Source organism: Equus caballus, chromosome 13 (genome assembly GCF_041296265.1).
Source record: "Equus caballus isolate H_3958 breed thoroughbred chromosome 13, TB-T2T, whole genome shotgun sequence".
NCBI classification, from domain to species: Eukaryota; Metazoa; Chordata; class Mammalia; order Perissodactyla; family Equidae; genus Equus; species Equus caballus.
Genome location: NC_091696.1, coordinates 4,112,489 through 4,249,824, shown reverse-complemented (window position 1 = coordinate 4,249,824; position 137,336 = coordinate 4,112,489). Strand labels below are relative to the sequence as shown.

Below are 137,336 nucleotides of genomic sequence, written 5' to 3'. Positions count from 1 at the left end.
AGCCTCTGCCCCTGCCTGGGCAGCGGGTGGCGCGTGGGGAGCCCTCGAGGCACGGGGTTGGGGGATGTCAGGTGTCCATGGACACAGCTGCCCTGTGACTGTCCTGCAGCTCCTCCCCACAGACCACAGCCCCGTGGGACAAGGGACATGTGGGTCCTGCTCAGCGCCGTACCCCCCGCTCCCCAAGTGAGAGTAGGACTCGGCGCGTACTTGCTGAGTGCAGCACTGGCCGCGGTGTCCTTTACCCAGGTGGCCCCTGCTCGTGTCCACCCTATGGCGGGGCCTGTGGGGCCCAGGGCTGTGAGTGACTGGCCGGTGGAGCGGCAGACCCGGGCGGGCTGGATTCCAGGCTCCAGGCAGTGGCTGAAGGCGTCTCTAGAGGGAGGAGTGCCCCAGGCCCTTCCACCCTCGGGCCCCTTTCACTGCCCACTGGGACACCCTCCTGGCAGCACAGCCTGGCTCCCCCTCCCCACCGGCTCCCCAGGGTGGCCTGTCACCCCTGGTTCCAGCTCTGGACCAGGAGCTGGATTTTAAGCAGCGGAATTTTGAGCGTTACTGAGCATCAGGTCCCGTCTCTGCTCCTCTGAGCGGGGGGCCGGGGGAGGCTGCACAGACGGGGTCTGACCTGGTCGAGCCAGGTGCTTCCTCCCCACCACCTGGTCCCTTGTCCAGAATTGGTGGCCTGGTGGCTGGGGGGACCTGGGGGGGGGTGCATTTGATGAGCCTCATGGGGGCCGGCCTGCTGGAGCTGCTCCATGTGTGTCCGTTTCCTTCCTGCCCTTCCTTCCACCCTCCTGAGTTTTCCCTGTCCCCAGGGCCCCACGGAGCTCTCAGAGAGGTGGGGGGCGGGCGGGCAGGCGCGAGGAAGAAGCAAGCAGGCATTGAAGTCAGGTCAGCTGCTGCAGCCAGGCTCAGCTGCCACCTGGGGGCCACGAGGAGAGCAGAGAGGGAAGGAAGGCAGGGCAGACGTGCGTCCACATGGGCGAGCGCGGTGCCAGGCCGCGTCCCCAGGCCTGCGGCCCTCCGTCACGTCACCGCACTTCAGCAGCCTTCCTGCCCGCCCGCCACGGGAAGGCGCCTCCCCTCCCAGGGGTGGTGTCTGCAGTCCCATTTTGCAGACGAGGAAACCAAGTCCCCAGGGGAGCTGTGGCAGGGCCGTTAAGCACGGGCTACCCGGCTCGGCGGCCAGTAGCCCCGCCGCCCTTTGCGGGGCCAGGTCGCAGATTGTGGCCCACTGAATTGTCCAGAGGCGGCCGGGGCATTTCTTCAGGGCAGGGGCCGAGCCAGGGCCCGACGGACACAGTCAGGAAGGGCAGATGCCCCGACCAGCGGCCGGGGGCGGTGCGGCCACCTGACCCCCCTTGGGGCCGATGATGCGCGAGGCGAAGTGGCAGGAAGGTTTACCCCCCCAATAAAAGGAAGGAGAAGCTTCGCTCCTGCCTTCCTGTCTTAGACGTCTTTGCCCCAGAGGCGGCCCCTGACACAAGCATTTCGGGGCGAGCGAGGAACCCGCTGCAGGGAGGTGGAGAGTAAAGCACGAATGGGAAGGAGCCAAGAAAAGATGTGTTAGTGAGCAGGTGGCTGCCGTGGGCAGCCAGAGCACAAGCCCAGGGGGCCCTGGGGAGACAAGGAAGGGCACACACCTCCGAGCTCTGCCACCCAAGGGCGACTGATCCACCAACTCCCATCGGTGACCGTGGAGGGCCGCCCCTGGGTGTTAGTCCCCACCCACCTTGAGAATGGCAACCAGGCTCTGGGTGGTGAGAAAGCCTTCAGACAGAGAAGTGCTGATGCTGGCAGTTAGCTGTTCAACTGGGCCAACGTACACTGAAATGGTGAGGACAAGGGCGTATGGGAGAGAATGTCTGGAGCTTCAGCAGCCATATTGTGATCATGAGGCACAACGCTAAGACAGCAGCATTAAAGGCTGAGGTGAATAAGCTGCTGAATTCTCCTACCTCAGTTCTCCTAATCTAGGATTCTTGTGATATGAAGACAGAGCCTTTTTTGCTTAAATCATCCTTAGTCAGGTTTTCGTCACTTGTGGCTGAAAGCATCGCCACGGATAACAAGCGGCTCAGAGAGGGTGGGGCCGCCACAGGCCACCTGGTGAGCCAGCAAGCAGTGGAGACAGGACTGGACGGCAGTTCTCCTGCCCCAGAGCTCATGTAGCCTTCTCACCCCCTGGGGGGGCCCTGGAGGACCTGGTCACCTCACAGGGGCAGGGGTACAGGTAATGCCCTCTGGGTGAGCACAGCTCCTCTGGCCTCTATCGCTTCTTTCTTTTGCTTAACCAGCTGCCTGCATCTGCTCAGCGTGGACACGACCCGCCTCGGGCCCCACGTGCCTGTTCTCATGCACTCCACCCGTTCGCCAGGGCTCAGCCCATGTCCCACTCCCTGTCTGAGTCCAGCCCCAGCGTGGGGCCAGCGTGTCTGAGTGAGGATCAAGGGTGACAGTCACCAGATTTACAACCAGCAGTAACCGGTCAGAGGAGACAGAGCCTGGCCGTGCCCCCTCGGCCCCCGCTGGCCCAGGCGTCCATCCTTTCGCTACCGGGAGGTCCGGGGTCCCGGGGAGGGCCCAGGTGGTGGCAGGGCGAGGGGCTCGGGCCAACAGCTCCCCACAAACTGGCCCGGGAGTCTTTAGAATTTAACCATTGCTTTGCTTGGACCCCACGTGCCGCCTGTCGTCCTGGGCGGAGGCTGGGGTTCACCTCCTGCAGGGGCGTCCTTGGTCCTTCCTGCGTGTGGCAGCTGCACCCACCTGAGGACCTGAGAGGTCACTCCCCCCAGGGGCACTTCATCTCGGACACCTGGGACGCCCCGAGGAATGCGACCATCCCAGCCCTAAGACGCCCACCGCTGGGCAGGGGCCACAGGCGTCCAGGCTGGGACGGGGCAACGAGGGGCCGGAGGAGATGCCCACGGAGGAGGGGAAGCCTGAACTCAGACCCGCCTAAGAATACCGTTGTGGGTAGAACAGTGTCTCCCTTCCCCAAAAAAGATGTGTCGAAGTCCCGATCCCCCGATACCGTTCACAGGTACGACCTTATTTGGAAATAGGTCTTGGCAGGTGTAACCGAGTTAAGAGGAGTTCATTAAGGTGGGCCTGCAGCCAACAGGACGGGTGTCTTTATACGGGGAGAGAGGCGAGGAAGGGCCCCCTGCAGGTTTCGGGGGGAGCCTGTGGCCCCTCGATCTCAGAATTCTGGCCTCCAGACTGTGAGAGAGTGAGGCCGGCCAGCGGGTGGGACTTCAAGACGACAGCCCCCGGACACCCACCCAGGTGTGGAGGGTGGGCTGGGCGGAGGGGGCCTGGGCGGGGGCCGGGGCGGCTCTGGAGCCTGGGGCGACCTCCACTGGCTTCTGGGGGAAGCAGGGCGTGTGCGTGTGTGTGTGCGCATGTATGTGCGTGTGCACCCACATGCGTGCGCAGTGTCTGCCATGCTTTGGGAAGGCCTGGGTTCTCGGCATGATGCTTGCATACCGACATCCAGGCGGCCCCAAAGGAGCGCGGTGGCCATTCTGGTTACCATTTCTCTGCAACCAGCTGCTCCTAAACATAGCAGCTTAGCACCATCTTTATTTAGCCCAGGATTTTGCAGGTCAGGAAATCAGGAAGATGCTCAGCCAGGCGGTCCCCACCTGGGGTCCCTCATGCGGTGACGGTCAGATGTCCCCAGGCGCTGCAGTCACTTGAGAACTCAGCTGGCCTGGGGTCTGGAAAGACTCTGGGCTGGCAGGTGATGCTGGCGCAGGCGGTGGGGGCAGGGGGGCTCCACGGGGCTCTCGGCCGGGACACCTGCAGCCCGGTGGCCCCCACTGTGGCTGGCCTGCCCTTGAGTGCGCCGAGAGCCAGGTGGAAGCTGAAGCCTTCCGTGACCCAGCCTCGGACATCACAGGTGACACCTCTGCCCTATTCTTTGGGTCGAAGCAGTCACAGGCCTGGCCTGCCCTGGACCAAAGGGAGGGGACTCAGACACGGCCTCATGCTGGGGTGTGTAAAGAATGCACGGGCACGTTTCTGGTTTTTTTGTTTTTTGTTTTTTGTTTTTTGTTTTTTGAGGAAGATTAGCCCTGAGCTAACTACTGCCAATCCTCCTCTTTTTGCTGAGGAAGACTGGCCCTGAGCTCACATCCATGCCCATTTTCCTCTACTTTATATGTGAGATGCCTGCCACAGCATGGTGTGCCAAGTGGTGCCATGTCTACACCCAGGATCCGAACCGGCGAACACCAGGCTGCCGAAGCAGAACGTGCGCACTTAACCGCTGTGCCACCAGGCGGGCCCCTGGGCACGTTTTTAAACTGTCAGTGGCCCAAGAGAATGCCTACCCCACGTGTTGGTGGCCGTCTACACTGGACACCTGTTCTTCAGTTGGCTGGGTCCCTGCCTACCTCCAGCCGGATGCTGAGCTCCTCCCGAGGGCCGGGTCCCGTGAACAACGGAGGAGGAGCTGGGTGAATATGTGAGCTAGGAAGGGGACAGGAGGGTCCCCGAGGGCGGGTCCAGCTAGTCTCCTGGGGCCGCCCTAACATATTACCCCAAAGCGAGTACCCGGGGTGACTTCATCTCAACCACATTTTAATTGTAACCCTTTTAACAACGTTTACAAAGACCCTGTTTCCAAATGAGGGCATGTTCTGAGGTCCCGCAGACATGAATTTTGGGGGGGCTGCTCTTCAACCCAGCAAGGAGCTGCTTCCCCATGGGAGGTTTCTCAAGAGCCCCCCCCCCGCAGCAGCATCTGACGTTGCCCCCTGCCCAACCTCCCCCACCAAGTCACTTCCTTCGAGAGTCCTCAGTTTCCCCGCTCTGCAGTCTGGGCCCATAAAGAGGCAATGAAGGTAGTGAGGTCTCTGGGGTGGGGCCCCAATCCAGCAGGACTGGGGTCCTACAAGAAGAGATGAGGACACAGACACGCAGAGGGACAACCAGGTGAGGACACGGGGAGAGGACGGCCGTCTCCACGCCCAGGAACGAGGCCTCAGGAGACGGCAGCCCTGCCCACACCTCCGTCTCGGACTTTCTGCCTCCAGAACCAGGAGAAAGAAACGTCCGTCATTTAAGCCGCCCCTGTGCGTGGCATTTGTTACAGCAGCCTGAGCAGACCAGTATGAGGGGCTTGGGAAAAAGAAGGAGGTGGCTCTGGACATGCAGACAGGTAAAGATGTTCCTGCTAGGGGCTGGCGCCGTGGCTGAGTGGTTAAGTTTGCGTGCTCCGCTTTGGTGGCCCAGGGTTTCACCGGTTCGAATCCTGGGCGCGGTCATGGCACTGCTCATCAAGCCATGCTGAGGTGGCGTCCCACATGCCACAACTAGGAGGACCCACAACTAAAAATACACAACTGTGTATTGGGGGGCTTTCGGGAGAAGAAGAAAAAAACCGGAAAAAGAAAGACTGGCACCAGATGTCAGCTCAGGTGCCAATCTTTGAAAAAAAAAAAAAAAGCAACCATGCCAAAAAAAAAAAAAAACCCACAGGAAAAATAAAGACGTTCCTGCTCCGTTTTGGAGGCCCAGCAAGCCGGGAACAAACCCACACACCCGTCTGCAGGTCTAGGCCGAGAGAAAGATGAGTGAGGGCCACCCCGCGACCTGTTGTGACACTGGGATCCCCCTTATTCCACATCCTCTGGTTGGAAGCTTTCATAGAAGCGTGGGTGACGTTCCCTAACTGAAAACAAACACAATTTTAAAGCCCTCCCTTCTGTCTCCCCCGCCCCGCCCCCGCCCTGGGATGCCCCTGCTGTCGGCACCCCAGGTTGTTTGGGGCTTTTCCTGCAGACCCCGAGGACCGGCTGGCCTTCTCCGTGTCATCCCCACAGCATCTGCTTCAGCTCTGTCTCCCCCGAGCTGGGGGCTCCCCGAGGGCAGGGACATCGGTGTGTGCCCGTGTGCCTCCAGTGGCCGCGCCAGCCGTGTTGTTCGCGATGGCCTGTTGAACGAATAATTGAGGCTGAGGATGGGATGTGTCAGGAGCGGCCTGATGTCCCCGTTCCCCGAGGGAGGGTTGGGTCCCTAAGCTCCACCGTCCCTATCCAAACAAGCTGGGTGTGGGTCCTGGTGGCGCAGGCAGGCCCAGGCAGGGCTGGCGGAGGGCGCGGGACCCCAGCACAGATCCTCGCCCGTGGGCCGCGGAGTTGCGAGTCCCACTGGGCACCCTGGGAAGCACTTGGCTTGAGTAGGCTGGTGGACGGGGCGCTGGGCAGCCGGTGGAGGCCAATGGTGACGCCGAGGCTGGGTCTGTGACCTGCTGTGAGTGGACCCCAAGCGCGGGGGGACTCCACCTCCGCCCCACCCTCATCCCTGTCCTCGGGGCCTCGGCCTGGCACACCGGGGAGCTGAGAGCCCTGGAGAGCAGTTCTGGGGACGGCAGCCTGAACCCCCTACGACATGGAGGCACTGGCGACAGAGCCGCACGGTGGGGTGGTGGCTGGGACTGATGGGGAGGGGGGACGGGAGAAGGGACCATGCTGGGACAGGAGGGTGAGAAAGGCTTGTGTTTGCTGAGCAGCTCCCGACATGCTCTGCTTCGTACAAATGACCCCGCACCTCGGGCCTGAAAGCCACCATTTTATTCCACTCGTGGATTCTCTGGGCCCAACGTTTGGGAAGGGCACAGTGGAGATGATTTGTTTCCCGTCCTTGATGACTGGGGCCTCACCTGGGATGACTCAAAGGCTGGGGTGAGGGGCCGGCCCCATGGCGCAGCGGTCACGTGTGCACGTTCCACATCGGCAGCCCAGGGTTTGCCGGTTCAGATCCTGGGCATGGACATGGCACCGCTCGTCAAGCCATGCTGTGGTAGGAGTCCCACATATAAAGTAGAGGAAGATGGGCATGGATGTGAGCTCAGGGCCAGTCTTCCTCAGCAAAAATAGGAGGATTGGCAGCAGATGTTAGCTCAGGGCTAATCTTCCTCAAAAAAAAAAAAAAAAAAAAGGCTGGGGTGATGAGAACCACATGAAAGCATTTTCCCACACACGTCTGGCAGCTGGCTGGGAGGACACCTGGGGCTGTTGAGGAGGACGCCTACTTGTGGCCTCTCCGTGTGGCCTTGGCTTCCTCACAACATGGCGGCCGCAGGGTGTGGGATGTCCTCATGGCGGCTCAGGACTCAACAGGTGGTGTCCCAGTGTACAAGGCAGCAGCTGCCATAGAAGTCACTCAATGGGTTATTCCACTTGTACGAGCAAGCCAGAAACCCAGATTCCAGAGGAGGGGGCAAGGATCCCACCTCTCGATTGGAGGCATGGCAAGATTCTAGAAGAATCTAGAAGGGAGGACCACGTAGGAAGGGAGGATGCTTTTGATGCTTTTGGAAGCATCCTTCTGATCTTTGCTTTCACCTCCACTCTCTTCCTTTGTGTGTGTCTGTCTCTGCGTCCGAATTTCCCCTTTTCACAAGGACGTCGGTCATATTGAATTAGGGGTCCACGCTACTCCAGGACGACTCCTCTGAACGAGTTGCATCTGTAAAGACCCTGTTTCCCAATACGGCTGCCTTCTGAGGTGCCGGGGTGAGCTGTTCAGTATATAAATTTGGGGAGACAGAGCTCAGCCATCACACGAGGTGAGGCCGTCAGAAAAGGTAGTCCAGCTTCGTTCCGAGATGCTCGCTTTTGGGACCTTGAACTTCCATGGGAGAGCTGAGACCGCCACGCTGCGAGGAAGCCCCCGCCACACGGAGAGGCCACGTAGGTGTTCCAGCCCACAGCTCTGGCTGAGGTCCCAGCCGACGGCCAGCGTCCGCCACCAGACGTGTGAGTGAAGGAGACTCCGGAGGGTTCCAGCCCCCCAGCCTCGTCACCCCAAGGCTCAAACCTTCCTAGGAGAAGCCTCAGACAGCATGGGGCCTGCTGGTTCCTCTTCCTCGCCTGTCCCCACGGAGCTCTCTGGATAGGGGGCCTGGTCCTCGGGGCTGGACCCTGTGGAAGGGGCATTCCTAGACCTAAGTGGGGACCTGGGGCAAACCGACGGCCGGTTCCATCGCCCACCCCCTGCCCTCTGTCTGGGGGAATCTGGGTTTAATGAAACTCAAGACGCCTCACTGAGCTGCAAGCTCAGGAGACGGGGCTGGGTCTGTCCTGCACGTGGCTGAACAGCCCCCACCCAGGGCTGTGCGGGAACGGGCTCCCACCAGCTTGGGAGAGCCGCCTGGAATTTTCAGGAATCTTGTAAACAGGTTGCCAAACGCGGCTGTTATTAAACATTAGATGATAAAAACTTAACGTTAAATGAACTATATGGAAAACAAAGGCGGGAAAGACTCAAACCTCACCATTTCCGAATTATTTTCCCACAGTTTAGTCTCGTCTACGCTTTCGAGGCTGTTTACGTTGATTGTATCCATACAGTAGAAATAGTATACGACGGCGCGTCACTGCCCGGCCCTTCCCAACTCTGCGTCCAGTGGCAGCTTGAAGGCGGGACTATTTACGCCACGGAGACCGGTGGATGCTACAAATCAGGGCTTCCCTCCCGTCCACCCCCGAGAACCTGTTGTTGAAAATTCACCAGCTGGGCCCGCCCGGTGGCGCAGCGGTTAAGTGTGCACGTTCCGCTTCGGCAGCCCGGAGTTTGCCGGTTGGGATCCCGGGTGCAGACATGGCACTGCTTGGCACGCCATGCTGTGGCAGGCACCCTACATATAAAGTAGAGGAAGGTGGGCATGGATGTTAGCTCGGGACCAGTCTTCTTCAGCAAAAAAAAAGAGGAGGATTGGTAGTAGATGTTAGCTCAGGGCTAATCTTCTTCTTCTTCAAAAAAAAAGCAATTAAATTAACTTTAAAAAAAAGAAAAGAAAATGCACCAGCTACCACTGCAGTGGTGCTCATGGGGGCAGGTTTGGGACGTGCGTGTGACTGCCGGGCCTCCCATGGGAGGTCCCTGAAGCATGTTCTCAGAAACTCTTTTCAGCTGAACTTTGCGTTTTAGTCACCTATTGCCGTGTAACACACCACCCCAATGCTCCTGGCTCACAACGACGACAATTATTTATTTGCTTGTGAATCTGCAATTTGGGCCGATCTTGGCAGGGTCAGCTCACCCCCCGCTCCAGGTGGCGTCTGCTGGGGCACCTACTGGGGTTGGATGCCCTTTTCTGAGAAGCTCACACACACACACACACATGCACAGCCGGGCCTTCCACGCGGGCCTGTCCTCGGGACCTCTGGGCTTCCTCGCAGCATGGCGGCTGGGTTCCAAGAGGGAGCACCCAAGAGGCAAAAAGCAGGAGCTGGCAGTTCTGGGAGGACTGGGCCAGACACAGCACACCGTCGACTCCGTCACCTTCTGCCATGGAGGCCAGCATCAAGGGGAGGGGACGGGAACCCCACCTTTCCACAGGAGGAGCGTCAGAGGATCTCGGGGCCGTGTTCTCACATCGCCGCCCCTGGGAGGCCAGAGTGGCTAAACCCTCTGTTTCCATGTCTCGTGTCCTTTGGCACCGCCATGCCCCCTCCCTGGGCCCTGCAGAGGCTCCCACTGTGCCCGGCTCAGCCAGGCCGCGGGTGACAGCACCAGTGGAAGACGACGGGGATGGGTTCCCATGCTGAACACTCGCGTCAACGCCCATGTCACAGATGAGAAGACTGAGCTGACCGGGGTCACAGGCGGAAAGGGACAGAGGTGGGATTGACTATCGATCTCTCCTCTTATATTCCATCCACGTCCCCTGTCCCAAGTGACTTCGGGGACCATGACCCGTTCAGGCCTCCGCCGCCTGCAGCTGGACGCGGCTTGCACAGCATCCCGCCCGTCCTGCTCGGTGCTTGGAGGCAGCCTCCGGCCGCTGGCGAATTGAGCTGACGCGTAATCTGTGCCTTGAGTACGAAGATGCGGTCGTCGCCAGAAGAGAACCGAAACCAGCCATGAATAATTCCTGTGCTTTCAACGAAAACACCAATAAAATGAAAATTTGAATAAACACCACTCAACCCGCCCAGGCGTGAAGGGGAAAAGAGATGCCTAAAAGCATGTGAACTGGGCTCCTGTGGGCAGAGGTGCTGGGGCCTCACTCCTCCTGGAGGCTGCACAGGCCCCGGCTCACGGGGAGGAGGTCAGCGGCCGCCATGGGCAGCCCGGCTGGGGCGGCCCGTCACTGGGATGCGAGGCTTTGCTGGCTCTCTCTCCTCCTCCAGGCCCAGCATGCCACTTGCTGGCAGGCCGCCAGGCCTTAGCACAGGCTGTTCTTCCAGCCTGGAATGCCTGTCCGTGATGTCCCTGCCTAGCAAACTTCTATTCATCCTTGAAAACCCTACCAAAATGATGTCACTTCATTCATTCATTGAGTGGACATTCACTGAGGTCCACTGGGCTGGGTGTGGCCAAGAGAGTGATAAAAAAGCGAAGGAGCCTTTGGTGTGGGTGTATCACGGACTGAATGCTTGTGTTCCTCCCGCACATTCATACATTGAGATCCTAACCCCGAAGGAGGTGGTGTCTGGAGGCGGGGCCTTTGGAAGGTGATTAAGTCATAAGGGTGGAGCCCTCATGAGTGGGGTGCGTGCCCTCATAAAAGAGACCTCAGAGAGCTCCCTCCCGCCTCTGTCACATGAGGACACAGCCAAAAACCGGGAAACCTATGAACCAAGAAGCGGGGCCTCACCAGCCGTGGAACCTGCCGGCGCCCTGATCTTGGGCTTCCAGCCTCCAGATCTGTGGGGAGTAAATGTCTGTTGTTCAAGCTGCCCCATCTCAGCTGTGGCAGCCCGAGCAGACCCAGACAGCCCTGCAGGCTTGTGGGGGTGACAGACACGTAGGAGCCCTTGTCAGAGAGGGGACAGGGGCCCCTGGGAGGGAACAGCACCGTCAGAGCATCTGAGCTGAAGTCCCTTCTCCGTCACCATTGGGCTGCATGACCTGGGACAAGCCACTTCTCCTGCCTGGGCCCCTGTTTCCCCAGGCTCCATCCACCCCCTCGAGACGGAGAGGCAGCCCCCTGGACGCACGGCCCATGACACGGCGGTGCTGTCACCCTGCCCCACACCCAGACAGACCGGGAAAGGAGGCCCCCTGGGCCAGGCGCTCTCAGGTTCCAGCCCCTGCTCTGCCAGCGGCAGCCCGGGTGACACGGACAGAGGCAGTCCTTCTGAGCCCCTGCTGGCCTCCCTGGGGAGGGGAGTCCCCCGGCCCTCTGCTGGGGGCCCGCCGTCAGAGACGATGTGGCTGGAGAAGGTCAGCAAGAGCTGGCCGTAGGGAACGCCCAGGGGGAGATCCCCACGACCAGGCTGTGAGTACAGGTCGTTAATTTGGGTGGTGACCTAGGGAGGTAGGGCAGAGACAGGCAAGGAACCCAGCTAGACCCTGGCGTGTCATCAGGCCAACAGGCACTGTGGGCAGCCCTGCCAGGGACCCCCAGAGACGGCAGAGAGCAAGGTAGGGAGCAGGTGACCTTTCTATCCAGTCAGTCGCTGGGGAGGCCTGCCGGGGGCGGGGGGGCGGTTAGGATGGGAGGGTGGGAACCTCACTTCCCGATCCGCCCGCCTACCCTGTGCCTGACCAGGGAGCCCTCCTGAGGAAGGGTGGCTGCTGACCGCAGGCCCTCTGGAGAGGGGACGTGCAGGGGAATGGGTGCCATGGGGAGCTCGGCCCCTACAGGGGATCTCAGTCTCCCCCTCCGCATCCCGGAGGGCTGGAGGACCCCACGCCTCCTGAAGGAGGGGCTTCGCTAGGATAGGGCAGAGGCCCAGGGCGCAGGGTCGGGGCTGCAGGGTGAACTGTGTGCCCCCAAAAGCTATGTTCCAGCCCTGACCTCTGGACCCTCCTAATGTGGCCTTATTGGGAAGTAGGGTCATTGCAGAGGTCATGACAGTCGTGCGTCATCTAACGACGGGGACACGTTCTGAGGAATGCGTCCACAGGCGATGTGGTCGTTGTGCGGACATCTCAGAGGGCACTCACGCAGACCTAGATGGGACAGCCCGGGACACCGCCGGGCTGCAATGTACTCATCTTATGGGACTACTGTTGTCTCTGCAGTCTGCTGTTCAGTTAAAATGGAGTAGGGTGGGCCTTGAATCCAATATGGCCAGTGTCCTCACAAGAAAAAAAGAAGAGGGGTCGGCCTGGTGGTGCAGCGGTTAAGTTCACACGTTCTGCTTCGGCGGCCAGGGGTTTGCCAGTTCGGATCCCGGGTGCGGACATGGCACCGCTTGGCAAGCCATGCTGTGGTAGGCATCCCACATATAAAGTAGAGGAAGATGGGCACGATGTTAGCTCAGGGCCAGTCTTCCTCAGCAAAAAAGAGGAGGATTGGCAGTAGTTAGCTCAGGGCTAATCTTCCTCAAAAAAAAAAAAAAAAGAAGAAGAAGAAGAAAAGAAAAGACCCAGAGACCAACCCATGCCCAGGGGAGAGTACCACGTGCAGCAGACCCTGAGGGAGGATGGCCGTGTGACGATGGGGGCAGAGACTGGGGTGATGTGGCTTCGAGCTGAGGAACACCGAGGACTGCCGGCCCCCCAGGAGCCGGGAGAGAGGCCCGGAGCTGATGCTCCACCCCAGCCCCTCCCCTGAGAAGGAACCGGCCCTGCTGACAGCTTGATGCTGAACGTCTGGCCTCCTAAAGTGAGAGAGGGCATTTCCGTTGTCTTTTCGGGTGTTGGTGGCCATTCGTCACGGCAGCCACAGGGCAGCGGCTTCGGTCCCATCCTGGTCCAGAAGCAGTGGGGCAGCGGCCTGGGGACAGGGCTGCCCATAGCCCGCGCTGGGCCAGCTGTGAAACCCTCCTTCCTGAGCACGTGCCCAATACCCAGCCCCCCCTGGTGGAGGGAGGGAGGGAGGCGGCGGTCACCACCGGCCATGGGGCTCCCGGAACACCTGCTAGTGTTCAGAAAGACAAGCGCCTCGGCCGCCATCTGCACATTCACCACAGGCACACACCCCCTCACTTGGTCCTAGGAGAGGAGGTGTGTTCAGCCCCACTTTACAGACAGGTAAACTGAGGCTCAGAGAGGGCAAGTGACTTTGCAAATGTCACACAGCAAGTGGGTGGCAGGGCCAGGACTTGAACCCAGGCTGGGTGGCTCTACAGTCCAGCCCGTTCTCTCCCCAGGTCATTTGATCAGCTCCTGCCGGCAAGGGCAGCCTGGCCGGGGACAGACCAAACTGAGTTCCAACCCTGGCCACCCCCATGGGACCTGGGCAGCCACAGAGCCCCTGGCCTCCCTCACGCAGCTCTGAGGCTTCCTTTCCTTCTTCTGTGATTATGCGTCTGGCGATTGGTGCCCGCTGCTGGCGGGTGGGGACCTCCTCGGGGCTGTCTCTCTGTGGGACCGCCTATATGCAGCCACCTGTGGCTCAGCTCAGGGGTCCACACTCGAGCGTCCTCGGGCACAAGGAGGATGCTGCATCTCCTTCTCTGACCTCGCCTTGGAAGTCACACGGCGTCACTTCTGTGCATCTGGTTATAAGACACAAGGTTCCACTTCCAATGGGAGGATCGTCAAGGTCACACTGTAGCGGGGAGACATTGTGTGGCCATCCTCCGAGGATACAATGTGTCACAACGGTTACTTGGGAAGCCAGGCCCCGTGCCCCACAGTGTGACAATCTATCCTCTAGAGTTGGAACTGTGACCTGGCGTGCCTGGGTGGGCAGAGTGTTAAGAGACAGAGAGAGGGATGGTGGAGGAGGAGGGGGAGGGGTGAGAGGAGGAGGGGGAGGGGTGGGAGGAGGAGGGGGGAGGGGTGGGAGGAGGAGGGGGGAGGGGTGGGAGGAGGAGGGAGGAGGGGTGGGAGGAAGCACAAAGGTTTGAGGCCCGTGGTGCAAGTGGAGCCACCGGTCGTGAAGGTTTGCCTCTTGGGCAAGGCTGCGTGATAAATCTCACCCATCAGTCATTCCTCAGGTCTGATTAGATCTGGCCCTTAGAGGAGAGTTTGATGGGTAGACAGTTCACCTGCAGTCTGCTTTCTACTCAGCATTACTCCTTTTACTACCAACTCTCCCGATGTCCCTTTGGGGAACTGCGTCTTTCTTGCTGCAGACCTGAGGTTGGCCATATCCCACCACACAGAAGGAATTGATGTTTGTAGGAGAGAAGGGGGCCAACGGAAAGGGAAGTAGAATTGAGAGGGAAGGGAGGGAGGGAGAGAGTGGGAAGGGGGGGGGGTTTCATATCCTTGATCCATCCATACCTGAAGGTGTTACACTTCTGGGTTTCCTAGTTGTGGAACCCAGTATTTCTTTTATTTAAGAGAGTTGGGGGCCAACCACTTACAACGTCTCTTTCCTCCTTTACAGTGAGGCCCTGCATGGTCTGGCCCCTCCCATTGCTCCCGGGCCTGTCTTTCTCCTTGGTAGTGCTCACCATACTTGTAGTTCTTTGTTGACGAACTGTCCCACTTGCCCGGACCTGGACCGTAAGCTCCACAAAGAGAGGACTCTGGTCCCTTCTGTTTACCATTTTATCAGTGCCTAGCACAGAGCCCGACCTGGCGAGTATTTGTTACAGAAACACGAGTGGAAACGCAAGGAAATGGGTATGTGGCCTCAGGAAACCATTAGCCATGAGGAGTGGTCTAGCAGAATCTATGTAAGGCTTGCAAACTGGGGACCGGCTGGTGGCCCACCCGTGTGCTTTATTTTGGTCAGCACAGTGTTACAAACGGTGCCCAGGACAGAACACAAAAAACCAAAACCCAAACAATCTCATTAAAAAATGGGCAAAGGGCTCAAATAGACTTTTCTCCGAAGAATTCATACAAATGGGCAATAAGCTCACGAAGAGATGCTCACCATCACTAATCATTAGGAGAATGCAAATCCAGAGCACAGTGGGACACCACCTCACACTCATTAGGATGGCTGTTAAAAAACCCCCACAAGATAACACGCGTTGGCGAGGACGTGGAGAAATTAGAACCCTCGAGCACGGCGGGCGGGGACATAAAATGGTACAGCTATGGGGGAAAACGGTATGCAGGTTCCTCCAAAAACGAAACACAGAATGAGGGTTTACACCCAAGAGAGCGGAAAGCAGGGGCTCCGAGAGCTCCTCCTTCACAGCAGCGCCATTCACAACGGCCCAAAGGTGGAAGCAGCCCAAGCGTCTATTGACGGGTGAGCAGAGAAACAAAACGTGGTCCATCCACGCAATGGAGTATTATTCAGCTTTAAACAGGAAAGAAATGGTGACACACGCTCCAACATGGACGCACCTTGAGGACACAATGCTACGTGAAATAAGCCAGTCACAAGACGACAGATACTGTGTGACTTCACTTATGTGTGGGATCCAGAGGAGGCAAATTCACACACAGAAAGAACGGCTGGTGCCAGGGCTGGGGCTGGAGGAGGATGGGAGTTAAGTGTTTCATGGGGACAGAGTTTCAGTTTGGGAAGATGGAAAAGTTCTGGAAATGGATGGTGGTGATGGTTGCACAACAATGGGAATGTACTGAATGCCACTGAACCCTGCACTTAAAAACGGTTAAGATGATAAATTTTATGCTACGTATATTTTGCCACAGTTTTAAAAAAAGCGCCAGGGTTCACGGATCGGGAGATGTCACATTCCAGCTGTAGCGGACATCACCCCGTGCTCACCCATCTCTGCTTTTCCTCCCCTTCCTGGGCACAGGGCTTATCCCACTTCCCAGCACCCCTGAGTTGGGCTTTGCCTTGTTGACCCCTCCAGATGCTGCCCCTCTGCTTGTCTATGGCTCTCGCCTGGCTCTCGTGGGCACTTAAATTTGGGACGGTGTCTTCTTTGCTATGCCCCATAACAAATGACGGCAAAGTCGTTGGCTTCAGCAACAGAAATTTATTCTCCCTCAGCTCCGAAGGCCAGAAGCCCAAGGTCAAGGTGTCGGCAAGGTTGGTCCTTCTGAGGGCGGCGAGGGAGGGGTCTGTCCCCGGCCTCTCCCTCTGGCTCCAAGCCGGCCGTCTGCCCCGTCTGTCCACACTGTCTTCTCTCTGTGTCCCCTTGTTATAAGGACACCAGTCACGCTGGCTTCTGGACCCACCCCACACCAGTATGACCTCGTCTTAACTAATCACATGTCTAACAACCCTATTTCCGAATAAGCTCCTACTTTGAGGTATTGGGGTTCAGGACTTGACGATATGAGTTTTGGGGGTTACTTGATCCAGAACCAATGGCCTCCCAGAGGAGTGCCTGGGGGAGCTGGGCCAGGTGAGCAGGGCTGGACAGGGGAGGGTGGGGAAAACCCAGATGCTCCCAGCAGCAGGAATGGAGTGAGCAGGCCTTTCTGGCAGGAGCGGCTCTAGAAGGTTCTTCAGACTCCCCGTGGCTGCAGAAGGTCTGTGAGTGCGTGTGTGCACGTGCTGGGGGCTGCGTCCCGCTCACCTCCAGGGTGGAGACAGACAGAGACCCTGTGCGGAGACAGTGGGGGGACCCGGGAAGGGGGCCTGTGCCGTTGGTCTGATTCCCGAGGGTTTGTTTTCGACTTTCCGCTGACTCTGGAAGTGGACCGACACGGGGGTGGGCGAGAGAGAGGCAGAAAGGAGAGCACAGCCTTCGAAGCTGTAGCCAGGGGAAATGTTTTTATTTTCTGCTTCAAAGAAAATGCCAAATACGGATAAAAAAAAAAAGAGGGGGGGAGGTGAAGAGAGAGAGTGAGCGAGACTGCGCGTGTGTGTGTGTGTGTGTGTGTATGCGTGCGTGTGTGGTGTGTGTGAGAGAGAGAGAGGGACAGAGATGGAGAGAGACATCCTGGGTGTGAGAGGCACCCAAGACACCTGGGAAGGAGGGTCAGGCCCTGTTGTCCCTCTTTCCAGATGCCACCACGGGGCCATGGAGTACCAGCGGGGAGCACGGAAGGTGGAGAGCTGGGCGAGACCTCTCTAGCTTGCTTGTTGCCACCCAGGCTGGGTGGCCCTTAGGGAGCTCACTCCACGTCTCTGGGTCGAGGGGCCCTTTTGACGAGTGTCTCAACCATAGGGGCACAGATGTGTGGGACAGAACGAGTGTGCGTGTAGCAGAAAGAACAGTGGAGCATCACTCGGAGATGGGGGTGCGTGTGTCACACACCAGCAGAGTCAGAGGCAGCCGGAAAACGGGATTCTCCAGGCAGCCGGAGCCGGACTCGACGTCAGCACGGGGAGCTCCTGCCCTCGGGCTCCGGGGCCGGCCCTCCCCAGCTCCTGACCACAGCACAGAATGCCTGCTGGCTGCTCCCTGGATCAGCCTGACCTCACCCCGCCCCAAGCCAAGTGGACTCCCACTGACCTCTGACCTCGGTGCCCTCCCCCAGGCTAGAGCAGGAGAGAAGCCTCTTGGAAGGGTGGATGGGCGGGGAAGGGCAGGGCGGAGGGTGGGATGTACAGTGGGGCCCCTGACCTTATCTAGCCCAGGCTCGCTCAGGCTGGGGCTCCATGTGTGCCCCCCAGCCCCCCGCCCGAGGGGGCTTGCTGCCACTTCCGAGCTGTGTGAGCTGGTCCCTCCTCCCTCCTGCCCCTCGGCTTTCTCATCTGTTGAATGGACGTGACAGTCCCAAAGCCAGCGGCCCTCAAGGCCTGCACAAAGCAGAGGCTTGTTTGCAGAACAAGGAATTTTCAGACTGAAACAGAGGGGAGGGGGGGCTTCTTCCGCAGAAGGGGGTGTCACAGCCCGGATTTGTAGGGGCTGCGGTGGGAAGGGACGGAGGCGCCTTTGGGGCCAGGCTGGCGGTGGAATTCGCTCCAGAGCTCTGAGCAGGCACAGGCCTGCCAGCCAGGCTTCAGAGGCCGGAACAATGCAGATCGGTGGCAGCAGGAGAAGCGGGCCTCCCGGAGGCCGGGCAGCCCCTCCGGGGGGGCCGACTCCCACCCAGGTGCAGCGCCCTCCCCCGCAGACACACCCCTCCCCAAACACACGTGCTGCCAGGCCCTCCATTAGTCACCGCACTGACATACATAAATCCCATTAGTCCCGGCCCCACAAACTCGTCTGCACAACACACCCTGGCACGCCCAGACAAAAGAGGCCCGCAAAGAGGCCTTGTTTATGCCCGGGTCTCGTCCCCAGTGCCTAGCACAGTGTAGGCACCCCAGGCCTCAGGGGGCACGTGGTCAGCCTCCCCCAACCTGCCAATCTCCTGCAACCCGGCGCTGGGGCCCCCCAATAACCACAGCCCCCTCTCCAATGCCCCATCCCCTCTGAGCTCACAAGTGTCCACTAATGGCCCACAAATGCCCTTGGCCATCCCCTCATCCACCCCTCCCCAGAGCGGGGCAGGACTGGCCTGGGGTCCCCCTCCCCACGCTGGTCCTCCGCGGCTCCAGCAAGGAAAACCATTCCCCAAGGTCAGCAGCGCTCTGCGGGCGGGCGGCCCCGGAGCTGATTTATGGGTGGTTTATCTGGAGAAACGCTATCGCTCTTGGATTCCGGGGGAAAAACGCTGGCGGTGGACTTTAACCTTGGGCTGAAACCGCAGCGCTTTGTTTTCCGAGGCGCTTCCTGGGGCGCTGCGGCCGGCCCGCCACGGCTCTCCACTCCCGGGCTGCTCTCAGGTTCCTCTGGGCCCCGCCGGAAGGCCTCGGTCCCTCCCGATGTGCTTCTAGAAATTCTAGGAAGGAGCTGAAGCTCCGAGAGTGAGGGCGTTTCAGAGCGAGGTTTGCAAACCTTTCACCTACAGTCTCTGTCGCGGCCCGTTGGCACGGCGAGGCTCTGCGGAGGCGCCCAGAACGGGGGTGACACCGCCTCCTTTCGCCGCTGTCCTCCCCCCCCCCCCAAGTCCCGTGCAAAGATGGTTTGGAGGTGGTTGTCCCCGATCGCGCGCACGGCCTGCTTGGCTGATGCAGGGCACCCGCGCGGGCCTGTTCCCCGCCCCTCTGGCAAAGAGAGAGCGCTGGTGACATTAAGCGTTATTATTGCAAACGCACCCTTTTCGGGGTAGTCCCCCTAGCGCCTCGTGCCTGTTCGGGTAGAAAGACCGCCGCCGCTACCATGCCGCCACCAGCGCCCCACCGATTCCTGCCTTCCGGATGGTTCGGCTATTTGCGCTAAAGCCGGCGGCCGACCAGGGCGCTGAGCCGGGGCCGGGTGGCGAAAAGCCCCGAGTGTCCCCGGCATGGAGGAGAAGATGGGCTGGCGCGGGGAGGGGAACCAGAGGAGCCCCTGCCTCCGGGCGCGGCGTCCGCAGACACCCCGCTTGGTCCTCTCTGCGCAAATAAAGCCCCCCTGCATGGTGCGCCTGCAGAGAGCTCCAAGGGCAGTACGATGGCGCGGGGTTAAGGTGGGGTCTGCGAAGAGGGGTGGCAGGCTGAGTTCTGAGAAACCGCTCTGACTGACCCTGGCGTCTCCCCTCGAGGACGCAAGTGGCGTCGGAGTTGGGCGCAGGCGGCGGCGGCGGCGCTCCCAGCCCAGCCTCACCGAGCCTTCCTAGGAGTAAGTGTCCGATTCGGCACCTACCCCAGGCAGCGATCCGGTGAGGCCCGGGTTGCTTCGGGGTCTGGCGACCGCAAGGATGCATGATGGTGGCACCGAGTCGGCGAGGCCGGTCCCTGTCTTTGGCGAACGGGGAAACTGCTGACCAGGTTCCCCGCGCAGTCTCGGGTCCCCCGGGCGCTGACCGGGAGAGCAGGGCGCCCGGTGCGGCCCGGGACGCGAAGCCGGCCGGGAGCCCCCGCGCGTGAGCTGCGGGAAGGAGGGCCCGCGTGGTGATTTATGGCCGCTGCCGGCCCCCTGCGCACCGAACTCGTCTTCGTCCTCTCCGAGCCAAACAGTGGAGTGGAAGACCCGACCCGGGCCAGGGGAAGAGGCCAGGGCCGGAGGCGGAGCCGAGAGGCGCAGGGATCCGCTGGGGCCGCTGGGGCCGGGCCTGGAGCCTCACCTCTGCTCTGCCCGCCGTGCGCCCCGATCCCCGTGTCGTGCGGGGCTCTGGCGTCGCGTCCCTGGTCTCCCTGGCGAGTCCAGGCCGCTCTCTGCTGGGCTGGCCAAACCTCGGCTCGGCAGTGAATCGTGGCTGAGCCAGTCGCAGCAAGGGGATAGCGAGCATGGCTGTCCCGGGCGCGGCCTCTCCGGGTTTTAGCGGCGCCCAGGCCGGGAGCTCCCTGGTTGCCGGACCTGGGACCTGGAAACTGGCGCTCAAGGACCTGGCCAAGGCTTCCCGAGCGGGTGGCGGACGAACGCCCGGGGCCCCCTACCCGAGAAGCTGGTGGAGCGCGGGGACTTCGGCCCCCACCGGGAAAGGCGCTTTGGGGCGATGGGTGGAGGTGGCTCGGGTGTCCTGACCTAGTGAAGGATGCCGGTTTTTTTCTGGGGGAGGCGTAAGGGGAGAACGTGTCCACGCGGCCGGCAACACTACGATTCCGGGAAGCGCCGGGTTCGGTCCTGAAATGGGGCAGAAGTGACCGAGACTCGGGGGGGCTGAGCCCGCGCGACGAAGGCGCGGCCGGGGAGAGCAGGGCGCAAGGGTGGCCTGACCTTCGGTTTTAAAACAAAGGGGCAGGATTTTGTCAGTCGGACCGCGTCCACGAGGCCGGAGACCTAGAAACGCACAAAAGGCCTCGGCCCCGGCGGCCCAGGCTGGCTGCGGACAGCGGCGCTGGCCTGGGCGGGTTCTCCGGGAAGCGCAGTCTGAGGCTTGCGAGGTCCCCCCTCCAGCCGATTTTCCGCCCAGTCAGTACAAAAACATACACATGCACACACTGCGTCAACACACTCTTTCTGGCCACGGATCCCGCCGGGTAAACAAGGATGTGGGGGAGGGGGACGGAAGATGGCGCCCAGGCCTGGTTTTCACGTTTAAACGTGGCCCACCAGAGCGGGGAGGGCGTTTTCCCAGACCCTGGAGCCGGCGAGGGACGCCCCAGAGGCCCCCTACGAAAGGCGGGGGTCTCCGAAGAACCCCAGGCTGCGCCCACCCCTCGGCTGGGGACCTGTCCCCCGCCCCAAGATGGCTCCCGGCCGCTGTTTACCCAGCGACCGCGGGCCACCAGGGCGCAGGGCGGAGGAGGGCGCAAAGATCAGGGCGCGCACAGATCGGCCCGGGCCGGTGGCTCCTCGGCGCGGTCGGTTCGCGCCCCATGCACGCTGCAGCTCGCGGAACGGCGCGGGCAGGGCCAGTCCTGCGCGCCCCGCCCGGCGGCCGGGACCCGGGAGTCGCCGCCGCGTCCCCGGGCCCTGCGCCCCGGCCGGGCTCTGGCAGCGGAGGGTGGCTCGCGCGGTTGCGGGTGTGAGTGCGCGCAGGGAGGGCGGCGCGAGGGGGCAGGGGCCCACAAAGGCCGGGGGGCGAGGTGGGGGGCTGGGGCAGGGGGCCTCGCCCGCCCCGAACTTCGGCCCTAATGAAATGCAGGCTCGGTTCGCCACGCCGACGAGGTGCACACTTGGAAAATGCAAACGCCATTGGCAAATCCAGGGCAAACAGGCAGAATTTTTATTAGCAACTAAATGATTTATGGCACACATACCCCGCCGTCACAATTACGGCGTCTTGGAGCATCCAGGGGTGAAAACATTAAACATTTATAAAAATAGGCTTTTGTTTTTTTCCACCCCTCAAGCCCTTTGTATTTCCCACCGCAACTCTCTCAAGATATACATTTTTTTTTTCCTTGAGCTATATTAAAATAAAAGAAAAACATTCCAGACCCAGGGCGGGGAGAATGGAGTGGGGGATCAGTCTGGGCTCCGAGTACTGGAGGGCAACCAGGGGGGTGGGGAAGCCATGGGGGCCGGCTGTGGGAGGGTTTACTGGGAACCCACAAAGGCCTCTGGATAAGACTCGGGGCCGCTCGGCGCCCACCCGGGCTGCGCCCCCACGCACGGCCCCTTCCCCTGCCCCGGCTTCCAGCGGCCCCGCGCAGCCCAACTGCATTTATTATATTCCTGCGGCCACCCCCCTCCCCCAATGCACACAGACACAATACCTCCTTTCTCTAACCCCCCTCTCCTCTCCGTCTTTGCTCCCGGCCGTCCCGGGGCTGCACCGGGAGCCTCCCGCCGCCCCGGCCGCCACTGAGACCTGCGCGCCCTGCTCCAACCGCGGACACCGCCGCTCGTTCCCCTCGGCTCCGGCTATTTTCGTTCCTTTCTTTCCATCTCACTCTTCCCTCCTCCCCCCGCGGAGCTCCAGCTTCCAAAAGAGGGCCGCCTAGAAACCTGCGCAGGCGGCTCCAGGAAGGGCAACTTGAAACTGCCCTCAAGAGGCTGAACTTTTTTTTCCCCTCAAATTTATACTGGAATTAAATTAGACACCCCCAGTTCACTCTGGAAGCCTACTCCCCTCTTTTTTCTAAAAGTGGAGGAAGGAAAAATAGAACGAATGGGCGCTAACTAGCTCATTTTTTTCCCCCTCCAGAAAAGTTGCCTTAAAAACGGATTTAAAAAAAACAAAATAGAACGAGCGATGCGAAAACGCTGAGTCCGCATCGCGGGGCGAAAGAGCGGGCTTCTCTTGTTTTAATTAAAACCTAATCACCGCGGTTGCTCTCCGAGGCAGGATCGGCAAGGATTTCTGCCCCTCCAAGCTTCCTTTTGAGGGTACGTAATGCCTAGCCGGGCACGGGGCCCTGCGGGGCTGCAGAGAGAGGGGTGCGGGGCCCCCAGGGCGGTCCCTCTGACCGCGTCCGCACTCCTCGCGCCCGCAGCCAAGAAGGTTGCCGCGGGCAGCTCCCGGCGACTCAACCCAGAAAGGATTTTGCTGAAAGCGCAAAATAAAAGTACAAAGTCTGGGGGATTGGGGTTCCCCTCCCCCTCCGGCCGCCGCGGCCAGCCAAGCAGTTTTTGGGCTTGGCTGCTGCTGCCTCTGAGCTCAACAGATTTTTTTTTTTTTTCCCGGTCTCGCCCTCCCTGGAGGGGGCGCGGCGGATGGAAGGCGAGAGAGGCCCCCAGCCAAGAGGTTTTTAATATTACACTTTAATAGGTTTCAGAAGGCCCCGTGGAGAAATGCTAATAGGCTGAAATGTCAGAATCGAGAGGGAGTCAGTTCGCGCTCAGCCGATCTAATCCTTTTTTTCTGCTCTGATTTTTTTGGGGCGGGGGGGGGAGAAGGGGAGGGAAGCGCCCACGCAAAGAGAGCTTTGGGGAGGGGCGCGCTGTGCAAAGCGCCGCAGCCCCCGGCCGGGGCCGAGAGGGGGGCGCGCCCCGGCCCGCGTTTCTATAGGAACCCTTTTTAGAAGATTAGAGACTCACCCGCTGCCCGCCGCCGCGGCCTCTCCAAAATATTAATCAGTAACCATCTGACACCGCGTTTCAGGGAGGGACCCGCAGGCCGGGACTAGGAAAACGGCCTTCTCGCCTGCCCGTCCCACCCAACCGCGCTGCTCGGGAAGCGGGAATGAATCGCTGCTTTGTTTTAAAAGGGGGGGGGGGGGGAGAAAGGGAAAAAGCAGCCCTTGTCTGTTTTCGCGTCTCCACCGCGCGTTCTAGGAGGCGCGCCCCAGGGGAGGTGGGGGGCCGGGGCCCGGGCGTGGGGTGCAGCCCGCCGGGCCCCAGGCCCTTCCCGGCCCGCTTGGCTTGTCACCTCCTCCTGCGAGCAGGAAGCTGACAGGCGGCCCATTAAACCGCGCCTTGCAAAGCCCTGGATTGCGGCGACAACCATCTTCCTCTATTTTGATCACTCAGCCCAGACGCTGGGGGAGGAGGGGAGGAAAAGGGAGGAGAAGGAGGAAGGGGGGGGGGTCCGAGTTGGTGGAGGGGGAGGGCTGCCTAGAAACGGCCCGGAAAAATTCTCACCACCAGTTTTGATCATTCAGCCCCGCCGAGGGGAGCCTGGAAACTGCTGGAGCCCCTTGGTCCGTAATTGGTTTTATAGGAATGGCTGAGGGCCAAGGTGTTTACATGCGCGTGATTGGCGGCGCGCGCGGCCAATGGGCGGGGGCCGGGGGCCGGCCCGGGGGGAGGCGGGCGCCCGGGAACAATGCGTGTTTCATCGCCGGAGAGTACTCCCCTCCCCCAGCCGCCCCCTCCCCCCCCCCGCTGGCTTTTTTTTTTTTTTTTTTTTTTTTTAGATCCAGCGAGAGGAACTTGAAAGGGGGGTTGTGTAATGTACCTTTTCCAATCCCGGGCTGTATATGGAGATTTGGGATTCTTTAAACCGGCGCTACCTGGATTTTATTAAAAAGCGGGGAGCTCGGCGGGAGGAAAGCTGGCTTTTCCGGGGGCTGCGGGAGCCCGGCCGCGGGAGGGCGGAGGAGTTGGCGCGCCGAGCGCTCGGCCCGGGGAGCGGTTTTCTACCAAAAAAAGGAAAGGCGGGCAAAAAGTGTGAGGCGGCTGCGGGTGGCGAAGGGGAGCAGCGGCCGCGGGATGGCGGGCAGCACGGGCGCCTAACCGCGCCGGGAGCCGGGGCCGCCACCGGAGTCGCCGTCGCCGGAGCCCGGAGCCGGGAGCCCCGCCGCGCCAGGTACGCCGCCGGGCCGCCCTCCCGCCCCTGGCCGGGCGCGATGGTCTCCAAACTTCTCCAGCTCGTCCCCGATCCCGCCTCTCCCTCCGGGGGCGCCGGGGCATCCCCGCAGTTCCCCGGCCGCCGAGAACGGAATCGGGGACCGGGGCCGGCGAGATGGGGGCGCCCCGGGAGGGGTGGGGGCAGGCCACTGCGCCCCGGGCGCCCACCTGAACTCCCAGCCCCGCTCCAGCCCGCCCAGCCGGGCCGAGGGGCGTCGGTTCCCTTCTCGGTTCCCGGCAGGCGGCGGGGGAGCCAGGGACGCCGAGACGTTTTCGATTATAGGCTGTTTTTAATTAAAAGCCGGAATTCAGCCATTTTAACTGCATTTAAGAGGGGGAGAAAAGTAGGGAGAACGCAGCGGAGCCCGCAGATGGCCGAGCCAGCTTCTCTGCCAGAGCGAGGGTGTTCCGGGGGGCTTCACCCCGACTTCTCCAAAGTGGGGCGCCGGGGCTTGCTCCGAAACGCTGGCTTTTAAAAGAAAACTACATAAAGAACATTTTTTACAAAAAAAAACCGGAAAGCTCATCGCCTCCTTAAGACATGTATCCTCGGATGTGGCGATCTTAGATTTTTCGAAAGTAAACGCGGATCTGGTAACCAGAGCCTGACGGGAGAGAGCGAGCGAGGGAGGGAGGGGGTGTTTGTAACCAAAACCGGGTTAAAATAAGCACCCTTAGCAAACTTGGGGAGGGAGGCTGGAGAAGGAGACCTGGGGGGGGTGGTTTGGGCTGAGGGGGTCTGCAGCTCGGGGGGCTGGGCGCGGGGTGCAGGGCGCAGGGCGGGCACCCGGAGCCGGTGGCTTTGGCGTGATCCACGGCTCTCGGAGCGCCCTGGCCTCCCGGACTCGGGCATCCGATCTGTCGCGGGCAGACGGAGAGCGAGGGCAGGATTGGCTCCAAGACCCCTCTCCCGCCCCCACGGGAATCGGCAAACGACAGATCTTTTAAACAAACAGCTTTAAACTGGAACTGCAGGGGGATTTACTCAACGCTGGGGGAGGCGCCCCTCGGTCGGCCCGCGCTGCGAAGGTTTTCTTTGTAGGTTATTTTTGGGGGGCGAGGGGGGAAGCTGGGGTAGGAGCGAGGCCCTTCAGCCCCTTCCTTCCCTTCTGACGTGCCCCAAATCCCCCGCGCCAGGCCACGTCCTCGGATCGCAGGATTCCCGGGCCAGGGCGTTGGAAAATGAAACCAAAGCTTGTTTTGGAAGATTCTTTCCAGTCCTCGGGCGAGAATGCCACGTCTCGGGTCCTCGGACCGAGACTCTGCGACTCCCAGTGGCCCAAGGGGGGCGGCGGGAAGGAGCTGCGAGTCTTCTTAAAAATGACAAACCCGCTTTGCACCTCTCTTCCGAAAAAGCCCCACGAATTCGGCGGCTCTCGGGGAAACCAAACTCAGACAAGGGAGGCGAGGGCCCCCAAAGGTTAAATATTAAACTTTGCGCATCAGATAGTGACATAATGTTTAGGGAGACGTTTCAGACTGCTCATGGAAAGGTTTCACGGTTTGAAACCGCGGAGCATGTGACGCCGAGGCATCAAACCCGTTTGGAGGTTTGCATTTGCGCCGCCCGGGCGCGGCCGAGGGGCCTTCCCCAGTTTCGGGAGGCCGCGCAAGCCGCCGAGGGAGAGTCCGGGCTGGGGCGCAGCGCGCCACCGGCCGCTTTCTGAGTCGGGTCCCCGGGAGCCTAAAGCTGCTGGAGGAAGGAGCATGGATTTTTACTGTTTACGAATAAGGGGCTACTTCTGATTTCATTTCTGGCCGCCAAATCTGGCCGCCAGCCGCCGATCCCGAACGTCAAGACGACTTTCTGAAACTTGTTTCTTTCTCCCCCCCCCACCCTTTTTCCTTTTTCCCCCTTCTGTTTCTTCCGCGGCCCATCTCTCCCCGCCAAGACGCCGTGTGCGCCGCCTCGCGCAGCTCCGCCTGGCCGCCCGGAGGGGCCCCACCGCCGGCCGCCTGTGCGCCCCGGGCTCCGGGCCCGCCGCCGAGCGCAAGCCCCGCTGGCCGCCGCCGCCATGCACGCCGCGGAGCCCCCGCCGCCCGAGGACTCTGGGACTACGCCGAGGCCGAACTTTTAGGTCCAACTGAGCGAGGCCCGCGGGCCGGGTGGGGGGCTGGCCGCGGCACTCCCGCGGAGGATGGATGGCCGAGACTTCGGGCCCCCGCGGTCCGTGCACGGCCCCCCGCCGCCGCTGCTCTCCGGCCTGGCCATGGATAGCCACCGCGTGGGCGCGGCCACGGCCGGACGCCTGCCCGCCTCGGGCTTGCCCGGCCCGCTGCCGCCCGGGAAGTACATGGCCGGCCTCAACCTCCACCCGCACCCGGGTAAGTGTCCTGCGCTATGCCCGCCCCTTCCTGTCCCCCCGGGATCCTGGGGAGGGAGGCCCCGGGAAGAACTCCTCGATCTGTCCCCGCCGATTGCAACGGGGGCGCGGTGCCCCCTCTCCCTCGGCCGGTGCACGGGAGTGCGGGCGGGCTCAGCTCCCGGGGCGGGGAGACCCCTGGGCCCAGAGCAGAGGCCAGTCCGGAGGCCCCGGCAGAGAGGGGCGCGCGGCTCGGCTGCCTTCTCAGGCGAGCCAGGCACTCCCAAGGCGCACGTGTCTGCCAAAATCGGAGCCACTAGCGATGATTCCAACCCCGGAGCCCTTGCGGCTCGAGCATGGGGTAGAGTTTTAAAAATCTGGGCGAGAAAAGAACAAACGAGCCTCACGCCTTTTGAGACCTCCGCTCCCCCAGCTCGAAACCTTTTCCGGGCAAACGCTCTTGCCGGCTCCAGTCGGCCGGGGTTCCGTTCCTAGCTCCTCCACTCGCGCGGTGCGGGGTCAGGCCAGCCCCGGCGCCCGGGGGTGGGGGGAGGACGATGACCCCAGTTCTGGGACCGTGGCTTCTGGCAGGTGGGCAGAGGCCCTCAGGAGACCCCTCGTCCCCGGGGAAGAGAATGGCAGTCCCAGGAGCCACGCCCCCGTAGGAAGGCAGCGACCCCGGCCCCAGGGACCCCTCGTTCTTCGGGGGGAAGGCGGGCGCGCAGCGCGGCAGGGACGCAGAAACTGGGCCGTTGCCATCCCCGAAGCCACGGGAAGGAGGCGGTGCGGGAGTCGATCGCGCCGGGCACGAGCGGCGGAGGAAAAACCTTGGGTCTGACACCGAACCGTGGAAGGAGGTGGCCGAGAAGGCCCGGAAGCCTCCGCCGTTTCCCCGAGAGGGGCTGGCCAGGCTCGGTGGAGACGGCGCCGGGGAGGGAGAAGCTTGTCGGGGCGCACCGTGGAGCTCCCGCCGGGCGGGGTGGGAAGGGAGCTGCGCGGCCTCCAGACCTGCCCTCGGCCGCCGCGGGAGACCCGGTCCCTCCTCCCCGGCTGCCTCCAGCTTCTGTGCCTGGCACCCGACGCTTCGACTTTTAAAAACTCCACTTTTCTCACTTCCAAGTGTAGTCTAGGACTCTTGCGATTTCTCGGGGACCCCCCAACGCTCTCCTCGGCCTTGGGGTCTTGGAGGGGACACCGGCTGCAGTCCTGCCTTGGCCCTCCCCCCTCCCCCCCAACTGCCCTCTCGGCTGCGCTCGCGGATTTTGCCTCTCTCGTTGGTTTTTTTCTGGGACTTTTCAGGAACCAGAGTCCCGGGACTCGGCGGGACAAAGGGCCTTTGTGAGGCGCTGGGCGGGGGAGGGGCGCGCGCGGCCCGGAGCGCGGAGATCCCCGACGGCGGGGGCGCGAGGACCAGGTCGTGGCCCCCCCGGAGCTGGAGGCTGCCTTCTGCCCCGGGGGGAGGGGGGGACTGCCACGAGGGCGAGGGTTTTCACCCAAGTGGTGCGCTTTGGGCAAAGGACCCTAGAGAGACCCTAGAGGAAGGGCTGGGGGCGGCCCTGCGGTACAAAGGGCCACTTGGGCCATCCCCTTTTGCGCGCCACCCCAGGCCGCGGGAATTTTTGTGTTTGCACGTCTTTTGAGCTCATCGAGTCACTCGGTCCGACCCGGGGTGGTGGCAGAGTTGCATGGCCTGGGAGTCAGATCCCGGCTCTTCCTGGCTGGCGGGGCCTTCGCTCGCCTCCCGAGAGTCATGGAGAGGGCGCCGAAGACTGCCCGGCTCAGATCTGGCTCGGGCCTGGCAGAGGCCAGGTGCCCTAATCGGAAGCAGGGAAAACAGCCACTCCTCGTGGCGCACCTCTGCGGGCGCGCACGGTGCCCGGGCCGCGTCTAGCCAGGCGCAGCAGCCTGAGTGCCCCGCGCCCGTGGGGTAGATGGGGAGGCTGCGGCGGGAGAGGCGAAGCGGCTTGAGCTGGGGGCAGGCAGGACCAGAAGTCCAGCAGGAGGTGGCTGCAGAGGCCTGTCTTGGCGCCTCCTGCCTTAGGAGCTGCCTGACTTCTGCGTGCTCGGCGGCTGAGGTCATGGAGGAAATAGCAGGCGGGCGCGGGAAGCGCTGCCCCTTGGCCGTACCCACTTGGGAGGGAAGCATAGGGGGCTGGCGCTGCCCCCACTTTGGCCGCTCGGAGACCTCGGACCCCAGGCCAACGCCCAGAGCGCGCTCTGTGCTAATCCTATTAGCCGGGAGGTGGGGAGCTGCTCCCCGTTCACTGCTTGGGGTGGGGCCGGATTACAAATTCCTCAATCCAGCACCCCTCCCCCCCTTTCTTTGCGGGGTGCAGGTGCTAAATTTTCTCTTTCAACGCCCTCTCCTTCTTGGCTGTCAACTCCTTAGGTCTCGCCAGCGTTATCATCCCTATCTTTGTTTGTTTATTTTTGTACTGGGAAGCTGGGAGAGGCTGAGCCGTTTGCCCGGGGTCACACAGCGAGGTAGTGAGAGGCCCTGTTACCTCTGGACTCCAGCGTGGGCGGGGAGCGCCTGGTGGATGAGTCCTCTCAGGCAGAGGGAGCTGCCACTGGAGGGGACCCTGGCTGGGGCGCGGCTGGGACCCCATCCAGGCACGTCTGGACAGGGAGGTTGCCTCTGGAACGTGGGTCTAGGCCGAGGGGTTTGGCTCTTGTCTCTGCAGAAGAGGAGGTGAAGGTGGTGTTTGGGGTGAAAGTGGCTTTATTTGTCTCTTAACCTTGAGCACTCTTGCAGTGGGAGCCCCTAAATGTTCCCAGAGGGGAGGTGAAATGGACAAGTAAGTGACAAGCACCTGGTCTGCTTGCCTCTGCTCTGGCCGTTCCGAGGCCTGGACTGAGTCCTCAGGTTGCAATTAAAGAGCTATTAGCAGGATTTTGTACTTGGCTGTTTATTCTGCCTGCCCCCACTCCCCGGGCTGGCCCCTGGAGACTATGTGAATGGCGGGTGGGACCCAAGGATCAGGTTGGGGAGGGCCTGCACTTTGGACTGGCCAGTGGACAATAGGGGACCACTAGCCTTCTCCAGGGTCCGATCGGCTCGTTCTCTGGAATCCAGCCTGTCAGCCTCCTGGGGCTGATTTAAAAAGATTAATCAGTAGACTGGCTGGTGGAGTGAGGTGATCCCAAAGATAAGAGAGATTTGCTGGGTGCTTCCTCGTCTGGTCAGACACACCAGGGAGGCCTCGGGAAGGTTCTGGAATGTGGAAGAGCCCCCTGGCTCTCGGAGCTTCCTGGTTCTTGAGCTCTCTCCCCCAGCTCTTCCTTCTTTCCACACTTGTTCATTTACTCAGCAGATGATTTCCAAGGCCCTCCTGCGTGCCAGGCACCGCCCTGGCCCTGGGAATCCAGCAGGAACCAAACAAGACAAAAATCTTTGCCCTCATTGGAGCTCCCATCCTATTGTGGGGCCAGGCAGTGAACACACAGAGTCGCGACGGAGATCACTTTCAATCGAGGTTCAGGTCGTGAAGGAAGGAGAATGTGGGGGTCTGTTGTGGCCAGAGTGGTGAGGGGCTGTGAGCCTGATGGTGGGCGGGTAAGGGGGGGGGGCGTGGGAGGAGGGTGGACCCTGCAGGTCTCTGGAAGCCAGTAATGAGGTCTTGGAATTTCAAACTGGGAGGAAGGAGAGAGCACTGGAGGGTTTTAAACAGAGGGAGTGACTCAGACGGAGGGACTTTTAGAACCCGTCTGGACTCAAAGAATGTCCGTGGCACCCAAGACCGAGGAAGGCAGAAAACCGGTCCTGATTTCAAAGAGGCAGAAAATGTGCTAGCTGAAGGCATGTGTGGCCCTCGATTGCATCTTGGATCAGGGGAGAAATGACTCGGAAGGGCATCATCGGGGCAATTGACGAAATTGGAATGTGGACTGAAGTCTAGCCGATAGGATCAAATCGATATTGTGTTTCATGAAGCTGATAACCGGGCTGTGGTTATGTAAGAGAATGTCCTTGCTCCTCGGAAGCGAGAGCGCTGAGCCGTTCAGGGGCAAGGGATGCGCTGTCTAGGACTCAGTCTCAGGAGTGGCTCAGGAGCAGAAAAGATAATATCTACAGCTTAGGTATATACGGGAGATGACGATCCGGTGACATCAAATAACATAGCGTGAGAAAGCGGGTAACCATTGCCGGGCCCGGGGAAGGTCGTGTGGCAGGTCGTTGTACTGTTTCAAGTATTCCCTGAATTTGAAATTATTTCAAAATAAGCATTTAACCAGACTAGTCTGGGTTGCTGGCTGGAGGCCGTCTGGTAGATGCGGAGAGAAGCCGGTGACCAGTGAGTAGCGAGGAGGTGGTGGAGGAGGGGACAGTGACCAGGGAGGCAGGCTGGAGGTGGCTAGGATGTGGTGCCTTGTGGAGGTGGGGCTGCTAAGGTCTGTGTGGACCACAGCCGGGCTTTTGGAAAAGTTCCCCTCGGGCAGGCGTGGAGGGACGGATTTGGGGAAAGGGTGGCATCGGCCCTTCTTGATTTGGATGTGGCCAGCTTAGGGTGCTCCTGGCTCCAGGCATGGACCAGTCTGTGGTCTGATCTGACTTAACTCCCAGCCAGACTCCAACCCCATCACCCTGACCACCCCTGTCCTCTGCTTCCCTGGCCAGCTTTTGAGGGCACCAATGGGAGCCGCTGTCAGGATAGGTCTTGGGGCTCCCTAGGGGCTGCCGGGAGCCCTGACCGGTGGTTGGTCTTGGCCCCCAGGGCTAGGGTCCTCACTACACCCCACTGCCCACGGAGGTCTGGCATCTAATTTTGGAGGATTCAAGGCCATTATGTGGGAACCGCCAAATCTCCTCGCCACCTTTGAGGGCCACGAACGCACCCACCGTCTGCATCCGGGGTTCCTTCACGAGCTCATAAAGGGATGGACCCTCAGCCCGGAACAAAAACTCACTTCATACACTCTCACTAGCAATTTTGCACATTCTGGGCGTTCGTGAGCCAGCTGGGAGCCCTGCCTTTTCGCCTAGGAGCCGAGGATCCATCTGGCTTCTGCACTCACTGGGTGTGGATGATCTCTAAGCCTCGGTTTTCTCGGCTGTAAGATGGGTCCCTCCGTGGTACCGAATTCCTTCGGTTGCTGTGAAGTTTGAATGAGCAAGTGCCAGCCGGGTCCCTCTCGCAGGTACGGCCCTCCGCAAATTAGAGTAAAAGCGATTGCTGTCCTTACGATCCTCATTAGCTGATGACTCACGAATCCTTTGCTGGAGGCCCGTCCCCGCTAAGGGCCTCTGGAATTGTGTATTAATTGTGTGTGGTCCACGGGCTCCTTAGATGCCACGGTCCCAAGCCGAACTCATCATTTTCATTTTATTTTTCTCCTTTTTTTGTCTGTGTAACAGATACCCTGTAAAATGCTGCAATCTTGAGTGTTCACGATATTGCATTTTTACAAAATGAACTCACCCCGGGGTAGCCGCCAGCCAGCTCGGGCTCAGCGCCCTTCCAGCATCTCGAGGGCTCCCTCTGCTGTCCGCTCGTCACCACCTACCCGCCCCCAACGTCATTCTCCTTTTCTGTTCTTCGATTTGTTTTGCCTATTTTTGAACTGCCTATAAATGGAATCCTACAACGTGCCCTTTTTTGTTTCTGCTGCTTTCGCTCAACCTGATGCTTGGGAGAGTGCCCCGTGCTGTGTGTGGCTGTAGTTTGACTTCTCGTTGCTGTATAGTACTCCACTCCATCAGCTGAGCACAGTTCATCTGCTCTCCTGTGCATGGATTTTTCGGTTCTTTCCAGAGTTTGCTGTGACTAGAGCTGCTCTGAACGTGGCCTTTTGGTGCTCGCAGGCACGCATTTCTTTGGAGAGAGCGATATATAGTCTCTGAGAGTGCAATTGCTCAGTCACAGGGTGCATGTCGGTTCAGCTTTAGCAGGCATGAGTTTTCCAGTGGTCGTACATTCCCAGCAGTAGCGTTCCCGTAGCTGCACGTGTTCGACAACACTTGATATCGTGAGTCTCTTTAAATTCTATTCATTCTGGTGAATACGTAGTAATGGCTAATTGCGTGTGCGTTTTTAAACTTTTTTCTCCCTTTATTTTTTTAAGCTTCATTGAGGAATACTTTGCATACTGTAAAATTCACCGCTTGAAAGTGCACGGTTCTGCTTTATGCTTAATATAAACTTTAGAGGAAATGTCGCATATCATTTTATCCCTCTTTTTTGTTTTTGGAGGAAGCTCAGCCCTGAGCTAACATCTGCCAATCCTCCTCTTTTTTTTTTTCTTCGCTGAGGAAGACTGGCCCTGAGCTAACATCCATGCGCATTCTCCTCTACTTTATATGTGGGATGCCTGCCACAGCGTGGCTTGCCAAGGGGTGCCCTGTCCACACCTGTGATCCGAACCTGCAAACCCTGGGCCACCGAAGCGGAACGTGAACACTTAACTGCTGTGCCACCAGGCTGGCCCCTCTCCCATCTATTAGTGTGAGGCCGTGGACGGGTTTGTCTACCTCTTGTCCTCTGCTTTTCTCCTCTGTAAAATGGGGAGTAATAATAAGATCTGCCTGGTTGAGGTTGTTGTGAGGATTAAGTAGTTAATACGTGGAAAGCATTTAGTACAGTATCTGGAATATAAAAAGCAATTAGTAAATGCTTATGATTGCTGTTGTTGTAACATCACCCCCCCCTGCCCATTTCTACTTCCTCTATCCCTCCAGTAGGTGTGAAATATACGGTTTATTATTATGGCTTTGGCTTTGTAAATATTGTTTATGTTTGAGGCAAGTGGTATAATAAAATTCATTTCTTTATTTCCTGGGGTTATGAATTGCTTCTTTTTTCTCATTTGCTGAGATCTCTTAGAGTCTCTGTCTTCCGGTCTCTTGGTACCCTTTTCATTTGGTCCGATCTTTGGACGAGCTGCCTCTTTCTTTTCTGGGATTAGCTTCCTAGAATTTTCCATCTTCCTGCTCTCCTCTGCTTCACCTGGTGGGTGCTTGGGCCTGTCGTAGAGCTATCATTCTTCAAACTCACTTTCCCTCTCTGCTGTGTTGGGTCACCTGTTTCCTGCTTCCCATGCTTTCCTTCCTTGTTTTGGCGGAGCACATCCTGCAGTAGCCTTCTGTGAAACCGTACACGGAAGGCAAATTTTTTGAGGCCTAGGATGTCTGAAAATACCTTTATTCCACCTTCAAGCTTGACTGGCATTTTGGAAATAATTTCCCCCTAGTGTCCTGAAGGAATTGCAACATCCCCTTCTCAATTCCACTGTTCCTTTTGAGAAGTGGGATGCTATTTTCATTCTTGATCTTTGTGCGCGAACTTTTTTTAGAGCCACGTAAGAGTTGAGAGCATGGGCTCTGCAATTTGCAGACACATTCTGCCACTTACTAGCCACGTGGCCTTGCCCAGGCTACCTGACCCTCCGCTTCAGTTTTCTCTTTTGTAAAATGAGTCATAGTGCTTGCTTTTTACTTCCATAAAAGGTTTGTGTGAGGACTAATGGGGCTCAGATACCTAAATCCCTGGAACGTTGCTTGGCACAAAGGAAGCCTCACAGATATTAACATTGTTCTTCTTTCCTCACCGGTGTTCTGAAATTTCAAGTTGATGTCCCAACTTTCTGGGGGTCTTTTTTGCCTTTGCTGCGATGGGTGCTCCATAGACCATATCAATCCGGAAACTCAAGTCCATCAGTCTGAAAGTTTTTTGAACTGCTATTAATTTTATTAGTATTTTATAACTTTCTTTCCACCCTTTTGGCTCTTCTCTCTAGTACTCCTACTAGATACTGGGTGTCCTGGCTGATCGTCTACTTTTCTTAAACTTTCTTTGCTATTTTCCATCTCTCTTTGTTTTTTCTACTTTCTAGGAGATCTTCTCAGCCGTGTCTTCTAACCCTTCAGTTTAGTTTTTTAAGTAGGCTGTCGTTTTTAATTTCTAGGAATTCTTTCTTATAATCTGGATGCTCCTCTTTCCTTTTTTTTTTTTTTATAGCATCCTGTTCTTGTTTCGTGGATACATTTGTTCTCAGCACTTGGAGGATGTCAATTGTATTTTTTCCTGGAATTTTCTTCTCTCATGCATTGCCTCTGTTCCTTTGGATCTTTTTTTTTTCTCATCTGTCCCTCATTTGGTGAAGACTTCTGGGGCGTCTGGTGACTGATTGGTGACTCTTTGTATTTAAGAAGGACACACTTGGGGCTGGCCCAGTGGCACAGCAGTTAGGTTAGCGTGTTCTGCTTTGGCGGCCCGGTGTTCGCTGGTTTGGATCCCAGGTACCGACATGGCACAGCTTGGCAAGCCATGCTGTGCTAGGCGTCCCACATAGAAAGTAGAGGAAGATGGGCACGGATGATAGCTCAGGGCCAGTCTTCCTCAGCAAAAAGAGGAGGATTGGCAGCAGATGTTAGCTCAGGGCTAATCTTCCTCAGGGGAAAAAAAAAAAGAAGGAGGCTCTAACAAGGCGCTGGGACTCACATCCAAGGATGGGGCTCCCTGGGTCTGTAGGTTTTTCCTTGCCACCAGTTTCCCTTTCCTGCCTGTGTGCTCCTCCTCCAACACCTGAGTCTACCTTTTAAGGATGGAGACTTGTACCCAGATCCTGTTTTCATTTTGCTCCCCCCTCCCCGCCCCCAGCCCCGGGAATCCAGCCCAAGACCCTCCATGGCTCCATCGATCCCTCTGTTTTCCAGCTTCCAGTGTCCTGGAGGTGGTCTCCATTCCATTCGTCTTGTTTTCTCCCCTTTGTAAACCACAGCACCGTCATTTCGGGAGCCTTTGGGGAAGGGAGTTGTCGCGATGGAGCGCTGTGCCCCACTTCTGGGGTCCCGCCCGCTGTCCTTGCCGCGGCCCAGGGGCCTGGGGCCCTGGCTCCTCTGTCTCTGCCTGCCCCACACAGAGGGGGCAGCTTTTGCCCCCGAAGCTCCCGGAAGGCCCTCCCTCGATCCCTGCCTCTTCCTCTAGGCCAGGACCTGGCTGGGGGAAGAGGAATCAGTGGGGAAATCCTTTGTAATTGCTGTAGATTCAAGGATGTCTGGAGCCCTGGGGCGAGGCCGAGACCGGGGCGGGTGCCTTTGCATATCACTGGCCTGGCTGGGGCCTTGGCTCTCGGCTGCCTTGAGATTCCCTTTATTTATACTCCGCACCTATTTTGTGGGCTGGATGTCTGGTTGGAGGGGGCGGGGTCCCAGCCCACAGGGGGCCTATATTTGGGGACGGGGAGGGACTGGAGTTAAACCCAGGTTGCCCTTCTCCTGCTGTGGCCTGTGGTGGTGAGGAGCTGGGAGCTCTGGGATGCTAAAAGATGCCTCGAGGGGTCTGACCACCTTGGGGGGGGTCAGGGCTGCCTCCCCGCGGAGCCCTGTAGCAAGGGGCAGGGTGGGGTGGGGAGGAGGGGGCAGGCCTCCCGCTTCCCCCAGGCCAGCCCCCAGGCCCACTGGACCCTTCCCCTCCGGGCGGGGTGGGGCAGAGCCGGTTGATCTGGCCTGGTGGCTCCCTCAGCTCCTGGACCTTTGCTTAGCTTGGAGGAACAGAGCAGCCCTAGACCCTTGGCCTGTGCCACAGCGATGGGAGCTCGGAGAAGGCGGCAGTGGCCGCAGATCCCGTGGCCCAGCCACAGCATCAAGAATGCGCTTGGTAAGCCCCCTGCCCGCCACGCCAGCCTTGAGCTCTGCCCCTCAGCCTTGCTTTTCTGTCACGTGGCACCTTCCTCCCGGGAGAGGGGAGTGCCACGAAGCAGAGAACACAAGTGAGGCCCCAGTCACGGCTTCTTCATTTTACTTTAGAGGAAACTAAGGAACAGAGAGGTTGCATTACCTCCCCAAGGTCACACAGCAGGGGGGAAGTGAGGGATCTAGGAGCAGGGCCTGAGCTCTCTGCAAGAGAGCCGAGAGCTGGGGAGAGGGAGGGGTATGAATAAGGATTTTTCTTTCTTGGCTCATTTTTATGTATTTGTTTCGGTTTTTGTAAATTTCATCTACGGAGAGTTCCATGAAAATGACTCACATGGACTCTTTACTGGGCTCGTGTTCAGACTGGCCTCCCTCTGCCCCCGCTGACCTTTCTTTAAGACGTTTTTTATTGGGGTTTAAGATACACACAGAAATGAGAGCACAGATCATCTGTGTTCAGTTGGACTCGTTTTTCACCATCTGAACCCACCCGTGTCCCCATCAACCAGGTTCAAAAAGAAACCCAGACGCCCCGTTCGGTCACTTCCCCCTCCCTGTCCCATGGGGACCCCTATCTTGGCCTAAACCCGCAGACGCTGGACTCGCCTCCTTGTGCACCTCGTGTTTGGGACGCACACAGTGTGTCCTTTTGCGTGAGGTTGTGAGATTTGTGGGGCTGTGGTTCCTTTTTGCTGGGGGTGCTCCCGTCTATGATGAGGTCACAGTTTGTTTACCCAGCTGTGGATGGGCATTTGGGGCGTTTTCCGTTTTTGGCTGTGGCTGTTGGGAAAATTCTTGAATTCTGAGTGGCGATGCTCACTTGTTCACATACCTGCCGGGGTGTGGCTGGATCAGAGAGGTTGCTGGATTCTGCCAGACTGTTCGAGAGTGGTAGTCCTAATTGACAACCCCTCTGGCAGCATATTAATGCTGTCCATCTTTCCTTCTTGACATTTTAATCCTTCGAGTGGGTGGGTAGTAGTTTTAATTCCCACTTTCTCCAAGGTGTAAGAGGCTGAAGATCTTGATGTGGGTTTACTGGCCATTTGACCCCCTTATTTATGATCCTCCGGTCAAGTCTTTTTCCTATTTTTACAGTGAGTTGTCTGTCTTTTTCTTATTGATTTGTCAGAGTTCTTTATATATGCTGGCTATAAACCCTTCATTGGTGAAATACCACACAGATCGTTTTCTGTCCAGTGCCTCGCCTTGTCTTTCCCCTTGGCTTGTCTTTCCCCTTGTGGTGTCATGTGATGAATAGAAGTTCCTAATTATAATATAATCTAGTGTCTTTATCTTATCTTTATGGTTAGTGCTTTTCATATGGTCTATAAGAAACCTTTGGCTGCCCTTTGGGTCATGAAAGGATTTTCAGTGTTTTCTTCTAGAAGCTTTCTTGTTTCGCCTTTCACATGTGGATCTACGGTCTGCCTGGAATGGGTTTTTACGTGTGGTGTGAAGGAGAGGCTTTTCCCATATGGAGGTCCGAGTGGACCGGTGGCGAGGCCGCACCGGCTGTGTTACTGCGTGTGTGTACCCGTTCTGGTATTCAAGATTCTGAGTTCTCCCACGTGGCTCTTTATCTTCAAGGTCGCCTTGGCTGTTCTTGACCCTTTGTGTTTCTCTATAACGTTTTTTTTTTAAGCTGGTAAAATACGCATTCCACAAATGTACCATTTTAACCAGTTCTAGATGTCCAGTTTTGTGGCATTGAGCACATTCGCATTGCTGTGCAGCCATCACCACCATCTGCCTCCAGAACGTTCCATCACCTCAAATTGAAACCCTATCCCTATTTAACGCTACCCCCCACCCCCCGCCTCCCCCAGCCCCTGGCGCCCACCCTTTACACACAGACACACACACACACACCCTCTGCCAGGGCTTCCATCGGGGTTGCACTGAATCTCGAGGCCAGTGGGCTGCAGCCGGCATCCTAGGCGGTTCACACAAGTCTGGCGGTTTCCGAGGGAGGGACCCCGGAGGCGGGTCTGCACCGCTCCACGGGCCCTCCCCAGACCCGCTTGTTTGCTTCCAGAACCTCGGCTGCAGTGGCGGCAGTGTTCCCTCTGCCACTTCCCGCCCCCGCCTCCCTGCAACCTAACCCAAAAATGCGCTGATTTGCTAGATGCAAATGACATCATCCTGTTTTCATACTTCTTTGTATGAACTTTTGACTGAATTTGGACTTTTCACTGAATTTGGACTTTTCACTGAATTTGGCCATTTCCCGCCCTTCGTTTGTGAGCGGCTTGCGCCTCTTACTGAACCATAAGATGCTTTCTTTACGCGGCAAGGGCGTCAGCCCATCCCCGGCTTAGATGTCACAGAGATCTCCGGATCGGTGGGAGTCTGAGGGTCGCCTCATCCAGGGGGTCCTGCCCGTTTGCAGTGGCTGTCATGGAAACGCCTGGGCCACGTGGCAGCTGGAATGAGCCCTTCTCTGGGCCGTCACCCTGATTGGGTCGTGCTGATAAGATGCTCCGATAGCCTGTGGTGACATCTTAAGGGGAATGCAGTTCCTTGTGAGGCCAAAACGACCTTTCAGAATAGAAAGGGAAAGCGTGTTTATTTGTGTTTGGTTAGGGAGGGCCCTTTGGGCATGAAAACATGAAAATAGGGGTTAGCGTCTGGGTGGTGTGGAAGAGCATAGATTTTGGGGTCAGAGCCTCAGTTTCCCCATCTGTAAAAGGGACAAAGATCCTCGTTCCCAGAGTTGAGGGGTATGGGGAGACAAGATGAATGGAAGCCTTGAAGCCTCGAGCCACCCCTCTGCCCTCCTCTCTTCAGCCCTAGCTGATCACGACCTTGCCCATTGTCTGCTCCATAAGCATTAATTGAGCACCCACTGTGTGCAGTGGGTGGTGGGTCACTGGGGGTGGAGTAAACCCACCTCATCACGCAGAGGTCTGCACGCCATGGCGCCATGGCCGTATCTGGCCCACCTCCCGTTTTTTGTAAATAAAGTTTTGTTGGAACAAAGCCCAATAGTTTAAGTGTGGCCTGTGGCTTCTTCCCCTCCGGCAGGCAGCATAGGCCTGTGATGCTTAAAGTATTTATTATCTGGACCTTTTAAGAAAAAGCTTGCCGACTCCTGTCCCAGTGGGTGGAGAGGGACAATAAACAAAGAATTACAACAGAGCAGGAACTAATGTGTATATGGAATGATAAACAGTGATAAGCACGATGGAGAAAAATAATTCAGGAAAGGGTGGGGGGGTGGTGGGCTGGGTTGCAATTTTAAAAATCGTGGTTAGGGAAGGCGGCATTCATCAAGTGTCACGTGGGCTGTAAGAGAAGAGAGTGAGGTATATGCAGAAGGAGGATACTGATAATTTGCTGTATCTGGAGGGAGGAATGGATTCCAGGCTGCGATGCAAAGGCCCTGGGGTACAGCCTGTGGGTGTGCTGTTCCATTTTCCAGCCCAGCCCGTTTGCAATGATAAAGTCCTCTGAGTCCTTCGCTGTTTACCAAACCTTTGTACCCACGATGATCTCATCGGGTTCTCCCCGCTCCCACCAGCGAGGACTTCAGGTGCCCTTATATAGTCAACTTCTAGAAGGGTCCCCGGCTACTCCATCCATTACAGAGGCAAGATTCCGCTGGCTGGCTGAGGGGGCCTCTCTGTTCTCCTCTCTGGGGTCCTGCCAGCAGTCGGGCAGAGCACAGCCCCTAGTCTGGATGGCCTTCCTTTCCCAGCCCCCAGCCGCCCTGCTTGAGTGACGAGGGAACACGCAGTTTGTCTGGGTTCGAGTTCACCCTTCTGGTGACCGTGGCCAGCCTTGGAGCTGACAAACCCCTGAAGCCCTTCCTGTGTTCTGGGTGTTGGTGAGGGGGCTCAGGCGTCTCTGCTGTGTTCCCAAGGTGCTTGTCCACGTTGGCAGTGTGGGGGGCGCAAGGGGCTGGGATGTTGGTGGTCCCAGCTGGGGGCAGGGCCTGTTAACTTGGTGCAGGGAGGGGGCACAGACAGGGGAGCTCAGGCCTGGCAGGGTGGGGTGTGTGTGCCCAGCTCCCTGCTGCTGGCCAGGGAATGGCCGGGGGGCACGTCACCGCATAGCTGGGCCCCGTGTCTCCTTTCGTGCCCGGGGTGGCCCCGGGGACCAGAGAAGGAGAAGGCCATTTTCCAAGCACCTCCAAGGGCCAGGCCCTGTGCGGGGGGCTTCCCTTACTCAGGGTTCAAGGGGCAGGGGGCTGGCGTGGAGCTAAGGGGCGGTTGAGGGGGACTCCCGAGCCGAGGGCTGGGTGTGGCTGTGTGCTTGCAGTGCCGCTGTGCCATGTGGTCCAGGCTCAGTGACCTTGGGCGGCCTCTCTGAGCCTCGGTTTCTTCATCTGTAAAATGGGGGTAACAAGATCCCCTCGCTCCCAGGGCTGCGTGTGTGGGGGGGGTGGGCCTGGATGGGAAGGTTCCAGGCCAAGGACGGTGGGGCCCGTGGCATTGCTTTGCTTGGGGCCCTGGGGCGCCCCGGGCAGTGCGGCTGGTCCAGGCCCCAGGGTGGGGGGTACTCACAGCCCTGGATTCAGAGGCAGAGGACAGAGCTTACTGTGGTTTTTAAAAAAAATAATGGAGCTGGAATTCACACACCGTGGGATTAACCATTTTCCAGCGTGCGAGGAAGCCACTGGTTCATCGTGGGCAGCCTCCAGCGCTCTCCAGCTTCCAAGCTGAATTTTCATTTTAAGGAAGGACAGATGGACTTTGGGTGGAGGAGGTGGTCCTGCTCGGACCCTGACCTGGACCTCTGGGGATCCCCGTGGTGGGGGACCGGCCCGTCAGAGGCCCTGCCACTGCCCTTGCTCCAGTTTCCGGCAAGGAGGAGCCTTCAGCCCAGATGGTGGCTAAATTAAGTCTAAATTAATTAAAATTTAATGAAATAAAAGATGTGGTTCCTCCGTCTCACCAGCCACATTTCAAGGCTCAGTAGTCACAGGCGGCCAGTGCGATACGTACCTGGGTGAGCAGGTGGCACGGAGGCCCCTAGTCACCAGCGGGCGGCCTGAGACCTGGGTGCAACCTTTCCCACCCCAGGCTGTGCTGGGAGATTTCCAGCAAAGTCTAGGGAGAGGCCAGTTGGCTTCGGGCCTGACTGGCACTTTCCCCCAGAACCCCGAGACCTGCAGCCGTCTCGGTGAGCCCCGAAGGCCACCACTGGGTCCCCAGGGGAGAGTGCAAGGAGTGGGGGTGTGTACCTAGACCCTGGGAGAGTGCCAGGCACCGGCAAGGGGGGGCTCAGAAAGCTGTCTGGAGATGCGGATGATGGGGGATGGGGTCAGCTGCCCATCCTCAGCCCCACCCCAGCGAGACCAGGCAGGACAGCCAGGTGGCGCGTGGCGGCCTCGGGGGTCGGGGGCTGCCTTACTTTCCCTCCCAACCCGGATCCCAGTGGTGCATCTGTCTGTTTTGCCCAGTGAGGTTGGAAAGGATGCTCATGCACTGAGTTGGTCCAAAACTCGACTCCTGCTGGGGGCCAGGTGCTGACAACTCCCCGCCCAGACACGGATCCACGCTTCCAAGGTGTCCGAGGGGGACACCGTGGTTGGGGGCTTGGATGGCGTGGCCAGGAGGGTGTCTGAGGCACAGGGAAGGCCCTGAGGAGGGGATGACGGGTGTACGAGGACACGGGGCGGGGGGGGGGGGGGGCGCCCTGGGGGCCGGGTGGATCCAGCCATCACACGTTTATCTAATTTGTTTCTGGGGTCCATCCCTCTGCTCTTTGGGAGGGAGTGGGGGCAGAATATGTGCGGATAAATGCTGCTGTCATGCTTGGTGTCCTTGTGGCTGGTGGCGAGGTGGGGATGGTGCCCGTTTTACAGAGCCGCCAACCGCCGCTCTCGGAGAGGCACAGGCTTGCCCACGGTCCCCCCAGGGCACTGGCTTCCCTGGCTGGGGCCCCCCGGGAGGGCGTTTGGCACCGTTGGGGCCCTGTGGCAGGTGGGAGCCGTTGGTGGCATCCGGGCCAGGGTACCGGGGCGGGTGTCACAAGCCCAGGCAGGGGCAGGCCTGGGCCACCGGGCTTCCGCGCGGCCGGGGCAGGAAGAGCTGGCGGCTGATGTAAGGCCTTGCGCAAACTTCTGGCTGCCGGCTTCCGGAGCCTTCCACCCGCCTGCCTGCCGAGGAGGAAGTCTGGGGCCTAGCAGGGCTCAGAGGCCCTACTGCCCCGGCTTGGGCCGCATGGGTGGCTGCACCGGCCACCATGGCCCTGGGTCCCGAGGGCTTGGCGCTGGAGTCCGGTGAGGGGCTGGGCGGGGCCGGGCTGGAGTTGGGGGGCTGGCCATGGGGTGTCCGTGATGGCGCATGTGGCCAGAAGGTATCCTCCCATGGCTCCGCCTGCTGCTGTCTCCGCCCCGAGGACCAAGGTGGATGCCCTGTCCCTTGCAGCCTCAGTTTCCCTATGAGGACCCCAGAGGGTCTAGGTGGACGTTTTGGGATTTTGTGCCCCCGGGAGGTGGTGAGTGAGCGCCTGCTGTATACAGGCCTAGCATGCGCGCCGGCTGGAGACCCAGAGGTTGGGTGGGGGGGGTCTGTGAGCCCCCTGTGGGCCGGGCTGGGTCCCCTGGGCACCCGAGTAGCACGCATTGTCCGCGTCCCCCCCTGCGGTCACTTCGTTTCTCTGGGCCACCCGTGCCGGCTCTGCGCAGCCCTCCGCTCCACCTCCCGAGGGTGTCGTGGGAGGATTCAAAACCGCTCGCATGCACACTGCCGGGTGCTCCGGGCCGCGGTGCGTGGGCGCTGCGGCCATTTGTTGTTATTATTGTTGCTAAATACATCCTCTCCTCTTAGCCATGACTCTCAGTAGAGGTGGCATGATCCCCATTTGACTGAGGGGCAGACTAAGGCCAGGACAGGGGAGCCCAGGGGGCAAGCTTGCCTTTGGCCGTGACCTGGAGGACGGCGGGTGATCTAGGGGAGGCGATGATCTTGGGGGGCTTCGCCCCCGGGTGGTGGGGGTGGGGGAGGCACCCATGTACGCGTGGGCTTGGCTGCGTGGGGTGTGGCAGGGGTGACGGTCCTTCTGAGCAGCGGTCAGCCACCGCTGCCCCCATGTGAGGGACCCTGGTGGCTTCTGCTCTCTGGAGGGACGGCCCCCTGCAGTGCAGCCTCCCAGGCCCGCTGCCCTCATTCCTTCCCTGATTCATCTGCTAATTCACCATCGTTCGGGGCCGCGCTGCTGGGTGTGCATTCTGACCAGGCACTTGCTGGCTCCGAGCCTCAGTCTCCTCATCTGTAAAATGGGTACCTGGCGCCTCCCGCATGGGCCGGCGGAGGATGTGGTGTATCTGGGCCTGTCCTGGGCTGCTGCGGGGTCCTCCGGGAGGTCGGTCTTCAAGTTGCTGTGTCCTCCCCGGTCCAGGGGCTCCGAACGCGAGCAGGGGTTGAGACCACAAGCCCTCCTCCACCTCGGCACTCTGTGGCCTCCCGAGGCCCCCGCCCCCCCCACGGAGCTCAGCTTTCGTCTGCAGATGGGGAGGACTGGCTGGTCCGCATCTGGGTTGGTTGCATGTGGGGACGGTGACGCCCTCCTGCTGAGATGTTGGGTGTCCCAGAGGCCAGGCTCTGCTGTGGGGGCTTTCTTCTGGCCCCGCTCTGTGTCACTGGCAGTTTTCTCAAGCCCTGGGTCCGGGTGAGCTGACCTGGGCCCGTCCTGAGGCCGAGGGCTGGGGTTTGGTCTCCCTGCCCGTGTCAGCTCCGTGCAGTGGGGGAGAGATGGGGATCTGGGGGCGGTGGGCCAGGGGGCGGTGGCCTGGTGGCTGCCTCACAGCGTCCCCTTCTCTCTGCAGGCGAGGCCTTCTTGGGCAGCTTTGTGGCCAGCGGGATGGGGCCCTCGGCCTCGTCCCATGGGAGCCCGGTGCCCCTGCCCTCTGACCTCTCCTTCCGCTCCCCCACCCCCAGCAACCTGCCCATGGTGCAGCTGTGGGCCGCCCACGCCCACGAAGGTAAGGAGCATGCCAGGTGGGAGGGGCTGAGGGCTGCTAGGCTGCCGTCCCCAGACCCTCTCAAGTCTGCCCCCTCTCTTCCACCTCCATGGTCACCCCTCCTCGCTGTGGCCGGTGGGGCTCCAGCCCTGTCACCTGGCCTCCGTGCTGTTCTTCAGACGCTCAGTGCTCCCTCTAATCACCGTCACAGGGCCTTTGCACGAGCTGTTCTGCTGCTTGCAGCCCCTCACCCCCACCCCACTGGCTGTCTCCTGTTGCTCCTTCAGGGCTCAGCTCCAGCCCCCCTCCCCCATCCCCCGTTCCACCTCTCACTTGTGATGACGGGTTTATCTCTGTGTTTTTTGGTGTGTGAGATAGCCATTTTGCCACCAGAGTGAGCTCTGCGGCCAGGGCCTAGTTTGTTCCGCTCGCCCGTCTCCCGGGCGCACAGCAGGCTTGCTAGTAATTGTGGGAGCAATGGGACCAGGGACCACTGGCCTTTCTTGTCGCGGTTCTGCACTGATGCCCCTAAATTTGGAGGGGCTGTGGCCCAGCTTCCTGCTGGCCCTGAGCAAATCTTGGACCTCCCTGGAGCCTCAGTTTCCCCTCTCCATGAAGGGATGGGCCTGGGGGACCCTGCGCTCCTTCCCAACCTGTGCCTCTGGCAGATTCGGGATGCCGGGCGCCAGCTCCCTCCTCCTGCCTCCTGGGCACCCTCTGGTGCTCCTGGTCCTGGAAGATGGGGGTCCTGGGAGCCCCCACTGCAGGCTGAGGGTCCTCCCGGGCCTTCAGCAGCCTGGTCTCCTGCTCCTCCCCTGTGCCGGTGTCTCACCAAGGGCCCTGAATCGGGTGTGCCTGCACAGAGAGGGTGGGCCTGCCTCTGGGCCTGGGATGGCGGGCAGTCAGTCCCTCGGGGCTGGGCTCCCATCTGAGCCTCGCAGTTGAGCCTGCTTACGGGGTGGCTGGAGGGGCCTGAAGAGCAGAGGCCGCGTCCGTGCCCGTGCCCCGGCTGTGCCCGTGCCCCGTCAGCCGGCTCCTCTGCGCTCCCTCACGCCCGTTCCCCCCTTTGCTGACGAGGACTGGGAATGACAGTCAAGACGGCAAATGCCCCAGGCGCTTCTTAGGTCCCAGGGGCTGCGTCCTCGAACTCCTTTGTCCTGAGAACAAGCCGCGAGCTGGGGACTCCTAGGCCCATTTCACAGATGAGAAAGCAGGGGACCAGGCCCGCCGAGGAGCGTGGCTTCAGTGACTAAACAGGACAGTGTGTATCAGGTCGTCTTTGTTACTTTGTGGTGGGTGTTCATCATCATCATCAGGTGATGCCGTGGGAGGAGACGTGGGCCCAGTGTGGCCGGGAACAGGTCCTGCGTCCCCGGGCTCAGAGGGAGCCACTGGGACATGGGGGCTCCTAGTCCCTCAGGAATCTGCAAGGGGCCTGTGGTCCTATGGGACCCACAACTCGGGCAGAGCGTCACGACCCTCCTCTGGGCCCAGCGCCTGGCCTTCTGGGCCCTGCCAAGTGGTTCTTGGGCCTCCATTCTCCATATGCCCTTTTCAGTGTCGTGTTCTCTCTCCGTGGCCACCCCTTCCTTCCTGTCTTCTCTGTCCCACGAGACCCTGATTCTGGGCATCCCTGGTGGGGGCCTTGTAGGATCCTCAGCAGGAGGAATTCCTTCCTGGCCGCATCTGCCCGGGACACCCAGGAGCTGGTGATGCCGTGTGGGCTGAGGTTCAGAGAAGGCGAGTGACTTGCTCCAGGTCACAGCAGAGCAGGGGCCTGTTAAACTAGTAAACCACTCAGTCGAGTGTGTGTTGGGCTGAGGTTGTGTGTCCTGCTGACCTCAGTTCAAAGCCAGGCTCCTCTGCTGTGTGACCTTGGGCAAGTGGTCCTCTCTGAGCCTCAGTTTTCTCATCTGTAAAATGGGTTTATTAAAAGTATGTGTCTCTCAGGAATTTTTTTTTTTGAGGTTTAAATGAGAATAACAGAGGCCAAGGAGTTGACCGTGCTTATTAGCCTGTGATTAGATCTGCCATCATCATCATCATCACCATCACCACCCTCCTAGTTGGATCCATTCTGATCCTTTTCCTGGGGAACGTCACACCCAAGCCCCTGGGGGCTGCCTGGGCCTGGGGGGTGCCTGGAGTGCCAGGGTTGGGAGCGGGCAGGCCTGGCCCCGGGCTGCTGGTGGTAAACCTCAGGGAACCCTGCCCCAGGGGGCCGACACCCAGGACCCTTTATGGCCAAGAAGAAGCGAGGGCCGGAAGGGAGCTCCCTGCGGGAGGCGGCGGGGTCCCAGCCCGGCTCCTCGCTTCTCTTTCCAGGCTTCTCCCACCTGCCCAGCGGGCTGTACCCGTCCTACCTCCACCTGAACCACCTGGAGCCCCCCAGCAGCGGGAGCCCCCTCCTCAGCCAGCTGGGCCAGCCCAGCATTTTCGAGACCCAGAAAGGTCAGGAGGCAGGAGTGGGAGACCCGGGGTTGGAGGGTGGGGGACCTTCTGAGGGGCTTCTCTGGGGCCCCCATCACTACTGAGTATTCCAGGAAGCACCCAACTCTGCCCCCACAGGCTCCCCTGGGCCCACCAAGAGCCTTCTGGTGCCTTCTGGTTGTCTTCTGTTCGTCTAAGTCTCTGGCCTTGTGGGCAGCTCTTAAAACAACCCTAGCCTCGCCCCCTTTCACAGAGGAGGAAACTGAGGCTCAGAGAGGACCTGAGTCGGTGGCCAAGGCTAGAGTTAAACTCGGTTCTATCCGTTTCCGGGGTCTGCCCTCCCAAGGGTTGTGCTGTGCACGGTCCTCCCCACCCCTGGGGTCTTGCAGGGTCCCCTTTGACCCCCCTCAAGGTCCCCCTTCTGCGCTGGGCCGGGCTCACGGCTGCCTTTTTCTTCTCCGCAGACGGCTTCTACCTGCCCGGCCCGGGGGCTGCGGGCGCCCTGCACTCCCACGCGCCCTCCTCCAGGACCCCGGGCGGCCACTCCTCCGGCACCCAGGCCAAAGGCTCGTCGCGGGAAGGTGCAGCCAAGGAGCGCGCGGGCCGTGGCGGGGAGCCGCCCCCGCTGTTCGGCAAGAAGGACCCGCGGGCCCGCGAGGACGCGGCCGGCCCGCGCGGTGTGGTGGACCTGACCCAGGAGGCGCGCGCCGAGGGCCGCCAGGACCGCGGGCCCCCGCGCCTCGCCGAGCGCCTGTCGCCCTTCCTGGCCGAGCCGGGGCCACCGCGGGCGCCGGGCACAGGCCCCGCCGAGTCCAAGGGCAAGAACCTGCCGCCGCCGCCGCCGGCGCTGAGCCTCTGCAACGGGGCGGCCGACGCGGGGCTCCCCGCGCTGGTGGCCAAGGAGGCGGCGCGCCAGGACGAGAGCGCGCGGCTGCGGCGCGCGGAGGCCCTGCTGCCCGGGCCGTGCCCGTGCCCCTCGCCGCTGCCGCCACCGCCCCCGCCGCCCCCCGGCAAGGGCCCGCCCGCGCCCCCCGCCGCCCCGGCCGGGCCCTTCGCCGCGCCGCAGCCCGCATCCGCCGGCGTCTACACCATCTTCCCCACGGCGGCGGCGCGCGAGCCGGGCCGCGAGCATCGCGTGGTGGCGCCCACCTTCGTGCCTTCCGTGGAGGCCTTCGACGAGCGCCCGGGGCCCATCCAGATCGCGTCGCAGGCACGCGATGCCCGCGCCCGGGAGCGCGAGGTGGCCAGGCCCGGCGTCCTGCAGGCGCCACCCGGGTCCCCGCGGCCACCCCCGGAACGGCCCGAGAAGAGCTCGGTGATCCGCTCGCTCAAGCGGCCGCAGCCCGCCGAGGCCCCGCCGGCACGGGCCGCGCGCGCCTCCCCGGACCCCCGGGCCTACCTCCCCGCCAAGGAGCTGCTCAAGCCCGAGGCCGAGCCGCGGCCCTGCGAGCGTGTCCCGCGCGGCCCCCCCGCCGCCACCGCCTCCCAGCAGGCCGCCAAGCTCTTCGGCCTGGAGCCCGGGCGACCGCCCCCGCCCGCCGCGCCTGAACCCAAGTGGAAACCTTTCGAGCTGGGCAACTTCGCCACCACGCAGATGGCCGTGCTGGCCGCACAGCACCACCACGCCAGCCGCGCAGAGGAGGAGGCCGCCGCCGCCGCCAAGAAGGCCTACCTGGACCCCGGGGCCACGCTGCCCCGCGCCGCGGCCACCTGCGCCAGGCCGGGCGCCGAGCTGCACCCCGCGGCGCACGGGCCCGGAGAGGCGTCGGCCATGCAGAGCCTCATCAAGTACAGCGGAAGCTTTGCGCGCGAGGCCGTGGCCGTGCGCCCTGGCGGCTGCGGCAAGAAGAGCCCCTTCGGAGGCCTGGGCACCATGAAACCCGAACCCGTCCCCACGGCCGCGGGCGCCCCGCGCGCTCAGGCCCGTCTCCCCCACCCCGGCGGCCCCACGGGGACCGGGGGCCGGCAGCTGAAGCGGGACCCGGAGAGGCCCGAGAGCGCCAAGGCCTTCGGGCGTGAGGGCTCTGGAGCCCAGGGCGAAGCAGAGGTGCGACACCCGCCCGTGGGCATCGCAGTGGCCGTGGCCCGGCAGAAGGACAGTGGTGGCAGTGGCCGGCTGGGGCCTGGGCTGGCGGACCAGGAGCGCTCCTTGTCGCTGAGCAACGTCAAAGGTGGGTCCTGGGTCCCCTTCCACCTTTGCCTTCGGGTTCTTGGTGTCTCCCAGCCTCACTGTGCCTGCTCTTGCCTACCTGCTCCCATGTGTCTTTTTCCGCTTGTGGGCCACCGCTGCATTGCTTTTCCCATGATGCACGTGGAGAAATGTACAAAATGCAGAAAAGGAGGAATAAGAAAAAGGACTGTTTGGTTTTCCCAATATCCTGATCCTTCCTTGGGTTCATTTTCCTGTGCGATTTGTTTCTGCCTGCAGAGTTCCTAGTCACTTAACATTTTGGGCCCCAGTGTTTTTCATGAGTGACAGGGTCCCCTCTTGCTTTTGCAAAATCTCTATAAGTATCTTTTTTTAACTGTTTCCGCTGTTCTGTGGAGAGTACACACACGGCTCTTTAGCCATTCCCCTCATGGGCATTTGGGTTTCTGCTTTTCTGAGGTTTTGTGTTTACAGTGTTGCATTGAGTATTTTTATGCATTGTACCTTCCTCATATTTTGAATCATTTTCTAAGAATAGGTTCCTAGGAATAGATTAGTTCTAAGCTTTCAATTCTGTCTTTGGGGGAGCTGACTGTGCCTTACCTATGTCAGCGTCTCCTCTGCCTCGGCTGGGGCCTGGCGCGTAGTGGGTGTTTGATGACTGAGTGACTGAGTGACTGAGTGTGACAGGTAGAAACGAAGGTCCCGATGTTCTTAGGGGTCTTGATGTTTAGTACTTTGGTTGTTACCGGTTTTATATGCTTGTTAGCAGCGTATGAGTCTGTTTCATTTTAGACTCTTTAGCATTGTGTTTGATGTTGTTAAAAGAAAACTAAGGTTGGTAGGGAAGCACGGTGCATTTCTGGGAATTACCAGTGAGGCTGAACATTTTTCCGCAATTGGTTGACTCCTTGCGTCTTCTTTGCCCCTTGCGTTATTTTACCGTTGGAATCCCGCCTGGGGTTTCGGGGAGTTGATCTTTGTGGCCTTTTTGTTGGAACTCTGGACTTGCCTGGCCAGGAGAGCGCCCACTGTGGGGCCAGGGGTCCTGCCCGCCCCTGGCCAGGTTAGTGTGGCCTTGGCGGGCTGGGTCCCCTGCTCCTTGCTCAGGTGCCTTCTCAGCAGCCGGCCTGGGTTTCTTCCCTGCGCCTCTGCCCCCAGCCCCCGGCTCCCCGTCCTCACCGGCTGCGAGCTCAGGCTTGGCCCACGTCTGCGGCCCCTGTTTGTGGCCCCCTTTCCTGCCCCTCCCAGACTTGACTCCCGTAGGCTGCAAGGCATCTTGGGTGCATGTCTTCTGGGTCCCATCCCTCCTTTGGTCTCCTTGTGACCAACCCAGCCGACTCTTGTGTTTCATCCTTGGTCCATGGTGAGTGGCCGCTGCTGTGTCCTGTCATAGCTGCCTCCTAGACCCGCTGTCTCAGCCTTGCTCTCCCACACGAGCCCAGTAAGCCCAGTAAGCCCAGGAAGGGCTGCCCTGGCCTCTGGCTGGCCCTGCCCGTCTGCACGCACACTGCGGCTGCAGAGGATCTTCATCCAGCCTGGGCGCCTCAGGGCGAGCGATGATTAGGGGATGTCTGTTGAGTGACTGACTGAGCCCATTGTTTTGGGTGGAGCCCCTTGGAGCCAAGGAAGCCCGTTCTCTGATCCTGGGGGGCTCGCACGAGGCCCTGCCCGGTCTAGGATTGCAGGAGTGGGCAGCAGCCCTCGGCTTGGAGGTGACCAGCTTGTTGGTGGCCTCCTGCTAGGATAGAGGTTTGGGGCCGTGGACTCCTCTGGAGGGCAAAAGATCTCTTCAGGTCTTCAGGCCCTTTTCCTGGAAGAATGCTCATGTGACATGGTGTGGGACCCCTGTCGGGGGCTCGCGGTCCCCAGAGCTCGTCCTGGAGCCCAGTGTACCTGCCAGGGTGCATGGGGTCGTGTGTGTGAGAGAGAGAAGTGAGAGGGGCAGGTTTGGGGTGAGCCCTTCAGGGACTGATCTGACGGACTCTGTTGCCACTGACCGTTGAGAGTCGGTGGCTGGATTCTCCTTCTCCTGAAGACGTTCCTGGAAGGAGGTGGCTTGTCCCCCGTCTGGGCACCCTTGGTGGGGAGGAGTTGGGGTCCCACTGGCCGAGTGGGTGGTCGTCAGCCCCAGTCTCCTGGTCTCTCCCCCTGCTCCCTGTCTCCTGGTTTGGGGGTCAGCCTTGTGTCCTCGCAGCCATGTGCTCTGGGACGGCTTGAGCCCGCAGCCTGCGGCCAGGGTCCCTGAGTGGCTGCAACGGGCCGCCTCGTTCCACAGTGCCAGGTGGGCTGGTGGCACGCGGTGGTACTTCCTCGACAGGTCTGTGTTTTCTCTGCTCGTGTCTAGGGCGTTAGGGTCTTAGAGCTTCCGACCGGGTCTGTGAGCCCTGGATCCTTCTGGAGAAACCCACACAGGGTCTGCTCTGGCTTCAGGGGGGTCTGGAGGCCTGAGATGGACTAAGGATGGGCATTGGCTTTACCCCTGGGCCCTGAACAGCCGGCATCCCGTGCCCTAGATGCCAGCAGAGCAGTGTGTCACTGCCATTTAGTGGGCAGCCCCCCAAGCACGCTCAGTCGTTATGGGGACCGGCCACCGTGTCCTCCCAGCAGAGGTGAAGTGACTTGCCTAGGGTCACCTGCACCTGCTCCTCCCACCTGTCTCGCTTGCCTGTCGTCACCTCTCGGGGAGAGGCAAGGTGGGGTTCAGATCTGGGGGGCGGGGGTGCGAGCAGTGGTGTTGGCCCTGGTCCCTGGGGAGCTAGCCCGTGGGTCAGCCTAGCCCGTGGCAGCCATGTCTGTGGAAACGCTCAGAGGGAGGCGGAGGGGTTGCCATGGGAACCGAGCCCACACTTCGGCCATCGGCCATCGTGGTTGGAGTAGAGCGGGTGACCCGTGAGGGGCGGGCACGGCCCGTGCGTGGGCCCCGGGCTAGGGCTGCAGGTGGGTGATGACAGGGACGCGGCTGTTTCCCCAGCGCCCCCCTGCGCCCGCTCTCTGCAGGAGCGGTGCACACCCCGGGGCTTGGGAAGACCCCTGGGACCCTGGTTTCAGCCGTGCTGCCGCCCTGTCGGTCAGGGTGGGACTGGGCAGCTTCCTCAGTGTGCTCGTCTGGAAGGGGATGAGGACTGGGACCACCTCCTGGGTGATGACCAGCGAGTGAGCAAATGCCCCCAGCGGACCAAGGACCTGCTGGCCACAGGCCGCTCTTACATGCCACTGGTCTCCCAGCTCGTGCCTTGAGGGCTCTGTGGGGTCTGTGTCTCTGGGACCTTGGAGCAGGTGCCCTCTGATGTTCTTTCGCACTCCTGCCTCAGGGCCTTTGCACTTGCTGTTCCCTCTGCATAGCTCACTCTTCCTCTATGTATTTACATGAATCGGTCCATTCATTCGTTCCCCAGGTATTTATCGAGCAGCTTCCTCTGTACCAGGCGTTGTGTAGGGGAGAGGCGGACAGCAAGAAGTAGGGTTGCTTGAGGCAGAGCAATGCCCAGTCTGATGGAGGAGGTTGACTGGGAATAAGCAGAATATCTGGGTGTTGTGGTCAGTGCTGCACAGGAGACAAGGGAGCATGATGGAGGAGAGGTGGTCGGGCGGGCTTCCTGGAGGAGGTGGCGTCTGAGCTGAGATCTGATGGGGTAGCCTGAGTAGTCCAGGGGAAGGGCATTCTGGGTGGAGGGAACAGCGTATGTGGCCCTGATGTGGGGAAGGAACACATGTGACGAGTGAAGAGAGCCAGGGCAGAGAGGCTAGGGGCACCCTGGAGAGGCTGGCCGGGTGGCACAAGCCAGGCCAGGGGCAGGCGAGGGCTTGGCTCCGTGGGGCTGGCCCCGCAGGCGGGATGGGTATGAGTGGGGCGGGGCAGAGAGGCAGGGCAGACGCAGAAGGGGCCTCGGGCCTGGAGCTGAGGCCTGGCGAGGGCGGAGGGCGTGTCATGTTTCTCCAGAAACCAACCTCATCAGAGGGAGCGGTCTGGAGCTCTGGCCTCAGTGACCCTGGGGACGACAGAGGCTCCCAGACAAGGCCGCCTGCAGACACCTTTCTCTTGGCCAGTGGGACCTGGGATGGGAAGCCCTGAGACCCTGGGTAGTGACAGCCAGGGCAGTGGAGAGGCATGAGGGCAAAGGGCAGAGGGCTTGGGTCCAGGCTACACCCCAGGTGCTGGGCTCTTCTGGGGACACCAGGAGCTCTGTGCCCAGAGCCTGTCCCCGACCCCCGGTGTCTGGTGGGCGAGAGGGCCCTTGGGGCTCTGTGGGCCTAGGAGGCCATGTCCCCTGTGAGAAGGAAGCCGGGCGCTCACTCTGACTTCTGGACCCGGCTGCAGGACTCGGGCTGGCCCTCCACGCCCCAGGCCTGCCTGAAACCCACCATGACCCTTCCCTCAGGGTCCGTGAGCAGGACCCCCACCAGTCCCTTGGATGTAGGAACCACGTGGACGCAGGAGGCCAGGGCACCCTGGATGGGTCTCACCCCAATCTCGGCGGCATGGCTGTCCCCATGTTGGCCCACCCCCTTCAGCTTCCCTCGCCTGCCTGCCGCATGCCGGGAACGGTGGCGGTGACGTGGCGCTGGCGTAGATGGAGTGTCCACTCTGTGCCTTGCTGACCACGGCCTGGGGGAAAGGACTTGGCAGGCGCTCAGGGATGTGCCTCTGCGTCCCTGAGGGCCGAGTGGGGAGGACAGACCACAGACAGGCTCCCCACCTGCCCTCACGCCTGCCTGCCCGCCAGACGCCCCAACTTGCAGGCTTTTCACTGCTTAAACATGCACGGCGCTTCCCCCGTCCTGGGCCACCCCCAGAACCTCCCAGGCCTGCCTAGGTGGCCCTGCCAGCCCATCTCCAGCTGCCACTCGCTGTGCCTTCTCTCCGGCTCTGATCCTTCGTTCTTGGGCGGGCGGCTCCCCAACCTCCTGAAGGGAAGGGAGTAGCTGGCACCCTGAGCCTCTCCCGGGGCTCTGTTCCTTGGGAGCTCCTGGTTTTGGGGGTGCAGGAAGGGAGAAATGAGGGAGGGCACCCGACGGCAGCATTCCAAGTGGGATCCTCGCCCATGAGGGTCGGGAGTGTGGAGGCTGCTGGTGGAGCCCCTGGGGGCCCAGGACACTTGTCTCCCGTCGAGCAGTCAGGTCTGTGTGCTGGGGGCTGGGGGTGGCCTGCTCCCTGCGCCCACCTTCTAAGCTGGCTGGACCTAGGGGCCGAGGCTGCCTGAGGCTTCCTGGGGTCCTCAGGGCGGGCGGGCGTGCCCTGCTGGTGGGTCCTGGGCTTAGCGCCCATCTGCCACCCACAGCAGCCCCAGCTGGGTGGCAGGGAGGACCCCACCCTGGCAGCCCCAGGGAGGCCGACCCTGAGAGAGGGGTCAGTCCAGCCTCAGCAGGTTTCTCCTTTAAGATCAGTCTCGATCTCTCGCTGTGTGGCCTCTGCCGCCAGTGGCCGCTGCCTCCTGTCCCCAGGGCTGCCAGACGTGCACGGATTTGTGGCTCATGTACAACCGCCTGGGAAGAGGGATGGGGCAGGGCTGGTGGAAGGTGGCCGGGCCAGGAGGGGCAACGGTGCCACAGGCCCCTGGCCCCTGCACCCCTGCCCTGTAGCAATGAGCTGTATGCCAGGCTGGACTCAGGGACTCGCTTTCTCTGCCCTGGGAGGGGGCGTGGGGGTACCAGGGTGGGGATGGGCTGGCCCGGGGGCAGCGCCCACATCCTCCACTCCTTGCCACATGGACAGTGTTCTCTGGTTTTACTTTTCTGTCTGGATTTTAAGAAGGTTAGCCACACGTCTGCAATAGCCCGCAGCGTGGCAGCTGAGGCCCGTCACCTGGGTCTGGCCGGGTTTCTGAAGGGCGGCTGCCTTCTGGGGCTGTGGTTTCCCCTCCGCCCGGCCCCGGCCCTCTCAGTGTCACGGTGTGGAGCAGGGTGAGCCCCTCAGGCCTCTTTGCTGCGACCCCCGTGCCTGTGAGTTTGGTCGCGGCCACGGCTGCTGAGCATGACAGCACAGATCAGCTCTTGGGGTGACGGAGGGATGTCCCCTGGCTCAGAGGAGCCCTGGCCAGGGGTCGGAGGGCGCAGGTGCATCGTGAGGGGAGGCATTCCCAGGTACCCTGCTTGGACGCAGAGTGGGGGGCCCTGGCCCTGGCCTGGGGCTCACTCCCGGCTCCCCTCCCCTCAGGGCACGGCCGGGCTGACGAGGAATGTGTGGATGAGCGGGCCCGGCACCGGGAGGACCGGCTGCTGGGGGCGCGGCTGGACCGGGACCAGGAGAAGCTGCTCAGGTGTGGGGTCACGCTGCCTGGGGGCCTGGGAGCCCCCGGGAGGAGGGTGGATGATGCTGGGTGGGCGTGGCCCCTCGACCACTGGGCTGTGATCCTGAGCGTGGGTCTGCCTGACCCCGGACCCGGATCCGGTGAGGGGCCCCCGGGGGCCTTGTTTGCTGAGTGTGAGCTCGCTTTCTGGAAGCCGGGTGCAGTGCTGGCCCGACAGCCAGCCTGGGTGTCCCCAGTTCCTTCTGGGGACCCCTCTGCTTTCCTACCTGTCCCTGGGGCCTTCTGGGCCGTTGCTGAAGCCTCTGTTCCTTTCCAGAGAAAGTAAGGAGCTGGCCGACCTGGCCCGCCTGCACCCCAGCAGCTGTGCTGCTAACGGCTTAAACCCCAACCTCATGGTGACCGGGGGCTCTGCGCTGGCAGGCTCAGGTCGCTGGTCTGCCGACCCTGCGGCCCACCTGGCCACTCACACCTGGCTGCCCCGCTCGGGCAGCACGTCCATGTGGCTCGCTGGACACCCCTATGGTGAGTGGGGGGCGACTTCTCCCTTACCCGGCGGGAGGGGGCCAGGTTGGGGGGTTGGAGCATGGCGCTGGGGGCTGGTGCAGGGGCGGGAGCTTCCTCCTCCTGTGCTCTGGCTCCCTGCTTCGTCCAGGAGGGTCATTACTATAGCACCAGCCTCGTGGGGTTTCTTGGCCAAGCCCATCTGGGGACGGTGTCCGGGGGCTATGTGTGTGCTTGTGGTCAGCCAGCCTTCGCTTCTCTGCATTCTGCGTGGTGGCCCCCAGAGGTGGAGGACAGGGGCGTGGGCAAGAGAGGGGCTGGCCTGGCCCTAGGCAGGGGCTGGCCTGGCCGCAGCACTGACTCGGGCCCATGTCTCTCCCAGGCCTGGGACCCCCCTCCCTGCACCAGGGCATGGCACCCGCCTTCCCACCCGGCCTGGGGGGCTCCCTGCCCTCAGCCTACCAGTTCATCAGGGACCCCCAGTCGGGCCAGCTGGTGGTCATTCCCAGCGATCATCTGCCTCACTTTGGTAAGTGGCAGCCCCAGGGTGGGGGGCCGTGGTTCCGGTGGCCTTGCCCGGCGAGACCATCTCTTAACGCAAGGGCCTCCTGTTGCGGGGCGGGGGTCTACCCAGCGGAACAGGGTCGGGGGCAGACTGGGACTCAGAGAGGACGTCCTGACATCCGTGGTCTCTACGTGTCGTAAAGCCACAGGGGTCCTTGTTTCGATGAGCTCCTGCCCAGAAAGCCCACGTGGAGGGCCGAAGCAGGGCCACGCCGGCTGGGGCCTGGACCCCTGCCTTGGCCCCCGTCCCTTGGGAATCCACTTTGTAGACCACGGGGTGTGGTGGGGGGAGCTGGAGCCCCATGTTGGTGTGCTCCGGCTGTGAGACCTTGGGCACCTCCCACGGGGTTATGGACAGGGCCCGTTCCGTAGGCCTGGGATGCGGGTGCCAAGGGAGGCCAGGCGTCCTGACGCCCAGCTGGCACTGGGGGCCCGGCCTACCCCGCCTCCACTGCTGTGAGCGCCCGCTCTCTGGCCTCGGCTTCCCCATCTGTGAGTGGGGGCACGGGGCGGTGGTGGCGGGTGCAGCCTCAGTGTCTGTCTTGTCCCCAGCGGAGCTGATGGAGCGGGCCGCCGTGCCGCCCCTCTGGCCTGCCCTGTACCCGCCGGGCCGCAGCTCCCTGCACCACGCCCAGCAGTTGCAGCTCTTCTCCCAGCAGCACTTCCTGCGGCAGCAGGAGCTCCTGTACCTGCAGCAGCAGGCGGCCCAGGCCCTGGAGCTGCAGAGAAGCGCCCAGCTGGTGGTGAGTGGGGGTGGGCGTTCACCGGGGCCGAGGGGCAGCCCCCCGCCGACGGCGAGGCAGACGGGTCAGCTGGCAGAAACCCCCAACAGTTGTGGACTATGAGGGAGGACAGACGAGAGGGGCTGGTGGTCAGGGAAGGCCTCCTGGAGGAGGAGACGTGTGCCCAGAGGCCTGAAGGAGTCAACCGTGGCGGGGCCCTCCCAGCAGAGGGGACACTGAGCAAGGCCAGAGCTGCGTGCAGGCTGGCGGGGGCGGGGTGCAGGGAGCAGTGGGGAAACCAAGGCAGGAGACAGCTCGGGGCCTGGAGATGTTTGATGGGATGCCCAGGGCATCCGGGCGGGCTCCTGCCTGAGCCCCGCCTGACCTCCTCTCCGGGCTGCCTGCCTGATGGCCCTGGCTCCCCTTTCGGGCCGGGGCTGGTCTCTGACACGTGTGTCACCTGACCCTGTGAGACAGGAGACATGAGGCGCCCCGTGTGGGTGGACTCCTAAAGCCCCCAGCCCTCCTGCCTTCTAGAAAGTTCAGGCGGTGCGTCCTCTGCTCGTCTGTGGCCTTCCTCCCTGTGCAACAGAGGTGGCCCATCGGCAGATGGCCCCGGGTGTGAACCTTAGCCCTGCCACGCCTGGCTGAGTGACTTCACCTTTCTGGGCTTCAAGTTTTCTCCTCTGGAAAACAGAGATGCTAGGAATTCCTCCGTTCTCTGGGTTGTTCAGTGAGATTTAATAATTGGGGGAGCTGCTGGGGCTCGGAGCGTTTCTTCCCGGGGTGCTTTATGTGCTGGTTGCCCCCCGACCCCAGCAGCAGCCAGGCGCTTCCCTGCCCTGGCTGTGAACATGGCTGCCCTTGAGCCTGCTCCCTGCCGTGTCCTCAGAAGTCAGCCGAGGCAGGAAAAGGTTCCTCCTGCCCTTGGAGGTGTTTTGGAGAACATTAGGTGGTAGTGAGTTCCCCGAGAAGGGAGCTATCCTAATGCCGGAAGGTGGGGGGAGTAGGGCAGCTTCTTCGTCTTCCAGGGCCTCACGCCTCTGCCTGGCCCCTTACCCTGACTGTGAGGGTCCCTGCGGCCCCCACCCCGTCTGCTGGGGTTCTAGAAGGAACACTGTGCTTGTTACACACGGGCCGTGGCGGAATGCCCCTCTCAGCTGGGAGGACGGGTGGCCCGCCCCGACCTGGCGCGGGCTCTGGGGCCGGGGACGTGGCCGGTGCCGGGGCTGGCCCTGCCGCGCTGACCCCGCCTGCCGGCCGCCCCCCCAGCAGGAGCGGCTGAAGGCCCAGGAGCACCGGGCGGAGATGGAGGAGAAGGTGAGCAAGCGGAGCCTGGAGGCCACGGGCAAGGCCGGCCTGGCCGCCTCGGGCCCCGGGCTGCTGCCTCGGAAGCCCCCCGGCCTGGCCACCGGCCCCGCGGGCACCTACGGCAAGACCGTGAGCCCCCCGCCATCTCCTCGCGCTTCCCCTGTGGCTGCCCTGAAGGCCAAGGTCATCCAGAAGCTAGAGGACGCGTCCAAGCCGCCCGGCTACGCCTACCCCGCCACGCCCAGCTCGCACCCCAGCAGCCCGCCGCCCGCCTCCCCGCCGCCCACCCCCGGCCTCACCCGCAAGGAGGAGGCACCCGAGAACGTGGTCGAGAAGAAGGACCTGGAGCTGGAGAAGGAGGCCCCCAGCCCTTTCCAGGCCCTGTTCCCAGGTAGGAGCCGGGCCCCTGAGTTTCCGTCGCCTCTGACTCTGGCCTGGCCACCCGGGGAGTGGGTCCCCTGTGCGCTTCCTCATCCGTTCGTCCCTTCCTTCCTCCGGTCTCTGTTCCTCTGCACACGGCCCCCTGCCGCTTGTGGACCAAATGTGCGAACACACGGTCGGCCGTGACCTCTCTCCAGCCCCCAAGTAGTCGGGTCAGAGAAGCGGACTAGAACCCAGCTCCGGGGCTGGTTCTGAGCATCGAGCCGCATGAGCCTGTAGGACACTTAGGGTCTTGCTGGCACACACGGCCATTGCGAGTTGCAATGTTGGGTGTGACGGTACAGGGATGCCCCCTCTGCAGCAGCCCCGGCCCCGTGGGCTGTGTGCACGCGCCCTTCCCTGTCCTGTGTCAGTGGGCACGGGCGGCAGGTGCCCTGATGGGGCCCGGGGCTCGCCTCCCTCCTCCTGGGGCTAAGAGCATGAGCTCGCGCTTGGGAGGACTCGAGTTCCAGTTCAGATCCTGCCAGAATGCTGTGTGCTCTTGGGCAAGTGGCTCCCGCCTCCCTGGGGAGATGTGGTGCTGGGCTGATGTCGAGAGGCCGAGCGCGTGCCTGGCCCCGGGGGCTCCGCACCTGTCTCCCTGGGCAGGCTCCCGTGGAGCGCCGAGCCGGGCCCAGAGCCCCTCGGGGTCCCATGCGCCCCTGCTGCTCTTGGCGATCACACTCAGCTGGGAGCTTGGAAGAGAAGAGGCGGGGTGGCACTGGGGTCCTTTTCCTTCTGAACAGCTCGGGCGCCCCGCTGTGCTTTAGTAGGGTGGGGTGGAGGCCAGAGATGGTGCAGCCTTGGTGGGGACGCTTTTGGGGTCTTGTGAAACACTGGCTTCTGTCCGGCCTTGCTCTGAGTGCTTAGGGGAAGGGACTAGAGAAGGAGCTGACTGTGGTTTCTGCCTTTGAGCCTGGAAACCCTTGGGGACAGGATGGTGGCCAGTTTTTCTCTCTGTCGCCCAGACGTGCAGAAAGGCTCCGGGTTCCTCCGAGGCGGCCTGGAAGAGACGCCCCCGGCCCCAGGCTGGCCGAGCAGAGCGGGTCCTGGGGTCTGTCCTGGAGGGCGGGCGGGTGTCAATGGGACATGCAGAAGAAGGGGCCCCCGCTGACCCTTGGTGTCTTTGCAGACATCCCGCCCAGGTACCCGTTCCCAGCGTTGCCGCCGCACTACGGGAGGCCGTACCCGTTCCTGCTGCAGCCCACGGCGGCCGCCGACGCCGACGGCCTGGCTCCCGACGTGCCACTGCAGGCCGATGGGCCCGAGCGCCTGGCGCTCTCACCCGAAGACAAGCCCCTCCGTCTGTCACCCTCCAAGATCCCCGAGCCGCTGCGGGAGGGCCCGGACACCGAGCCGCTGGTGGAGCGGGAGGTGAAGGCGGAGGTGGAGGACATGGACGAGGGCCCCGCCGAGCTGCCCTCCCTCGAGTCCCCGCTGCCGCCTGAGGATGCCATGGGCCCCTCGAGCCCCGTGGGGGGCTGCGGAGGCAGCCTGCTGGAGGCGCAGGCGCTGAGCGCCAGCGGGCAGGGTGCCGGGGAGCCCCCGGGAGGCCCGGACTTCGCCGAGGGGGCCGAAGCGCGGGCGGACTCTCCGGGCCGGACAGAAGCCTGCACAGCCGCCCCGGAGCTGGTGGCACGGCTGCCACCCGAGCCGCTGGTTGAGGCCAAGGAGGAGCCGGTGGAGGTGCCCGTGGCTGTGCCCATGGCCGTGGCTGTGGCGGAGGCAGTGCCCGAAGAGGGCCTGGCGCAGGTGGCCCAGAGCGAGCCCCGGCCTGGCCTGGGACTGGCGGACTGCGACGTGCCTGCCGGGGATGGCAAGGGCCTGAGCCGGGAAGCCCGGGAGGTGGCCCCTGTTCCCAGCACCGCCTGCTTCCTGGAAGAGGCGGGCCCCAACCAGTTCCTGCCCGGCCTGGAGGACCCACTGGCCGGTATGAACGCCTTGGCGGCGGCCGCGGAGCTGCCCCAGGCCAGGCCTCTGCCCGCCCCGGGCCCTGGAGCCCGGGCCCTGGAGCAGCTGGAGGCAGCGCAGAGCCTCGTCCTGGAGCAGAGCTTCCTGCACGGCATCACCCTCCTGAGCGAGATCGCCGAGCTGGAGCTGGAGAAGAGGAGCCAGGAGGTGGGAGGTGAGCCACGCTGGCCGCGGGTTTCTGCGGGGTGCTGTTTTCATTTTAATGAGATTTTAAAACTTTGGAAAAGCACAGGATATGGTCTATTCGTATTCACTTTTTAAAAACTGTGGTAAAATCCACATAAAGTTTGCCATCTTAACTGTTTTGAAGTGTACGGTTCAGTCATGTTAGGTACATACACGTTTTGCAACGAATCTCTGGGTTTTTTACTGGTGAAATTTCTCCTCATTCTGTCACTGGTGAATTTCATGTTAGCTAGGCTCTTTGGATTGCAAAGGACAGAAACTCTCATTTTAACTGACTTAGAAAAAGGCGGGGGAAATTTATTGGCTCATGGAGCCAAAGTACAGCAGTAATTGGGTGCTTAGTTTCAGGTATGGCTGGATCCAGGTGCTCAAACCAAGTCATCAGGAGTTTCTTTCCCTGCCCTTTCCTGTCTCTATCTCTCTCCCCTTGCTCCAGTTTTCTTTTTCTTGGCTTCATTCAGGGCAGGCCCGGTGTCCTCATGGGGGTCACCAATACTTCCTTCCAGGCCCATGGGTCTGCTCAGCTCAGCAGACTCCCAAAAGAGGCCACCTTACCCCTGGTGGCCCTGGCAAAGATGCTGAGATTCCTTCTCACTGAATGACTCAGGTTCATGCTTTTTTGTAGAAGCAAATCATGCAACCCAGGAGATGGCATGGCTTGGACTGCTCAGGCGCTGCCCTTGACGGGGGTGTCACCTCTTGGGTGTAGGGAGGGGTGGTCATCAAAAGAGCACGGGTGTCTTCCACAGAAGGGGCAGTGAATTCTGGGCTGGACACAAAACCCCACTGTGCAACAGAGAAAATCAGGGTGCTCCAAGAAAGGGGTGAGAAAGGGGCCATGATGGGCACACCCCTCGGCACCCCTCACTTGCCCAGCTGCCAGCGGAGGGGCCCCGACGACAGCTGTGGAGAGAGAAGAATAGTGCCACCCGTGTGTGGTGTCTCCTAGGACTTTTTCTACACCGCACACGCTGCTCAAATTACGATCATTTTGTAAACAGAGTTCTGGAACATGCACTTTTTACTTGGTACGTTCTTTCTTAAACATTTTCCAAAGTTGTGTGTCGTACGAGAAGTTTTTTTGTGGGATACCTGGTTTTCTGCCCAGTGGTGGCCCTGGCCTTCGAGGGCCCGATCCTGGACGGTCAGGCATTTAGTCGGCTTTTTTTCGTTCTTTGGCTGCTGTTGATGACGTGATGGTTCCCCTTGAAGAAAAGCCTTTGCTCAGGCCTCTGACTTGCCTGGGGGTACCGCCCCGGGGGAGAACTGCTGGCTCAGAGGGCCACGTTTTCGAGGCTTGCTCATCGTCGTGGTCAGATGGCCCTCGGGAGCTTGGACCAGGCCCCCCCAAGCCAGGGCGTCTGTTTTGTTGTGGTTCTAAGGTTCATTGTCTCTTTTCTCTCATTTAAATAGTTCAGTACAAAAAAACTTTTTTTTCAGCAGAAAATTAAAACCCTCTTGATCCTACCAATTGGCAGTGGGTTTTTGGTGGGGACAGCAGAGGGCCAGGGACATCAGGAGGGAGGAATGAGGGTGGGTCACCCACTTTGGGGGCCCTGCCTCCCCTTTTCACACCCTGGCCTCACATTCTGTTTGGGGGACCCACATACTGTTGCTCATCAAATCCTCGTTAGGCTCCTACTGTGTGCCCGGCACTGTGTTTGGCGCTGGGGCCTGGCAGTGAACCAGGCCGTCCATGTGCAGCCCTTGGCACTGTCAGGTGGTGGCAGGCGGGCAGTGGGAACTTGGGAAGGGGGCAGGGCAGAGATGGGAGGGTGGGCTCTTATAGGGGATGGCCAGGGAAGCCTTTCTTGATCAGGTGACCCGAAGAAGGTGAGTCTTCTGGGGAAAACCATGCCAGGCTGAAGGAACAGCAGATGCAAAGGCCCTGTGCTGACAGCATGTGTGGCATATTGGAAGAAGAGCAAGGAGGCCAGGGGCTGGAGCAGAGGGGGAGGGGGAAGTGGTGGTGAGCTGGTAATGGGGGTGGGGCAGGGTTGGATCCCTGGGAGCCCTTTACTTGGAGTGAAATGGACACCTGATATAATAGAAGATGGTTTTGAGTTGGAGTGACAGGACTAGACTTAGATAGGGGCCTATGTGGGGAAGTGAGGCAGGCTCTCGGGCGGGGGCCCGGGGTGGTGGGGGCGAGGTGCAGGTGGGGTCGGGTGGGTGTTGAGGTGGAGCCAGCAGGCTTTGCTGGCGGATGAATGTGGTGTGAGAGGATTCTGGGGTTGGGCCTGAGGCGCTGCAGAGCAGATCTGGCAGTTTCTGCGGGGCGGTGGCAGGGGCAGGTTTTGGGGGAAGAGCAGCAGCTGGGTTGGACCTGGAAGCTGGAGACGCCCTGTGGTGCCGCGCGGTGGATCCAGTGCTGGGGCTGCTTCTGGGCTGGAAAGTGCACCTGGAGGCGCGGTGTGCAGGGGTGTGACCCACAGTGACTGGGGGCGGGTCCTGGTGGCCTCTGCTCTTCTCAGCAGTCACTGATGGAACTCTGAGCATCAGTCCCTGTGGTTTGCATCCAGAGCCGGGCAGTGAATGGCCCCCGTCACCCAGCAGGTCTGAGGCTCCTGGGCTGCTTGGAGCTTTGCCCACGGCTCACGCCACGTCCTGGGGCCGCCAGCATCCCCTGTTCCCCCTCCTACCCATGCGGCTGCCTACAATTGTGAGGGAGCCGGGGCGGCCCTCCTCCCGCGGCCCTGCCAGCCCTGCACCTCCGTGGCTGACGCCTGGCCCCACGGGGTCCGGGGTGCGTCTCGCTTCTGCGCTGGCAAAGCCACAAGGCTGCCGTATTAGTGAGCTAGGGCACGGCCTGGGGGCTTCAGTAACAGGATCGTGTGGTCTCATGGTCCTGGAGGCTGGAAGCTCTGGATCAAGGTGTTGGCAGAGCTGGTTCCTTCGCAGGCCTGTGTCCTTGGCGTGTGGACTGTCACCTTCTCCCTACTTCACGCGGCCTTCCTGCTGTGGGTGTCTGTGTCCAGATCTCCCCTTTTTATGAGGACACGGTCACACTGGATTATGGCCCACCCTAACCACGTCACTTGAACTGGATGACCTCTGTAAAGACTGTCTCCAAAGGAGGCCACCTTCTGAGGTCCCAGGGTTAGGACTTGGACATATGGATTTGGGTGGGCACAGTTCAACCATGGCAGCTGGCCTGGAGGTCACTTTGGCTGCCCTGGGCTGGCAGTCATGAGCGCCTCAGCAAGACCCGTTTGTTGGAGGATGAAGGAGGTGACAGAGCCGCACCTTGGTCCTCTCCTCCATGAGGGAGCAGCTCTCTCTTTATGGCTCGGAGGACCTTGAAGGGGGCGCAGTGGCCAGACAGCGTCAGTCTAATACCCACCCTTGGGAGCCGATGGAGTTCACTGCTTTGTGGCCTCTGTTTCTGGAAGGACGGAGATGAGCAAAACCAGCGACTCTCAACTGGCAGGGACACTTGGTTGTCACCGCTTGGGGGGGTACTGCTGCCATCTAGTGGGTACAGGCCAGGATGCCGCGCAGCCTCCTAGCTGAGCCTGAATGACAGCCCGGAAAGCAGCGGGCACAGCGAGCGCACGGTGGCGAAGCCCTGATCCACGTGATGCACTGTGAATGTTGATTTCGTGGAACTGTACACCTCGATGGTGGAGAATACACTATTTTCCTCGAGGACACGTGGAACCTTCACAAAATTGATCATATATTAGATCACAAAATATCAGTTAACAAATGAAAATGTTCAATGTTAACTTGGAGAGACTGTGGGGGACACAGGCTCTCAGGTACCACCACTGGGATGCTGGGATGCTGGGATCCTGAGTTGCTGCAGCCTTTCCGAAGGGCAGGTGCAGCATTGTCAGAGATGGGCGCTCGTCCCTCTGTCATGCTGACCGCACGGGTGGGATTCTCCTAACACGTATCTTGGCCGTGCGTGTGTCCGTCCACTAGAGAAATAATCAGAAACGACCTCAGTGCCACCCGGGGGGACTATTAAACTCAAACTCATCAGTGTGAGAGAATTGCATGCTGCTGCTATTAGATTTGGCTGTATCAAATTGCTGATAGCCTTGTCTTTTTGACCTACAGAAATGGTGATTGTTTTTAAGACTAAAGCTAATATGAACGCAGTAGATCTTTGTCACGTGCTAAAATGAAGATATTAAGTAGGAAAAAAGCAAAGCGTGGTGTGGCACGTCGTGAGTGACACCATTTTTATACTTAGAAAGGTTGCCCATGTCCGTTATGTGTGTTTGAATGTGCGTAAACGTTTCTGGAACCATCTACAGAAACCGTCAGCTGTGGCCCCATCCAAGGAGGAGATGGCTCGTTTCTTCACACCTTTCTGTTTGCTTTGTGGTTTTTATCATATGTGCCTATTACTTTTTTACAGTTTACAAAACTTAACTTCGGGCTCTTTTTTTCTGATTACAAAAACCGTGCATGGTTCTCATGAAAAATTTTAAGGACAGATAAGCAAAAAGAGAGCTCTGCTCCTCGAGGGACCCTGTGCTGGCCTTGGGTGACCCTCCACAGGTTTGCTCTGCACTGGCAGACATTGGAAGAGCAGGACCAGGCTGGCTAGCTGGCTGGCTGGCGCGCTCGCCTGTTCTTCTCACTTAGCGCGCTTTCAGCAGCTCAGAAAGGCTGCGGTCCAGGCAGCAGCCCACGAGGCCACGTGGCCGCGGGCAGGTCCTCAGCTCGCTCTGGGCCTCAGCGTCCTCCCCGTTTGAGGTCCGAGAGGGGGCTGGCTGTGATGCTCGTGCATCCTGCCCACCCAGGGAGCACGGGCTCACCCGTTTCCTGTCTGCAGGAGCTGAGCGAGGCCTGGCGGTGCGGCCCTCGCTGGAGAGCCTGCTGGCGGCCAGCAGCCACATGCTGAAGGAGGTGCTGGACAGCCCCTTCGTGGACCCGCTTAAGAACCTGCGGCTTCCGCGGGAGCTGAACCCCAACAAGAAGTACAGTTGGATGCAGAAGAAGGAGGAGCGGGTGAGGCCTTCTGGGCCCATCTCCTCCTGCCTGTGGGGCAGGGGTGGGGGCGGGAGCCGGGGCAGGGTCCCCCTCCAGAGACGCCATCTTGCCTGGGTGTGGCTGGCTTTGGAGTCTAAGGGCCTGATCTGCATCCAGCTTCCTCTGCCGACTTACTGTGTGGTCCCGGGCAAGTCGTTTCCCCTCCCTGGGCCTCAGTTTATCCAATTGCTAAGGTGTCAAGAGCAGGTCCCACGGGGTGCAGCTTGGTGGACCGGGAAGAGCAGACCTGGCCGTGCCCCTTGCTGCCTGTGGGCTTTGGGTGAGTGGCCTCTCCTCTGAGCCCCACGTGTAACCGAGAGCCAACATGATAGCCCACGCAGCTCAGGCCGTGGTTATGGGCTAGCTCGGCCTTGACACAGCCTCGCAGGGCCGCTTTTGCGGTCCCCCTGTGCCGACGAAGAGTCTGCATTTTGCCCAAGGCCACAGCTAGTGAGTGGCAGGAGTGGGAGTCAGGCTGGGCCCCCATCTTCACCAGGACGTCTTGCCACCCCCGTCTGAGGGAGTGGGTGCCTGGCAGCCGGGGCCAATGGCCGTCGGCCTCCTCACCCCCCTCTACCCCGCAGATGTACGCCATGAAGTCCTCCCTGGAAAACATGGACGCCATGGAGCTGGACTTCCGGATGCGGCTGGCAGAGGTCCAGCGGCAGTACAAGGAGAAGCAGCGGGAGCTGGTGAAGCTGCAGAGACGGCGCGATTCCGAGTGAGTCTGCACCCCGCTACCCCTGCGGGCCCCGGCCGGCGGTGACGAGGCCGTGGCGAGGCGGCACCCCGCCGGGCTCTCATAGGCGCTGGCGCTCAGTAGGTCGGCTGTGCTAGGCCGTCAGAAGTGAGTGTGGACCCGAGTGACGTGTGCGCATCGTGTGTCCTCTCTCCGCGCCCCCTCCACCCCCCAGGTTCACAGCCAAGCGTGTGATTCTTTTTAAGGGACAGGCGCGAGGAACCCCATAGAAGCTTGGCACGCAGAGGCCCTGGCAGGCCGCGGAAACGGACCCACGCCCTGAGCGCCCTGTCGCCCCCCCGCAAGAGAGGGAAGAGCCGCAACAGTAGCGGAAAGTAAGGCTGGCCCCTCGGCGGGTCGGGGACTGGCACAGAGCTCGGAGGGGAGGAGCGCGGCCCCTGTGGGGCCTGTGTCTGGGCGCCGGGGACCTCGAGTCCCTCAGGCTCTGACCCATCTGGATCGGTAGCTGTTAGGGAACACGGCGCACATGGCCCAGGCCAGGAAGGTGAGCCAGGTGTGGAACAGACAGGCACTTGTCCCCGTGCTGAGCGGGCTAATGACCCCAGCAAGGAAGGTTCCTGTGCTGTCACCCAAGCGCTTCGCCCATCTTCCTGCCATGTCTGCTTCCTCCACGGCTAGGGACTAATTCCTGCTCTGCTCCAGGCACCTCCTCCCTGCGGAGGGACCCACTGAGCTGCCAGCCCTGCTGGGACAGGCTCATACTTGTGCTGTCGCTTCGTTCCCTCCGGGCTAGACAGTGTCATTCCCGTCCTGGCTCGTCGTGCCAGAGCCTGCTTCTTGCCACCGGGGCCACTTCCTTCGTGCACTCTGGGGATGAGCTCCGTGGGTGGCAGCAGAAGCTACATGTGGTTTTCTTGAATGCTGGCTGGAATGAGAGCTTTTCCTCTAGGCTGGGCGTGGATCGGAAAGATGCTGTGCGCTCCCTAGGTGTTGGGGAGCAGCATGGGCTGCGGGAGGCCCAGCGAAGGAAGGGGGTTGGAATGGGCTTCAGCGTGGGACATCAGGGCGGGGTGGATGCTAGGCAGCCCAGTGCTTGGCTTGAGGAAGCAGAGGGGCCACGGGCTGCCTTCAAAAGGCACAGGAGAGGCTGTGGGCCAGCCACAGGTTTTCTCAGGAGAAGATGGCCCCAAGCGCCCCCATCGGATGTTCCTGACTGAGGAGAGGATGACGGAAGGAAGAAATACCCATCACCAGCCATAGGAGGGGAGGGAAGCAGCTCCTGGAGAAGACAGCAGAGGCTGGGCTGCCAGCGAGCAGGCCCCCTGGTTAGGAGAGCGGACCCTAGCGGCGGTTGTGCTTCCTGCTTTCGAGTCCCAGGTCCACCCCTCACTGTGACCTCGGTCAGGTGTTAGCTTTTCTGAGCCTGTTTCTTCCTCTGTAAAGAACAGCGTGTAGAACAAAGTGTCATTTTGTGGCTAAAATCTAAAGCACTAACACGGAGCAAGACACACAGTGAGTGCCATGTACAGATGGGCCAATTCTCCTCACTTGGGAGGGCTGAGCTTAAAGCAGGCAGGAGAAACCTTTGAGCCGGGCCCACGTCCCACTGCCGTGCCCCCAAGGCTGCAGGAGACCGGCCAGTGGCTCCTTCAGAGAAGCCCTTGATCTGCATCCCCCTCATCCTGGCGCCTTTCCGTGGCATTTCTGATCCTTGTTCTTGGCACCTTTTGGTGAACAGGTTTCTAACCAAAGATGTGTGTGCGAGTGTGTGTGGAGGAGCACGAGAGAGAAAGAGGCCAGCAGAGACTGACTTGGAGTTCTTCTTTCACCTTCAACTCTCGTTCTGCCTCATTCACAAATATCCCACCATTCCAGCACCATAGTTTTGCAGGATCCGTCTCCCTAGACTCGTCACTCTGTCATCACTGTGTGTGCTTGGACATCCAGAGCCCACCCTTCCGGGCCACGAGGGCGACCCCTGCCCTCGAGGGCCGCCTGGCCGGGTGCTGACCAACGGTGCCTCTGGGTTGCAGGCTGAGCAGCAAGCCCCTGCTGACAGCGGATGACTACGAGCTGGGAGCAGGGATGAGGAAGAGACACAAGGGGCCCGAGGAGGAACATGATGGCCTCGTTGGGACGGGGAAAGCTAGGGGCAGGAGCCAGCCTTGGGACGAGCATGAAGCCTCGTCGGACTTCATGAGTCAGGTCAGTAACCCTGGCTCCCAGGTGTGCTGCCATCTTGGGGCGGAAGGTCTGTAGGGTGTGCCGGAGTCGCCCTGCTGCTGCACAGAAACTGCGGACACGATTGCCTTAGTGCCAGAGTGACTCTTCAATCTTCCTTATTGTGCAGAGGGGGAAAGTCCAGAGGTCCAGAGGCGGTCTGACACTTGCCAAAGTAACACAGCCTCAGGTGGAGCTGAGACTGACAGCCATGTGCCCTGTGTGTGCTCTGACCCTGTGCTGAAGCTCAGCAGAGGGAGTGCAAGTTCTTAACCAAATGATGTGATCACTCTCTTGTTTGCTGCTGTAATTGTTTAATGGGCGGCTTCACCATTCTGCCGGTGTAAGAAACAGTGGCTTGGTGCCATTGTAGTTTCCTCTGTGAACTCTCCAGGGGTCGAGGGGTAAGAGCCAAGTTCTGGATTTTTCTTATTTCTGCAGAGCACTGAAATCATCCACTTAAGGCCCTTGTTTCTAAACACGAGGGTCCCTTGTCATTCCTCCCTGTACAGCCCTGTGCGAGGGGGCTGTTGGGGTTGATCTGGCCACCAGCGGCACACACTCACCCAGGGAGACTGGATCTGGGGTGGGCGGGAAGAGAGCCAGTGTGTACGTCAGGATCCTCTCTACTCAAATCGTGAAGGATGCTTTTGTTGTTGCTTAAATGACACTCTCCCAACTTTTTCCTCCTTATGAAATGTTACCTGATTAAAGAAAATAGAGAGAAAATGTTCAGACGAGGGGCATTAACGCCTTTGAAACCGCACATCTCACTTCCCCGGCAAATGACTGCCGCTGACGAGAGACGTGCGGGCAGGAATTTAATCTGTGAAGTCTCTGGTGGTTCTCCCTGCGTCAGGCATGCCAGGCACACTCGAGGCGTTTTCTTGGCAGCTTCGGCCCACGGAGCTGGACGGGCTGACTTAGGCTGTGCCGCAGTCTCCCTGCCATGCTTTAGATGGGTGAGATAAGCCGATAAGCAGAGCTGTGATCTGGGTTTCCCGCCTGGGTTCCCCGCCTCCTTCTGCCCTCAGTCTGGCTGCCTTCTCCTGCTCATCAGCGTCGCAGCTGGTTTAAAGGGCTTCCCCAGGAGGCACCAGATGGCACCGGATGGCCAGAGCCGGGATGCCAGTGCCTGCGAGCACTGTAACCAGAGTCCCGGCTATTTGAGTGCGTCATGCGCCTTATCTCGGTGCATCTTCAGAATGGCCCTGGGATGCCCCCACGTAACCACCCCCATTTTACAGAGTGGAAGAACTGAGGCTGTGAGGAGTTAAGCAACTTGCCCGAAGCCCTTGAGGCAGGAGGAGGAGGAGGAGGAGGAGGATTGGGGCCCAGGCTCCTCCGAGCTCCTGCGCCCAAACCCGCCATCCTCTTCTGCCCCATGTCTTAACCCGTGACTTCCCCACTTCCCCCTGCAGCTCAAGATCAAGAAGAAGAAGATGGCCAGCGACCAGGAGCAGCTGGCCAGCAAGCTGGACAAGGCCCTGTCCCTCACCAAGCAGGACAAGCTCAAGTCGCCCTTCAAGTTCTCGGACAGTTCCGGGGGGAAGGGGAAGCCGAGCGGGGGCTGCGGCAGGTACCTGACGCCCTATGACAGCCTGCTGGGCAAGGACAGGAAGGCGCTGGCCAAGGGCCTCGGCCTGTCTCTCAAGGCCTCCAGAGAAGGTAAACCCAAAAGGGCCGCCAAAGCCCGGAAGATGGAGGCCGGGTTCAAGGCCAGAGGCCAGCCCAAGTCGGCCCACTCCCCGTTCACCTCGGAAGTGAGCAGCTACTCCTACAGTAAGTAGCGGACGCCGCACCGGCTTGGGGCCGCTTCTCCTCTCCCTCTTCCCGCCTCTTTCTCTCAGGGCGTCGACGGTCTGTCTTTTCACCGCTTCCGGGGCTCCAGGCCGGAAGTGGGTTGAGGGCGGGGCGCTTGAAGCGGAAGTGCCTGTGATTGGTGGGCGCTGTGCCGGGCGGGCGTCTGTGATTGGTGGGCCCCGTGATCGGCAGGTGGGAGCGGAAGTCCTCTTGGCCTTTCGTGCCGTCCTTCCGTTTGTTGGCCGGAAAGCCACCGTGCGGAGGCCTTACGCCACCGAGTTTTCGGCTGCTCGGCCCAGAGCGGCCGCCGGTGACCATAGAGATGACGCGGCCTCCCCTGCCCACAGGCGGCTCTCCGTCGTGGGGCCGAGAGTTAGTGAAAATGGCGTCCGTGGGCCTCGGGCTGTGCGGGCCGTGTCTGTGTGACAGCTCTCCCGGTGGCTACTGGTGGTATTCCCGAGGGTGCGTCCTGCCGCGGCGGACGCGGGCTGCGCGCCGCTCGGACCGCGGGGCACGCAGCTGTCGAGCCCTCGAGACGTCCCGGCCGGGCGGCCTGGGGGACCCTGGAGCTCCTCCGCGGGACTCGGGGCGTGTGGTTTCCCTGCCCCGGGCAGCCTGGGATCCCCTCACCGCCTCTCCTGGGCTCTGGTTGCCCTGAGCCCCTGCCTGGCCTGTAACGGGGTCTCAGTAAGTATTTGTGGGCGGCACCCCGAATGCCCAGGACCGAAGGCCAGGAGGGCTGCCTGGCTCCTGGCTCGTGTCCGCGGGGTCGGTGCTGGGGGACCTCAGGCCGTGGCTGGGGGGGAACGCTTTTTCGTTGGTGACTGCCCGGATCTGTGGGCCTTGGGCCTTTGACTTGGCTCTGCCTGGCTTATGGAGGGGAGTTTGAATGTCAAGGGCGAGAAATAGCCGCGTTTGATGTTATAACAAAGTGATTTCTTAAGGAAGGAAAATAAAGGTTTTATGATCTTGGGGTTGGGATGGCATCACTTGCCGCCCAGGGTTGTCAGCTCGAAGTGGGCTCACGTCGGTACAGAGCTGGAGGTGGCACCTGCCACCAGATTAAGTTTCTGCTGTTGTTTTTTTAAAACAGTGGATGTTTCTGGTTGCCCTGGACCAGAGAGTCTCCAGGGCTGATGCTCAGGAGGTCGTGGGTCAAGCAGCTCCTCTCTGCCTCCTTTGCTAAGAACACGTGTAGTTGCCATAACTTCTGTGGTCCTCCGATTCGGATGTTGTGATGTGAACAGCGCTGCCCAGGCCCCTGGCCACTGTGGGCGAGTTTCAGAGACTTGGAGCTCCGAAGAAGGAGGCAAGGGCTTTGCTCTCTTCCTGTCTGCTCACTTTGGAATAACGAAGAGGGAGTGAGGAAGATTGCTGGTCCTTTGATCTTTCGAGGGAGAGTGGTCCATGAATGTGGCCTGGTTGGTTGCTGGAAGAATCCTCCGTTCCTTCACTTACAAGTGGATGTGGACGGAGCACAGCCCTGGGTTAGAGGTGTAAACTCTGTCCCTGAGGTCTTCTGCTTGCCCTGAGTCGGCGAGTCCACTGCAACAGATGTGTGCGCTCAAGAAGCAGTGTTCACGTTCCTGAAACTCTCCTGTCTAGGTGTGAGAAGTGAGTTAACGTTGCACCGAGGAGGTCAGAAGGCCTGTCTGCAACTAGATGTTGGATTTGATATGCAGCTGGCTGTTGAGACAGTTCCTCTCTTTATGTGTTATATTGGCTTTTGTGCAATTTTAGGCAAACGAGCGTATGGTCCCTAAAAGGTCAGAGTGTTTCTTAACAGAGAGCCGCTGTGCCTGCAGGAGGTGGGAGGAGAGAACGCTGCGCCTTGCTTTTTCACTTCAGGTTGTAGGGGTGGGGTGGCCTGCCTGATGGCTTCTTAGGGGAGGCCAAGTTGGTCATCATCACCCATGGGTGTATCCAGTATGGGATGTGGTTTTGGGAGGGACTGGATGGAGCACATGGGAGGGAGAGCTGTGGCGAGGGGATGGGCAGGGGCTCGTCCTTGTCCTTGTCCTACTCAGAGTTGCCAGGCCATCCTGCAACTGGGCTTGCGGTTGGACTGGGAATCACAGATGTTGGAGGAGGCAGCCAGTGCCCCCGCCCCGTGTAGTTTCTCTTGGACTTGGAGATGGCAGGCGCTGCTGGGGCTGTAGCTGCATCCGCTCACGTTCCTTGTGTTGAGAGCAGGTCCCGGATCAAGGGATTATACTCTTTGGCTTCGGAGCCTTTTGTTCCCACGAAATCCTACTTGACAGGCCTCTATGTAATACGGATGAAAATGGTGTCTGTTTGGGGTGCGGTTGGCAGGGGCCAGAGCTGTGCCCACTGGACACCCCCAGTCCTCAAAGCCGGTCGGCCCTCTCCCAGGAGAGCTTGGAACCCTCGGCCTCACCTGAGTAAGAAGGCCTGAGACTTGTCGGAGGCCGGCAGCGGGGTGCTGGTAGCTGGTCTCTGAGCCCTGAGTTGTCACGTCATTTGTGTGTCCTTGGTGTAGCTGCTCTCCCTGTGGTCTGTTTCAAACTGCCATCGTGAAGTCGTTGAGCGGGGCCTTGGAAGGAGGTGTGCCGTGGTGTGTCTGCACGCTCCAGCCCAGCACACCACTGGGATTCCGGGGCAGAAGCGTTTGAACGGAGCCCTTCCCCTCCTGGGCCTTGTCTCTGCCCAGAAGGAGCCCCTGGGCTGGGTGCAGTTCCGTGGGATAGCCGGGACCTCTGTGAGCAGGGGAGAGACCTTCCTGCGAACGAGGCTCCTCTCTCCCCAGGGCCTGCAAAGGCTGTTCACTGAGGGGGCCGTACGTTGGGTGACACTGGCAGCAGCCGGCCTAGAAGGGGCCTTGGTCTAAGCCCACGAACGACGGGCTGTGTGATGCTCGGAGGCCCAGGCTGGAGAGCTGGAGGTGGTGTACCAGCTTGTTCCGTGGCCAGCAGGCCGCTGGACCTCTCTGTTCTGGCACGTACCAGGCTGTTCTCACAGCCTCTGGGATAAGGACAGAAAGACCCCAGCCCCTCCCTCCCCTGCCTCTGCGACTTATCTTTATCGCAAACTGCTTTGACTGCAGATACCGACTCAGAGGAAGAGGAAGAATTCCTGAAGGATGAGTGGCCTGCCCAAGGCCCCTCCAGCTCCAAGCTGACATCTTCCATCCTGTGTGGCCTGGTGGCCAAGAGCAGCAAGCCGGCGGGGGGCCCCAAGCTGAGCAAGAGGGGCCTGGCGGCCGCCCGGACTCTGAAAGCCAAGCCGGCTGCCGGCAGGAAGCAGCCGTTTGGCTTGCTGCTTCCCGAGCTCGAGGCCCGCTCCTCCTTCAGCGATTCTTCGGAGGACTCGTTTGACCAAGGTTACTAGCTCCAAACACAAAATACCTTCCGTGTTTTATAGCGCGAGAGTGAGTGCGAGCGAGAGAGCGAGAGCGAGCGAGAGCACAGAGAGATGGCCGTGCTGCGGTGGCCCTCGGGGTGGCCTCGGCCGCGCCATCTCGGTTCTTGGCAGCGTAGCCTGCTATCGGCCTAAGGCTTTTTATCCTTGTTGATCTGTACCTGTATCATTGTGATAATATCACTGGCTAGCTCTTTTTGAGCTTTTATACGGACTGTTTTAGTCTCCACTTTCCTCCACTCTGCCCTCCGCCCCACCCCACGTCTCGCCCCTCTGCCCTGGACCGCAGGCCTGGGCCGGGTGCCCTCGGCAGGGCCTCCCGAGGGACGCTTTGTAAAGGGGGTTCTGTCGTGTGGGCGTGTGACTTGATGTTTGTACCGCGATTTTGGTAATGCCAAGCTTTATTAAACATACCGAGTTCATTTTTAACTAAACCCGTGTGCCTTGTCTCTCTTGCTGTGTCCTTACTAGATGTTAGGTGCCGCTTCCCCGTTGTTCCTCCCCTCCCCCGCTCACCCCGGACGGGAGAGATGGAATAATGCAGTCTCCGCTTTCCTCTATTATTCAAATATCCCTAGGAGCTGTTGGCATGCTTTTCATTTACCAGGTTTAAAGTCAGCTGCTTTCACCTCCAGCTTCATCCTTTTTTTTTTAAGCTGCTTGTTTGTCTTTTTTTTTTTTTCCCCTTAAAGCTCTGTATTGTTACGCAACAGTGGTTTGGAAATATTTACAGACACTTGTTTTCTAACACCTGTTTCTGTTTTGAAGGGCGTGTAGGCAGTGCAGGGTCAAGGCCATTGGCTGTCCCCAGGTTTTCTTGTGAAATTTGACAGTGGGGGCTTATTGCCCTGCCCAGGGGCAAAGCACGGCCCTTTGGAGAGGGCCCTGGCCTGTGGCCTGGTCTGCTCTCAGCTCAGGTCGGGGTCGGCTCAGTGACCCCCGCGAGCATCCTGGTTCTGACGCTCTGGCGTCACAGTTGGACTTCTGAGCTTAGAGGTGTGGGAGCCCACCAGGCCCTCCAGTCACAAATGTCCCGGTTTAGGGTTTGCTCCAGGGATCCCAGAGCCTGGATAGCAGCACCCCACTCAGAGCCCAGGCCCCGATCGCCCCCAGTGAGGCCTGGGCATGTCAGGGCCAGGGCCAGCCTGGGTGGGAACGCTGCCCCGATTCTAGCCGAAATCTTGAGTCCCGGTCTGCCTCTTCCTCGAACACCTCCCTTCCTGATCAGCCAAGATCCATGTTGGGTGACCCAGGAGATGGCGCAGCGGCGGCCCGGTGCCCTCGGCACTGGCGTTCTCCTGAGCTCCTGCCCCGCCTGAGCGAATGCAATCTGGGCCGAGGAGAGAGGCCACTAGCTCGCCACCCAGCCTCATTTTCCCAGGCCTCCCCAGCCTGGGCCTCTGTGGATGAGTCTGGCTGGTGCATCACACCCCGCTCCCTGCCCCTCCCCGGGCTGGACCCCCATGCCCCCTTCCTCTTAAAACTAGAGTTCTAGCTTCCAGGTTTTTGAGCTCTCTTGTCCCAGCTCAGACCCCATAGAGAAGCAGGCAGCCCTCAGATCTCTTAGGAAGGAGACATTTGCCCAGAGGGAGCAGGGGCCCCTCAGACCAGGGTGAGACGCAGCAGTGGACCGAGCTCAGATAGCAGGAGTGGAGGGGTGTGGGGAGGCGCCCCCGCTGCACAGACCGTTGGTCAGGTCTTGAAAGGGATATTTGGGTAATAGGGCCTTACTGACAGCTGATACTAAAACACCTAATTGGCTTGGCTTTTCTAGTGTGTCTGCTTTCTCCTCCCAGCAGCTTGACCATACCTTCACCCTTGACCCCTACCCATGATGCTTTGAATGTCTGTTTTGGTCTCTTGCATTTGCTCTCACGCTGCACTCTGGACGCAAAGCGAAGGCTGGGAGTAGGGCAGACGGCGCAGCGGGTCACTGAGCTTGGGTCCGAGCCTGGCTCGTTGCTCCGTAGGTAGGCAAAACCCTTTTCTTTGTGTCCCCTCTGCACCTCCCGTCCTCGGGGTTTGCCCCCATCGGCTATGGCAGCAGCGGATCGCTTGGGCATTTATGGATCAGGTTTTGGAAAACCAAACCAAGTTCCAGCAGCCAACCCCACATGCTGAGCCAAGAGTTTTTTGATAAAAACGTTTTTCTGCGTTTCCTTGGGTCTCTTTGTTGGGACTTTTTCTCTGCCTGCCCTTGGCAGGCTCTGTTGCCTCAGGTGTGGACAGCTCCAGAAAGGCTTTCTTGGTCCTGAGACCCCCTTCTGCTCCCCTTGCCCCGCAGACCTGGCCTGAGCAGACCGGCCCCCCCGGGGAGGCAGCCAGGGCAGGCTAGTTGGGCTCGCGGGAGCGGGAGAGGGGGGTCCCGGGAGCCCAAGATAATTGGCGTCTCTTGTGTGCAGAGCACACCTGGTTTTCGGCTTTGGCTGTCCAAACCCTCTTACATCTCAAGGTGCTGGGTTTGGGCTGCTCCGGGCTTTCTGGGATCTGAAGTCGACCTTCCGGGCAGCCGGAAACCCGGAGCAGCCCTCCTCTGCTGGACCCTGCCGGTGGAGAATCCTTCCGGATGGGAGAGAGTTCTGGAGTCTCCACACCTGAGCAGCCCAGGAAGGATGTTTCTAGAAGGGAAAGCTGGCCACCCCGTCCCGTGCCCCCACCCCAGCCAGCCCCTGCCCGCCACCCTGCTCAAATTGGCCAACCCCGGGGGGGCCTGCGTGGGGGACCCAGGCGCTGTGAAAGTCTGCCTACCCTTAGCCTGCTTTGCCGCTGTGGCCCACTGGGGCGGAGACAGAACCATGTGACGTCCGCACTGTGAATGGATCGCAAGTGTGCACTGCCTGCCGCCTGCCTGCCCCGCCCCGCCGGCCTCCATCCTGCTTCATCCGTCACTCTGCTCTGGGAGCGGGCTCAGTCTCTCCCCCCTTAACCCACCTCCTCTCTCTCTCTGCCTCCTTCCTCTCTCGACGCCCCGCGGGGATTCCTTAAGCTCATCACCGCCTCCCTCGCCAAGGGTCACTCAGATATGTGGGTGGACAGAGAACCTCTGCCCTCACTGGCACCCCCGGGACCACCCCTTTTGGCTGCTGGTGGCTCTCCAGCCAGCAGGCAGCGTGGGGTGTTGGCAGGAGAATGTGGACTTGGCTGTCCGTCTGCCCCTCTCCTCCCCGTGGTCCCCAAACAGGGTCCAGAGGGGAGATGGCTCCCCGTCTCTCCCTCCCCGTTCTGCTTGCTAGACAGGCGCCTCCAGCCTCGCTGGGGCCAGCCCTTGGCCACCGGCGCTCTGCGTAGACAGGTTCCTTCGGGCGGGTGTCCCTCAGTGGCTCCTTGGCCGTGGTGTCTCGGCCAGAGTCGGCCCAGATGCTCTCCTGCCTGCTCGCCCTGGGAGGGTCAGAAGCAAGCTTGTGCTTCCAGTCTCTCGCCTTGGTGGAGGGTGGCGTTCTCCCTGCCCTCTGCCGCTCGGCCCACTTCTGTCCCAGTCGTCTGCGCCGGGCTCAGGCTGCAGGTGCAGGCGGCAGGGCTGCTTCCTGGGGAGAGGCATGGCTCTTTGTCAAGCGGAGAGGCAGGCAGGGGCTTCTTTACGGTCTCTTTCCATGAGCCCATGGGTGACAAGACGGCCAGCCAGCCTTGGGGCCGAGTCCTGTGCTGCTGCCCCAGTGCCTGACCAGGCCAGTCCCTGGTCTCCTGGTGCAGAGCCGGCTGACCCAGCTGCTCCCCCGGGGTCAGGAAGCACAGGCAGCTTGTGGCTCCCTCAGCGGTGGGGACAGGACAATTTCTTGTTGCAGGACAGGGTGGCCCCGTTTCTGTTGGATCCTCTTTGCGCCTGCAAAGCGCTTTCTCCTACCTACATGTGATCCTGTTTGGACCCCACCCCAAGACGCGTGGGTGGCTGGGACAGCCGCCCCATGCTGCAGATGAGAAAATACGGGCTCAGAGAGGGCCAGGGACTTGCCCCAGGCTTCCCAGCCTGGGTGGGAGTCAACTTTGGACCCCAGAGTCTTCTCAGGGCTTCAACTGTGGGTTCTCTCCCACCCCACCCCCAAAGAGACCAAACTCCACCTTCTCCTGCCACCCCTAGGCCTCCAGCTGGTGAAAGTGCCCCCAGGTGCCTGTGCCCGGAACCCCAGGCTGAGCCCTTTTCCACTCCTCCCTCGCCTCCTCTCTCCTCTCCTCTCCTCTCCTGCCTCCCTCCTCAGCCTTCATGTTGTACGTTGGGGCGTGTGTGCGCGTGCGTGAGGCCGTGGAGAGCGCTGTCTCCAGTCCTTGTCTGTGTGTCTGTCCCCCTCCCCACAGCACAGGTGCATGTTGGTGTTCCCCGTACGGAAACCCACTCTGATTCCCAAAGCCGCTGTCCACCTCTGGGCTGTTGAGGATGCCCACGGCTTGGGCTCGCTTTGATGGGGGCACTGGGCCGTGGGGGGCCTCGTGGGCTGGTTCTGGATCCACCCGCAGCTGGTGAGGAGTGAGGAGCTAGGCTGGAGCTGTGGCAGCCCCTCTGGTGCTCCGGCTGAGTGGGGGGCGGTGGGGGGCCGTCCACCCCAGGCCAAGGCTCTGACTCGCCCCCTGTTTTCTGCACGCCAGATGAGAGCTCCGAGGAGGACGAGGAGGATGAGCTGGAGGAGGAGGAAGAGGCCGGTGGCGGCTATAGGCTGGGGGCCCGGGAGCGGGCCCTGTCGCCAGGCCTGGAGGAGAGCGGGCTGGGTCTGCTGGCCCGCTTTGCAGCCAGCGCCCTCCCCAGCCCCACGGTGGGGCCGGCCCTGTCGGTGGTGCAGCTGGAGGCCAAGCAGAAGGCCCGGAAGAAGGAGGAGCGGCAGAGCCTGATGGGTGAGTACCGGCTGGTGGGCTGCAGAGGCGTGGGTACCACTACCCAGTGCAGGTGAGGACCCTCCAGCTCGGCGAACGATAGGAGTGGTGCTGGGGGCTGGTGGAGCCCTGCCTCGTGGGCCAGCCCCATCCTGAGCATCCAGGGCTGCTGGTAATGTGGGCCTGGCCTGCTGTTCCCCAGGGGGTCTCCAGAGCCCTGCAGAGTGACTGTCACTGTCCATGCTCCCAGCAAACACGGCCTGGCCCCTGTTTCAGGTGCCCGCTGTCGGGCAGTTCTTGGAGGCAGAGAGGCCTTAGCTCAGCACCGCAGGGGCTGGGGGGCCCAAGGGAGGCTGGTGACACCCAGGCTGACGCCTGAGAGAGAACGAGGATTTGCTGGCCGAACCTCTGTGGGAGAAACAGAGGCTGAGGGGACGGGCCTTGCAAAGGAGGCAGGGGAGGCTCTTTGCAGTTGGGGCGTTAGAGCGGGTGTGTTTGGTGAGCTGGGGGGGCCCAGATGGGGCAGGCCTCATGGACCTGCGTTGGGGCCTGGAGGAGGTCATTGGTGGGGGTGGTGCCAGGGCTGTGTCCTTCTGATGGGTGCACGGAGGCCGCAGGCACTGACGCTCCAGCGAGAGGCTCGCCTCCTGCTGGCTCTGCCTTCTTCCTCTCTGCATCTCCAGTCATATCCCTGCCTTCTTGGGACAGACACCTCCAGACCCTCTCCTGGGCCCATCCCCCTTCTCACCAGGCCAGGTGTCCCCCTGTGGACCCAGCCCACCTGCGCTGGGGTTGGCGTTCAAGGCTGCACTGTCCCACATGTGTTCAGGGCGTGAGCTCACCTGGCCTCAGTGGAGGCCTCGCGTAGCTGCTCCGGCCTCCCTGCTCATCCCCTCGTGCCCTTTGCTGAGCCTCAGGTGCCCGTGAGGGCCCTCCTGGCATGTGGCTGGCACAGGGAAGACGGGCCCTGTGGTGCTGCCCTGCCGCCCCCCGGGCCTCCCCCTGTGCCTCTGGCTTCCCGCACTCTGCAGGCTCCAGGGCGTCCTGCAACCCCATCTCTGGGGCAGCCTCCCTCTCCCTGCACCCACCCCAGCCTCCTGGCCCTGGCCCTGCCTCCTTCCTCTCCCTTCTCCCTCCCTCTCCCTGCCGTGTCCTCCCTCGGGCCTGGCCTCCCCCTGGGCTTGCTCCTCTCCGGTCTTCTTTACATGGAAGCAGCTGGAGAGCTTTTCCTCCATGCTCAAGCTTGATCTGGCTGCTTCTCTGCCTAGAACCCCGGACTGGCTCCCCATTGCCCTCCGGCCAACTTCCACCTGGCTGACCCTCCTCCCTCAGGTGTGCTGACCACACAGTATCGTCCTGGCCACGGTCCCCAGCCCCGCGCCTGATGCACCGGCTTTGCTGCAGCATTCAGGCTTCTGCGCTTGCGCCAGGCGTCCGTTTCATCCAGAGTGTCAGAGGCACTGGCAGAGCGTTCAGATTATCCTCTTTCTCTATTTTTAATGTCTGAGGAGTTTGGCGTGACGCGTCCTTTCTTATTGCTGATATAGATGATTTGTTTCTCCTCTTCTTCATCAGTCTGGCTCGAAGTTATTGCTTTCATTGATTTCTGCTCTTTCTCTCCTTCCTTCTGTTCACTTTGGATGTCATTTCCAACACTTCCCATTTCTTCAGGTGCAAGCTTAGGTCATCAACTTGGGACCTTCTTTTTTTCTAGAGATGTTTACAGCTACGAACCTGTCTCGAAACACTGCTTTACTTGCATCTCACACATTTTTGTTATGTTGTCATATTTTCTTATTATTCAGTTCAAAATTTGAAATATATTTTAATTGGTATTAAATAGTAGTCACTCTAGCTTTCTTGCTTACCTTTGCACAGTGTATCTTCCTCCATCCATTTACTCTCATTTTACCTTTGTCTTCATATTTAAAGTCAGTCTTTTGTAGACAGCTTATATTTGGGTCGTTTTTTTTAATCCTTTTTGAAATCTCTGTCTTTCATTGGAGTGTTTAATCTATTAATATTTAATGTAACTATTGCTATGGTTGGATTTGAATCTACCCTTTTTATAAAGTAACAGCTTTGCTGAGACATAATTTGCACACCGTAAAGTTCACCCCTTTAGAGTATATAATTCGGTGGTTTTTATTGTCTTCACCGAGTTGTGCAACTGTCATCACTGTCTCATTTCAGAGCATTTTCTTCACCCCGGAAAGTAACCCGGTACCCGTTCCCTTAAAGCCCAGCCCTAGGCAACCACCACTTTCTGTCTCTTGGGATCTCCCTCTTCCGGACGGTTCATGCCAGTGAAATCCATACACTGTGGCCTTTTGTGTCTGGCTTCCTTCACTTAGTGTAATTGTTTGGAGGTTCCTCCGTGTTGTAACGTGTCTCCTTACTTCATTCTTTTTTGTTTAAATAGACCTGTTGTTTAGAGCAGTTTTAGGTTCACAGCAAAGTGGAGAGGAAGATGCAGAGATTTCCCATATACTCACTGCCCCCGCACGTCCATAGCCCCCCATCAGCAGCAGTCCCCACCGAGTGGTGCCTTTGTTATAGTTGGTGAACCTACATTGACACATCATTATCGCCCAGATCCATTGTTTACCTTAGGGTTTGCTCTTGGTGTTGGACATTCTGTGGGTTTGGACAAATGTATAATGGTGTGTGTCCACCATCACAGCATCATCCAGAGTAGTTTCACTGCCCTGAAAGTCCCCTGTGCCCACCTGTTCATCTCCCTGCCCCCAACCCCTGGCAACCACGAATCGTTTACTGTCTCCACAGTTGTGCTTTTTCCAGAATGTCATAGAGCTGGAATCACACAGGATGTCGCCTTTCCAGATTGGCTCCTTTCACTTAGTCATATGCATGTAAGGTTCCTCCGTGTCTTTTCATGGCTCGATAGCTCATTTCTTTTTAGGGCTGAGTAATATTCCACTGTCTGCATGGACTGCAATTCATTTATCCATTCATCTACTTTAGGACGCTGAGGCCATCTTGTTTTGGCAGTTGGCAGTTTCAGCAGTTTCCAAGATTTGGCAGTTTTGACTAAAGCCGCCATCCACATCTGTGCGCAGGTTTTTGCGTGGACACAAGTTTTCAGCTCCTCTGAGTAAATACCAGGGAGCGTGATGGCTGGGTCATATGGTAAAAGTGTACTTCGTTTTGTAAGAAACCGCCAAACTGCCTTCCAAAGTGGCTGTGCCGTTTTGCATCCCCACCAGCAGCCAATGAGAATTCCTGTTCCTCCACATCCCCGCCAGCATTTGGTGTTAGTATTTGGACGTTAGCCATTCTCAGGAGTGTGTAGTAGTATTTCACTGTGGTTGTAATTTGCATTTCCCTAATGGCGTATGATGTGGAGCGTCTTTTCATCTGCCTGTTTGCCATCTGTATATCATCTTTGATAAAGTGTCTGTTAAGGTTTTAGTCTCATTTTCCAATCGGATTATTTATTTTCCTAATGTTGTTTTAATTATATATTTTAGATAACGGTCCTTTATCAGATGTGTCTTTTCAAAATATTTTCTCCCGTTCTATGGCTTGTTTTTTTATTCTCTTGAACATGTCTTTCACAAAGCAGGAATTTTTTATTTTAATGAAGCCCAGCTTATCAGTTCTTTCTTTCATGGATTACGCCTTTGGTGTTTTGTCTCAGATTTCACTGCCAAGCCCAACCAAGTTCATCTAGATTTTCTTCAATGTAGCTAGGAGTTTTATAGTTTTGCATTTTACATTCAGGCCTGTGATCCATTTCGAGTTAATTTTTGTGAAGAGTGTAAGATCTGTTTCTGGATTCTTTTTTTTTGTTTTGCATGTGGATGTCCAATGGTTTTAGCACTATTTGTTGAAAAGACTATCTTTTCTCTGTTGTATTGGCTTTACTCCTTTGTCAAAGGTCAATTGACTATATTTATGGGAGTCTATTTCTAGACTCTCTTTGGTTCCATTGATCTATTTGTACTTTCTTTTGCCCATACCTCACTGTCTTAACTCCTGTAGCTTTGTTGTAAGTCTTGAACTCAGGTGCTGCCCTTCTTCTGACTCTGTTCTTCTCCCTCGGTACTGAGTTGACTATTCTGTCTTTCGCCTGTCCGTGTAAACTTTATAGTTAGCATGTTAACATCTGCAAAACAACGGGCTGGGATTTTGATTGGGATTGCATCAAATCTCTAGATCAAGTTGGGAGGAATTGACCTCTTGACAATATCGTCTTCCTATCCATGAACATGGAAAATCTTCGATTTCTTTCAACAATTTTGTAGTTTTTCCTTGTATAGATCTTGTACATATTTTGTAACATTCAACCTAAGTATTTAATTTTCCAGACTGCTAATGTAAATGGTATTGTGTGTTTAATTTCAAATTCCAACTTGTTCATTGCTAAGAGGTAGGAAAGTGACTGACTTTTGTATATTAATCTTGTATTATGCAACCTTGCTATAATCACGTCTTAGTTCCAGGAGATTTTTTTTTTTGGCAATTTTTTTTTTCTTTTTTGATAATCATGTCATCTGTGAACAAAGTTTTGTTTTTTCCTTCTCCAATCAGTGTACCTTTTATTTCCTTTTCTTGTCTTCTTGCATTAGCTAGGACTTCCAGTGTGATGTTGAAAAGCGTCGATGAGAGGGGCTGCCCTTGCCTTGTTCCTGATCTAGGTTTCTCACGTATTCTCACAAGTATGATGTTGGCTGTAGGTTTTTTGCAGATATTCTCTATAAAGTTGGGGAAGTTCCCCCCTCTATTCCCGGTTTAGTGAGAGTTTTCATCATGAATGGATATTGGATTTCGTCAAATGCTTTTTCTGCATCTATTGCTGTGATCATGTGGTTTTTCTTCTTTAGCCTGTGGATTACATTAATTGGTTTTTGAATGTCAAGCCAGCCTTGCATACCTGAGATAAATCCCACTTGGTTGTGGTTCTGTAGTTCTTTTCCTACATTGTTGGGTTTGATTTGCTAACGTTTTGTTGAAGATTTTTGCATCTGTGTTCGTGAGAGATATTGTTCTCTAGTTTTCTTTTCTTGGAGTGTCTTTGTCTGGTTTTGGTTTTAGGGTAATGCTGGCCTCATCGAATGACTTAGAAAGTATTATCTCTTCTTCTGTCTTCTGAAACAGATTGTAGAGGATTAGGATAATTTCTTCCTTAAAATATTTGGTCAAATTCACCAGTGAACTCACCTAGGCCTGGCACTTTCTGTTTTAGAAGGTTATTAATTATTGATTTAGATATAGGCTCATTCAAATTGTCTATTTCTTCTCGCATGACTTTGTTCCATTTTATGGGTTTACCACATAGTATCTACTTTTTTGGGGTTTTTTTCCTGCTTTGGGGCTATCATGAATGATGCTGCTGTGAGCTTTCATGTACACATTTTTGTGTGGACGTGTTTTCAGGTCTCCTGGGTACAAATCTAGGAGTAAAATTGCTGGGTCATTTGCAAACTTTATGTATAACTTTTTAAGGAACTGCCAGGCTTTTCCAAAGTGGGCTGCACTGTTTTATATTCCCACCAGCAGTGTATAAGGGTTCCAATTTCTCCACATCCTCGCCAATACTTGTTGTGATCTTTTTCATGATAGCCATCCTAGTGGGTCTGCAGTGGTATCTATCTCATTATGGTTTTGCTTTACATTTCTTTAATAACAAATGACGTTGAGCATCCTCTCATATGCTTAGAATTCATTTGTATGCCGTTTTAGGAGAACTGTCTATTTAAATCCTTTACGCATTTTTTTTTAATTGGGTTATTTGTCTTTTTGTTGTTGAGCGAGAGCTCTTTATGTGTTTTGGCTATAACTCTCTTATCACATTCATGGTTTGCAAGTATTTTCTCCCATTCTGGAGTTGTCTCTTCTCTTTCTTGATAGTATTGTTTGAAACAAAAGTTTTAAATTTTGATGAAGTCCAATTTATCTATTTCTTCTGAAAGGTTGGCACCTGAGCTAACAACTGTTGCCAATCTTCTTTTTTTCCCCCCTCTTTCTGCTCTTTCTCCCCAAATCCCCCCAGTACATAGTTGTATATTCTAGTTGTGGGTCCTTCTAGTTGTGGCATGTGGGATACCGCCTCAGTGTGGCCTGACGAGTGGTGCCATGTCTGCACCCAGGATCCAAACCAGCAAAACCCTGGGACGCCGTAATGGAGCGCGCAAACTTAACCACTCGGCCATGGGGCTGGCCCCTCTCCTAAGAGTTTTATAGTTTGGGACTTTTTTAGGTCTATGACCCATTTTGAGTTAGTTTTTCTGTATGGTGTGGTGTGTTTTCCATGTGGAGATCCAGTTGTCCCAGTATCATGCTGAAAGTCTGTTCTTTCCCCATTGAATGCTTTTGGTGCCCTTGTGAAAAATCAATTGAACGCAAATATGAAGGATTATTTCTGGACCCTCAGATCTATTCCATTGATCTATTTGTCTCTTCTTACGCCACTACCACATTGTCTTGATTACGATAGGAATTATCATAGGAAGCTTTGAAAATGGGAAGTATGAGTCCGCCATCTTTGTTCTTTTTCAAGATGGGCTTGGTGCTTCAGAGTCCCTTCCGTTTCCATGTGGATTTTAGGATCAGCTTGTCAGTTTCTGCAAAAAAGCCAACTGGGATTCTGGCAGGAATTATGTTGAACTGGTAGATCATATTGGGGAGTATTGGCATCTTATAACAATCTAAGTTTTTCAATCCATGATCATGGGATATCTTTCCATTTATTTGGGTCTTTAATTTCTTTCAACACTGTTGTAGCTTTCACTGTCCAAGTCCTGCACTTCTTTTGTTAAATTTACTCCTAAGTACTTTTTTTTTTATGCCATTGTAAATGGAATTCTCTTCTTTTTATTTTTGGAGTGTTCATTGCCAGTATATAGAAATACAGTTGATTTTTGTATGTTTATCTTGTATCCTGCAACCTTGCTGAACTCGTTTATTAGTTCTAATAGGTTTTGGTAAATTCTTAGGATTTTCTGTAATGCAAGGTCATGTCATCTGCAAATAGAGATAGTTTTACTTATTCCTTTCCAATGTGTATACGTTTTATTTCTTTTTCTTGCCTCGTTACCCTGACTAACCTCTCCCATACAATGTTGAGTAGAAGTGGTAAGAACAGATATCCTTGTCTTCTGATCTTAGGGAGAAAACATTCATTCTTTGACCATTAAGTGTGATATTAGTCGTCATCATACTGCTCATGGATGTCCTCTGTCAGGTTGAGGAAGTTCCTTCTATTTCTAGTTCGTTGACTGATTTTATCATGAAAGGGGTTAGATTTTGTCAATTATTTTTTATGTACCTGTTGAGGGGTTCGTTTGGTTTTTGTCCTTTATTCTAGTAATATGGTGTGTTAACATTGACTTTCCTGTATGTTGAACCAACCTTGCCCTCCTGGAATAAATCCCACTTGGTCGTGGTGTATAATCTTATGTATTTTTGGAATATATTCGCGTATGTTTATAATCGTTATGTCTTCCTGATAGAGTGACCATTTTATCATTTTAAAATGTCCTTCTTTGTCACTAGTAACAATTTTTGTCTTAAAGTCTCTCTTGTCTGATGTTAGGATAGCCCCTCCAGCTGTCTTTTGGTTACTATTTACAGGTGTATCTTTCTCATCCTTTGACTTTCACCTGTTTGTGTCAAGCTCTTTTGTTTGTCCTTTTTTGTCTGTTGTTTTCTTCCTCTGCGTCTCCTTTACTACCTTAGTTCCTTGGGAGGAGGCAGGAGCACAGGACGCTTTCTCCAACTCTGTCTTACCCCTGTAGCTCCAGTCTGCCCCTTGCAAGCGTGTGTCTACTCTCCAGTACCCCCGCCCTGTGTGGTACACCTGCATTGTTTATGTGCGTCTAGGTTTTCTGGGGGTCTCCTGCAGGGGGGCTGTCATCAGGTGGGGTCTCATTCCGTAATACCCAGCAGCAGAATTCCCCAGGCTGTGTTTTATGGCCCGCACCCTAATCAGCCATGAAAGCCCCCAGCTGCCTCCCTGTGCAGCGGGAAGTCTGTTAACAAAAGATTAGCTAATGGGATCATTAAGCTTTGCAAATGGCTCCTTCCTCCCCTCACTCTGGTCCCTGTTACTGTGGCTGCATCTGTTGCGGCCATGGGGCCTGCCCTCCCACAGGAGCCCTCGTGGGCAGGCTGCCGGCTGCCGAGGGGTCAGGAGGCCTGGGGTTCATCCTGGCTTCTCGGCTCATGTGCTGTGGGATCCAGGGCAAGCCTTCCTCTGGGGTGGTCAACCCATGGGGAGACGTGGACGGGAACCCTGCAATGGGATATGTGCATGTGGTGATGGGGGTGTGCACAGAGGACTCCCCAGGGTGCTGAGCGGGTCTTCTCAGAAAGAAGGCTGCAGTTTTCCAGGTAGGGGTCCGGGGAGAGGTGGTGCTCTGGGCAGAGGGACCCGCAGAAACAGGCCTGGAGCTCTGACAGGTCAGAGGACAGCCGGGGGTTGGTGAGAGGGTGTGTGTTCAAGGAGCCCAGGAGCTGGGCCCTGAGACCCAGGGCTGGCCTGTAACCGAGGGAAGCTGGCCCCTTGGCTGTGGGAAGGGGCGGCCTCAGGTAGGAGGGGCTGGGCCCCCGGGCTGTGGGTTCTGGTGGGGCCTCTGCAAAGGGGAGTGGGTGCCAGGGACGGCCCAGCTCTGAGAAGTGGCCCCAGGCAGGGGAGCAGGGCCCCCGCTGCGCTCGGGGCTTTCACATGGGCTTTCCCCACCGGCCTCCCGTGGCGATGCCTGCTCTGCAGGTGCGGGGCCTTCCCCAGCTGCCTGCCCTGGCTTCTGGGCTCCCCATGGGCACACGGGAGGCAGTGGGGAAGCTCGCATGGCCCAGGCAGGAGTCTGCACATCCTCAGAGGGTGCCTTTGGGGTGAGGGGTGGGGAGCAGGGTCTGGGCAGCCACGGGTGTTCGGGACAGGAGTGGAGCCAGCAGGACCTGCCACTCACAGGCCTGTGGCCAGGTGAGTCCTCCCTGGGCCTCAGGTTCCTCCCCTGGACACGGGGAGCAGCCTCCCGTGGCAGAGAGGGCCCTTGCAGGAGGAACGAGTCTGTAGCCTTTCTGCTGGTGGCCAGGGTGGCTGGCTGGGTGGGAAGTGGGGTCCCGGAGCCCCTGCCCACAGCCCCCTCCCTCACCCCACGTTCAGGCACGGAGTTCGAGTACACCGACTCGGAGAGTGAGGTCAAGGTGCGGAAGCGGTCACCTGCCGGCCTGCTGCGGCCCAAGAAGGGACCGGGGGAGCCGGGCCCCTCCCTGGCTGCGCCCGCGCCCGGCACCCGGGGCCCCGGCCCCACCAGCCCCGACAAGGCCAAGCTGGTGGCAGAGAAGGGGCGCAAGGCTCGCAAGCTACGCGGCCCCAAGGAGCCCGGCTTCGAGGCAGGGCCCGAGGCCAGCGACGACGACCTGTGGACGCGGAGGCGCAGCGAGCGCATCTTCCTGCACGACGCCGCGGCCCCGGCGCCCAGCAGCGCAGCGCCCGTGGTCACCAAGCCCAGCCGCTGTGGCAAGGGCGGCCCGCTGAGCCCGCGCAAGGACGCCGGCCGCGCCAAGGACAGGAAGGACCCCAGGAAGGTAGGGCTTGGCTCACAGGTGGGGGCAGTGGGAAGGGCCCCGAGTGCCAGGCCCTGCCCCTCCCAGCCTTAGGGGGCGGCCTCACTGTCTGCCATGGACCCTTTGCCCCCCATCTCAGAGTAGCGTGCTAAACCGTGAGTGAATGCATGAGTCCAAGGGAAACAGGGATTCTGCAAGCCCCGTCTGTGCTGCGGCCTCTGCATGCCCCTCGTGAGTGTCCTTGTCCCCAGCAGCGGGTCTGGTAATGCCGTCATCCTAAAGCGATGAGCTTAAACGGGATTTCAAGGCCTCTGTTGACTGTTATGCGCTACACGGCAGTGATTTCGGTTGGTGGCAAAGTCTCAGACACTGTTGGTCCTGCTGTGGTTGGTGGCCTCCACTCACACCTGAAGGAAACCTCATTTCTTCAGATGTTAGTGAAAATAGAGATGGGATTTATTTATTCCCATCCAAGTTCACAGATTCCCTAAATTCTCTCTGTGGACACCCCAGGTTGAGAACACTTGCTTTTCAAGAACTTTATGATGATTAGTTCTATTAGCCTTTTTGCTTTGGCTGCTAGGAAGCTAATGGCTGGTGGTTCCCCCTTTAGGTGGTTAGAGAACTTAGAGCTCTTGACAGTTGTCTCTGACTCAGGCCTCGCCTCCTAATGTCCCTGATATCCTGATGGAGGATGACCCTCAAATAACAGTGACATTCTAGAGAAAGTCACAAAAAGGGATGGGACTCGGCGTTGGTTTCCTAATAACAGGAAATAGTGAGGAAGGGGCCGCATTGAGTGTCCTCCACAAGCACCTTGATCTGTGCTCGCCTCTTGTTTCCTCATGGCTGTGGCTGTCTCAGGGTTTTCAGGGTCCAGGAGAGGCGCTGTTGGAATAATACATAATGATGATGGCAGCCGTGCCGGGTGACCCAGGGTAGGGCCCAGGCGTGTGCTGACCGCTTGACCGCCTTCACCTCTTTATTGATAAAGGAAAACTCGTTTCCTCTACTCACCGCCCTTCGACACTAAGTACCTGGAGTTGGCGCAGACCCCATGGGTTAGGGGCTCAGTCCCACAAAACTGCGCCCCCCGCCCCCCGCAGCTTCAGATGCCAGTCGCAAGTCCCAGTGTCACCTGTGCTTCTGACCGACTGGCTGTAAGTCAGGGCTTTTCTTGACCTCCGCCTGAGCTTGGATCATTCCCCAGAAGGACTCCCGGTACTCGGAAAACATGCGCCTCCCTGCTGCTGTTGGTTGTGAAGGCCCCGACGCAGGGGCAGGCGTGGAGGAGATGCACAGGCCAGGGGGCGCACGGGGCTGCCAGCACCCCGCTGTGGTCAGACCCCGTCATGGGGTTTTTATGGAGGTTTCATCCCTTTGGCGTGATCGATTGTTAACTCAGTCTTCAGCACCTCTCCCCTCACTCCCCGGGGATGGGGTGTGCGGCTGGAAATTCCAGACTTCCAGTCGGGGCTCGGCTTCCTGGGGACCAGCTCACCCTGAAGCTGTCTATCGGGGCTCACCGAGGGTGGCCCCCTTAGAGCGGAAGACGCCCCCGTGACCCAGGACGTTCCAAGGGATTTTGAGCCCCGCACCAGGCACGGGGCAGAGGCCACATGGAGACTTCCTCCTGCCCCGACCGAGCGCTCACGGAGCCACGTGAGGCAGGTCCTCGCGCCAACCACGTTGCCCAGGGGCCCTGTGCCTGCAGCAGGTCATGGCACGCATGCTCAATCTGGGCTGAGCTTTGAACACTGGGGGTCCTGCACCAGAGCTGGGGCCCTAACCACGTGCCCACACGGTCTCTGGGCCTGTCCCAAGGTGGTGCCTTCTGGTGGGGAGAGGCCCAGGGGCTCACCCAATCCCGGCCTCCTGATGAGACAGTGAGAGAACGGAACAGAGCAGGATAATGGTCGGCGCGGGGAGAAGTCAGACGCCCATCAGACCCCCGAGGAGCCGTGGTTCCCACTTGTGAGATGCGCTTTGTACCCTGCTTTTTAGACTCAGCTTTACAGCTTGTGCATTCCCACATATGGTGTGCTTCTGTTTCACTTTTCTTAATCAATATTTCTAAATGGCTGGGTGACACCCTGCCCTCTGGCTGTCCCTGGTTTCCGTCGTCTGCCGCCATCAGCCATGCTGGCCGTTGGTGGTTTGGTTGACGATGGTATTTTGCCGTCGTAATTACCACGGCAGTGACCATCTCTATTCTGTGTGCCGACTTGTCACGTTTGAGGTTCTTTTCTTATTTAAAAAAGAAAGAACAAGCTCCCCAGAAATGGGCTTTCTGGTCAGCGGGAAAGAGGCAGTCACGTTTCCTCCGATCGTAACAGTGCCCTGGGCCGTGGAGAGAGACCCACTCGGAACTGCTTTTGCTGCCGTTCTTTCCCCAAGCATCCAGCTGCAGAGACGGGCCCCGTCACACGAGCTGTCCGTTAACAACAGACGTTAGGGGAAGGGAAACGGGCCCAGGTTAGAAACGTTCCTTCAGCCCGCAGTGCCTTCTGACTTCGGAGACGTGACCAGGCCTACAACAGGCATGAGAAACGAGACCATAGACTGTCCGTGTGTGTGTTAGTTATATGCTTTTTACCCAAATGGGGATTAAACTGGATACCTTTTATCCCGGGAACATTTCCCATCTTGTCCCTTTTAATGCTGTTGACTTTGAATGTCGCGCATCCGATGCAGAAGCTGTGACTTCCGTAGGCTTGGTAACATGTGCCCGGCACTAGCTTTTTCTATTTCCTTCACTTCCTCTGGGCTCTTGACTTGGTCGTTCTGTTGTAGGAATGTCTCTTTTCAAAAGCCTGGCGTCGCCCCCCGCCCCGCCCCCCCGCCGCCCCTCCGGATGAGGCTGGGTGTGCTAGGAGCCTGCCATTGGCACACAGTTGTCCTCCCGCTCGCCCACGCCATGGCCTCTTCCTAGGAGCAGGACTCTTGGCTCTGTGCTGAAGCTTGGAACCACGTCTGTCTGGGCTCCGGCCTTCCCGTGACAGGTGGCTGGCCATCCAGGTGTTTTCGAGTCCTTGCTTTGATGAATGAAGCCGGCCACGGTGCAGTGCCCTGGACCGTTTCTGCCCCAGCTGGGAGGGGGCGCCCCGTTCCACCACGCCGGGGGGCTGTGGGCTGGGCTGGAGGGCCGCCCCCCCCGCTGCTGGGGCCGGTGGAAAGTGATGCAGGCCTCCCGGAGCCCCCCTGGCAGCAGCCAACTGGTCTTAAGCGCTACTCCCAGAAATGTGTCCTTAGATCTAATAGGGACTGTTGGTTTTTGTGGCATCATTTGAAAGAGCAGAAAAATGGAGGCAGCCCACGCGTCCAGTGTTAGAGGAGTGGCGAAAGGAAGTGCAGTTCCCCACGCCCGGCACGTTGGGCAGCCGTTAAAAATAAAAGATGCGCTGCCTCCCTCTGTGCGTATCAGACATACTGGGGGGAAAAAGTTGCGAAGCAGGACTTTTGGTAAATTCCCATCTGTGTTAAAAATAAATACCGTGTGCGCACGGATGTGTCTGCATAGGCTTCATGTTTACAGGCTTGTAGGTGCTTGTAGAAAGTTCTGGAGGATACACCACCCTGTTACTGTGGCTTTGGTTACCTCTGTACAGTTGGTAGGATCGTTGGAGAGGAACTTGCATGTAAACACACTTGGGTGTTTCTTTCTTTTCTTTTTAACGAGTAATATATAGAAGTAATAAAACAGCTCAGATTGAAACCAGAAACGCTGGCGGGGGAGGCAGGGTTTCGCTCTCTCGGGAGGGTGAGTGGTTGGGGAGGCCGGGCCGGCCCGCCCCCTGAGGGCTCCGCTCTGTTGCTTCCCCCCCAGAAGAAGAAGGGGAAGGAGGCGGGGTCCGGAGCTGCGCTGCCCCCGCCCCGCGCCCCCGCCCTGCCGCCCGAGGCCCGGGGCCCTCACGCCAGCTCCCCGGCCGCCGCCAAGAGGAGCAAGGCCAAGGCCAAGGGGAAGGAGGTGAAGAAGGAGGTGAGGCTGGGCGGCGTTCTTTGCTCGGTTGACAGCGGGGCGCATGCCTGGTGTGCCCGCCCTCCACAGCGGCTGGGTTTCCCCAGGTCCATTGTGTGAGCTGGACGGGCTGCCTCAGCAGGTGTGGGCCCCGGCTGGGGGGTTCTGGGTCCATCTCATCCTCCCTGTGGCCTGTGCACACGTGGCAGACTCCCCGGCAGCCCCTGCCCCCGAGTTTCCAGGGAGGGTCCTAGCTGGGCAGGACTCTGATGGCAGGTCCTAAACTGTTGGTCTGCCGCGCTCTGTCCCCAGAACCGGGGGAAGGGAGGAGCTGTGAGCAAGCTGATGGAGAGCATGGCTGCCGAGGAGGACTTCGAACCCAACCAGGACTCGAGCTTCTCTGAGGATGAGCACTTGCCACGCGGTGGGGCTGTGGAGCGGCCGCTAACTCCGGGTGAGTGCTTGCAATGCTGTGTTGCCCTGGGCCTGGAATATGGGGGCCAGGAGGTTCCCCTGGGGAAGTTACCAGGGCCTGAGATGGGATGCCAGAGGGAACGGCATGTGCAAAGGCCCTGCGGTTGGGTGGGAGCATAGTACCTGCAGTGAACTGAAAGAAGGTCAGTTTGGCTCTGATTTAGTAAGCTGGGGGTGAGAGAGCGGCTCGGGCTGGGGAGGAGGTAGAGGAAGAGCACCCCAAGTCTCACGGGACTTGGTTGGGGTTTGGTCTTCACCCTGATGAGAACTGGAAGCTGTTAGAGGTTGTCAGCAGGAGAGCAGTGTGGTCAGGTTGGCCTTGAAGTGCGCTCCCTGACTGCTGTGTGGAGGACGAATTGGAGGGGCCCAGGGAGGGCAGGGAGTCCAGGATCCAGGTGAGCGACGGTGGGGCTGCCGTGGGGCTGCAGGGAGGGACCCAGGGCGGATCTGAGCACGTCAGAGGGAGGGTCGATGGGCTGTGGGGTGGGCTGTGTGAGCAGAGAAGGGAGCTGGTGGTGAGCTGGGTGGGACAGCTGTTGCTGGGTGGGTCACGGAGTGGGTCGCGGAGGGGGCAGGGGGAGGGGCGCACGTGCTGGACGTTGCTGAGGGGAGTTTGGGTGCCTGGAGGACGTCCTAGGGAAGTGACGTCTGGTAGTACTTGGGGCTGGGTGCCTGGCGCTCCCGAGGGGAGATTGAGGGTGTAGATTGGGTGGGGCAGGTGGGGACAAGAGGAGGAGCCGGGCCAGCCCTAAGGAACTTGGTGCCCTCTCTGGGGGTGTAGAGTCCGCAGTTGCTGAGGGACCAGCCGCCACTCAGTGGCGATGGTGAATGGCAGTAAGTATCTGTGCCTCCGTTGTCTGCGGCGGGGCCGGGCTGCCCCCAGCTGGGCTCCCACGATAATGGGATGCGGGGGCGACGAAGGGCCTTGGGGCAGAGCGAGTCACATGTCGTGCCCGACATGGAGAGGTGGGAAGTCCGCTCTGCCCACGGGGAGGCCATGGCAAGGGTGTGGGCGCAGGCAGGAAAGAAGTGCACTGGTGGTTCTGTCCATGTCCCCCTGACGCATGGTCACAACAGGGTGGGGCCGGGCTGGAGGTCCCGCGAAAGGAAGAGCAGGCTCAGGAGGCCGCAGAAGCCTGGAGGAGACCTGAGGAGGGCCTGGCGTGGGGCTGCTGGGAGGGGAGGCTTAAGCCAAGGGGCGAGGCCGCCTGGGGCTGACGACTAAGGATGGGGAGATGGGGTGCTGGGAGCAGTGATCGTTGCCCTGTCGGGATGTTTGCCCGTTGGGGCCTGAGTTCCAGAACAAACGTCCTTCCAGGTGGAGAAAAAGCCAATGCAAACCCCCAGAGGTTTGGTCGAATGGGCCGATGACCCAGAACCTCATGCACGGGTTCGGGGGGCGGGGGGGTGGGGGGCCCATGCAGGCTGTCACCCCTGGTTCACACCCACTCGGGGTCTTTTCAGGCGCCTGGGGCTAGGAGGGGAGGGGCTGCACATGGCCCCCGCCATGTGCACACTGGTGCGTGCATGCACATCCCCGCACAAGGCTCATCTGTGCGGGCACGTAGGTGTGCGCACATGGACACACACATGCCCCGCAGGCCCCTCCAGGCACCCCAGGCCTTATGCTCTGCGAGGGATGAGTCGAGGTTGACCAGGCAGGCCTGAGGGGAGGGAGGGAGGTTATCCTGGGGCCTCACTGCCTGCCCTCCTGCAGCTCCGCGCTCCTGCATCATCGACAAGGATGAGCTGAAAGACGGCTTGCGTGTGCTCATCCCCATGGATGACAAGCTGCTGTACGCCGGGCACGTGCAGACAGTGCACTCGCCAGACATGTGAGTCGGGGGCCGGGGGGCCAGCCAGGGGCAGCACCCGGCTCAGAGCCTGAGGAACCTCACCCAGTCCTGCATCCAGGGTGCCTTGCTGGGTCTCTGTGGGCAGGTTGCTTCCCCTCTCTGAGCTGCAGCTTCCCTTCCATAGAACCAGGCAAATGGTGCCGACCTCGCAGGGGTGTTGGAGGGCTCAGAAGACACTGGGAGGACAGTATGCTCAGGGTGTGCCAGGATGGACATGGCTGGCCCCAAGTGGCAGGGGGCTCAGCAGGAAGAGGTGTGAGAGACCGTGCTGGCCTCTCTTGGATTTGCAACTCCTAGTTGTACAGATGAGGGAAATGAGACCCAGAAGGGGAGAGATACAGCAAGTCAGCAAACTCTCAGGCTCTGATGTCACGTCTCCGTGGTCTGGGAGGCAGAGCTCGTGCTGGTGGGGCTGGGATTCTTGGCGTAGGGGTCCCTGTTGGGCAGTCGCCAATTGTCACCTCACACCACCCCTGCCCTGGCCTTGCAGCTACCGTGTGGTGGTGGAGGGAGAACGTGGGAACCGGCCCCACATCTACTGCCTGGAGCAGCTGCTGCAGGAGGCGGTGAGCGGGAGAGGAGGCAGGCTGCTGGGGGCTCGGGGGCCGGGGCTGTGCCTGGTCACCACCTGGCGCTCAATCCTTCGCCTTCTCAGATCATTGACGTGAGGCCAGCCTCCACTCGCTTCTTGCCACAAGGGACCAGGATCGCGGCCTACTGGAGCCAGCAGTACCGTTGCCTCTACCCGGGCACCGTGGTCCGAGGTGAGATGCTCCCACACCCCCTCCTCCCCGGCGCCCCCGTTTCCTAGTGTATCAGTATGGATTCGTGGGGTTGAAACCCAATTCTAACTGGCCTAAGATGAAGGATTTCATCGGCTTGTGTAACTGAAACCGCATAGGGCCTTTGGGCTTGGTTGACCTCCGCACTGTTCGCACGGTGGCATCAGGACCTGGGGCCGCAGTGCCTGTCAGCACTGCTCTCGTCTGTGCTGGCTTCACACCCAGCTCCTTGGGGACTCTGTTTCACCATCTTAACAAATCCTATCATCAGAGAACTGGCTTTTCCCATGTAAGTCCTAGGATGGAATCCTACTCACCTGGCCTGGGTTGTGTGAATTTTGTGGACCCCACTGCTGTGAGGCTGAGTGACTGGGCCTGGGTCGTGTGCTTGTCCCTGAAGCTGATGCGTGAGGTCAGCTTCCTAATTTTACACATGGCCTGAGAGAGCTGGGATGTTGTTAGTAGAATAAGAGACTGGAAGCTGAGCAGACAAAAATAACAGGTACCTCGGAAGACATAGATATGGATGTCAGACAGACAAAAGTGGCAGATGCTCAAATGGTGCACCCCTCGCTATTGCAAAACCAGCGCATCCAGGAGTTGGGGATGTGGATGTTCGTTGCATCAAAAAAAAAAAAAAAGTCACATAACAGTCCGCCCCTTGTCCACCTAACATCCATACATATCCAGAAGATGGGAGCAGGGACGCTGGGCAAGAATATGGTGAAAATATGGTGAAAATTCGTCCTGATTCTGGTCTCCCAGAGCTTTCTGTCCCCTGAACCATGATGGGCTAGCTGCTTTCCAGGCCTGCTGCGTGGGTGTTGTTGCCCTTGGGACTTGCCTGTGCCATCATTCGCAGAATTCTGTCTGTCTCCTGTGTTGGACCCGTGTCTTTCTCTTCCTTGTCTCATTCCCTCATTGTCGTTGAGGATCTTTCCAAAGCTTTCTGAGAAAGGGCCGGGGGAGGTAAATTCCTCAAGTACGTGTGTGCCTGAAATCTCTGTTCTGTTCTATTCCTTAGAGATAGTTGAGCTGGGTATAAATTCTAGGCTGGAAATAATTTTCCCCCATCATTTCAGTTCCTGTATTGTCTTCTTCATTTCTGATTGGTTCTTTTTTATATTTTCCCATTCTTTGTTGAAGTTCTCACTGAGTTCATCCATCCTTCTCCCATGATCAGTGAGCATCCTTATGACTTTTTGTTTGAACTGGTTGTTAGGTAGATTGTTTATTTCTGTTTCGTTTAGTTCTTTTTCTGAGCTTTTGTCCTGTTCTCTTACTTGGAACGTATTCCTTTGTCTCCTCATTTTGCCTCTTTTTCTGTGCTTTTATCTATGTATTAGGTAGATCAGCTGTATCTCCCCATCTTGGAGAGGTGGCCTTGTGTAAGAAACGCCTTGTGAGGCTCAGTATGTGCTTCCCTCTCATCATGAGTTCCAAATGTTCCAGCAATGTGGCCTGTGTGGGCTACGTGTGTCCTTCTGTTGTGGCAGGGTTGCTCTTGCTGCAGGTGCCCAGGGAGCCTAGGCTGTCCCCCTGGCTGGCTGGTTGTAATGTTCAGCTGCGTGTGGCTGCTATGGTCCCTTCAGCCACTTTGTCAGGCATGAGGAGCCCCAGCACAGTTGGCTGCAAGGTCTAATAGCACATTCCTGTTACAGTTTTTCTGATAAGTGAGTAGGTCCCCAGCATGGATGGCTGCTAGGTTCAGGGGCTTACAATTGCCGTAGGCCTCCAGCCTGCAAGGCTCTTACCAGGTCTCTCAGGATTGCAGCTGAATGGAGCTGGCCCCAGGCGTAGGAAGATCCAATTGTTTCATGCTTTGGAAGGTGGGGCTGATGCCCTATGTGGCTGTTTGGGAAGCACATGTCTGCTGCAGCTGACAAGCCCCACTGCCTGCAGGGCCACACACCCCATCAACACAGTCCTGCCTCGTGTACACGCCCCAACCACTGAAGTGGATGTGGTGGCCCCACACACTCCAACAATGCAGGCCTGCTCCTCATGCATGCCCTGCCCCACAGAGGGGGACCCACTTGCTGGGCTGCAGAGGATCCAGGCACCCCACCTATGCAGGCCCACAAGTTGCCTGAGGGCTTGCTGTCGTATGGGGCCTGTCCCTAGGGTGGGCTGCCTGCCCTGGCTGAGCTGGATTAAATCAGTGCTCTCGTGGGTGGGACAGACCCTGGGCTAACAGGCCAGGGTAAGAACCTCAGTGGTGTCTGCCAGCGCCTGTGTGAGCACGCCTGGACTAGGTTGTGGTAATGGCTGCTGCCAATGTCTCAGTCCCTGGAGAGGTCTCACCTCTCACTGAGACACACCCAGAGCCCATCAGGTGAGTCTCTTTCCACCAAAGGCCTGTGCACCTTTCTTTCTGGTGATTTTAGGTTGCTTTCCAAAATGGGTGCATTTGTGCATGGGCCCTTTAAGAGCTGGCTTTTGTTCCTTTATGTCAGATAGCTTTTCTGGGGGAATTCCCCGTGGTTGTTAATAGCCAGCAAAGCCAGGTATTATGTCACTCATCTTGATTGTGCTGAGTCCAAAAGCTGCTCACGGTGGTAACACTCCCCCGCTCAGCTCCCTCACTCCCCGCTGGCTGTGAAGCGCTGCGGCTCGAACGTGGCTTTTTCCTCTCCAGAAAGGCATTTCCGCCTCTTCCACCTTGGTCAGCACTGTCCCTTGTTGTGGGGGTTCTTGTCATCCGGTTTTCAGCTCTCTCTCAGGGGTGATTGTTCCCAGAGCGGTTGTGAATTTGTCGTGTCCATGGAGGAGGTGGGTTTAGAGTCTGCCTAGGCCACTTCTTGACACCGTCCTCCCCCGTCATTTCAAAGTCACTGCTCCATTTTTATCTAGCGTCCAGTGCTGTCTGAGACGTTCAAAGCCATGATTATTCCCAAGTCTTTGTAGGAGGCCTGCCTTTTCTCTCCGGAAGCTTTTGGGATCTCATTACTCCTAGATCTGGAATTCCGTGCAGTTTTCATGTGTGTGTGTGTGTGTCTGTGTCTGTGTGTGTGTGCTGGATAGTTGGGGGGGCCTTTGATTTTGAAGCAAATTTCGTTTCATCTTGGAAACGTCTCATATTGCTTCTTTGAGAATTTCTTTTCTTCATTTACTCTCTTTTCCCTGGAACTCAAACTCGTCTGATGGCCCTCAGTGCTCGTAGCTTTTTTCCTATCATTACCTTTTCCTTTATGTTTTTGTTCAACCTTCTGGGAGATCTCCCCAACTTTACCTTCTGGCCTTTCTATTCTCTTGTGTTTTTGAAATTTCTGCTATCATTTAAAAGATTCCTAAGTTTGTTCTTCTTCTTTGAGTGTTCCTTTTTTTTCTGTAACCTCTTTTTGTTTCCTGGGTACATTCCCTTTTTTTGAATTTCTCTGAGGACCTGTTGTTTTCATTTTAGATTTCTTTGGCTCCCTTCCTCCCAGGTCTCCCTTGCCACCTCTCTGGGTTCTGTGTTCCTTCTTGAGCTGCCCTCCCCTCTCTGTTCCATGTCTGCCTCTCATTAGAGGCCGACCTTGCATCTCTGGAGATCCTAATCAAGCAGATTGGGAGTTCTCTGTGTGGGCAAGGCCTCCGGACACTGGTGGGCAGGAATGTTTTGTCAGGGACCCCAAGTGCCAGCACCTGTGGCTCTTCCCCAGCAGCCGGTCAGGTGGCCCAAGACCTCTGTCCCCCAGGAGCTGGACTTGGCTGGCACTTGGGAATGGGGGTTACTATTCAGTAGGAGCTTTCCCGTCACCCTGGCTGGTGTGGCACCCACCCATGTGCCTCCCCTGTGTCCAGGGTCCGTCAGAGACTCTCCCCAGACATAAACCTCCCGGTTCCTGCTGTGGTGCGGCCCTCAGCCTGTCCCGCGTTGGGGTCCCTTGTGCCCGCCTCCAGGGGTGCTTGGTGCCTCCAGGGCCCGAGCCTTGGTGGGCTTCCCTTGTGAACACCAGCTTCCTTTTTGTTGGCATTGCCTCCTTCCAAGCCCCTGGCAGAGCAGAGAAAGCCGAGATCAAAGTTGCTTCCCACTTGTCCAAGCAGATGCAGTCTTCTGGAACGCTGGCACTGACGCTGGCACTGTCACCTGCTGGCATCCCCTTGCCCACTCCCTCTGTCCTTGATGGTTCCCGCTTCTGCTGTTGCTTAATGTTGCTTTGGGAAGGGCCCTGGGAGTAAGTGGGCACAGATACATGTCCCCAAAGTCAGGACACATGCTCGGCTGGACTGGGGAGCCAGTGCTCTCGTCGCGACTGTGGCTCTGAGGCCCGCGTTCTGCACACTGCGTGCCTGCCCTCACACAGCCTGCATCCAGGGCCACTTACTGGCTGGTTCTGCTCTCATGGCCTCCAGGAGCTGGCTGTCCGTGGGCCTCCACTGACCCTGCCCCTCCTCCAACAGGCTTGCTGGGCCTCGAGGACGACGGGGACCTGATCACTGTGGAGTTCGACGATGGAGACACAGGGAGAATTCCGCTCTCACACATCCGCCTCCTGCCTCCCGACTATAAGATCCAGTGTGAGTGGTGGTCCTGCTGCCTAGGCTGGGGGCCGACCCCAGGCCCTCGCCTCGCTTCCCTCGGAGCCTGGCTCTGGGCTCTGTCTGCCTTTTGGACCACTTGCACCCAGGGGATGGAAATGGCAGAAACCGTGGGTGGAGGCTCCCAGAACGGGTTCAGAGGAGGGGATCCCAGAGCTCCCTGGGTCTGCACCCCGTGGCCCATGAGGCCAGGCGGCCCGGGCTGTGGGAGCCATCAGTAGTTGTTGACATTTCTGTGCTCTGTAGGTCCATGATAGCGCTGAATTCTTGGCTCTGTCCTGTGTGTCCAGAAATACTCTCCCCTTTGACTAACCAGTACAAAACTCAGGTTTAGAGAGGTAAAATGACTTAGCCGTGGTCCCATGACTAGTTAGGGGCAGAGCTAGGACTCGGACCTCTAGGACTTCAGCTAGGACTGCCTGACTTCAGGGGTCCAGAACCTCAGTGGTTTTGAGCACCACTCCACGGGAATCATAAAAAACACAAGTCAGCATTTCTTCTCAGCCCCTGCCCGGGCACGCCTTCGGGGAGCCTCCACTGAGCTGCTGGTGTGTACAGACACCTGAGCTGAGTCCCTGCAGACGGGCCCCCCACCCCAACCACACAGCCTATCCAGGCAGGCCGAGGGGGGTCAGCCACACAGTGCCGTGAGGTTCCTCCCCATCCTTGCTCCCCATGACAGACAACGCTCCTGCGGTTGGGGGAGTGGAGACCCGGGCCTGAGCCACTGTCTGTCTGTCCTGCCCTGCAGGTGCTGAGCCGTCCCCGGCCCTCCTGGTGCCGAGCGCCAAGCGCCGCAGCCGGAAGACCAGCAAAGATACCGGGGACAGCAAAGACGGGGGCGCGCCAGGGTCCGAGGAGCCCGGCGCCAAGGCGCGAGGGCGCGGGCGGAAACCCAGCGCCAAAGCCAAGGGTGGTAGGTGGCCCAGGCCTTGCCCAGTGGAGACGCAGGGGCAGGGCAGGTGGGGGCGGGCACTCGGCACAGAGACCACTCCCGCCCCGTGGGGCCTCTGCTCTTGGACCGCTGTGACCGGTGAGGCGCTAAAGCTCAGGGAGGCGGAGCCGAGGTGCACCCAGGGCCTGTTTGCTCCAGAGTGTAAAGAAGAGGGCTTCAGGCAAAGAGCCAAGGCCACCAAGGGCCCCTTTAGGGTCACGATGCATGGGATGACTGGGATGCGAGAGCCGCGGCCCCGAGGCCCACAGAGGGCACAGGCTGGCAGAGCAGCGCTGGGCAGGCTCTCTGGCTCGGCGAACCCGCACTCTGGCCTCACATCTGTTCTTTCCTTCTCTCTTCTAGACAGAACTGCCGTCCTGGAGGAGGGGGGCTCCACAGATGAGGTCCCTAGTGCCCCGTTGGCCCTAGAGCCGATCAGTACCCCAAGTTCCAAGAAGAGCCCTCCAGAACCCGCAGACAAGCGGGCCAAAGCCCCCAAGGCTCGCCCAACACCCCCTCAGCCCAGCCCGGCGCCGCCCACCTTCGCCAGCTGCCCGGCCCCCGAGCCCTTTGGGGAGCTGCCGGCCCCCACCGCCACCACCCTGGCCCCGGCCCCCTTCGTTGCCATGCCCATCACCATGCCCGCCACCCGCCCCAAGCCCAAGAAGGCCCGGGCTGCTGAGGAGTCGGCCACCAAGGGCACTCGGAGGCCCGGGGAGGAGGCCGAGCTGCTCGTCAAGCTGGACCATGAGGGTGTAACGTCACCCAAAAGCAAGAAGGCCAAGGAAGCTCTGCTTCTGCGGGAGGACCCCGGGGCTGGGGGCTGGCAGGAGCCCAAGACCCTCCTGGGCCTGGGCGGCTACCCCCCGGCAGCGGGCGGCAGCGAGCCCAAGGCGGCCCGGCCCAAGGCCGGGGACGGCGACCTGGCCCAGGAGCCCGGAGGTGGGCTCACGTTCGAGGACTCGGGGAACCCCAAGAGCCCGGACAAGGGCCAGGCTGAGCAGGACGGGGCCGAGGAGTCGGAGAGCAGCAGCAGCAGCAGCGACAGTGGCAGCAGCAGCAGCAGCGACAGTGGCAGCAGCAGCAGCAGCAGCTCGGAGACAGAGGGAGAGGAGGAAGGCCGGGGCGGCGGGGGCCGGAACTGCGGGGCCTCCAGCTCCAGGGCCTCCTCCTCGTCCTCCTCTTCTTCCTCGTCCTCCTCCTCGTCCTCCTCTTCTTCCTCCTCCTCCTCGTCGTCCTCCTCGTCCTCATCTTCCTCCTCGTCCTCGTCCTCTTCCTCCTCCTCCTCGTCGTCCTCCTCCTCTTCCTCCTCCTCCTCCTCCTCCTCCTCCTCCACCACAGACGATTCTTCCTGCAGCTCGGACGATGAGGCGGCCCCTGCCCCCGCGGCCGGTCCCTCCGCCCCGCCAGCCCTCCCCAGCAAGGCCCCCAAGCAGACTGGCAAGGCGCGCTCCTCGGCCCACTCCCCGGGCAAGAAGGCGCCGGCGCCCGCGCCCCAGGCCCCCCCGCCGCAGCCCCCGCAGCCTCTGCAGCCCAAGGCTCAGGCCGGGGCCGGGGCCAAGAGCCGCCCCAAAAAGAGAGAGGGCGTCCACCTGCCCACCACCAAGGAGCTGGCCAAGCGGCAGCGCCTGCCGTCAGTGGAGAACCGGCCCAAGATCGCCGCCTTCCTGCCTGCGCGCCAGCTGTGGAAGTGGTTCGGCAAGCCCACCCAGGTAGCGCGGGCACGCGGGCTGGGGGCGCTACCTGCCTTTGGTGGCTGACTGTCGCCGGCCCACCCTTCCTTCCCCCTCGTCTGTGGTGGAGGGCTGGGGCGAGCTGCCGGGACCCCCCTTGTGGATGGCACGCTGAGTGTCGGCACCCGGGGACACTCAGCTCCGGTGGCCGCAGAGCCCATGTCCTTAGAGCAGCAGGCCCTCCAGGCCCCGCACCGGCCATCCCCTGCAGGGCCCAGGCCCGACCGCGTGCCAGGGCCAGTGCGTGGCTGTTGAGGCCCACGCAGCTGGGCTCTCGAAACCTCCTGGCCAAACAGCCTGGTTTCCTTGGCGTTCGCTTCATTTCGGCTGCTATTCAACCTCCCCTGGCGGAGTGCTGCTGGCCTCCGGCCCCGCTACTAGTGGCCACAGCAGAGGGCCCTTCTGTCCCCGTGCGCGCCCCTGAGCTGACCAGGGTGGCTTGAGAGGCAGAGCCTTCTGACTGGCCGGGGCTGGGTCACCAGGACACCCTATGTAGAGGACGGCTAGTTCTCTAGGAGGAGCCCTCTGGACCCTCCCTGTGCCTGCCTGCCGCCTGCACATGTGGACGTGCAACACACGTGGGCACAAACACACATGCACATGTGTGCAATACACACAGCCCTATACGTGCATGCAGTCATACATGCACATGTGCACATGCACACACAGCCATATGTGCACGTATATACAGGCACACATGCATACACCCGCATGCATAAACTTATGCATGCACACACTCAACGCATGTATGTACATATGCACACGCATACGTGTACACATGCATACAGGTACATGAATGTACGCACGTACACACATGCGCACTCATGCGCACACACGGAGCTTCCACGGGCAGGAGAGGAACTCTTTTATAGTCACCAGTCTGTCCCATGTCCCTGGACAGGAAGAGCCTGTGGGCTTTTGTCCTCCAGCCACGTGAGCTTGTCCACAGGCACAGCGGCCAGCTTTGCCCGCCGCATCCATGTCGCTGGGCCAGAGTCCTTGGAGGCCGCCCTGAGATGGGCTGGGAGCAGATGCCCTGTGGGCTTTGTACCTCTCCTGAGGTGGTCCTGCCAGGCGAGCCAGGGCCTTGGGGGTTGACAGCAGTGAGCTTGTGGGGTCTCTGGCAACACCCCTCTTAAGAGCTCGGGAAGCGTCTGGTGTGTTTGTGTTCTCTCAGCTCCCTGGTGTGTGTCAGCAAGGCCAGAACAGTCGAGGGATGGTCTGAATCAAGACTCTAGCTTTGGGTTCTGTCTTAGCAGCTTGTAGGCCCTCCCACACCCTCAAGGACACTTAGACTCCGCCCCCCGCCCAGTGGGAGAGGACAGCTCCATCTGCCCCAGGCTGTGCCCCTAGGCAGGAGGTCCAGGAGGGCTCCCCACCTCCCGCTCCTGCTCTCCTTAGGCCACCCTGCCTTTGAGGCCCTGACTAGAACCTGGGGTGGGTGCCCTGCTTCTCCGCCCTGCAGGACAAGGGGTAGCTGACGTCCCACACTCTTGCGTTGCTGGCTCCAGGCCAAAAGAGCCTCTCTAGGCAAGGCCACCTCTTGAGACAGCAAAGTTGACATATAGATTCTCGAGGATCTTCTGTAAGGAGCCTCACCCAGACATTCCAGACTGGGCCCCCTGGAGCTCTCATCCTGCAGGTGCTTTATTGAGGGGGCATCCAAGTGGTGACAACTTCTGAGCCAAGGACAGGCACATCCTTGCTGTCCTGCCCCCATGGTGACCGACCCATTCCTTATTTTAGCATCTGCCATTTGCAAGTTCCAATGTTAGTGTCACTGAGGGCCTTACAGCTGCAGAGAACAGAGGACAGGGCCAAACTTACTGGCCTCTTTAATAAAAAAGTCCAGGGGTGTTTGGCTTCAGGTACAGCTGGATCCAGGGGCTCAAAGGCTGTCTTCAGACTCACTCTTGGGTCTGTGCTCCAGGCTTCAGTTTCTCCTTCCTTTCTACTGGTCTCCTTCTCAGGCAGCCCCAGTAGCTTTCAGCTCACGATCGACCAGCTCAGAAGTGACAGCAGGAAGGAAGTATCTTTGTCCCAAGGGTTCAGGCTAAAGTTGGTGGAATGTCTGTGGCTTGGGTCCTCACCCTACCCCTGAGCCAATCACACTTTCCAGGAGGAGGATGGGATGTTTGGACTGGCCAGACTGAGTCCTGTGCCCACCCCAGGGATGGGATCAGCCCCACTGGGGAACCCTGTGGACCGGGGTGGGCCCTGTGGGAAGGGGAGTAGCCGCTGGGTGCCAGAAACCTGGCTGCTGTCAAAGAGTCGCTTTAGGAGTCTGAGCTGTTGCTCTCATCTTGAACTGATTTACTCCACGCCTTGAACTGGAAAGAATTTGAGCAGTTTACGGAACACATGAAATTAGCTATTCGGACATCAGAAAGCCTGTCACCACCAGGAATCCAGTGAATTAAAGGCAGAAAAGGGGCTGCTGGCTAGGTAGGAAATTGGCATGGAGGTTTCTACTATTTAGGCAACAAAACTGCCATTGAGCCACCTGGCAGCCAGTGTGAGAAGGGAAAATGACTTTTAGGACTTGGTTTGAGGAGAGCAAATGCCTGTTCCGCAGGAGGGCAGAGCTTTGCTTGGGTTTGGGTTCATGGGTCAGGACAGGGGCGTCCCCTAGGGACAGTGACAGGCCCTGGAGCTGTCTGGTGCTGTGCTAGGTCCCTTCTCAGAGCCTGCACATCTGTCCCAGTGCCAGCCCAGGCTCAGGTACCGAGGAGACTGCAGGAGATGTTTGTTGAGTGAATAAACAAACGCCCAGCCTGTCGTGGGGCCTGGCAGCCTGGCAGACGTGGGCCCAGTGCTGGATCCTGTGGGCCTGGGCTCTGCCCTTCGTCAGCAGCTTCCCTCTCCAGGGGCAGTCGGCCATGCCTGGGCGTTGACGTCCCAAGGACAGCCCTCAGCCCGTGCCCCTTGCTCCCGCGCCCCTGGTCAGGCCATGGAGGGTTGAGTCATGCCGAGCCCCTGCGCCCTTTGTGGCAGTGTAGGTGGAGGCTACGCAGTGAGTGGCGAGCTCTGTGGCCCCCCGGGGGTGTGTTGAATGAATCAGTGCTTTGTGGTGGCCCCCACACGTGAGATGGCCGGGGGAGGTGGAGCCATGAGCGAGCCCCGTGGCTTCGCTATCCCCGTCTCCTCCCCGGCCCTCCCCGCCCTGTTGGGAAGTGGGGATCAGAGCAGGGGCTGCCGGGCCTCGAAGGCCAGCGGCGGGAGCAGGGTCCGCGGCCTCGGGGCGGCCCTGGCCCGCATGGCTCTGGAACAGACCCGCTTAGCTGCGCGAGGCTGAGTGTAAACGGAGTCCCTCTTGGGGACGCCGGGTGCCGGAGATGAGAGGGCCCCGGTTAGAGCAGGAAGGGGCTGCCTGGCCCGTGGCCGCCTCGCGCCCTGACCGCCGTGTCCCGCAGCGCCGCGGCATGAAGGGCAAGGCCCGCAAGCTCTTCTACAAGGCCATCGTGCGCGGCAAGGAGATGATCCGAATCGGCGACTGCGCCGTCTTCCTGTCGGCCGGCCGCCCCAACCTGCCCTACATCGGCCGCATCCAGAGCATGTGGGAGTCCTGGGGCAGCAACATGGTGGTCCGCGTCAAGTGGTTCTACCACCCCGAGGAGACCAGCCCGGGCAAGCGCCTGCACGAGGGCCAGGTGGGCGCCGGGCCGGGGCGGGGCGGGGCGGGGCGGGGCGGGGCGGGTGGGGCCGGCCGGGCTCACACCGCCCCGTCTGTCGCCCGCAGCACTGGGACCAGAAGTCCGGCCGCAGCCTCCCCGCGGCCCTGCGGGCCTCCAGCCAGAGGAAGGACTTCATGGAGGTAGGAGGGCGGGCCCCAGCCTCCGGTCCCCGGGCTGCCCTGCCGGGTCCTGCCTCTGTCTGTCGCTTTCCGGCTCTTACTCTTCAGGGGTCTGTGTCTCTCTTGGTCTCTGTCTCCCAGGCTCTGTCTCTTTCAGTCTGGGTCTCTCTGGGGGTCTGTATGTCTCTGGGTCTCTGTCTCTCAGTCTCTGGGTTTCTCTGGGGATCTCTCTGTCTCTGAGTCTCCATCTCTGTGTCTCTTGGCCTCTGAGTCTCTCTCTGTCTCTAGGTGTCTCTGTGTCTTTATGTGTCTCTGACTCTGTCTCTTTGTCTCTGTGTCTCTCAGTCTCTGGTATTCTCTCTCTGTCTCTGGGTATCTCTGTGTCTCTCTCTTTGTGTCTCAGTCTCTGGGGTTTTCTCTGTCTCTGGGTCTCTCTGTGTCTTTGTGTCTCTCCGTCTCTGTGTCTCTCGGGGGGGGGGGTCTGTCTCTCTCGGTCTCTGGCTCTCTGCCTTCAAGGCTTTCTCTGGTCCTCTGGACCGGGGGGTCTTCCTGTCCCCTGACGCCGCCCATCATGCCCGCAGCGTGCCCTGTACCAGTCCTCCCACGTGGACGAGAATGATGTGCAGACGGTGTCGCACAAGTGCCTGGTGGTGGGCCTGGAGCAGTACGAGCAGATGCTCAAGACCAAGAAGTACCAGGACAGCGAGGGCCTGTACTACCTCGCGGGCACCTACGAGCCCACCACGGGCATGATTTTCTCCACCGACGGCGTGCCCGTGCTCTGCTGAGCGCCCGCGCCCGCCTGCCACCCAGGGCCCCTCACCATCACTGCCATGGCTCGGGGGCCACGTGCGTCGGGTGTGTGCATGCGAGTGTGCCCGTGGGTGCCCTGGCGCGCGTGAGTGTGTACATGTGTGTGCCTGTATGCATGCACGTGTGTGCGCACATGTGCACACGTCCCCAGCCCCCTTTCCCAACTCCTCGGTGGCCCCAGGACAGGGGCTCCCCTCCGCTGCCAGCGTGGGGCTCTGCCCGCCCCCCTCGGGGCCTCCCTCCAGCACCTTGTCGCCCTCAGCAGGCGGGCCCCCCAGCCCGGGCCGCGGCACTGGGGGTCATTCGTGGGCCACCCGCAGTCCCCCCGGAGCTCCCCAGTCCTGCCCCCTTGGCATGGAGCCCACCCCAAGCCTCCCGCCGTGGGCCGGCCTCCTCCCTCAGGACGGCCTGGACTCGGGGGACGGAGCCCGGGAGGGGGCCCCGAGCCTCACACTACAGACAACCCCATGGTGCTGCAGGCCTCGCCGCCGCCCAGAGGAGGCGGCCCTCGGGACCTGTACAGTTTTATTGTACCGGCCACGAGCCCTGCCCTGTATCATACGCCTTTCCAGGAGGCCACTTTTTAATTATATATATAAAGATAAATATATATAAATATATATAAATATAAACTTTTTAAAACTGTGAAAAATAGCTATGAAATTATAAAAAAAAAACGAACACATTCTGACGTGCAGAATATTATTTTTTATTTCCTGTTAGATCGTGAGTGTCTAGCACCCAGCTTCACGGGCCCCCGTCCCCAGCACACCCCGCCCGCCCAGGTGTCCTGTCCTCGCCCCCAGGATGGAGAGAGTTAGGGAGAGCAGAGGCTGAGGGGCGAGCGAGCTGCCCCGCCGGCACTTAGCGCCCCGCGCCCAGGGCCGGGCGGCCTCGTCCAGACAATCTTAAGGGAAGGAAAAGCCAGACTTCGGTTTTGTTTTTTGGGGGAATTATTGTTTTCCTTTTTTTTTTTTTTTAAGTTTCTTTTGGAATTTTGTTTGTTGGCGAATTCTGTGTGATCTTTTTCATAAAAAAAAGAAAAGAAAAGAAAAAGCTATCATTGGAAAAGTACCGTTGTCTGTAGTGGCTCATTTCAGGGGCCCGGGTGGGCTCTGGGGCGGGGTGGGGCGCGGGGCCGCCCAGTCCAGTGCGCACGGGCCACACGTGGCGTTTGAAATTCAGCTCTTTTACACGAAGGGACCGGAGAAGTTTCTCGGTTGCACCGGCCACGTTTCCAGACGTGGCGAATGGCTACTGTCTAGGGTAGCCGAGGTGGAGACGGTCCCCATCAGCGTAGAAAGTTTACTCTTGGTCAGTGCGCGGCTGGAGGGCGCATCTCCTTTTTCTTCCTTTAAAATGACAGCTGAGCGCGCCCAGCCAGGTCCACGCCTGACGACGACGATGCTGGTGGTCTGAGTGGCCCTGAGCCGGTGCAGAGGGGAGGGGCTGCAGGGGCGGGGAGGCTGGGCCGGGGTCCTGGCGCTGCCGCCCCCTCCCTCCCCGAGGTCAGCTCCCAGCCTGACCCCGCGGTACCGCCCGGCGACCCGGTGCGCTCGGTGTGCATGGGACGCGGACGACATTCTGGGCTGTGTCATCTCAGGGCCGCGGGAAGAGGTCACAGCGGCAACTGAAAGCGTTAACACAGAAGGCGTCAGCTCGGCTCTGGCCGGGGAAGGGCGTTTCCGAGAAACTGAGTCCCGGCGGGGGCGGCCCCGCCCACACCGAGTCGCGGGAGGAGCAGCGCGCCGGCGACACCTGGCTGGCTGCCCCTGCGGCGTCGCCCCTCGTGGTCCCGGCCCACGTGGCCGCCCGGGGCTCCCGGGGGCGGGGCCTGCCGGTGGGTGGGTCCCCGAGCCCGCGAGGGACCTATACCAAAGAGGGGACCAACCCCACACCTCGGGGAAACTAAGGCACCGAACAGAGCGGGGATTGGGCCCCATCACACGAATCAGCAACAGAGTCGGGACTGGAGCCCAGACCCTCAGCCTCAGGACCCGGCTGAGCCCCGGGGGCGGGGCCCAGCTGACCCGAGGACACAAGGGCCACCGAGGCGCCGTCCAAACCCCAAATACCCCCGTCCTCAGCCCTCCACACAAAACCGGCCCGGCCCCCAGGTGCGACACCCTCCTGCTGCCTGACGCCCCCCAACCCCAGAAACTTCAGGCCTGCGCACAGGTGGGCCCTACAGCCGGGAAGGCAGGGCCCAGCTCTGAGGGTGGCCTTGTCCCGCCAGGACCCCTGCCCCCAGATGGCGGCGGTAGCCCTGCCCACATAGACGCTGCTCCAGAGGCGGTGGTGGGGCATCTCTGCCTTCATCTTTTAATGGCCAGTGCGGTACAGTCAGTGGACAGACACGTGGACAGGACACAGTGGGGGGGTGGGCACGGCTGCGCCGTGGGTGTGCAAGGGCAGGCCAGGCGCCCCCTGGAAAAGCCCGTCTTTGGCAGGATGCTCTGGAGGGTCCGGGCTTGCGTGGGACCTCTGCCCCTCCTGACTTTCCTGGGACTGGTGGGCATGTCACATCCCTCCTTGGGCCTCGCCCCATGTGGAGCAAGGCCTGGGTCAAGCTTTCAGTCAGGGCGTGGGGCCCTGCTCTGCGGCCCCCATACTGTGCCCACTCCTGTATCACGGTCACAGGAGGAGTCCGTGGAGGGGCCGGAGAAGTCGATGGGGGTCCCCAGTCAGGCACAGACCCCCCAGGCCCGCAGCCTCAGGTGGGTGCCAGGGTGGGTGGCATGGGTGTGCCCAGCTGTGGGTGCACCAAAGCCGTGGTCACAGAGGGGCCGGTGTGGACCGCAGTCCGAGCCCGTCCAGACCCGGGCTACGATCCCATTATGGCAGATGCGTTCTGTTCTGGAGAACCAGCATTTGAGAGCAGGGGACAGGCAGAGGCCGTGGGGTAACAAGGCTGGGGATGGACCCTCTCCACTGAGGTCTTCACGCTCAGGACGAGGGGCCCCCATGAAGGAAGGGCTGGCTCAGGTGCACCCTCACAGGTGCCACGGATGGTGTGAAGGGGGGCGGGGGCCTCCAGGCGGGGACACTGGCTGGTGTCTGCTCTCCTGGGTGGGGATGGCTGTGAGTGACCCCCCCAGGGCTGGGGCCCCTGGGTGCAGCCAGAGGGCGCAGGGCTGGTGGGGCCCCGGGTGGCAGCAGGCACTGCAGGTGGCGGGCCCGGCTCAGGGCCCGGCGGGGAGCGAGGCGTTGGCGGTGGCGGGGAAGCAGCTGCGGCGGGCGCCCCGCGTGAGGCTGTAGGTGCCGTAGGCCACGGCCGAGCCCAGCGTCAGCCCCGTCATGTAGGACACGGTCATGGTGTTCCCTGTGGACGAGGCCGGACTGAGCCCGAGGGATGGAGGGACTGAGGGACGGGGCAGTGTGCGGCCCTCGGGGGACCACAGCGGTGACCGCCGCCCGCTCCCGGGAGGTGGCTATCTAAGGACTGTCCCCCGTTTGAACACATGGGGCGCCCCGGGCCCTGCCTGCTTCCTTTCATCTCCAGCCTCCCATCTCCACAGCCTCCTCGTCCCAGACACCACGGGGTGTCTGCTGGGCATCTCCAACCTCCTGGGTCTGGTCCCCAAATCCAGTGCCCCTCCCACCACGCCCCCTCCCCAGCTCAGTGGACGCCAATCCAAGCTTGTTCCCCTGAGCGGCAGGCCCCAATCTGGGGAGTCCTTCTTGATCCTGTGTCCCTTTCTCACACCCTGTCTCCCAGTCTGTCAGCCGGGCCTACAGGCTCTCCTGTCAAAACAGATCCAGGATCCCACGGCACCCCCGCCCTGGTCCATGCCCCTGGCCTCTTGGGCCAGGACTGTTGCAGTAGCTCCTCACTGATGCCCTTTCTCTGCCTGATCCCTCTTCGCTGTCTGAACAGCACCAAAGGGGTCCACAGTCAGACCCTGTCCCTCCTCCGTACCCAGCCTCACAGCGACCCTCCCACCTCCTCCCTCCCCCGCCCTTGGCACACACTGCTGCTTCTGCCTCAGGGCCTTTGCACATGCTATTCCCACTTCCTGGAATGCTATTCCCTTGCATTATCATGTGGCTGACTCCCTCACTACTTCTTGGCTCAAAAGTCACCTCCTCAGCGAAGCCTTCCCAGACTGCTCAGCTCCTCTGGGATCATTGTTTTATCACCACTGTCTCCCCAGCACCTAGAACAGTGCTTGGAGGGGGGCTCCCGAGCTGTCCCCCGGGCAGGCCGAGCGGGGCCTCACCTGCCAGCTCCCGCTGCTTGGGGCTCACTTTGCCGGCCGCCAGGATCATGGGCACGCTGCCGAAGTAGCCGTTGCTGATGCCCATGAGCAGCGAGAACACGCAGGGCCAGGCGGGGTGGCGGAGGGCGGGCGCGCCGCTCGGGTACACGCACAGGATGAAGAGCGGGATGAAGACCAAGCGCAGGCAGGCGCAGGCCAGCAGGTGCGGGCCCCGCCAGTCCACGGGCAGGGCCGCCAGGATCTGCGGGGAGCCCGGCGTGAGGGCCCGCCGGCCTGGCCCATCCCCTGGACCCCCGGACCCCTCCTTACAGCCGGCATAGGCCTGCCGCGAGCCTGGACCCATTGCCACCCTGCCAAGTCCCCCTGTCAGTCCTCATGGCACCTTTGCGGGCGGGGGCCCTGGAGAAATGAGGACACCGCGGCCCAGAGGGTCACGCCCAGTTGTGTCACCTCGCACAGCGGGAGCACCAGGACGGGCAGCTGGGCCAGCTAAGGAAGCCGCGCTCCCTCTCGAAGCACAGACTTGTTTCCTGGCCCTCTAGCTGTGTGACTGCACGCAAATGGCTTGCCCTCTCTGAGCCTCTTCTGCGTTCATCTAGAGAAGGCCTGACCCAGAAATGGCAGCTTTGTTCCGGCTCCCACCCCCACCCTGCACTCGTGGCACGTGACGCTCTGCTCGAAGTCTCCTGGCCTCTTTGAGCCAACGGGGTACTTCCAGCGCCCGCACCTGTGCTGTCACAGACCCGTTCACTAGTGAGCGTGGAGCAGGAGGACGGCTCCGGGGACACGGCTGACACCCAGAGCACTCTGGGGTCAGTTGGGGGCCACCCTCCGAGGCCGTGATCTCAAACGGCACCCTTGCTTGATTCCACCCTCCCCACCGGACATCGTCAGCGCCGGGCCTGCCCCGCCCTGGGGACCCTCCCGCGGTGGCCCTGTGGTCTGACGGCTCTGCCAGTGGCATCCTGTCCCCCCTGTCCCCCACCGCCACCAGGGCCAGGGGCCGGGGTCGGGGCGGGCGGCCCACCTTGCCCACAAAGTCAGAGAGGTTGAAGACGGCCATGATGAGGATGGGCAGCCACTCGCCCAGGATGCAGTGGCGGATCTCGGACTCGAGACCCGGGAACAGGCACAGCGTGATGAAGTAAGTGACGGCGATGGACAGCATGTCGGCCCAGATGACGCGGGCCACCACGTAGCGGTGCAGCAGCAGGGCTGTGGGAGGCAGGCCGCGGGTCAGGGGACAGCGCCCTGCAGGCCCCCCCCCCACCCGCCCGCTGGCCCGAGTGCCACCCCCGGCCCCACCTCTGAAGGAGGGCCAGCTCCGCTTGACTCTCCGCTGAGGCACGTCAAAGCGCGTGTAGGCTCCCCCGCGGCCGCTGGTCACCTCGTGGGCCGGGCTGTCCTTTGGGGACCCACAGTTGGCCGGGGCTGGGCCTTGGTGCTCCTGGAGGGAGGGCGACGTGGGACGGGGTTTGGGCGGCAGGCTCCTCGAGGCCTCCTGCCCACCCTCCCTTCCTCGCTGCTCTTCAAACACCCAGCCTCTGAGCCTCCGCACAGGCTCTTCCCTCTGTTCCCACACCCTTCCTGTGAATCTTCACATCTCTCCCTCCACACGGCTCAGGTCTCAGCCCAGAAGCCACGCCTTGGGGCACCTCCCTGACTATTAAGAGGGCCCCTAGTTTCTCTCCTTTCTTGTGTGGGCCTGGTCACAGCACGCCATCCTCTGGCCGTCTGTAGATCTCTGGGCACCATGGGGGACCACGTTTCTGGCTCGCTGCAGTGTCCCCAGCTGAGAGCTCAAGTGACTCGCTGGATCAACGTCTGTGACAAGCCTGGCTGCCCCGCCATGCCCTCCGAGGGCCGGTCTCCTGAGCCTGATCCTACAGGGACCCTGGAGCACCCCCATCCTGCATCCCCCGTGCCCTCCCCAGCACCTGCCGCCACCAGAGGGCACCCTGCTCTCCAGCCAGGGGGCGCCGGCCACGGATGCGCGGGCCCCCAAGGGCGCCAACCCCGGTCCCCGGGCCGCGGACTCACGAAGCGGACGTCCCCGGCGGCGACGTCGTGGTGCACGCGGTAGCGGGACCCGGCCGGGTGGCAGTCGCGGGGCCGAGCCGTGTGGCGGCGCACGAAGCGGCTGCGGCGCACGAGCAGGTGCAGCAGGCAGCAGAGCAGCTCGAGGCCGGCGGACAGCAGGAAGAAGATGAGCGTGCTGGCGCGCTCGTCCGGCAGCAGCAGCTTCGTGAGGATGCGGCTCAGGGACACCATCACGCCCGCCGTGCCTGGGGGGACCGGACCGGGGCATGGCCTGGGCCCGCCCTCTCCACGCAGCCCCGCCCTCCACGCAGCCCCGCCCTCCACACTCAGCCCCGCCCCTGCACTCAGCCCCGCCCCCTCCACGCAGCCCCGCCCCTCCACTCAGCCCCGCCCTCCACACTCAGCCCCGCCCCCTCCACTCAGCCCCCACCCCCACACTCAGCCCCGCCCTCCACACTCAGCCCCGCCCCCCCACTCAGCCCCGCCCTCCACACTCAGCCCCGCCCCCTCCACTCAGCCCCACCCCCACACTCAGCCCCGCCCTCCACACTCAGCCCCGCCCTCCACTCAGCCCCGCCCTCTCAGCCCCGCCCTCCCCACTCAGCCCCGCCCCTCCACTCAGCCCCGCCCTCCCCACTCAGCCCCGCCCCTCCACTCAGCCCCGCCCCTCCACTCAGCCCCGCCCTCCACACTCAGCCCCGCCCCTCCACTCAGCCCCGCCCTCCCCACTCAGCCCCGCCCCTGCACTCAGCCCCACCCTCCCCACTCAGCCCTGCCCTCCCCACTCAGCCCTGCCCTTCCACTCAGCCCCTCCCTCTCCACTCAGACCCTCCCCACTCAGCCCCACCCCTGCACTCAGCCCCACCCTCCCCACTCAGCCCCGCCCCCACTCAGCCCAGCCCTCTCCACTCAGCCCCGCCCCCTCCACTCAGCCCCCCTCGCCTCCACTCAGCCCCACCCCCCACTCACCCCCCTGCCCTCTCCACTCAGTGCCCCCCTCCACTCAGCCCCGCCCTCCATACTCAGCCCCACCCTCCACACTCAGCCCTGCTCTCCACACTCAGCCCCGCCCCTCCACGGAGCCCCGCCCTTCCACTCAGCCCCGCCCTCACCACTCAGCCCCGCCCCCTTGTCCCCCCCCCCCACAGGTTTGCACTGCCCCCACTCCAGGCCGGCCCAGCCTCCACCCCAGTCGTCACAGCCCCACCCCTAGAAGGTGCTGCTCAGACCACCCCTCCCTGCCCTGCTGCCTGCCGCACACACACCCCCCGGAGCATGGATTGAGTGCATGCTGTGTGCCACCACTATCCTGCCCTGAAGACACAGTGGGGACAGCTCACAGGCCCTTCCTTCCCAGGGCTGGGGGGGAGGGTCACAAAAGTCACAGGAAACTCCAACAATTGTACATGATGAGGGGGCACGCGGTGACTGGGGCATGGCTGGGTGAGCTCTGTATGATCCAGTTTGAGGAGATGAAGAATGTGGGGGGGCTTGGAACGGTGTGGGGGACAGCTTGAGGTTGAGGGGGGCAGTGGGGGACATGGCAGAAAGCACGGCCTCCGGCAGCATTTGGGGGGTTTCGTCTGAGGGTGACCATGAGCCACTGGGCAGTGTCTGGCAGAGGCAGGTCATGGCCACTGTGGGCCACCCTGAGGGTGAGCAGGACTCCGAGCAAATCTTTTTTGGGGGGCCCCTGGCTACAGAAGCCACCCCAAATGGGCGTGCCAGCACCATTCTGGCAGCTGCAGCACCCTTGTCTGCACGACAAATGTGTCTGGCCCGCAGAAGTTCCTCTGCCTGCCTGCTGCCTTGCTGGCACCCAAGTCCACAGCCGAGAGGCCGGGAGCCCTGGGGGCATCCAGTCAACCTCATCATAGGGAGATGGGGCAGAAAGCCCCAAAGGGGAGGAATGGGGACCAGAGCCCACGTGGTCCAGGCCTGGGCCCAGCAGCCTGCCTGGACAGCATGGCTGACCCCAGCCCATCGAGGCACGCAAGGAACGGGGGGACAACTGGAGGACGGTGGTTCGAAGCGCGGGGCCCCTGAAGCATGGGGCTGGGCTAAGGGTGCTGCTGCCCCTGTGCAGAGAGGGGTGGCAGGGCAAGAGGCGGTCGGTCGCCTGGATCAGGGGCTGGGGTGAGGAGCTGGCCTGGAGGGCATGTCCGCACGCCTTGGAGAAGGACGGGGTGCTGGTAAGTTTCGGTTCTGGGCACGGGGGGCCGTGTGCTGAGCAGGGGCGGGTGGGAGAGGATGAGGTGGGCTTGGGAAGGGAGGTCTGAGAAGCCAGGTGGGGGAGCCAAGCAGCGGATGAGGGGCTCCGAGGAGAGCTTGGCGACATCCTGGGTATGAAGGGGCTCACCCCGTACACACATCACAGCCATGCCCCTCCCATCTGGGAGACCCCAGCAGCCAGGCGAGGGGAGGCGTTGGTCACTGTCCCCAGCCCAGGAGGCCTGGAGCTTGTGAGCCTGGTCTTGGTTGGGGGCACATCGTGGGGGGTCCCCAGGAAGAGGCTTCCAGAGCCGACAGCCCCTGCCCCTCCTGGGCTTGCAGATACTCACTCTCCCCGGTCATCACCCCTTGGGTGTACCTCTTGGGCAGCATCCCCGTGTACCCATAGAAGCTGGATTGCTGCACTTAAGAGAGAGAGAGAGGAGGGACCATGAGACACCGCTTATCAGCCGCCAGCTTGGAACGAAATTCCAGTCTGAGGACACCGTGCTGGCGAGTGTGCACGGTCGGGGACGCTAACGCCACTGGCGGCAGAGGGATATGGTCCCACCACCCTGCAGGGCGTGGGGAACAGCACTGCCCTTCATGTAGTGCGCGTCCTGCCCCCCACAGCCTCCCGGGGCTGGCCAGACTCCTGGACTATCTCTGGCCGATGGGAAATGGGCAGAAATGACACATGGCCCTTCTGGACAAGGGCGTGAAAAGCGCACGTGGACTTCCAGCCTTTCTTTCTTCCCCCCAGTGGGGTGACCAAAGGCCACGTGTCACAGACAGGGGCCACAGTCAACCTGAGTCCCAAGCGACTGCATGGAGCAGAGCCGCCCGCGATGTGCTGGGCATGCAGCGAGAGCCGGACGCAAGTCTTGTTCTGTGAAGCCACTGAGATTTCCGGGTCACTTGAGACTAGAGTGTAACCTCTCTCAGTCAACAATTGGCGATCTGAGGGAAGGGCCTGCGGAGTTCATTCTATTATTCTCGCACCCTTTCTGTAGGTTTGAAATATTTTCAAAATAAAAAGCTTTAAAATAATTAGTTTGGAAGCCACTACCCAAGAAAAACACGGTGACATAGTGACATGTGCAAGATGGTCCTTGAAGGCCAGGTTATATCGAGAAACCGGGGAACTGCTCCAGGGTCCATGTGGCACCCGGGGGGTGTGGACGTGTGCACAGTGCATGTGCTCTGGCACTGTGTGTGCATGCGTGTGGGGCAGTCGCTCTTTCTGTGCACCATGTGTGTGCACGCATGTGCTCTGTGCGTGCTCTGTGTGTGAGCACGCGCGTGGGGGCAGGTGCTGTGTGTGAGCACGCATGTGGAGTGTGCCTGTGGACACGTCCTGGCCTGGAGCCCGGCTTGTCTCGTGTCACACGCACCCCGCACGCGAACGGGGCGGGATGCACGGCCACGGTGGCACTCCGACGCTGGGCCCCAGCCCGCCCGGCCCTACCTGTGCAGCCGAAGGCCACAGTGCCCACGGCGGCCAGGTTGATGGCATACGCCTGGTCGCGAGAGAAGAGCTGCAGCCACACGTCACAGATGCTGACGAACAGGAGGGGGCCCAAGGCCAGGAGGTAGCCTGCGGGGGAGAAACCGGAGCGGGGGGCCATGAGCAGCTGGGGGGGCTCCCCCTCATCCCACCCCTCCTGTGGAGCCAGCTCTGAGAGGCCTCTCTCTCTGCCCTTCCCTTTAACTCTGGGAGGGCCAGGGCCAGGGTCTAAGAGGGCCACCTGGAAGGCTTCCTGGAGGAGGTGTCGTTGGAGCTGGGCCTTGAAGCTGGAGGTCGCCATGAAGACGGACGGGAAAGGAAGAGCAGACCAGGCCACGGAAGAGCGTGGGCCTGGACACACTGTGGGGCACACAAGAGCCCCCCTTCCCCGGGGCCAGGGATCCTTGTCACGTGTGCACCGCTGCAGGCCTGACCCTACACTCATTCAGCGAACCCCACATATTCCGTTTCACAGGTCCGGAGAGGGAAGCACAGACAGGAAGGGGGTGAGGGAGGGGCCGGGCAGGTGGGCACCAGGACCTGGGGGGGGGGGCGGCGGTGCGTACCGGCGGTGATCCTGGTGTGCAGGCTCAGTCTCTCCACGAGCGCGTTGTTCAGGAGCACGGCCACCAGTGCCACCAAGATGTAGGTGAGGCTCATATCGAACACAATCGAGGTCCCTGCGGGGGTCGGCCAGCCACAGGTGCTCAGGGGGAGCCCACCCCCACTAGGCGCTGCCTCCTCGCTCTGCCCAAGAGGGGCTGACGGCCCAGAGAGGGTGAGCGGCTGCCCTGAGGTCACTCAGCAATTCACTACCGAGCCAGGATTTGAATAACACGGGTTCCCCAGCAGGGTCCTGCCCGTGGGGTTTCCAGAGGGTGGCGGGTGTGCGGGGGCGTGACTCGGGGGACCCACCTGGGTACTTGTGATGCAGGAAGTCCACGTCGGTGATGAAGCTGTTGTATGGCAGTAGGAAGCCCACGCCAGCCAGCAGCATCGCAAAGTAGATGGCGTGGTAGCGATCGTCCGGGACTGGCTCCTCTGCCGCTAAACCCAGAGACACTGGGTGAGAATGGACCAGCCCACGCACGGCCACGGCCGCCACGCCAGGGCCGCAGTCCATCACCACGGCCACAGTGCACCACAGCACCCAACCCCGTGACAACCATCACCACGTCCACGGTCTGTCATCACCTTGGCCACCGGGTCCACCAGCATCATGGCGGCCATCACGCTGCCTTCTGTCCATCCCCACCGCCGTGGCTGCAATGCCGCTGCATCATGGCCATTATCATCACTGTCATGGCCACTGCAGTCACCTTCATTGTCACTATAACGAGGGTGATTGGCTCTATAGCTGCCACCAGCATCATGGCCACCATCACCATGGCCACTGTCCACCAACAAGAGGCCACTGCCACCACGACTATGAGCTTCGCGGCCACCGAAGCAGCCAGCTGGACAGATGGTGGGACAGCCTTCTGAAGACGCAGCTCAGGGGCCAGCTTGTGGGGCGGTGGCAGCATCCCCCAGGAGGCTCGAAATGAGTCTGATACGTGGGGTGACTCTCTCAGGGCCAGCAGCCTTGTGTCTGGGGACCACGGGGTGGATGTGGCATGGGACCGCTTACTATGACCTTTAGAGATCCACCAGCAAGACGCCCAGGTGCCAAAGGGAGGAAGGATGCTAACCAGAGACACGAGCATCCCGTCGCCCTGGAAACTAAGACGGCCGCCCCGCCCCTCCGGGCTCCTCCCGCCCCAACCGCCAGGCACGGAAGAGGGCACTGTCCCGGTCCTGCCCATCCAAGGGAAAAAGGAAGGATGTGCCCGGAGTCTCAGAGGACTTCTGCTCCCTGTGACGGACGTCAATGGAAAAACGACACAACCCAACTCCAGCAGGACTGCTAGCGGCCAGAACCTTCAGGAATGGAGGTTGGGGTCAAAGAACCAGGACCAGCCGAGGTGCCTAGTGGGCACAGGGGGCTACAGAATGGGAAGAGGAAGACGGTGGTTGTAAATACCAGCCGTGACCACGCGACCGGTCACAGACACGAGGACCGCAACGGCTATGAGCGTTTCTTCCCTGTTTTGACGTGAAATGTCTGCGCGTGTGTGTTAACCAAATATCTTTGTGTTATTCCCTCTCTTGTCCCCTTCTCACCTACCATAAGATGTGTAATAGTTAACTTTGTATCTCAGTATCTGAGTTACAGGGTCTCAAAGGGGATGTGTGCAGCCGGCCCGGTGGCGCAGCGGTTAAGTGCGCATGTTCCACTTCGGTGGCCCAGGGTTCGCCAGTTCGGATCCCGGGTGCGGACATGGCACAGCTTGGCAAGCCACGCTATGGCAGGCGTCCCACATATAAAACAGAGGAAGATGGGCATGGATGTTAGCTCAGGGCCAGTCTTCCTCAGCAAAAAGAGGAGGATTGACAGCAGATGTTAGTTCAGGGCTAATCTTCCTCAAAAAAAAAAAAACAAAACGGGGGGGTTGTGTAACAGCACACAGGATTTGGCATCTTCTGTGGAAAGGCTTGGGGTGGTGTTGGTTGTACAGGGGTTAGTTACGTCATGCGAGGTGGTGGCACGACTTTGCTAGTGCCTTTATTTGGAGATAAAGCGTGGTTTAAGGAGCTGTGTATGGGAGCCAAGCTGGCAAAGGGTGGACTGTGACGGTCGGTTGTATGGGTCCACTTGGCAGGCCGAATAGTCCCCAGTGATTCAGTCAAGCACTGATGGAGATGCTGCTGCCTCCTTAGTGGACTTTAAATTAATCAAGACGGAAATCGCTCCAGGTGGGCCTGACCTAATCAGGCAAAACCTTTAGGTCTTCCCAGCACTCAGAGACCCCCAACAGCTCGCGCCTGTGGGGTTTCAGCCTGTTTGTGATCTTCCTTCCTGACCACCTGCCTTACGGACTCCGACTTAGCCAGCCTCCACGTCAGCAAGCCCATTTCCTGCCATAAACCCGTATGTGAACGTACAGATCTAAGGCTGCATGTATCGACAGCCCTCTGTCTGTCTCCCCTCTGTCTGTCCATCTCCTACGGCCTCTCTTTCTCTGGGTGAGCCACCAAGTGACTGATCCAGACACTATCAGCAACGCCAGTACAGTTCAAACCGCCCCTGTCACGGCCACCACGGCCGCCATCCACGTCTGTGGCCGTGGCTGCACACGCCACATGCTATCTCTGGCCACACCTGACCAGGAGAAGTCTGGCACCTCAGGGACGGCCCCGAGCTGGCTCTGTGCACGCACTCAGGAGGAGCGAGGCCATCCCAGCCCACCCCAGGGCTCGTCCGGCAGAACCTCCATTCCCCATCTGCAAAGAGAGGGGATGGGGCCAGGGAACAAGCCCCCACTTCTGAGCCTGCAGGGGTGCTAGTACAGTCCAGACCCCCAAACACAGCTCTCACGTATGGGGGCCCTGAGTCCCAGGACAGTCCCAAGCAACGGCTTACGGATTCTTTCCCAAGCACACTGAAGGTGGCACCAGGAGCATTCTCTTTCACAGATAAAGACACCAAGCCCAGAGAATGGTGACCTACCCCAGGTCCCCAAGCAGGCGGGGGATGCGACCTGGGGTTGAGCCCGAATCTGTCTCACTCCAGATTCATGCGCCGCCCATTCTGCAAGTCTGAGCTCACAGGCACCCGGCCTATTCCCTTGAGGTGCGGAAACCGAGACTCAGAGAGGTTTAGGCCCTTGCCCAAGGTCATACAGCCGGATGGAAAATCAGGTCTCTGAACCTCATGGCCATCCTCCTCCTTTTTGGCACGTTCCCATCTGCCCTGAAGTGAGGCGTGGCTTACTCTGGCCAATGAAATGTGACCAAAGTGGCCTGTGTCACTTCCAGATGGAAGTTTTACGTGCAGTCTGGGTCAGTGCGTGGTTCACCAGCTGCCCTTTCTGCTGCCTGGTAGTCATGGGAGCCCCCGTAAGACGGAGCCTCCGCAGCCTGGCTCAGTGACTGCACGGGGCACACGGCATTGGGCTGGAGGCACGGAGCCAGCGGGATTGTTTCTTACGCAGCATATCCAGTCCGTCCTGACAGACATGGCCTGCCTACTCCATGCCCACCCCAGACTCCTGTCCCCCAGGCCCCAAGGGCTCACGTGCCCAGGTCCTGTTCGGGGCCAAACACACGCCCTGCCCACACCCTCACTCACCAGAGTCTGGAGAAACTGGGGTGCCCCCGGGCCCATCAGCCTGGCCTCGAGCAGTACCCACCGCCACCTCCTCCAGCTGGCCGCCGTCGAAGCTGAAGCTCATGACCATGCTCCTGTCCCACGGGCTTGCTGCACCAGCTTCCCGGAGCCGCTGGCTTCCCACGGAGCCCATGGCTGCCCGTGCTGTTGGGGGGAGAGGAGAGGAGGCGAGCTGAGGGGGTGACGAGGAGGGACCCCCACGCCCCACGGCTGAGCCCCGAGCCTGCACCGCCCCCTGCCGGAGCTGTCCTCACAATTCCTTCCACCGATTTCGAATCAGCGCCATGAAGGGCGCAAACCCAAGCGGACGAGTGACATCACATGATCTGTGTCAAGAAGCCCAGCCTCGCTGCAGTGGGGAGCAACGACCGAGGCCTGTGTGGGGGTGGCGGCAGTGGCCTCGGAGGCCTGCACGGGGGTGGTGGCAGTGGGCACGGAGGCCTGCCTGGGGGTGACGGCAGTGGGCAGGGAGAGAAATCAATGGAGCGGAGAAATATTTGGGAGGTGGAACGCCAGGACTTGGTGAGCAGTCAGAACACAGACACTAGTGAACACTTCGTGTGCCAGCTCTGTGCTCAGTGTCCCACGTATCGTCTCCCTCCGGGAGGGCTGCTGACAGTCACTCATTTTACAGCCAAGGAAAAGGAGGGTGAGACAGTCACTCCCCCTTGCCCCGTCACCCCACTCTCACAGGCTGTCAGGGGTGGAGCCCGGACCCAAACACAGGCCTGTGGGACACCCCAGCCCTCCGTTCTGGGGCCAACCACCTTCAGGGGCAGGAAGTGCTTCCTTTGCTCTTGCCTCAGTTTCTCTTGCTTCAGTTCCAATCTGCCAGCCCTTGTCTTTGGAGGGAAGGAAGGAGCTAACTGATGCACGATGGAGAGACGCTCCCCCTACTGTGTAGGTAATGCTGGGTGGGGGGAAGTCTAGTTTTTTCCCTAAAACTTTATCGATTTGTTTTTCTAAGGACTTTTATTCACTCATCTGATTGCAAAAAGGATACCTGCTCCTCGTAGAGAACGTGGGACAGAAATGGGACACCATGGCATCGGGCACTGAGGATGGCACCTCTGCCTTCCCAGCCGGTGAGCATGTGTGGTGGAACCCGCAGAAGAAGCCGGGAGAAGGACCCCACGTGCCTGAGTTACTCTGATTTTCTCTGAGGTTGGCACACAGCCATTCCCTGCTCCCCCCCGTTTCATCTCATTTTCTCCCGCTCTCCTGCCTCAGTTTACCCACTCGCTAGCCCCCAGATGGGTGGTGCTGACCAGCTACTGAGCGCCTCCTCCTGGCTCCTTCCTCTTTAGCTAATTCTCCATGGAGAGTTCTCATCAGGGCCTGGGAGCTGGAGACGCCCCTGCTTCCAGTCAGTCCTGGGGACTGGGGATATTCTGGCCCTGACAACGGGGGGCTGACCTGGCTGATGGGCCCCAAGAGCAGTGGAGAAGGGGGTCGGGGGCTCCCGCTTCGGGGGTCTGGGGAGCAGGTGTCACTCCCCTCCAGGCTCAGTCCTCTTCCTGGGCTCCCCCACCCTGGGCCTCCTGCCACAACTGGAGCTGGGGGACCAAGCTCGGCCTGGATCTGAGTGACCGTGGCCTTGGCCAGGATCCTGCGCTGGAGGCCTGGAGATGCTCAGGCCCCACCCACCCAGCTTCCAGCTACGGAACCCTCCTCCCTCCAGCCCTCTGAGGACGTGAGCCCAGCCTAGGGGACAGCCGAACCCTGACCCCTGGCCCGGGCTCAGCCAGGGGTCCCCAAGCCAGCAGCGCCCAGACATGCCTGCCTCCACGCTGAGGTTTCCGCCCCGCCAGAGGCCACGCCACCGGCCGCGGACGTGCTCAGCATCCAGCCAGCAGGCGGCCCCACAGCTCCCTCTGGCTCGGTCACCCACACTGCCCGCCCCAGCCACTGTCCCCGCGTGCTCCTCCAGGCCCCCTCCTTGAGGGGGATCTGGCTCCCCCTACCGTGGCCCCATGGCCCCTCAACACGACCTCACTGGCCTGGCCAGAGGGCAGGTCTCACAGGGTGGTGGGGCAGGGGTGCACTGAGGGGGCCCCCCTTCCTGGGCCGCAGGCTCTACTCGCCCCTCCTCAGACCCCTCCCGCTGCACCGGGGCAGCCCAGGGCCTCAGACCCTCCCCACTCGCTTCTGTGTCCTCCTTGAGTTAAAACTTAAGAGCATGCACGGGGCTCCTCTCTGCAGCCCCCACCCCATCAGGACCCCTGGGTGCCCGCCCGGAGAGCAGCTGAGAAGACCCAGAGCATTGCTCTGGCCCTCAGCTCACGGGTCCCTGCTTCAAGCCCTGGGCCTCAGTTTGCCCACCTCCCTCTGGTGGGTAAGAAAGTACTTCACAAATCATGGGTGGGGGGGCACGGGGGGAGTTCAGCAGTCACACAGGCCACCACCTCGGGGCACTGCTGGGGGCCGGAGAGGGCTCCCCACCCCAGGAGTCCTGAGAGGCCGGCTCATGCCCCCACCCTGCAGAAAGGGAGACCGAGGCACAGAGAGCCGAGGCTGGGGCTCACACAGCCCGCTGGGCCTCCTTTCGTTCCCCCATTTCAGCAGGGACTCAGAGGACACTGGTTCCAAAGGAGCCCCAGGCATCGTGGAGGTGCTGGGTGTCTGGACCCCAAGGCCAGGCTGACCCCTCTCCAGGCACGTGGCGCCTCCAGCCAGCCAGAGGGAACGAGGGACCCGAACTGCATTTGGAAAGCCAGCCCGCTGGCCCTCCTCCGGCCTCCTGCTCCCTGGGGGTGTCCAGCCCTGGCCAGTGGACGCCCTGGGACGGCCCTGGGCCCCTGTGCCTGGGCCGCCTGGTGCCTCCTCTGCAGCCCTTTCCCCAGCCCCGGTTCTCGACTGCCCCAGCTCCTCCAGTGGGTTCTGCTCACGGGAAAGTGAGTTTCCAGACCCTGGAGCCGCTCCCTTCCTGCAGCTCCCGGAGGACGGGCAAACGCACTGGCCTCAGGAGCTGGCTGGTGGCAGAGCAGCCAGGACCCAGCCCCTGCCCCTGGCCTTGGTTTCTGCAGGTGTAGACGCTGGCAGCACCCCACCCCCAAGCGCCTTCTGCCTGCCTGGCCCCATCAGCAACAAAGTTGGTTCCCAGGCCTGCGCCCCTAGGCAAAGGACAGACTCCCCGGGCCACCACCGCGAGGTGACCCCGGGCACAGGCCCCGCCTCTTCCAGCCGGCTCTCCCCAGAAGTAGGAGGGGGCTGGCTGGGGAAGCGGTGAGATGGGGCGGAGGGGGGCCAGGAGGAACTTCAGGTGGAAGGACCTTTAGGAGGCGCCCGGGGAGAAGGGGGCGCCAGGGCCCGGGCATGGCCTCGGGCCACCGGCCACTCTCCTCCTTCCCGGGTCTGGGTCCTGCGCTCACACTTGGGCTGGCGTGGGGCTGGCCCGGTTCGGATGCTGGACGAGCGGTGGAGGTGGGCGCCCTCTCTTCCCGGGACAGGGACTGGGGTCAGGCGGGGGTCTCAGAGTCCCCAGGGTCACGCGCCCCCGGCCCTGGCCTCGGCTGCCCGAGCCGGCGCGGAGGGGGAGGGGGCGCGGCGCGGGGCCGCGCGCCGCAGACAAAGGCTCCGACAGGTCCCCGCGCCCCGGCCGCGCCCGCCCCGCCCGCCCCTCCGCGGGGACCGCTTACCTGGTCGGCCCGGGGGTCCTCGGCGCGCCCGGCCCCGCCCGCGCCCACCGCCCCCGCGCCGGGACCCCTGGGCGCCCGCGCCCCGGCCCGCTGCGCCCCGCACCCCGCCTCGGGCCGGGCGCGGCCGGCGTCCTCCGCGGTCCCTCCGCCGCGCCCGGGTCGCCGAGCGCGTCCGGGGGGCGCAGCGCAGCGCAGCGGCGAGCACAGCCGGGGGCCCGCGCTCCGCCCCGGCCCGCCCCCACGGCGAGCCCCGCCCCGCCTCCCCTCCTTCCGTCCTCCCCCCTCCTCCTCCCCATCCCGCCCCGCCTTCCCATACTCTCCCTCCTCCTCCTTCTCCTCCCCCTCATCTCCCCATCCCGCGGCCCCCCGCAGAGGCGGGGATGGGGCGGAGGCTGACACCCCAGGGGGGCATGGTGGCCCCGGTGACCTCCCGGTGACCTGCGGCTGATCTAGCCCACCTCCCCCCATCCCCACCTCCCGGCCTTGGTGCCCAGGGCTACTGCCCCAGTCCCGCCCCCGGGTCCCCTCGCCAGGGAGGGAGGTCTGCGACTCAGGGTGGGTGGGTGTGACAGGTCACCCAGACGACCAGACTCCCAAGTTTTGAAGGATGAGGAGGAGGCCGCGGGCTGAGCCCGTGCAGAGCACCGATTCCAGCCAGGTCTGGGGGCATCGTCGCCCCCTGTGCCGCTCCCTCGGCTGGTCCCCACCCGCTGCCCAGTCTCCTCTCCCCCTAGCGTGGGATCAGACCCTGACTAGGTCCTTTTGCATCCCGCAACCTCAGTTTTCTCCCAGGTGGAATTACAATCCTGCTCTCAGGGTTGCCAGCTGAGCACCCTTGTCTCCGTGCCTCGGTGTCCTCGTCTGTGACGTGGCCCTCAGGGAGACTGTGCTGAGGCTCAGGAACCCTTGCCCCGGGGGAGGAGCCCACCGGGGCCCTGGCACCGCAAAGGAGCCAGTGATGGGGTCGCAGGGAGGTTCCTTGCCCGGAAAGGGGTCTGCACAAGGCGAGAACAGGAACCAGGTGGGAGGCAGCGTGCCCCGGGTCCCTCCGGAGCCCAGGCCTGTCCATGGGAATCAGGCAAGTCCCCTCCCCACCCACGACAGAGTTAGCTGGGTGGGGTCAACACAGGGGCTTGCAGGGCACGCGCCAGCCTCCCCCCTCATCCAACTAGCTCCTCCTCCTGCCTTGAGACCACCTGCCATCAACCAGGAGGCCCCAGAGGTGCCTCCGTTCACAGCTGTGTTCAGCACCGGCCCTCAAGGCCTTGCCCTTCTCTCCTGAGAGAGGACGCCCCTGCCCCCTAGGAGTAAGAGCCTGCCTCGCCTTCCTCTGGATCCTCAGTGCTGGGCAGAGTGCCTGCACACAGCAGGAGCCAAATACTTGCTTAAGGGTGGACTGAACCGGGTGCTGAGAGAAGTGTGCTGGGAGGATGCTGCTAGTGCCCTCAGGGGTGGGAGGCGGCCCCCTGCCCGTCATCTGCTGGGGGAGATGGCCAGCCGTTCCCAGTGGTTCATCCGAGCTGACGAGCCTGCGCCCTCCCCTGGGTCTGGAGCTCTGAAAGGGGACCCTCAGCCCGGCAGGGAGCCAGGCCGGGCTGTTCTGGGCGTGAACAAAAGGTATTGCGTGTGTGTGAAACTGTTACAGGTACGAGGGACACATCGGAATCCCTGCCCCATTGGGTTTCAGTCTCATGGGGGACACTGGCAATAATGGGGTACTCTCGTTCCGGGAGGCGTCCGATGCCTGGGAGACAATAGACGGAGTGAGGGCCTACGGAGAGCGAGCCTATGGGGCCGGGGCGCCCGTCACCATCTAGGGGTCAGGGAAGACCGCTCTAGAAGGTGACACTGGAACTGAGAGACCTGAACAATGGGAAGGCGCCCACGGTGGGAGGTTTGTGGTAAGTAAATGTGCTCCGGGCAGAGGGATCAGCCAGCGCGAAGTCCTGAGGTCAGAGAAAGCTCTATAGTTAAGAAAAAAAGAAGGCCGGAGTAGCAGGAACAGAGGAAGGGAGAAGAAATCGGGCGTCGGGCAGAAACCAGCCTGAGGGCGTCTTGCTGGCTGTGGGAAGGCACTGGAGCCCCATGGAGTGTTTCAGGCGAAGGAGGGAGCAGGACGTGACCTAGGTGTTTTGCTGGTGGGAGTGCAAGTTAGAACAACGGTTCTGGAAAGTCAATCGGCCTGAAAAACACGCTCAGCCTTTGATCCAGAAAATCCAGCCCAAGGAAATGATTCTAAATATAGAAAGGGCTTTATATGCAAGGATGTTCGTCATAATAGCCAAACATTGCAAATAGCCAGTTACCCGAGAAGAGTGGCTATGGAATATTCACCACGGTGGGGGGTGGATGGCGCAACTGTCATCTTCGAAAACCCCAGGGGAACCATGGAATAAGGTGAAACCACACAGAGAAATGGCAGGTCACCCCCAGGGTGGACGGTTCTGAAGCGTTTCTAGCAGTGTGGCAAGCTGGCGGCGTGCAAGTGTGACATGAGAGAGAAACAGGAAACGAGGAGAAATACGAAAGATACTTTGCACTTGGTGCCAAAAAATTGGAAGAACTGGGTGAAACGATTTTCTGGGAAAGTACGAACGAGCAGACAAGCTGTTATCAGACGACAGAAATTTAAATAGATCAATTACTAGAGAGGAAGGAGAGAAGTTTGTTAAACGACGAGTCCTCTGCCCCCACAACCCCCGCTTACGCCGTTTCACACATTTCCAGAATTCTACCAAACCGTCAAAGAAGAGAGCGCCACAAGGTGATTGAAATATTCCGGAGCACGGGAAAGAAGAAAGAAATTCCTCAAGCTCACGAAGATTTCTCTAAGGAGACAACAGACTCGTCCCCCCCCCCCCCCCGACCCCCGCTGCTGTGAACATCAGTGTAAAATCCTAAATAAAATAGTAGCCACAGGAATCAGGGGCACCTTAAAATAAGAACAGGACATTCCAAATGCAAGATGGTCTCAGGTAAAGGGTGCTAGTAACATAACTCATTGTATTAATAGGTCAAAGGAAAAATCATCTGATCCTCTGTATAGATGCTAAAAAGGCATTTGGGGAAAAACGACATTCATTGTTAATTTTATTTTTTTTTTTTGAGGAAGATTAGCTCTGAGCTAACATCTGCTGCCAATCCTTCTCTTTTTTGCTGGGGAAGACTGGCCCTGAGCTAACATCCGTGTCCATCTTCCTCTGCTTTATATGTGGGACGCCTACCACAGCATGGCGTGCCAAGCGGTGGCATGTCCACACCCGGGATCCAAACCGGCGAACCCCGGGCCACCAAAGCGGAATGTGCACACTTAACCGCTGCACCAGTGGGCCAGCCCCCTTTCTTAATTTTTTAAGAATCCTCCTAAAATAGGAATCTGTGAATCTTTATGGTCCTGAAGCAGAAGACCTCTCTCTCCACACACGGGACAAGGCTCGGATGTCTGCCCTCACCTGTTCTGTTACCTTCTGCCCCTCCCCTCTTCGGCGTCCTAGTCGACACTGATACCCAAGAGAAAGAAGGAAGATATATAAAAACTGGAAAAGAGGAGTTACATTGTTATTCACAGGGGACAGGATTACATAGCTGGGAGATCCAAGGGACCCTAGTAAAGCCCTTTAAGAGATTCCACAGCCTTCCTACCCGGGCGCAGCAGACAGAGAACCGCAATCAGAGAAAAGAATCATTGACGACAGGGACAAAATAGATGGAATTCCCCGGAACGAGCTTAATTAGCAATGTTCAACGTCTGCATGAAAAAAACTGTAAAGGGACATGAGAAAACTCTGGTGAGAGACTCAGGGGAAGATAGAGATGATGGCGAGTTATCTTTTGGAGCCTGTTAAACTGATCCTGAAATTCATATGGGAAAATGAATTTGCGAGACCAAGGCCGGAAAAAACTGTGAAGGAAGAGGAATGCGGAGGGATTGACTTGTCAGATACAAAGTATCAACTCAAGCCGCCACCGCTGTGGCAGCTCAGGGCTGGCCTCTGACGAGATGGACCCGTGAAGGGCACAGAACGGCGGTTCCAGAAGGCGACCCAAACGCGTGCATTGATAGCAGTATGTTTTCATGTGAGTGAGAGACGGATGGATTATTCTGTACATGGTGTTTGCCTCATTGGGTGACAATCTACAAATAAAATAAGACAAAATTGGGTCCCTACCTCATTCCTGGTACTCAAACCAAAACCAAAACCAAAACCAACAAAAATAACTAACAACAAAAAACTCCAGATTTCTGTTTTTAATAATCTCATAGAAAAGAAGTTCCTTCTAAGCGAGACACAAAACTCAGAAGCCATAAATGAAAAGACCAGCACATTTGACTGTTTCAGTAAAAAATATAAACTTCGTGCATGGAAAACCCCATCACAAACAAAATGAAAAAGATAAATGCCAGAGTGGGGAAAATATTTGCAACACGTATGACAGGTAGTGGGCTTGTTTCCTTAATGTATAAAGAGCATCTATAAATCAAAAAGAAAAAGACCAGCAACCAATAGAGAAGATGAGAAAAGTACATGAGCGGACAATTAAAAAAAATGAAAACACAATGGCTTCGGCATATGAAAAATTGCCCAACTCCACACCTAGTAAGAGAGGTACAAATTAGAACTACACTGAGAGGCCATTTTTTTCTCAGCATATTGGCAAAAGCCGAAAAGTTTGAAGTCAGTGTTGGCAAGGTGAGAGTAGGATGCCCTCCCATCCTTTATGGTGGGAGTGTAAATTTATACAACTTCTATGGAGGGAAATTTGGCACATCAACCTCAAATTTAAAATGCACAAATTATTTGTTCCATGAATTCTATTTTTAAGAATCTATACAACATTATATTTGCACATCTGTTCAAAGCTGTGCATCCAAAGAATATTTGTTGCGTTTTTGTAACAGCAAAAGATCAGAAACAAGCTCAGCGTCCAGCAGTACAACAGGATACTACGCAACGTTACAAAGATTGAGACTTGTACCGATTGGGAGCGATTTACAAGATACACTGTTCAGTTAAAAAAGGAAAAGCAAGGTGCAGAAAAACGTGTGTAATGACTAATTTTGTATGTCAACTTGGCTGGGCCACAGTGCCCCGATATTGGTCAAACATTATTCTGGACGTTTCTGCGAGGGTGTTTTTGGGTGAGATTTACATTTAAATTGGTAGACCCAATAAAGCAAATTGCCCTCCATAATGTGGGTGGGCCGCGTCCAATCAGTTGAAGGCCTGCATAGACCAAAAAGCTGATCTGCCCAGAGCGAGAGGGAATTCTGCCAGCAGGTGGCCTTTGGACTGGAGATTAGGGGGTTGGGGTCGGAGAAGAGATGCTTATTTTTACTTTAGCCTTTTGTAAACTATGAATTTTTTAACATTAAGTGGGACACGCAGGATACACAATTATGCATACCATATACTCGCTCCACGTAGAGAAAAAACTAGAAAGCAGTACAGCAGAATTAGTCCGCGGTCGTCCTTGACCGTGGGGGTGCAGAGGCAGCGTTTCCTTCTCTATTTTTCTTCCTTGTCCATAGTAAGCCCATGTCAGCCTGTTTGTAATGCTTGTCGCCGTGCACGCATTTATCAGGAAACACTGAAACTATGTTTGTGTGTGGAGACGGACGTCTCGTCTTCACGGTTCCCACGCTCTCCACACACCCCCGGCTCCTGCCAGCATCAAGTTACGTGGGGACGGGGGGTGAAGGACCTTCGAGTCTGGGAAACGGCTGTTCAGATGGGGAGAAACTTTGGGGTTTAGATTAGGGCCAGGGCTGGTTTTCTGGTCCGGGGGTGTGATTGGTGTTGCCCAGGGTCCAACGGACCTTAGCAGGGGCTCGCGGCATGGTGGGGATTCAAGCCTGCGTTCTGGGGGCAGAATGGGCTGCCCACTGGAAAGCCTGACGGTATGAGGAGCCTGTCTTCAGTGCAAATGGACTCGGAGCTCCTCCCACCAACAGGCAGAATAATTTCCCCGCTGCGTGGTTCTGTGTTTGTGCAGGTGACTCACGCCCGCCGGTGGGATGACAGCAGCTGTGATAAACCAGAGATCTGGAAAGGCCCAGGCTGGCCTCCTGAGAGATGGGTGACCTAGAGCACAGCCACACGGCGGAGGCCGTCCCGGAGCAGCTGACCGCCAGCCAACCCCAGACCCATGAGCAAGCCGGTCAAGATCAGCAGAGCCACCCAGCCGACCACCCCAGATGCTCAGAGGGCTCTGTTGGGGTGAGTGGCAGATCCAGGGGATGGGTTCTCTGTGGGGGGTGCCAGGGTGGGCTAGGCTCAGGGCCAGGCCTATGTCACTGCCGGTGACGCCTGGGCCTCGCTGACCGCAGCAAGGACTCTGCTAATGGATGAAAAATGCAGCCAATTAAGGTCCCATGGAATGAGCCAAGGAGGGGCCGTGGCCAGACCTGTTTTGTCATCCGGGCTCCTGAGGGCAGCCGCGTTGGTGCAGGCAGGGGCTGTAGTGGGATCTGCATCACGGACAAGTGAGCAGGGGGCTGCCACCGCCAGGGACCAAGGCTCCTGCTGTGTCCTCACTTGGCAAGTGCTGAGCGCTGTTCTAAATGGCCTCTGATGTTCCCCAAATCATCCTTCAGTAGGTTGGCTCCCTCCTTGGTCTCTTGGCTTCCCTCGCTCAGCCTCCAACCACCCTCCCTAGGCAGGCAGAGCGTGCTTTCTAAAAGGTGTCCTTTTCCTGCTAACACTCTCCATGATTCCTCAGTGACCACAGGGATAATACCCAAAGCCCAGTGTCTTCTGACCCCGGCTGACCTGTTTCCTTCCACACGCTCACTTTGGAGGAATGGGTGGTAAGGGTGGGTAGGCCAACGGTCAACTTCCTCTGCCTCAGGCCCCGCCAGCAGGGAGTCAGCACAGCTGCTCAGTCCCATCTGGTATAATTCCTTTAAAAGCTCTGTGGGTTTCCTGTGTATCAGATTACAACACACTCCATTAGGTCAGAGCTGTATCCACACATCTCTTTGAGATAGCCTCTCTCTGTTCTGGGCTGTGGGACAAGGCCCTCGAGAGTTCTAGCAGCTCTCCAGTCCAGCAGAGGGAGTCTAAGATGCATGCTTTTAAGATTCTTAGGAGCCTCTTAGCTGTCTTTGACTCCTGACAGTGGCACTGTCAGATTTTGCTTGACCTGAGACCATGTTTTATTGGCAACACTCTACATCTGATCTTTGCCTTAGGGTGAAGCCTTTCCTGGGGGCTCTTGGGTTTCTTACTCCTGGTGGCCCATCTAACCAACCCTCCAGGTGGGTGCCCTTGTGCACCAGTCTCAGGGGAGGCACTTGGGGTCCAAGCCAGATCGTGTGGAATAACTCCCACTGCTTCAGTGACAATAGCCATCAGCCTGCTCACCCGCTATCCATTCCTTCCCGAGGAGCAGGAGCCACCCCAGTTGGCCAAGGCCCACCAAGGCGTGTCAGTTTGGGGAGACGTGCCCACCCAAAGGCCAGTGAGTGGGTTGAGGTATAGAATGGGTTGGTTTAGAATGAGGTATAGACTGGGTTGAGGGGCGAAAGGGACTCAAGCCTAAAAAGAAGCTACATGCCCACAAAAGACGTATACACGTTTTACTCATAATAGTCAAAGTCTCGAAACAACCCAGGGGCCTATCAGGAGGAAGTGGTTCAACAGACCCTGGTCCATCCGTAGCGTGGAATACTACGCAGCAATGAAAAGGAACAGGCTCCTGATACCCCCGCCCCTGGGATTACTCTCAAGCGTATCGTGCTGACCAAAAGAGACAGACGCAAGGGAACACAGACTGTCTGGTTTCATTCATGTGACGTTCTAGACGACGCAAATGAATCGGAGGTAACTCAGATGGTTATTACCCTCGGGGAGGGCGGGCGGCAGGAGGGAGCTAGTGGGGTGACGGTAATGCTCATATCCTGATAGAGATCTGGCTCACACGACGTGGCCATCTGTCAAAACGCAGTAAATGTTCACTTTAGACGTGTACATTTCACTGCCTGTAAATTTTGCCTTAAAAAAACCCCCCAAAACCCACACTAAATATGGACCTCTAGCTAATGACATGCAGGTTTAGGGGTGACGGGTGATGGCGTCTGCAACTGACTTCGAACTGCATTAAAAAAGGAAGATGGATTGGTGGATGGACAGCGGGATGGCGAGACGGACCTCAGAAAGCAAACGGCAAAATGCAGGCAGTGGGCATACGCGTGTTCCTGGCTTGTTCTTTCGACTCTTCTTTATGTTGAGAATTTTCATAATAAAATGTTGGGGTTGGGGGAGAAGAATAAAGGGAACCCAGCGGTGCGCACCCCACCGCCGCCCGCGCCCGCCGCTCCAGCGGGGCTGTTCCAGGCCACGCGGCTGTGCCATCTGCTTCCTGCAGAGCTCAAACCTAATTTAGTCGCAACTTATTAACTTAAAGCCCATTAGAATCTTCCCGTCAACCTGCGCAGGCAGCCAAGAGCCAGACAGAGCCCAGAGTGAGGGGCCTGCTCGGGACACAGCCGGGGAGGGAGCGGCTGGCTGGGCAGAGGGACAGACGCTTCCGGGGTCTGGGCCCAGCTGATCATGGAGGGTTGAGGGTCTGCCACCCCTTGGGGTCTCCCCCTGGTGCAAGGAGCGGCCTTCCTCTGTGTCACTTCCTCCAACTCTTGCTCGAGTCACACAGCAAGGCCAGGCCAATGCTGGTCCCTCCTCAGCCACCCCTGTCTGTCCTGTGGGTCATGCTGCCCCCCGGACCCCCCGGACCCATAGGTCTGGAGATCAGATGGAGCCGTACCCCGAGCCAGGCTTCCAGGACAGAAGCCCCCAAGCCTATGTGGCCTCCCGGGGCCCTCAGGACAGCCCTGGACAGCCAGCGATGGGGGATGAAGCCTCCAGGGGCCTCCGCTGGAGACCGGCCCAGATGGCGGGAGCTGCCTGGCCCGGCTCCAGGGCTCTTAGCTGGAAGAGCTCTTCATTACGGCCACCGTGCGGCAGGCTGGCGGGGACGGGAGCCCAGGGGGACCCTCCCCCTCCCTCCCTGCCGGCCCCACCTCCTCTGTGCTCCTTCCCGCCTGGACCCCACGCCCCATCTGGGCGCCTGCCTGCCCTGGCCAGCACCTCTCTGAGCCAGCAGCCACACCCCATTTCCCAGGGCTTCCTCCCTCCCCCCGCCCCCACGATGAGGCGCCCCTCTCCCAAGCTTTCACCCGCCCGTTCCTCCACCTGGAGGGCCTGCCCATCACCGAGCACACTCCCCTCCACCCCACCAACTCCTATTCATCCGTAACGCCTCAGCGCCACAGGCCCCTCCTCCAGGGGGTCTCCCCTGACTGGCGTGGGACGGCTGACCCTGGGAACTCAGTCCTCCAATCCTCACCACGCCTCTGAGGGACGCTCGACGACGCCCTACTTGACAGATGGGATGAGGCCCAGAGAGGTGAAGACACTTGCTCAAGGGCACTCAGCGAAGGAGCCTTGAGGAGTTCGCTCCTCACTGGGTCTCGGGGCAGCGCCGGGGCTGGCGGGAGGCTCCGTAAGTGAAAGGGGCTTGGTGAATGGACTACCATCAGGGTTGGGGGCAGAGCGGTGCAGGCCCCTACTGTGCGGGCCCCCGCTGAAGGAGGCAGGGTGTTGGCCTCTTACAGAGACCTCCCGTCCCTGAGCACCGACCCGGGAGGTCACGCCCTGCTCCTCTGGAAGGAGCACGCCCATTTCACAGATGCAGAAACGGATGCCAGAGAGCCTGAGGCTGGCCCGGGGTTTCCCAGCTAGGCGCCGAGGGAGCGGCAGAGCCCGGACCTGACTCAGGACAGGCTGGCCAGCCCAGGCTCCTGACCATGCCGGGGCCCTGCCCAGGGCTTACCTGGGGCTCCCGTGCTCCCTCTGAGGCCTCTCCGGTGGAGTCAGAGCTCACCCGTCAGACACACCGCGTGCAAAGGAGCCTTTGTACTCTCTATTTACAAGAGGCGGCTTGTGAGCCAATTAGCAGGGTAACCAGGGGGAGTGTTTGGCTTCCGTGGGTGGGAATTGAAGCCATCTGTTCCCGAGTGCTGAGAAAACACTGGAGCCGTCGCTAGAGCCACAGCGCCCAGCAGAGCTGCTGACAACGCTGCCTGGCGCCCACAGGCTGTGTGTCCCAGGGCAGGGCACTCACCCTCTCTGGGCCTCAGCATCTGCATCTGCACAGTCTAGGGGACCTGTCCAGATGTGTGACTCCAGAACGTTCCCTGCCTGCCTGCCTCCTCCTCCTGCTCCTCTCTCCTGGCTCCCCACATACTCCCTGCCCCCCGCCCTCCCCATGGTGTAGACCAAGCCCCCCCAGGCAGAGGAAGCCTGCCGATTGCAAGGAGGGCAGCTCCGGCCTCCCCAGCCCCGGCCTTGGAGGGGTTTTTGACCGGTGGACTCGTCTGCCCCCAAGCTGAAAATAGCATTATTGTTTCCTCTGAATATAAAGATGATGATTCACCAATCCAGAAATTTATGGCACAGAACGGTAACCAAGCGAGACTCCCCTCTCCTGAGAGGGAGAGCGTCTGCCGAGGGGGCGGATGTGCAGACCGCTCTCCAAGCTGCTTGCCCCGTCTGGGGTCAGTGTAGGGGGAGAGGTCATTGACTGGGATGTTTCAGAGAGAGAGACAGAGAGAGAGAGAGAGAAATAAAGACAGAGATAGAGAGGGATGGAGATGGAAAGAGAGAGAGATGGAGAGAGAGAGAGAGATGGAGACAGAGAGAGAAAGGAGTCCCACTCGCACCAGGACCCTTCTGCTCCTTGTTGAGCTCCCCGGAGACTTCGGACTGTGGGATGCGGTGCCCGCCACACCTCATCCTTCCCCCACGGGAGAGCAGAAAGGTTGAGTCTGAGCCCAGCCGTCGGTTGGACAAACCTGGGTTCCAGCCCCAGCCTCCCCCGCCCAGCTGTGCGGCTTGAGGCGTTCCCCTTGGCCTCGCTCAGCTGAGCTCAGTTGCCTCTTCTGCAAAATGGGGGAACAGCAGCAGCCACCGCGTCGCAGGATCCTGGCTAGTTACTCTAGTGACGTGTGACGATGGCCAAGGCAGGGCTGGCACTGGCGCAGAGCCCCGTGGCTGTTAGCCCGGTCAGCGGGACCAGCAATAAAACGCCGGGGCCTCTGCCAGGCGGGGGCGATCGATCCTGTGGGGCCTGTGCCGGGCGGGTGGGCTTCTCGGCGAGGCCGGACCGGCTGGCCTGAGGGTCATTTCCCGAAGCCTGCTTTGTTGAAGGGGACAGCTTGGGCGGCAGGGGGGCACCCCCCTCCCTGCCCCTCCCCTCGCCGTTCCAGAACATTCAGGCTGCAGGATGGGGGTTCCAGCGGCCAGAGCTGGGGTCCCATCCCCTTGTCTCCAGGGCAGGGCGGGAGAGGAGCTCCCCAGAGCACTTGAGGCTTGGGGACCGGGATGCTGGGGCCACCGCAGGGAGGCCCTCCATCAGGGACGGGCTCCTCGGCCGCCCTCGGTCAGAGCCCGGCTCTGCGGGTGTGGTTGGCTTCTGGCGGCCAGGCTGTCCCTAGGGCTGGGAAGGGGGCTGGATGTGGCCCTCGCCATGGCGGGGGCAGTGGGCAGTCCCCTGTCTCCCCCCATCCTGCGGGATTCAGTGAGGGAACATTCTAGATGCCTCCACTCCGCCTTCCCGGAGCTGTCCTGGAGCAGCTCCCACCAGCTCTCCTGACCGATTATCACAATCTCAGGAAATTTTGCAAGACGGTTGTTAAAACTCGGCTGTTATTAAAAATGAACCGAACTTACAAAGGTGAGACTTACTCAGAACTCATCACTTCCTAGTTGCCGTACTATTATCGATGCTCTCGAGTCATTCACGTCCACTGTATCTGGAAGGTGGCATTGCCATGTGACGGCGTGCCACTGTGTTTCTGTTCCCCACTCTGTTCCACGTTGGCGTCTTGAAATTGGCCATAGTGGGAATATTTGCGCCACGGCAATGGGCCGATGCTACAAATCTCCCCCACCCCCACCCCAACCTCCTGCCTCCTCTCCTCTGGGGGTCCCTCAAACACATCCTGGATCCCCCATGGCCTGGACTCCAGCCTGGGGTCACCTCTCCATCGTGTCTCCTCCTTGGCCACTTGGCACCTCTCTGCTCCCTCCAACTCCTCCTATATCCAGACACATCGCTCCCAGGACAAAGTTGACGGGGCTTCCCACAGCACCAAGCCCTCCATGGCTCCCACCTGCCCACAGGACAAACCCAAGCTTCTCAGCCAGGCTCTCAAGGTCCACTGCCGGTTCCGTCCATCTCACTGTTTGCCCTCCAGGTTCCGCCGAATTCACGCTGCCAAGCAGAACTGCTCTGAAGCCCCGGCCCGAGGCCCCGCTCTGGTCCTCCTCGCAGCAGTCGTAGCCCCTTCCAGGGCCTGTGTGGACTTTCCCCCCTGACAGCCGGCCACACGGCTGGCGTGTGCAGCCCTAGGCCCGGGGTGACCAGGGGCCTGCGTGTGAGCCCAGAGCCTGGCCACGCAGACGGGGGTGTCCACGCTCAGGCACGAGTGCTTCTTGACCGTGAGCACTGGGGCTGGCAGAGATGGGGGACCAGAG

The 137,336-nt window shown here is 59.8% G+C and overlaps 2 protein-coding genes across 9 annotated transcripts; one reads left to right on the top strand and one right to left on the bottom strand.

The window, feature by feature from the left end:
• Positions 1-23,894: 23,894 nt before the first annotated feature.
• On the top strand, positions 23,895-108,046 carry TNRC18 (trinucleotide repeat containing 18). Of its 7 annotated transcripts, none has more exons than XM_023655194.2 (30): positions 23,895-24,294; positions 26,228-26,660; positions 44,047-44,202; positions 46,507-46,632; positions 47,076-48,782; positions 54,918-55,020; positions 55,328-55,533; positions 55,895-56,041; positions 56,629-56,819; positions 58,074-58,500; positions 59,662-60,654; positions 65,476-65,651; positions 66,257-66,393; positions 66,618-66,746; positions 68,406-68,577; positions 70,014-70,374; positions 73,460-73,735; positions 78,352-78,594; positions 87,704-88,128; positions 91,934-92,086; positions 92,378-92,519; positions 94,257-94,374; positions 94,886-94,961; positions 95,051-95,159; positions 99,564-99,680; positions 100,453-100,617; positions 100,999-102,347; positions 105,782-106,018; positions 106,108-106,182; positions 106,743-108,046. In XM_023655194.2, the coding sequence occupies exons 2-30, from the start codon at positions 26,474-26,476 to the stop codon at positions 106,947-106,949; spliced, it is 8,910 nt and encodes a 2,969-aa protein (XP_023510962.2). In that variant the 5' UTR covers positions 23,895-24,294; positions 26,228-26,473; the 3' UTR covers positions 106,950-108,046. The 7 variants fall into 7 exon arrangements, with proteins under 7 accessions (XP_023510962.2, XP_023510961.2, XP_023510967.2 ...); XM_023655193.2 differs by having other exon boundaries at positions 58,071-58,500; XM_023655199.2 differs by lacking the exon at positions 44,047-44,202 and having other exon boundaries at positions 58,071-58,500.
• Positions 108,047-109,273: 1,227 nt separating this feature from the next.
• On the bottom strand, positions 109,274-134,729 carry SLC29A4 (solute carrier family 29 member 4). Of its 2 annotated transcripts, none has more exons than XM_023655202.2 (11): positions 134,632-134,729; positions 121,124-121,306; positions 117,868-117,999; positions 117,519-117,632; positions 116,914-117,042; positions 115,796-115,870; positions 113,235-113,479; positions 112,500-112,641; positions 112,222-112,409; positions 111,195-111,435; positions 109,274-110,296 (listed from the first exon to the last, which is right to left on the bottom strand). In XM_023655202.2, the coding sequence occupies exons 2-11, from the start codon at positions 121,293-121,295 to the stop codon at positions 110,157-110,159; spliced, it is 1,578 nt and encodes a 525-aa protein (XP_023510970.1). In that variant the 5' UTR covers positions 121,296-121,306; positions 134,632-134,729; the 3' UTR covers positions 109,274-110,156. The 2 variants fall into 2 exon arrangements, with proteins under 2 accessions (XP_023510970.1, XP_023510969.1); XM_023655201.2 differs by lacking the exon at positions 134,632-134,729 and adding an exon at positions 124,801-125,016.
• Positions 134,730-137,336: the final 2,607 nt, after the last annotated feature.

What these genes read in the sequence shown, in the direction of transcription:
- SLC29A4 (XM_023655202.2), bottom strand. Translation starts at nt 121,295, where the DNA reads ATGGGCTCCGTGGGAAGCCAGCGGCTCCGGGAAGCTGGTGCAGCAAGC. An exon ending in TGTGGCCTTCGGCTGCACAG is followed by an intron (nt 115,871 to 116,913) that starts GTAGGGCCGGGC and finishes CTCTCTCTTAAG; the next exon opens with TGCAGCAATCCAGCTTCTAT. An exon ending in GAGCTGGCCCTCCTTCAGAG is followed by an intron (nt 112,410 to 112,499) that starts GTGGGGCCGGGG and finishes TGCCTCCCACAG; the next exon opens with CCCTGCTGCTGCACCGCTAC.
- TNRC18 (XM_023655193.2), top strand. Translation starts at nt 26,474, where the DNA reads ATGGATGGCCGAGACTTCGGGCCCCCGCGGTCCGTGCACGGCCCCCCG. An exon ending in GGAAGGAGGTGAAGAAGGAG is followed by an intron (nt 92,087 to 92,377) that starts GTGAGGCTGGGC and finishes CTCTGTCCCCAG; the next exon opens with AACCGGGGGAAGGGAGGAGC. An exon ending in CAGCGCCAAAGCCAAGGGTG is followed by an intron (nt 100,618 to 100,998) that starts GTAGGTGGCCCA and finishes TCTCTCTTCTAG; the next exon opens with ACAGAACTGCCGTCCTGGAG.